General features: G+C 46.3%; 3 protein-coding genes, 1 long non-coding RNA gene, 1 other non-coding gene and 1 pseudogene across 9 annotated transcripts; 2 read left to right on the forward strand and 4 right to left on the reverse strand.

Moving 5' to 3' along the window:
- Window positions 1-3,236: 3,236 nt before the first annotated feature.
- Nup37 (nucleoporin 37) lies at window positions 3,237-36,071 on the reverse strand. 4 transcript variants are annotated; one of them, XM_063255459.1, is made up of 11 exons: window positions 35,956-36,071; window positions 35,191-35,407; window positions 30,672-30,796; window positions 28,697-28,783; window positions 28,276-28,348; window positions 26,392-26,486; window positions 12,610-12,700; window positions 6,834-7,015; window positions 6,183-6,233; window positions 4,299-4,392; window positions 3,237-3,494 (listed from the first exon to the last, which is right to left on the reverse strand). In XM_063255459.1, exons 2-11 carry the CDS (start codon window positions 35,344-35,346, stop codon window positions 3,381-3,383), a joined length of 1,068 nt encoding a protein of 355 aa, XP_063111529.1. In that variant the 5' UTR covers window positions 35,347-35,407; window positions 35,956-36,071; the 3' UTR covers window positions 3,237-3,380. The 4 variants fall into 4 exon arrangements, with proteins under 4 accessions (XP_063111529.1, XP_063111530.1, XP_063111531.1 ...); XM_063255460.1 differs by lacking the exon at window positions 35,956-36,071 and adding an exon at window positions 35,769-35,949; XM_063255461.1 differs by lacking the exon at window positions 35,956-36,071 and adding an exon at window positions 35,869-35,886.
- On the reverse strand, window positions 11,598-11,728 carry LOC111753331 (small nucleolar RNA SNORA38). The gene has a single exon (XR_002788146.1). It is a non-coding gene; the product is annotated as a small nucleolar RNA SNORA38 (small nucleolar RNA).
- Window positions 36,063-90,081, forward strand: Parpbp (PARP1 binding protein). Of its 2 annotated transcripts, XM_003476245.4 has the most exons (12): window positions 36,063-36,177; window positions 37,406-37,471; window positions 43,272-43,427; window positions 54,801-55,034; window positions 55,641-55,742; window positions 62,074-62,244; window positions 64,357-64,511; window positions 72,491-72,674; window positions 76,655-76,833; window positions 78,418-78,499; window positions 87,866-88,001; window positions 88,545-90,081. In XM_003476245.4, the coding sequence occupies exons 3-12, from the start codon at window positions 43,275-43,277 to the stop codon at window positions 88,880-88,882; spliced, it is 1,734 nt and encodes a 577-aa protein (XP_003476293.1). In that variant the 5' UTR covers window positions 36,063-36,177; window positions 37,406-37,471; window positions 43,272-43,274; the 3' UTR covers window positions 88,883-90,081. The 2 variants fall into 2 exon arrangements, with proteins under 2 accessions (XP_003476293.1, XP_063111528.1); XM_063255458.1 differs by lacking the exons at window positions 36,063-36,177; window positions 37,406-37,471 and adding an exon at window positions 37,478-37,681.
- On the reverse strand, window positions 40,843-41,692 carry LOC100718143 (proteasome maturation protein-like; annotated as a pseudogene).
- Pmch (pro-melanin concentrating hormone) lies at window positions 89,009-90,365 on the reverse strand. Its single transcript, XM_023567688.2, has 3 exons — window positions 90,077-90,365; window positions 89,526-89,724; window positions 89,009-89,260 (listed from the first exon to the last, which is right to left on the reverse strand). Exons 1-3 carry the CDS (start codon window positions 90,323-90,325, stop codon window positions 89,211-89,213), a joined length of 498 nt encoding a protein of 165 aa, XP_023423456.1. The 5' UTR covers window positions 90,326-90,365; the 3' UTR covers window positions 89,009-89,210.
- A 10,810-nt stretch (window positions 90,366-101,175) lies between these two features.
- Window positions 101,176-114,030, forward strand: LOC134477396 (uncharacterized). The gene is made up of 2 exons (XR_010049454.1): window positions 101,176-102,061; window positions 112,124-114,030. It is a non-coding gene; the product is annotated as an uncharacterized LOC134477396 (long non-coding RNA).
- The last annotated feature ends 28,054 nt before the right edge of the window (window positions 114,031-142,084 follow it).

Here is a 142,084-nt window from a genome sequence, read left to right on the forward strand (position 1 = left end):
GGACAGAGTGGAGATCTCGCCTGGATTTGGCTCCATGTCAGGCTAACAGCTGTGTTTATTAAGAAAGATCAAAGTTTCTTACTTCACCACCATTAGAAACAAAGAGACCAGTGGTAATTTCTGTCTTTACTACAAAGAAACAGACTCACAATATAGCACTGTAAATGCCGCGGGGAGAAATGAGTATCTCATGGGTCTCTCAGTCCATCCAGTCGTTCAGCACTGTCTGGCGAGGCTGAGAGCCCCAGAGGCCTCCTCTTCACGGCTCGTGGTTCACATGGGTTTTGTGACTTATGTAAACCTTACAAGTCCCAAGGGACTCTGCTACACTAGTGGAGAAGGTGGGTAACTCTGCAGCAGAGACCCAAGTTAAACCGTGACCAGCAGAGCCGCGGCAATTCCCAGCAAATGTCACCTCCCGCGTAAGGACAACCACTGCTGCTCTCAGGTGGTTCAGAGAACTCTTGAGGTGGGCCGCATGCCTTGGGGTCTCGTGAGTCTGGGAGCACGCACACAGAGGCAGCTGTGGTTTCTGAACCTAAGCAGTGGACACATCGTAAACACAGACATGTCCTCTCTTGTGAAATGACACCCTGAGTTCAGTGCTCTGTTACTCAGTTTAGGCTGCGTGGCATCATAAATTAAAACCTTGCTAATACAACCTGTCTGGCCAGGAGGGCACGCTAGCTGTTCTGCAACACTTCCCCAGTGCCTGCTCCGAGGACTGGCTTTGGATCAGCACGGTGTGTGGCGGAGGACATGCAGTGTGCTCTGCTGGCCCTGTCCCTGGGCACATGGGCACCCCAGCCTCTCCCGAGAAATGAGCTGACACCACGGTCCTCTTCTCTGTGGACGCCGAGCCAAGGCTGCTGCGAGGAAGGGTGTGGGGTTCGAGTCTCGTGCAAGCACCAGGAAGCCGTGGAAAAGGTTCTGTCCCTAGCACCCACCTGGCCCTGACTCACAGGAAGGAGGTCAGATTTTAGACAATCACAGAGACCAGACAGGACTGCGCAAGCCACCCTTCCAATTCTTCTCCGCAGGCAGGAGATTCAGAACAGCCATGGCACAGGTCTAGGTCAGTAAGAGAGCCGTGGGCGTGGGATGTTGTATTGGACACGGGAGGGAACTGACAGGACACGAAGGCCAGACCCCAGGTACAAAAGGGCTTGTGAGCCCATCACTGGGAAAGGAGACGATTCCATGCTGACTGCTTGTGACATTTGCTTCAGTGACCTTAAATAATACACCGTGTATTCATTCATTATGTAAAAGGAAGGTTTTCTCTTGCCACAGTGTCTGTGAGGGAAGCGATCCTGAGCAAAACAATTTCAACAGCAGAAAAAATCTCTCTCAGACATGCTAATTATAAACAAAACTGGAGAGAAAAAAGCAAGAAAACCAGGAAACACAGCATCCGCCCTGGTGTTACTGACCAGGACACAGAAGTGGTGACCAGTGACTGACTCCTCCTGGCCAGTCTAGTAGACACATTTCGAAGGACAGCTAACAAGGACAAGCACAAGGATTAGCACCATACTGTCGCAAGGAAACTGCAAACAATAAAGTCCCACAGAGAGCGCTGGAGAGCAGCCCCTGCCCACGGCAGCATCTAGAAGAGAACCAGCTCGCTTCCCTCTGGAGCTGGGCACCTCTCCTGGGGAGCATCGCTGCGGAGTCACTCACGTACCCCACTGCCCTTCCTGAGGGTCACACTCCTTGCCTTTTTTGCCGTAACTGCATTTAGGGTCCCCAGGCCAGGTTCCCAAGGTGGCTCCCCAGGCAGTGTCACGGGGTGACTTCCTGAGACAGCTGGAGTGTTCTGGAGAAGCCACGCCCAGGCCGAGTGCCTTCCCAATGGGTCCTAGACAAAACTCGCCCCAGTCCTATGTCAGGCTTTCTAAGTACGGGACAGCAGTTGTCCAATATGCTGGATTCTTGGATACATCCTGAAATGACAAATTTTGTACAAGAGTCGCTGCTGACAAGGTGTCCCTTCTGGCCTAGCCGGTGCTTTCAGAGGACTCTGTCCCATCAGAGGCCGGAAGGGACCACATCAAGACTTCCTGCCCTTTGCTTCTACCCCATGCGCCTGAAGTCTGCCCAGGGAGGGTGTACGATCTTGTTGGCTAACTAGATTTTACGGTGTTAAGTAACCGCTGGGACTTGCTATCTAACATGTCACCCGGGCTGCAAAGCCTGCAGTTTACACCAAACATCTACATGGCACCAAAGTCCTCTGACCTAATCTGTATTTTCTGCTGACATTTTCCTATCCCTTAAAGGACACTTTCCTTGATTCTGTAAGACAACTATTTGACACTCTAATCATTAGAAAACAGTAAAAATATTTACGAGCAGTATTAATGAAAAAATCCTTAAAAAATAAAACTACAATTCTGAAATAATCAGTAACACAACTCTCTGGACTGCGTGGGGGAGAGACGCTGGGCATTCTCCCTCCCCTGTAACCGTCCTGTCAGCCCCAGAAGACAGATTCCAGTCCCATTACAGACACAACAATGCTCAGCAAAGGCATGCGTGCAGTCCAGGAATTCGGTGTGCAGGAATCTGTCTAGGTCTCTGCCTGACGAGCAGGACCTTCATCTGATTCTTTACGAACTCCACCACGATGTGTCACAAAAGCACAGGTGGCAGCCTCCCATCCCTCTACGGTCTCTCACTGGGTGAAGCAGATTCTCCTCCCCTGGGAGGCTTCCCCAGCTGCTCCCTGAGAAGGACGCCTGTCCACGAAAGTGGACGCTGCAAAGCTGTGGATGGACCCTATGCCCCTCTCCCAGGGCTGCTTTTGCCCTATTTCAAGATGCTCCAAACACTGAGATGCCTGGTGTGGAGGGGCTTGCGGATGGTACCCGGGGTGGGGGTGGGGAACACAGTCACTCTGTAAAGAAACTGCCCATCTCTTCTTGTGTGTAAACTGCATAATAGAGTACTAACAAAATGCACTGCTAACAAAATGCACACATGGACACAGCTGTACATTCAACCCCTCCACATACACTGGAGAAGTCTTCTTCTCCTTTTCAAGTGTCTCTGTCCCTGAGAATCCGGAAATAAGTGTTCCAAGAAGAGAAGACAGAACACACTTTGGATAACCCTCTGACAGAATCAAAACCACGTTCCCTTCTCCACCTCTTCTCTGTAGCTGAGCTAAGTGAACTGTATAATCTTACAGGATGACTTAAAAATCCATCTCTATATACAACAGAGTAGGCAACTGATTTTTCAAAGCAAAATTTTATTTAACAAAAGCAACAACTGGGACGACTAAGCTTGACAGTATATCTGATATAAAAATAGTATCTCCAAAATATACAGTAGAAATACAAAGTTCAGTGTCCGAAAGACCAAGACAGCTCGCCTCACACCTCGGTCACCCAGAAGGACAGCTTGCGGTCTCCTCCCATCACGCACAGCGGCAGCGTCCTGTGCCAGGAGAGGCCGGAGCCCACGGCGACCGAGCCAGCAAGGATGGGCTGCAAAGCAGGCGGGGCGGGAAGCACAGTCAGTCTCAAGGGTCGGGACAAAACTCCAAACACAAGAGGGGCACGGCGAATTATCTGCTTCCAGCGGAAACACAATTTAAAAACGCGCAGGCCTGGTGGCCCATGCCTGTGGACACAGCGCTCAGAAGGCTGAGGCAGGAGGACTGCCATGAGTCAGGGCCTGCCTGGGCTACACAGAGACCCTGTCTCAAAAAACCCAACCCAAACCAAACAAGTAAAATAAAAATAAATAAGACTGGAGACTTGGTTCAGCATGAATATTCTGGGTTTAACTCCCAGTTCCACAAACAAAAACAAAGGAAAACAAACAAAAAACAAGGGGCTCAGCTTAAAAGTAAATAAATACATAAAGACACACCCTCAGCAGTGAAATGTGCACCTCGTATTTGCGTACATGGATGTAACTCTATAAATATGAATAAACAGGATAGCCGAGAATCTCACCAACCACACAAGCAAGATTAAATTAATACATTTAAATGAAAGAGAAAACACAGACACAACAGAAGAAATAAGTATCTTACATGATTTTTGGCAAAGACAAAAACGTTGCCACCAGTGATTTATACAAAAAACGCCTTCTCTTCAATTTATGCAGATATAGACGTAGTAAAGTATAATCCTTTGTAACTCTTTATAAATATTAGTTCCTACACATCTGGGGCTATGGGCATCAAAGACAGACAGACAGACAGACACACACACGCACACACACACACACACACACACACAGACACGCGCGCGCGTGCCGCAGAGGGAATGCTGCTGTGTTACCTGGGGGTGCCCCAAGTGGTGGATCTGAAACTGGCTGGTCATCTTGCCAGGGTACCCCATGGTGGCAAACAAGCTCTCGCTAATCGCGGACCACCTGGGAAATGAGACATGGGAATGAGCACAGCGGCCTACAGACAATGACACGCTTTCTGAAGCAAGGCACTTCTTTTTGCATGACAGCGGCATGTTTTGCGATCCTACATTTGTTTACATGGTTTAAAATGTAGACTGGGAAATCCAGGTTATGTCCCACTTTGTGAACCTCATTCAGTGCTTTGCTGCCCACCATTGCATTACGTTCCAAGCTGTGCCAGGCGGCCACGTCCCTCTCACAGTCAGAGGGCAGAGCATTGGGCAGGCACAAGGAGCCGCCGGACAGACATAAAGTATTTTCCAGGATAAGTGGATGTTTACCAAGGGTCTTAGGAGTGGCTGACACACTCGTGTGCTCACGTTCCTTGGGGTGAAGGAAGTGCCTGCAGGCACTGTGGGTGCTAGTTCACCCAGTCACTAGTCCTGACGACACCCCAGAACTGTAACAAGCGCGGTGTGGAAGACACTGACCGAAGCGGGAGCCCTTCGGACGGCTGGTCAGAGGCTGTCACCACCTGTCCGCAGCCACCGCCCTTTCTGCCATCTGCACTCTCCTTAGTGTGTCCAGCACTGGGGGGCCAGGCACACGGGGAGCACTCCCTACTCGTCCCTGACCTCACAGCAGGAGGTGTGACGTGACCATGGCAGGTACCCCGCAGCCTTCTCCCAACCTGAAGCAAGAAGCCAGGGCCGCACCCCTGGGGATGCACGGGCAAGGATGGAAAGAGTCTGAGCGTGTGACGACCCTGCAGAGTCCAGAAGCCAGCCTTGCACTGCCCCTCTCCCACGCCCAAGGACTGTCCTTCACCCAAACCAGGATGTGAGCAGCTTAGCATCAATGGCACGGCCACAGTTAGTTAAATATATTTTGCTGTTAACAGTGGTATCCCCAAGTCCTATGGTTTTACTTGGGACATTTTAGTTTTAACAGGAAACATGACATCCTAATGTTCTACTGAATTTAAAGCTGAAAGTAGCTTAATGATAACTTACACAGTGGAATACTATGGAAAATGAACGAAAAAGAACAAAAAATTAATTCAATGAAAAAACTAACAAGTGCTTAATGCACTGTGTCTACTTGAGGAGTTTACAAATCTAAGCGGCTCAGCAGGGAGCCACGGTTCTTACTTTGTAAGTATCCTTAGCCTGTGCAAAAGAGGGCATGGAGATTTTGTGAGTGCTGCACGCCCCTAGAGGTGGTGGGCATACAATATACGGGGGAGGGAAGAGGCTGCTCTTAGACCCTTTTGTTCTGGCTGCTGCTTTCAAGTGTTGCCCGGGTACCAGGTCACCCCGCCTTGAAGCCAGCTGATTATGGACGGAAATCTCCACAAGCAGTGAGCTAAATAAACCTTTCCTTCCTTCATTTTGGGTGTCAGGTGTTTTGTCTCAGCCATGAGAAAAAAGTAACCAAGACACACACCATGGGGCATATTTTCACTTAGAATGTGAGGTTAATACACAAGCGCAGGTCTGTGTACATCTGAGGCTTTCCCAGCACAAGCCAGTAGGAAAGCACAGTGTGCCCCAAATTCGTGAGTGGAGGTATTTCTTTTGTGAGCTATGAAGCTTTGCAAAAAAAATTTGAAAAACATATCCACTGCTTGTTAAGTGCAAAAGATAAAAACCAAGACTCCGTTGGGAAAGCAAGTTAATCCTTACAATGACCCTTACAAAAACAACAGAAAAAGAAACTGGGTGCAAAAGTGAGGACCAGGGCAGATCTCAGTGTCGGCAAAGCAGGAAGTCAGAGCTGAGCCGGCAGCCCCGACAGAAGTGGCGTCTTACCTGAATACGCAGGCCCGGTCCGTGTGCACGGGTCTCGTCTCTTGAGGGTAGCTAGAAAACACAATTTTGTACTTTGTGAATGTGTGCTAAAACTCAAGGGGAGGAAAGGTTTTAGAGCTGTTTTCTCTCCAGGGGCTTGAACGTTTAATGACTCTGTAGAGTGAAGAAGCCAGCCTGGAGAATGCCCACCCACACCTAATACTGTCATTTACTTCATTATATGTAGCCCTGGCTGACATCTCTGAAATCCGCCTGCCAGTAGCAGTAACAGAATTCCAAGCTGAGCATAGCGGCTCACATCTGTAATCCCAGCACTTGGGAGGCCAAGGCAGAGTCACCACAAATTTGAGGTCAGCCTAGGCTACATAGTGAAGTCAAGGCCAGCCTGAACTACCTAGTGAGACCCTCTCTCAAAACAACAAAATCCCAAGGAGCTGACAGTCAAATTGGATGAAGCGCAGAGACGCGTGGCTTTGAACCACTCCGGGCTGCGTCACTCACGCTGGACTGTCTAAGGCCCCTAAGCCTGGCTCAGGGCAGCACTCCTCCTGCACCGCCCTTTTCGCATCCCCCCTAAGCAGGGTGTGTACAGACACCCCCTTGGCGCAGTAGCAACAGTGCAGGGACCCAGAGGATGGGCGCAGGAAGTACCTGGACCGAGTGATGTCCCAAATCAGCCAGTCGGTTCCTGCGACCGCGCCCACTTTGAATGTGTTTTTCAGGCACCAGTGCGCCGACATTAGCGGTATCTGTTCCGACTCCAGAGACAAAATCGCCTGATGGGTCACGAGGTCATAAAACCGGATGGTTCCATTCTTCTCTGCAACCATCAGCTGGGGACAGAAACGGGAAAGGGAACTGAACCACCCGCCCCGCAGCCACACCCAGGAGCAGCTCCATGCGAGGTTATGCCAAGGTACCCATCCGAACTGGGTGTAACAGGTGAACGAGCAAATGTAAGGCGAGGAAGGAGGGCTGCGAAAAGGAGTCTCTACCAAATCTGGGGTACCCAAGGGAAAAGCAGAGACTTGGGAAAGCCTCGGTCACCAAGCAAGTTAAGGGGTGACGGATGTGATGCCCAGTGATCGAGAGGCGCTCAGCCTCGCCCATTTCCGGGATGGAAGGTCAGGCATGCGTGCTGCTCAGCACAGACCCACCCACGCCTCCACGTAACATGTGAAATGCCAGTGACTCTGCTGTACCACGGGTGTCCCTTCCGCTCAATGCCAGGCGCAGGCAAGGTGCCCGATCTGTGCCGACCTGGCACAGGCCCCCTCTGGCAGCAGCTGCTACGCAGTCCTCACTCTAAGACCCTGCTGCAGTCAGTGCAGGCACCCGTCTGCGAAATACCGTACCAGACACACAGATTCGCAAGAGAAACGGTGATTTTATAAACAGTTAGTGCCCAGCCTCAGCACAGGAGGTGCCTGCAAGGCTGCGTATATAACTGTCGCCCAGGCACCCGAGTAGCTGATGCTCAGGGCTGTGCGAATCTCTCTCCTCTGTGAAGTTCTTCTCCTTCAGCAGGTTCTCTGAATTCTGACTACATGAAGGTGAGATCATCCCTGACGGTTTGAGGTAGCAGTAGCAGACTGGATCGATGTGGGATTGGAAATCAGAAATCCCGGGCTCTGCTGGCTCCTCCGTCCTCTTACCCATGAGCTGAGGGTGACAGCTTCAGGCCCAGTTGGCGGACAACTGAGCTGTGGCTGCGCTTCAGGAGAAACCACTGCTACCGTCTCTAAGGAGACAGCATCCCTGGCTTGGTTTCCCACCCAGCACTGAGCCTCTGCCCCCCTCTGTGCTGCAGTCACTGCCGTTATCTGTGATACTTCGGTGTTAGACAGTTCTTCTGTTTGGGAGTCAGGGTCTCATCTGCAGCCCAGGCTAGCCTGGAGCTGTGCAATCCTCACCCTGGTCTCCCGCCTGCTGGGACTGCGGGTGGTACACAGTTGTTCCAAGTGCTGAATTAGCCACACTGAACCACAGTTCCTGGTGGAAATGGAGGGTTACGGTCTCTGGAGCGTCTCGACACTTTTTTCCTTTTGAAGTCAGCTCACTCTGCTCTCAGGCTCATGCTCCTCCTGCCTCAGCCTGCTAACGCAGGAATTACAGGCCACCCTGGCTGGCTCCTCACATCATTTCTGCCAGCTGCTTACTGGGGAACTCTGTGCCTCTGCTGAAAGACAGCTTGTGTAACAGAGACTCATTAGCAGCAGGGCAACTTGCGCCTGAACCCAGCTTAGCTGGCTGGTGTTCCACCAGGCAGTGCCTGACATGCATGAGGGACCTGCCCACAGTGACATTTCCAGTAAGTACAGCAGCATGGCCCTAACACCTCATGGAAATACACCACCCCGCAGTGCACGCAGTGTCCTCTTGCCTCACCCGAGGTGGGGGTGCGCGGCATCAGCCTTGGGCACATCTGAGGAGTGCTGTGGACACTGGCTTGGGGTTACAAAGACACTGTAACGAGTAGGTCAGTTTGCAAACACAGAATCTGCATCGTAAAGGACGGCACGTATACCCACGTATGTAAACACCACTGATTTCAACAGAGGGAGCTGGGCGTGGTGACACATCTCTGGCATCCCAGGAGTCCAGAGGCCGAGGCAGGAGGAACGCCACAGATCAGAAGGGCCTCTCTCTCCCTCTTGTGTGTGTACTGCAGAAAGATCCTCTCTGGGCAGGTTTTACACTGGAATCTGCACAAGGTCAGAATCCCTTAACTCCAAGGCCTGCAGGGTGGAGGCATGCGTGGAATCCTAGGGTCACACAACTCTGCGGCTGACCCTCCCTGGAAATGCTCTGAGAACTCTTGACTAATTCTCCTGTGTCAGTATCTACTAAGCAGGTCATTTTATTCCAACCCTGTTAGGGTTTGTGTCTGCATCTCCCCCCAAAGTTTCATGTTTCACAGGGGACAGGAGGCTTTTGGAGGTGGCTGACCAGTGCCAGGATGAAGGGTGAGCACTACACCCACCCTAGGGCAGGAAGCCTGTATAGTATAACAGTATAGTTAACAGTCTTGCCCTCTCTTCCTTGCTATTTTTGCTGTCTTCTGATGCCGTAAAAGTGACGCCTCTGCCACGCCACCCTGCCTTGGAGTCAGCTGATTATGGACTGCAACCTCTACAAACTGTAACTAAATACAACCCCCCCCCCCTTTTTCTGTCTTTTTCGTTTTTATTGGTACCAGGGATTGAACTCACGACTGCCTGCTTGCAAGGCTTATGCCGCTGAGCTAAATCCCCAGCCCCAACTTTCCCTCTTTAACATAGGGTGTCAGATATTTTCTCTCAGCAACAAGAAAAGTACTAAGACAGAACTTGGTACAGAGAAGTGAGGTCACAGTTGTGACTCTATCTGCCCATGTGGTTCAGGAGCCTTTGGAAGAGCTTGGAAAGGTTTCAGGAGGCTGGCTGAAGAACAGCTGAATGCCTTAGGCTGTTCTGTATGGGAGACTCTGGTCAGCGTTCAGAAGGCCAGAAGGCTGACAGAAACGCTGCTGGTGAAGACCAGGATGGGAAGTTTCTGCCTGGAAGGACAGCATTGGCTCCTGGAGTCCAGATGACGTGTGTCATGGTTCGGCATGTTTGTCTGCATTCTGCTCGTGTCCAGAGTCTTTGCCTGAAACAGATTAAGGATGGCAGACTAATCTTGCAGAGGAAACTCCAAGGTGGAATGCTGAAGCAGTGACAGTCACTGCTGGGGGTTGTTGGCCAGATCTATGTTCAGAGTCCAGCAGAACGATTTAAAATGTTGTCAATCTGGCTAGAGAGGAAGCTGTAGAGCAGAAGAGATCTTGACTGCAGAGAAGGAATAGGGGACTAGAAAAGAAAGCCTGAGGGCATCACAAGAACCAGCAAGACTCCAATCTCTGTAGCCTCAAAATTGCAAAAGTGAGAGACTTTGGTTTGGTTTGAGAGGAAAGACCCAGAGCTCCAAGTTGCAGAATGGCACCAACCTGAAGGATTTGTCCTCAGAGCTGGATTCAGAGTGCTCAGTGATCCACGCCTCAACCCCCACAGCCAAGAGGGAGGGAAGCCTGGCTACCGCTCCAGCTGGTGGCAGGCACCGGCATCACCCACTGGGGCTGGTTTTTAAGCTCACGCAGAATGCAAGAGTTGTGAGGTTAGGAAGGCTTCCACTCAGATTTCAGAAGGAGGCTTGGAAAGTCAAGCAGTGTGCTCCGAGAGGGCAGTGTGTGAAGTTGTGTTAAGTCAAAGGTATGATGAAGACCTGGGCAGTCTGGAGAAGCCAGGAATGTGGATCATCTGAGGAAAACTGCAAGAGAGAAGCCACGGGAGCTGTAACCAGTGGAGGTGCTGCAGGGGTGGAGCCACCCAAACCCTTGGGAGCTCACAACTAGCCACGGATTGCCTCAGATGCTGCCCATAGAACCAAAAGATTTCATGTTTGCCCTGCTGGCTTTTGGGCTTGCTTTGTTTCCATTCTTTTTTATCTGTGTAACTTTTGGAGTGGAAATGTCTATCCTGAGCCGTAGAATGTTGGATGCATTTAACTTTCTTTTCATTTGTACAGAGGCTCACTTAAGCATTTGCCTTAAATCTAAGAGGAGACCTGGGCCTTGGAATTTTAGGAATGCTGGAACTATTAGGACTTTGGCAACTCTTAGAGACTGACTAAAAGCCTTTTGCATAATGGGATATGCAAGTGTCTTTGGCAGGTCAGGGGTAGAATGTTACGGTCTGTGTTTGGATGTGTCCCTAAAGCCTCTTCGGGTCTTGGGGGACAGGCTTTTTGGAGGCAGCTCAATCTAGAGTCTGTGACTGATTCTTGGTTCCGTGCTAGGAGTAAGGGTGTAAGTGTCCTCCCACTTTAGGGAGGGCAGCTTGCATAAATACAAGGGACAGGAAAGCATTCTAACCAGGTGGCTGCTTTTGCCACCATCAAAGTTGCCCCTCTGCCGAGTGCCACCCTGCCTTGGAGCCAGCCTATTCTGTACTGAAATCTCCACAAACTGTCAGCTAAATAAGCCTTTTCCTTTTACCTTTAGGTGTCAGATATTTTGTCTCAGCAACGAGAAAAGTAACTAAGACAGACTCCTCTTTCACTCCCACAGTACTAATGAGAGTTCCCTGAGGACTAATTCTGGGGCAATTCACAAGTATACAGTCTAACAGTTTGTAGTGTAAAAAAGAAAAAGGACACATCCTTGTTCAAGAACAGGGCAGTGCAGCTTGTAGTTGCAAGAAGCTTGACCAAGACTGTCCCAGGATTACAAAGGAAGCAAAAGGCCATTGGAAATCCCTACAAATACGACGGTATCAGGAATGGCGACAGAGTAGGATCCTGTTCGACCGAGGGCCAAGGCTTGAGGAGGGCAGAACCAAGGTTGCGCAGGCGATGCAGTCAGGGTCAGAGGCAAAGGTGTGGCAGCGCTGGGTTCAGTATTGTGGGACAGGTGATCTTGAGCCTGCGGGGAGCAAGCCGGCCCGAGATCTCTCCAAATCCTCATTTCTTTGCCTCCAGTTCTTACGCATCCAAAGACAGGGAGCAAAGGACACGCCTTTGTAGGAGGGCGACAGTTCCCAATTTAGTGGGAAGCTGGGAGAATGTAGTAGTTAGGAGCAAGAACCGCCGGGCTGGGCCGGGCTGCAGGGTTTCCAACGCCAGTTGCTCACGTCCTGCCTGGGGCCCTGGGCAGCGGAGTCAACCTCGAGGTCCGTATCTGTACAGCAGGAAGGACCTCCCCACGGTCAGGATGCTGACCCTGGCCTGGCACCCTTGAACATTGCGATGACCAGAGTCCCCCTTCCTATCAACTTGAGGGAAGAGCAAGTGGCAGAGGGAGAGGACGGACGGTGTTAGGAGGACAGCAAAGCAAGGTGCCTGGCGCTGACGGGACCCTGGAGGACAGCTGAGCGCGTCCCCTGAGGATGACTTTGGCACTCTGCTTTCCAGAGACCCCACTATTCGGCCGCGCTCCGGACCCTGGCGAGTAAAGCCCTCATGAACAGGGGAAGGAAGGGCAGGGGTGGCTGGCAAGAGGAGGCCACAGTGGACGTTCAGCACTGCAGGCAGCTCTCTTTGGGTGGAAGTGGACACCACTGTGGCCAGGGCGGGTTCTCCTCACACGGCCAATGTTTTCTACATACACTGCCGCTCAGGACTTGGCTGTCACGTTTTGCTTTTTTTTTTCCTGACTGCAAGCTGCTACTGAACCATCTGGGCCCGAGTTTTAGGCTGTAATCTGCCTGAATCAGTGTACTGCGAGTAACTGCCATCTACACGTTGTCAAAAACTTCACCAGCTTTGGAGAAACTCATCCAGATTCCAGACTAACCCAAGTGCATTTGCTACCTGGTCTCTGGGGAGGGAAAGGTGCGGATTTCTCTCCTAGATGGATGGATGTGCCGTATCTGTGTATCCCTTCAGCTGGATAAAAGTCATAAAGAATAACCTTAAAATTCTCCTCAGGATGCCAGCACACACTCATACCGGGGGAATGAAGAACAAAATGGGCTGTCTGCGTTCCTTCCAAGTTCCAAATCCTGTAAGAGAGGAGAGTGTGTTAAATATGCTGGATAAATCACCACAATGGCATGAAGCTCCCGTCAACGTGTTCAAAGCCGCTAGCACAAGCTGTAAGCAGGCACCTGTCCTTAACGCGTGGCTGCTGGGGAAAATCACAACATCCCGCGGGAACTACACAGCGGCGTGAAGAACTGAAGTCTCAGCAGCTCAGTCTTGGCGAACACAACGCTCACTCTATGGGCGAAACCTTGAAGTCTCTAGGTCACTAATCAGGTGGCCTTCCTACCCCAGCAATATCTCAAGTGTCATCTTCCAGGGTGTGGCACCTTCCCAGTCAGGTGGCACGGACAGGCAGCAGGAGGTGACGGCATGGAATGGCAGGGTCACTTCCTGCCCGTGCACTTTCCACCGCCAAGTTCCCGTCCCAGCGGCGAGCTCCTGGTGCCCTGACTTCTGACCTGGCTCACTTCCTAGTGGCCCAAGACAGTCCTGGGTGACAGTTACCAGACAGATGCACTCGGGCCCTCTGCCCCTCCCTGCTCAGTGGTTACACATTCGAAGCCAGCAGAACTCTGCTCAGCTTTCCTGTCCCTGAAGGGATGACTCCTCGTCGCCTCCGCACATTGTCATTGTGGCATCAGCTCAGCTTTCTCCCTCGCCACGGCATGGCATGCAGGAGACAAAAGTAGCAAAGGGTCCCAGGAATCTGGTTCTCAGGACCTGGGCACTCAGGGCTGGGCCACTGTGGGGCCCTCAGCATGACTGGCATCGTGTGCCAACAGGCAGGCAGGCACCAGGAGACTAAAACCACACACTAACTCCACTCGGGCAGTGCCCATCTCTGCCTTCTACTACAGTTCACATCTTTTTAGGGCTGTAAACAATGCTAAAGCCTTCATAAATATATTCAGGGATGCGCACGGGCAGAAATTTATTTCAAAGAAAGCAGCCATTAGATAATGCTGTGCTGTGTGCCAAGCCACATTAAACATTTTCCTTCTTGTAGAAATCATGGCATTTCACACCTTAAATATCATTGTTATATATAAATACACATTTTTCACAATTATCTACTTCAACTAGCAGAAGTATACTCTTATTTTGCTAAATCAGTACTTTTCATCCGAATTTGCAGTAGCAGGAAGCAGTGATGACTTAAGTGAGGAGAGGACCGCATTCCCGAGGGTCTGCCAGCTGTGCTTCCCTCCTCGCCCTGAGAGAGCAGACCAGCTGTGGCGATGGAACCGCGTCCTCCTTGCCCAGGGTATGTGCATGACGGCATGCTCGGCTAGCACACATTGACACTCCTGAAATAAGTCTACATTTTTCTTCCAAATGCAGTGAATCCTGGAATCCTACTTTAATATGTATGTGGTTTTTGATGGGTATTATATAAATTGAGCAAATATATTCCAGAACAGCTTCTGATTTGACTCCCTCTCGAAGGGAACAAAAGATGTACAAATACAGGGAGACAGCACCTAATATTAGGCCAATTAATGAAGTGTACTCGTATGCGAAGGCGTAACCCTGCCTAAGCAGTATTTTACCCCCATCAGACCTGGTGCTGCTTTAAAAACAAACTGAAACAAGAGCAGGGCGATCCCAATGACTTTTCAGGGGCACAGGATGAAAATGACCTGTGCTTTATAACTGTATGATTGTTAGTGGCCGTATACATCTAAGCACTAAATATGCAAAGTACAACGAATTGGACTGAAAAAGTCTTCCTGAGTAAATTAGCTACAGATGGCCCAGTGCACGTCATGAGGTCGCATCTCCCCACTAACAGATCCCTAACTGAGCCCCTCTCTGGGCCTTTCTGTCTTCACTCGCTGGTTCACCTCGTGCGTGTAATTCCCATCAGACACTGTGTAACAGCACGCAGGGCACGCTTATGGGGAACGGCGCCCGCGCCCAGAGCACCTCTGGGACCCTGGAGGCCCTCCGGTCCCTCTCTCCAGTCCCACCCCCTTTCTCTCTCACAGAAGGCGCCCACAGGACGCTGACGTCTGCCTGTGGTTTCACAGCATAAGCTACATGGTTTTCGTTTGCTGTCTTTCCTCACTAGGGTCGTAGAGGTTTGCCGAGAGCTTTGTGCCGTACTCTTTGGACCCTCACTGCCGTGCACTACCCTGTAATTAAACACCACCATCCTACTGCTGTGACTGGCACCGAGCTTCTGTCCCGTTTTGGGGCATTACTAATAGTGCCACCATGAACCTTCCTGACATGTACCTAACGGTACTGAGTATAGTCATCTGCATAATGCCCCTCAGTCCGCACACGCGCGCGCGCACGGGCACACACACCCCAGCCAGGTACACACCCAGGATCGAACTGTCAAATCAGTCTGCTGCTGTGTTCAGCTTCAGCAGGTAGATATGGCAAACAGCTTCCCGATCAGCTGCGTCTCTCCCATCCAGCCCCTCCCACCCTCTCCTTTTCCATACCAATGGAAAAGGCTCACACTTTTTCTCATTTTTAGACAAAAACCATCTTGCAACAATGACCTGCCTGAACGGCAAAAGGTCCTGCCTTTCAGTTTGGTCTCATTTTGCGAGATCATTTCTGAGTGGTCTTTTTCTCCTGCATTTGATGTGGCTCCCATGGTACCTTCACGTTCACTTTAAGGCATGGCGAGCAGAACGCAGCGAAGCCTTCTCACTGCCCGGCTACAGTCTCTTCCTTCCCGCCGCCGAACTGAGAAGGGGCTGCTGCTCCGACGCGCTCCCACGCGCACCTGTGCACTTGCCAAAAGGGGACAGGGCTTTCTTCACTTAACCAGCCGTCTGCTCCTCGGTGTAACCAGACAGTTATTAGGGTATGCGCTGATGAGTAACTAAGCGAAGGAGTCTCAATGAAACACTGACGGCAAGGTGGGCTAGGTCTCTAAACCAAACGTCTCTCCACCGCTCTTTCTTTAGAGACAATGTCTCACTGTGCAGCTCACCATGGCCTTGGGATCACGGTGTAGCCCAGGCTGGTCTCAAACTTGCAGAGACGCTCCTGTCTCAAGCTTCCAGAGTGCTGGGATTACAGGAGTGCGCCTCACACCAGCTCAGAATGAAACTATCTTAATGTCACAGTTGTAAGGTATAAAACAAAAACCCAAATCTAGATTTGTCTGAATTGAGACTGTTTTCTGTATATTGTTTTCACTGATGTCATTTTATTGTGGTTGTTGCTCATGCAGAAAAAAACACACATCACATGCACCCACACACACACCACACACACACACACACACACCCACACACACTGAAAAGAAAAAACAGGTCCAACACCAATCACTGGACTCAAAACCTAAGAGAAAAGTCTAATGTGAGATTGGCAAATGAGTTCTTATGTACTGTGTCTGTTGTAAATTAAAACAAGGTAAATTGGTATATTTTTAAAGTGATTTTCTGAATTTACTGATTTTGGTTTTGAAAGAAACTACCAGTCTAGATCAAGTCAGATAAGAGTCTCTTACTGTAACAGAAAAACAAATTTAAATTTGGAAATTCAAGTTTCAGTATTTCCAAACTTATTTATTTATTGATTGATAACTTTGTTTATAACAAGTAAAATTACCTATAAGTCAATAAGTGTGTTTTTCGGGAAAATGGAATGTTATAGAAAGAGTAGCATTCTTAAAATAAATCCATGAAAAGATAACAGACCAGTAATAAAAGCATGGCATAAATGTTATCAGGTTAAATTATGTTGATCCGGGGCTAGGGATTTAGCTCAGCGGCATAAGCGCCTTTCTTGCAAGTGTGTGGTTATGAGTTTGATCCCTTGCACCGATAAAAATGAAGAAGACCAAAAAAAAAAAAAAAAAAAAATTATGCTGATCCAACCAGGAGCTACATGAAATGTACATGTGTAAGGTGGGTGTGATGACGCAAACCCAAAATCCCAGCACTTGGGAGGCTGAGGCAGGAGACCTTCCATGAGGTTGAGGTCAGCCTGGGCCACCTGAGAGTTTAAGGGCAGCCTGCACTACATAGCAGGAGCCTGACTCAAAATAACAAACAAAAGGTGAAATAAAACAACAAAAAAACAGAAGATAAATATACACGTGGATGTATTTAAATGCTTGCAAGGAAAATTTCAAAAGCAAAGCTTCTAAGGTCAAGTGCGTCAGCTGGCATTTTAGAAGCCACCCTGAGGGATGCCAAGGTCGCTGGGTGTTTATGGCACCGCTCTTCCTGTGACATCAAATGACCTGAGCTGTAATCTGAGCAAACGTCTTCCCCAACCCAACATCTCGGCCCTAAGCAGAACGCCTAGAAGTTAGAGTTCTCATAAAATGGAAGAACGAAGGGCTAGCTAGACCCAAGATTATGAATTATCCTTTTCTTTTAATAGTTTATTGCTGAAATTACTGCCTCCTTTCAAGCTGAGTGCTTTTCAGCAGAACAGTAAGTATCCTGACCATATGGTACTAAACATCATTGTCCCACCTGATCAATAAAAAGAGCCCATAAACGCAGTGTCACACGGGGAGACAGCCTGCAGCCTTCACCCACAACTCCAGAGGTAACGCTCTGAGGACTGCATGGGAAAGTTCCCAGGTGTCCTCAAGGAGCCAATGCACAGTGCAGGAGAGTGTGCTGTCAGATACCGGGGTTCCGGCTCTCCGCCCTGATTCGGCACGGGAGTACCGAAAACTGAAGTTCCCACTCGAGGTGTTTGACTGACCACAGAGGGCAGTGGACAGTTGGCTGGTTACGGTGGTGAATAAACTTTGTCAGTTTAAGAGTCAGTGTTCCAAGTGTATTCAGGAAATAAGGGTGGACTTAATACTTCTCAAGTCCACTGTATAAGTTAACAGTAACACCTTTGATATATTTGTGTATTAACGATAAAAGAAACAGATTATTTTACCGAAGTCATATTAAGCACAATGAAATGCGCTCCATGAGAACAGACTGCACATGGTTATAATCTTACCTTTCGGTCATTAACAGTCAAGACCAGAGGAAGCACCCACAGGCTGCCTGTGGTGTCTGGGGAGGAAGGAGTCAGCCTTGACAGCTCCACGCTAATAGACCAGAGCGGCCGCCACCGCACTGCTGCGCGCCTGCACGGAGCCTGGAAGAGGCAGAGTGCTGGAAGCTTCCACACTGCTGCTTTATTGTGATTTCTTGAAGTTACAAATAAATGAAGCAGAAACTACACATTTTCACCACGGCGTGAGAGACCGAGGCCACTCCACCGCAGTTACCAACCCCTCACTCCACAGGCATCGAGTTGTGAGGGATGGGAATTGGGGAAGTTTGTCACGTTTAAAAATAAACAACTCAACTGCAAAGAAATACCATACGGCAGCTTTCAAACAGATCATACGCAATGATTCCATTTTTGAGGAACTCAGAATAAAAGGACTTTTTCTTTAACTAACATAAGCATTAACACAAACACCAGTCAAATCACCTAGAAAATACTACCATTCGTTTCCAGGAAAAAAAACTGTTTTAAGAGTAGGAAAATTTACTGGAGAAAAAGAATGGGGAGCAGGGGTGGGAAATGGGAAACAGGAAGAGCTCCCGAGAGACAGGAGGCCCCACTTCCACAGGTTTCATAGAGCAAACTCCCCGCGGGACACGGTGGGTGAAACGGGGACAACCGCCCAGACTGCAGGCACAGCCGCGCAGGCGGCACCGCTCTAGTGGCTGCGAGGGCACACGGTGACTTCACGCCCTTGGTCCACCATGCGCAGTCTTAGCCGAGAGAAGTCAGACACCTGCAGTATGGCGCAAGGCTCAGGCTTGCTCTGTGAGTGAAGGAGTTCCAGCCACAGTCCCGGACGCCCAAGCCAGCCTGGAGAGGGTTATGGGCGTGTGGTCCGCAGAGGCCACCTGGCACACCCACACAGGGCACGCTGTCCAGCCCTGACGTGGCGACACACCGCTTTAGCGCCGGCTTTGCGTTTCAGCTGCAGGGGGGGCACGAGAGGACGAACAGTGCTGGTCTGCTCCGAGTGGCCCTCGCCCACGCGGGGTCAGCAGACCAGGCCGCCTGACGGCTTAGAAAATCTGCTTGCTCTGTTTCCTCGATTACAATCTCCCATTAACTGTTGTGTTCCCTGAATTAAAAAGTGCATACAGCTGTGATCGGCAGGTTCCACCTGCCTCCTGGGAGTCCCTCTAAACACACGGAGGGTGAAAGGTCGGCAACCTCAACACAGAGCACCAGTTTACCCCAGGCTCAGCCCTCTAGAACGAAGCGGCGACTGTACTCGTGTTTCTGAGACTGGCTCACTGCGTGCCACGGGCTGACTTCTGACCCTGGGCCCACGTGTGCCACCTCCTGAGTGACGGAATCACATGTGACATGTCACCACGCCAGAGAGATCGCTCTCTATTAAAAAATATTAGAGGAAATTTTAGAAGACCACCAGGAGATTTTATCTCCAGAGTTAGTTAACAGATAGTGAGTGACAGAAATTACACTTGGGCGTGGCCGGCCCTCCAAGGACCTTCTCACTGGCCCCCTGCAGGACCTCGCTCCAGGGCCTCTTTATCCTGCTTCCCAGGGGACTGCCTCCAAACAACACCCATTCTGTGACCTTGGCCAGACTGGGGGAGGAGCACTTAGGCCTCACTATGGATCTCAGACTTGCAAATGTACAAAACAGGGGCCAGAGAAGAGCCTGTGCCTCACAGAGGGCAGGTAATAAGTGCTTTTCTCTTGTAATACTAGCTGAACAAGCATGGAGAGGTAACTTAGAATCCGACTCTCCACTAATCGATCCAGTTACATTCCTAAAACACACTTTACTCTCTGTTGTACCCTACTCCTGCTCCCACTTTCGACAAAGATTCCACACTTTACAGAGAAAGTCAAGGGCACTTCATACATCTCTAGTACATTAGCCTGAAACTAAGCATTCCCTGGTCTTTAAAGTCAGTTCTTCCTTGGCCATAATTTTTAACTAGTATTTTAAAAGATTCTTCAAGGTTAAGCAGGAGGAGAAAGGGATCTTTTGTAGTTACAGTGAGTACTGGGCTGTCTATTTCTTTGTATCTCCCAAAGCACTACATGTTGGCTATATTAAACGTGCTAATAAACATTCGTTGATCTAACTTGTTCTTACAGAATGGTACTGCTTCTAACAGACAAGAACATCTGTTATTTGGCTTTTTCTGGGAATGAGATGTTCCGTATTTGTGAGTTTTTAAAATAATAAGCTTAGCCCATGAAACACTTAAAGCCACTTTTACCTTCTTTTGAAGGTAGGGGGCAATAAATCTTTCTAAATGAAATGCACTGCTTTCCTGCTCGAAGATCACAATTATTTTAACTTTCTCTTGATGATACCAGGCCATAACTTCGAACATCGGTAGAGATATTTATTATGTGTATGTGTGTACAAGCAAGCACACAGAAACCAACGTCAGTACTTACAGGGTCTGAGTAAGTGTGCAAATACACACTTTACTAGTACACAAATGTGCCTGTGCATGTATAGCTGATGTTTGCACATGGCAGGCCAGAACGGAAATGAACCAGCAGGTTTACTGACACCCATGGAACACCCTGACCGCAGAACACCAGCTGCTGAGGCCGAGCGCCTGACTGGGGACAGCTTTCTCGTCCTTCCTTTAGGAAAGCCTGCTTCTCAGAAGTCTCGGGCCCTGTCACTGGGTAGTGCTGATACTGCTTGGTGCCCAGTGCGGCCCGATCCCTCTTCCTGGTCTGAACCCTGGGCAGGAGGTGCGGGTGGGAGGGAAAGAGGTGGCATCTTCCTTTTAGCGGCCAGCCGAGTGCTCTGGCAAAACTCTTTCAAAGAACTATAAATTCTTCTCTAGCGGAAGGTAACCCTGCAGACGTGACTAGGCACGGTGATTTTATTACACTAATGCAGATAACTGAAGTAGGAAAGTGTACACTTTTGGACCCTCCTCTATAAAAGGGGAAGAGCAAGCGAACCTGCACAGGCAGAGCTGTGGGGACCGGGTGGGTGGAGGCACACGAGCCGCTCCGAGCATCTGCTCACGCATCAGGCCTGAAATTGTTATCCACCAATTCCCAACGGGGGACCTCAGTGCCCACTCTGAGGGGGCCATGCTGTGTGTGCTAGAGACTGCGTGCCACAGGCGTTCAGAGGTGACACTGGCAGTGCTGACCGTGCTGTGTGACCTCTGAATGACAGACACGCTTCACAGATGCAGCCGAAGGGCGACAACAATGAAGAAGATGTGCTTTTTGCAAAGCTTGCTAATGACCCATTCTGCAGCCAGAGAATTACTTTATGGGCACACAGGGGCGGCTCATCTTGAGCACAGCCTGAACTCCTCCCCTTCTCACCCTGCTGCCTCTGCCTGTCCCGACCTGTCACCCCACTCGATGACCCTGACGCTCTCTCACCTCACCTGTGCTCTACTGCTGCAGGCAAGAACCCTCGCTCTGCAGGTCTGTCAGGGCTATGACGCTGCAGAGCTCCAGGACACCGCCTGCCTGTGCTCCGGGCCTGCAGGGCCTTGGAAGCTGCAGCCTGCAGCCTGGCCTCCCCTGACCACTCCTGGTGGTTTTCACATCTCCCCCATTGTACGGTGAAACCCTCACCCTGCCATGTGCAGGCCTCTGCGCACACGGGCCTTACACTGCGACTCCACAGCAGATCCTCCCATAGGATACGGTGTGCAACACAATGAAGGCACTGATCTTTATAATCACACATTTTGACAGGCTGTCTTCCTATGCATTTCATTTAAAAATGCATAGCACAAATTAGAATTTTTAAGAAAAACGGCATTGGGAATGAGAACTTAGTTTCCTCATACATTTGTATCGATCACAGAACAGTAAACATAGATGGACTTAGATAAAATTTAACCTATCACCTTCCTGACAAGTAGTCCACATTTTGCATTGTACCTTGGTGCATAATGTGACCCTTGATTCAAAACTTGTCAATTTTCAAAGTCTATAAATTTTATGAGCCAGCTAGGGGCTGCAGCTTGCTCCACACTGGTGTTTCTGAGCGGACTACTGCTTGCTGAGTATAAGGCCGTGTCTCTCTTGGAAATGTCAACATCCAACATCAGAAAGTAGGCAGAGGTCCCCGTGCTCACAGGCACTCAGGAGCTAGGCCTTGGGAAACAGCTGGAGGACAGTGCGGAGCAATGGGGGGCGGGGCAGTGTGACTTGGACTGCGCAGCTTAACTTGCACAGACCTGATTCCATGAAAGTCCACCAGAGGTGCTGTGCCCGCCAGCGCCCCCTGGACCCAACGCTGTCTTATTACCCAGCCTGAGACCCCTACTCAGAGACCCCAAATGCTGCACTCTCCTCAGCAGTGCCTCCCTCCCCTACCTAAACGCTTCTATAAAAACGTGCCCTCACCTCTTGCTCAGGGCCAGGGGATTTTTGCCCATGGCCTGACTGCACCCAGGCAGCAATAAAGTCCTCACACGTTGTCGCAACTTTGCCTGCCTCAGTGGCATCAGTTGTGCCCTGGTTTAGCCTAACAGTCTGTGACCCGGGAGTGGAACTGCTGGGGTGCACAGTAACTCTGTCCAGCTCTGGAGGGATGGTCACTGTCCTCCACAGAGGACGCACCATTTTCACGGCTACAAGCAGAATTATGAGGGTTCCAGCTCCTTCCTTCACGGTCTCAGAAACACTTGTTATACTGCGTTTGCAGAATCACAGCTGCCTCGGCGAGTACGAAGTGGTGTCTCATTGTAGTTGTGGTTTGTGGTTCCCTAATAATCAGCGATATGTAGCATCTTTTCATGAGCTGACTGGCCACTTGTAATTCTTCGTGGAACTGGTCATCCAAATTCTTTGTTCATCTGTTTGGCTTGTCTTTTTGTTGTTGAATTATGAGTTATTATGAACACAACACTCTTGGTAGAAGAAAGACTTTGTATTTTGTCTCCTCCTATAAGTTCTTTTCACTGTCTTGGAAGTCTCCTCTGATGCCCAAAAGGTTTTTATGATGCTTCCAATTCATTCTTTTCCCTTTGATATATGTGCTTCCATATATTTTTGAAACCACTGTCAAATCCAAAACCATGACAATTTGTTCTTGTTTTCTTCTGAGAGTTTCAAATTTAAATAGATGCTGAGGATCTTCATCTGTATTTGCAAGGACAATGGTCTACAGTTTTCTTGTGATGTCTTTTTCTAGCTTGCGTACTAGTAACGCTGGCCCCGTAACGAAGCAGAAAGGAGCCTTCCTTTGGTTTCATCTTCTCTTTTTTGAGAAAGCTTAGTGCTAATTCTTTAAATGTCTGCTGCATATAACTGTTCAAAGCCCTGTTCTAGAATGTCTTTCATTTCCGTAAGGTTGGGAGTTGTTATGGCTTTATATAGGAGACCCCCAAAGCCTCAAGCTCAGGGTGGGGCTTTTCAGACCTGGCTGGGGTTCTGATCATAGGATGAAGGCACTCAGGGTGTGTGGCACTGATCCCAATTAGAGTCCTGGGTGAGGCTGAAGGGATTCGAAGTCCCACACGGGGACCCTTCTATCCAGACCCACGTATTCTGTAAAAGCACAGCATGATCTGCACCACCTGGAAGGCTTGCAGCCCGGATGGAGGAAAAGGGAGATGAAGCTAGAAGCTCTGGAGGTTCGCTTGGGTGGAGCTCCGGGCTTCGCCTTCTTCTGCGTCACCTTCTGGCTTCCAGTGTGCACCCCTCACCTCCAGCACAGCCTTCTGCCTTCCCACGCGGACGCCTTGGCCTCCTGATAGGGACTTGCGCTCCAGGCCTTCCGGCTCTGACCGGCTCCTTCGGCTCTCCAGCACATGGATGGGCCTTCTGCTTTGTTCACGCCTGGTTCTACGGGTGGCCGTCGCGAGCCCACCTCGTAAACCCTTCCGTAGCTGTATAACCTGCATTAACCCTGTTTCCCTAGTGAGCAGGGGCCGATGCAGTAGTGATGCCTCTACTAGGCAGAGCCTGCTGTCCTTGTCCTGGGGGCTCACGGAGGTCAGTTCTCTGAGAACACAGCTATTCTCACTGAGCTTGTCTCTCCTGACCCTTACTTTCTTTTGGGAGTTTTGGGTTTAACTTGCTATTGATTTTTGGTCATTTGCTTGTTTCCTAAGATGTAAATTGGGAAACCGATTTGAGATTCTAATGTAGGCTGTGGGTGTTCACACATACAAATTTCCTTCAGAGCAATATTTTGCTACATTTCTTTAGTTTTATGTATTTTGCTCTTATTCATCACAAGAGACTAATTTCTTCCATGATTTCTTCTTTGACTTACTGGGTAAACGTCCATATTTACTATCTATGAATTGTAGCTTTTCTAACATTCCTTGATTTCTAGTTTGAGTCCATTGAATTCCAGGGAATATATTTCATATGATTTCAACTTTTCTAAATCTATCGGTCATTTGTTTTGAGGGCTAACATATGGTTTATTCTAGAGACAATTCCACAGTCACTGAGATGTTGGAAATGGTTTGTGTATGTCTAGTATAAGTTATTTTATAATCTCATGCAAATTTTCTATTTGTTTACTGCTCTTTTATCTACTTACAGTTTCACATATTTTGTAAAAGCAGAGCATGACCTACAAAAAGAACTACTCCCAAGATGACGGAGGCTTTGACAAAGTGGGACAGGCATTTCACTAGAGTGCCCGGACCACCAACACTGGACTGACGGTGGCTGGACTGCTCTTACCCGAACCCTAACCGCTCCTCTCCCCAAGCCTGGCAGCTCTGTCCTTCGCAGCTGGTCCGGGAATGCACTGTTTCACTGTCCTTCTTTCCTTGATTGCCGTGACAGCACAAGACATGTATATTCTCCCCATACTTTTTAAACCCCATCCTTGTCGCCTAGCTTTTGGCCTGAGGGGGTTGGCTGTCTCATCAAAGTTGTGGTTTATTTCTGCTGGTGACTGTGCTGATGAATTCTGTATTTAGCTCCCCAGCTAGAACCATCACGATGTTGTGCATCAACTTCCAAATCCCAGTGGCTTACAGACCATACAGGACTCTGCTCATAAATCCACAGGAAGCGTTTCACGGTGCCAGACGGGCCCCACCTGCCCCAGTGCTTTCCACTGTGGGCAGCAGGTCCCAGGACATGCTTACTAGACAGCAGGGGACAGGGCACACAAGCTCAAGTCAGACCAGGTGGAGAGGTGCAGCTTCTGCTTGGGTCACCCTTGCTAAAGTGAGTTGGCTAAGCTAAGGTCAATGGGAGGAAATCCCCCTCTACGGGAGGAGACAGCGCAGAGCCGGGAAGGGGCCGTGCCCAGCCACAGGGCGGCAGAGTGAGGCCGCAGGGGCACTGCAGGAGGTTTCCAAACCCTTTGACTGCTAGGAACTTTCTCTCAAGTCAGGCCCTGTCTCTCTCCGAGGTACTACCGTCCTTTGTAAAATGATGAACAGGAGGCAGTAAGACTTTAAAAATGTTGCAATCCTATATCAACCCCCAATATTTTTTGGAGAATGTCCCTAGTTTAAAAAAAGTTAAGTATATGGGAAAATAAAAATCCCACCTCCCAGCGGCCCACTCTTCACAGGTCATTCCCAGGCTCGTGAGGACACCCCTCCCCGTCTAGTATTCCTGACTCCAAATGCTTGTGACGTATGGAGTTCTCGCTTAGAGCACGGAAATGCTGATATTTTCTCCTAGTGATGTAACTACCTTAAAAATGGCCCATTTCATAACCGCCTGCCTTGCAAGCAGGCAGTCGTGAGTTCGATCCCTAGTACCGATAAAAATGAAAAAAAAAAAAAGGCCCATTTAGTCTGTCTTCGGGGCCCTCCACAGACCTGGCTTTGTGCATACACAGGCCCTGGAACCTTAGTGTCACCTAAGTCTTTCCTGTGTCTCCCTTGAAAATTGTAAGAGGCAGCTCGGAAAGAATAATGCTTCTAGCTTTAAAAAGATGAGCTACGCAAAGAAGACCAAAAGTCTCAACAGTAACCGGCATCTTTACTTCCAAAGAGAATGACAGAGACTTAGGAATTTAGAGGTATCTCCACAGGGATTAGTAAATCCTAATGACTCCACCCAGCTTTATCAAACATTTGAACCACACAGAACAGCAGTGCTCTTTTGGACTGGACCGCAGCATTGCTAGAGGACAAGCAGGGACTGCTGTCCCTCTGAGCCGGGCCTCGCTGGCTCCAAGCTGAAGCTCATCCCAGGCCCACTCTTGCTCCTGGGAATGTTCCCCGGCTCAAGGAACTCCCCGAACAGGGACGGCGTGGAAGACCATGCCGCTGAAATGCAGCTAGAGAAAGCCTTGCCAGAGACCTCAGACTGTGGAAACCACATCTCCCGTAAATCTTCAGCTCACTATCAAACCCCGACTTACCAGGAGCTGCCGAGAAACCTCCTAACATGCTGTGGCCCTTCACTATGCTGCTGAGCTTGCCCAGTACTGGAGAATCTGACCCAGTGTATACGTGGACTTGATAAATGAGGCAGGGAGTGTCCAGACCTGCGATGCGGACTCATTTCACTGGTCCTGAAATGCACCTGTGTACACCTTACCTGTGCTTTTTTCCTTTTTTTTTTTGATGGTACCAGGATTGGAACTCAGGGCTATGTGCTTTGCTAGGCAGGTGCTGCCCACTGAGGTGAACCCAACCCCTTACCTGCACTTTTAAATAAAATGTGCTTCTTTTACAACATCTTGTGAACTTTATATAAAAGCTGTACTTTTTCTAATCTTAGAATAATTCTCATTAAAATAACATGAAATTTCAAAGATGTGGTTGTGACTTAAGCAACATACCTGCAGGTATGGTCGTCACTGACGCTTGCAATTTCCTGGCCTTCTTTGGGGTCAAACGCCAAGCTGTTAATGAAGTCTGAGTGGCCCTCTAAAACCTGACAGGAAGGAGAAGGTCAGTAAGAAGACAGCAAAGTAACCGCCAATATTCCTACCTAGTAGTTTTTAGTTTTCAGCCTCAAAAGCTTTTCCTGCACGCTTTTTTCCCTACGAATCTTTCTGAAGCGATCTGCTATTTTTAAACCGTGATCTCCACACCCACTTTTCTGGGAAGTTGATCTGGGAAAGAAGCTCCGCAGCTCACCACTGTGGCCTCGCCTTGCTCCTGGCAGAACCACGGAGGCCTTCTCACCCCACCTGTCCTGTCACCCCCGGCTCCCTCCTCCCAGGGCTCACACGGAAGCTGAGGCGCCCTTTGCAGGGCGCCGCGGCCTCAGCCCGCCAGGCTCTCAAGCGCACCTGTGGCTGTGCACATGGCCCCTCACACACGGGACATGAGCTTCATCACTCGCTCAGGGTGATGGTCAGCACTGGTGACAGTAGTGTCACAAACAGAAAGCCCCCGTGGCCACAGAAGGACTGATGGGAAGCTCCACAGTACAGGGCGACGGGGGAGCCGGCAAGGCGCAGCCTGTCACCGCCGTGCCAGCTGACGTCCTAGGCCGGCCTGCGAGGAGCGTAACTCTTCAGGCTACTTCCCCGCCCTCCAGACACTCAAATCGGATCTCAGTTCTAAGGTTAACAAGGCAGTTTTATATAACACTGCTCACCATGTGGAATGTGCCATGGGGGAAAAAAGTAGGTTTAAACATTTCATAAATCCAGTGGCCTTACATAATTTTCCATTGTCTACAAAATAAAGTACATTAGATTTAAATGTGTACTGTCTTTTATAACAAGTACATTAATTTTGCAAAGGTAAAAATGTTACCAGCCATTATCTACTTGGTTGTCCATAAGGCAGCCTTGGACTAACCAGTACGGCCAGCATTGCATGCTCACTGGTATAGCTTAGTGCCTGCTTTTCACTACTAAGTGTCTTTGCTTTGTGACATATCTCTAGTTTACTAGAAAGCCAAGAAAGCAATACTGTTTCTTTTTTGCTTTGGTACCAGGGATTGAACTCACAACCTGGCTATTACCAGGCAGGCCTTGACTACTCAGCTCAGTCCTGGGCCCCAGTAACACTCTTTTCTTAAGTAAACACATTTTAGTGCTCAAAAACACACAGGTGAGGCTCTTTACTGTGAAGCGTGGTCTCAGGGTTTTAACTGAGTTCACACAGTCAAAGGTCAGAATCCCCCCAGGCTGGCGCGATGATCCCACCGACTGTGCGGACAGGAAAAGGCTACAAATGGATGAGCACAAGAGGCCATGGCCATGCTGTTCCAACCCTGTGCTCCTCCCTCTGCCCTGGACAACACCGCAACCCTGTTTCCCGGAGGTCAACGCTTACTCCATGGTGCACTGCACTCTCCCACCCAGCATGGATTCCAATGCTCTTCCTAGTATTTCATTAACAATGACATTAGAGTTTTAATCTGCAGCTGTCACCAAGAACCTAGCTATTATACTGTGTGACAGAGGAAATGGTACCCTAAATTACATCTCTGAAAGACGAGCACATGAAGCCATTATAAAGAGGGACTGATACATGCTGGGCGTGGTGGTGCACGCCTGTAATCCACACTCAGGAGGCTGAGGCAGGAGGGTCACAGTGAGTTCGAGCTCACCCGGGCTGCACAGTGAGTTCAGGGGCTGCCTGAACTACACAGCGAGACCCTGTCTCCAATAAAAAAGAGGGATAAATACAATTAACAAAACAAAAAATGAACAGCTATTTCAAAATGAAGTCTAAAGTCTTGTGAATTATACCTGTCAACATACCTTATATTCATTTTTATCTTGAAGATCTGAAGTGAATAACCTGATTTTCAGATCAGAAGCTGATGTACAAAATCTGTAATTAAAAACCCCAAAACAAACCTAATTTTAATCTTTACATGTAAAAGTCACCTGTCACCAGCCCTCCCACCAGGTTACCAAACTGCTTTAGGGAAACTAATAATCCTGTCTTTGGGAGGGGTGGCTGTAGATCTACTGGAAGGAAAAAAAGCCACCACTTACAAAAGTAGGTGGCAAATAAACATTTTACTTAGAGAACACACAAATGCCAGCACACTCTGGATTTGTCTCCTCAGTCACGGAAGAGACAAAGCTGATGCCAACCAGCACCCGAGTGCCAGGGACTCTCCCCTTCCCCGCGTCTCTGCTGTAGCTGAGGCTCCTTCTAGCTGAACTAGGTCACCTCAGGGAACCGAAGCCAGGCGAGCGATTTATTCTCCAGCCTCCATGAGAAAAGAGCCGGCAGCAGTGTGAAGAGCGGCAGGCAAAGCTAAGAGGGAAAGAGGCGGCTGAGGACACGGCAGGGCGGGCGCCCCTCCAGGAGGGTGCTGACCAGGGCAGGGCGCTCAGCCCTCCCGGCCGCTGCGGTCGAGGAGGACACGCTGACACTCTGAAGGGCGTACGAAGGAAGGAGTCTAAAAGTTGAATCACAACTTTGGAGAATTATGCATAAATAGTGAAGAACACTGGATGTATGTGAACCTTTTCTATTTCTACTTTTCTAAATTTTATGTTAAGCTTGTGTTACTTTTAGGATAAAGTATATAGTTTACTTAAAAAAAAATTATACTATCAGCTTATTCTAAAAATACTGTCCTATGGATGGAACCCAGGCCTCATATATGCTAGGCAAGCACTATACCAGTGAGCTACACTTACAGTCCCTGTCTTTAAAATTAATGGCTGGGTAACATTTTCTGAGTTTATTACTTATATTAGCATAGTTCCAAGAAAGATCTGAGGCAGCTTACTAAAAGACTATGAAGCAAACGAAAAAATCCCGACATGATAAATTGCAGCAAACACAAAAAAAGGTCAGGAAAACAAGCTCCAAACGATGAGAGAAATAAGTATAGGATCCACCAACAGTGTCCAGGTGAAAGCAAAGTCACAAGACTTAATTCAAAAGCCAGCTGTGGGTGCAGGGCGCACACCTGTAATCCTAGCACTCTGGGAGGCCGAGGCAGGAGAAGTTTGAATCTGAACCCAAATGGGGCAACTTAGGAGAATCTCATGTCTACTTTTGTTTATTTATTTATTTATTTTTGGTACTGGGGATTGAACTCATGATCTCATGCTTGCCAAGCAGACACTTACACTGCTGAGCTAAACTCTCAGCCCAAGAATCTTTCAAAATATAAAAAAAGAGCTGGGCATGGTGGTGCACGCCTGTAATCCTAGCCCTCAGGAGGCAGAGGCAGGACTGCTGTGAGTTTGAGCCCAGCCTGGGATACACAGTGAGTTCAAGGCTAGTCTGCACTACAGAGTGACACCCTAGCTCCCCACCATAAAAAAATATATAAATAAATAAATAAAAAGGTTTTCCCATCCCTTGAAATTGGCTAAAAAATGCAAAGAGGATCGTCCTTATCTACTTCCAGATACGGTGAACACGTCCTAGTAATATAAAGGGAAACAGCACCCCAGCAGCTGCTGGCTCTGATGTATGGATGCTGACAGAAGCAGTTGCCTAGAGTATTAAAATTAACACAGCCTTCCTTAGCCTCTAGAGAAAAAGAGAACACCTTCCCAACTCTGCTGTAGCCAGGACTTCTTCCAGGGAAACGATCTCAAACGGAAAATGCTCGGTGGTAAACTAAACACGATTGGCAGTAACCGACGCTGGACAGCCAGCAGAGCACCCAGACCGCCCGGTGTTCCTGGTGGCACCGTGAACAGTGAAATCGCTTCAGAATCCGGCCGCTCCCTCCTCTGCCTTCCTGTTTTTGCAGTGTGTACTGGGAATGAAACCTAGGGCCAAATTTTGTGCTGTTAAACTTGAAAATGCAAACTTGGCCTCCGCATGGAGCAGGACGCGTCAGAAATGTCCTGAACACAGTTAGCTCCTTTGACAGAGCTGCATTTTCAGGGCTAAGGTGGTAACGTCAGGGAGGAACCTGTAAAGACTCAGTGATTCAGGTGAATCACTAGGAAATAGAGCCTCACAGTCTACGCCAAGGAGTTATCACTTCACATGCACGCTGCTGTCCCATTAAAGACGATGACCCTGTAGTACTGAATGCAGCAGATGGCTCGCAGCTAATCACCTGACTAGGGGACATGGGCTGGGAAGAAGTGAGCGTGTACGTCACACCTGGGATCATCCAACACAGCCCAAGAACACTGGGGAGTGCTGTACTCTAACCCTGGACACTTACTTGATGATGGGCGGCAGTGAATCAAGCCTGGTCTCCGGGCTCCAGGCTAAGCCATCGAGCCTCACGCCATGGTGGAACGTTCGCAGCGTTTTATACTGAATGCCATCGATGTCTGCCTCTTCTTCCTACGCGTACACAGTAAGTGCTGTTTTAGGGGTGTCAGTGTATCACTCTGAATTACAGCATAATGAAGAAATCATCAGAAGTCATGCACCTCGGTTCAAAAGCAAATCAGAATTAAAAAAAAAAAAAAAAAAGAAACTGAAGGTTGTGTAAGCTTCACAAAATCTCTAGGGTAGCTGAACCCAGAGACTACGCACACAACAGCTTTCCTCACCAGACAGTTTCCTTTTAAAGGCAAATGTGTTTGCAACAGTCAGGAAGCCGGGAGGTTGCGCTCAACAGGCTCCAAGACGGACATCTCACCGCTGTGATCCGTGAGCAATGCCCAGGCAAGGTAAGTTGGTCTCAGAGTCTGATTCTGCCTACAAATGCCTAACGGTCACCTTGTTCACCTAGCTCAGCCCTTTTAAGACGATTTCTGTGAATCCTCATGAAAAGATAAGGAGAAACATTTCAAAGTTCAGTCGTTTCTCTCTGCAATGTAGACGTTAACCAAAGCAGCTCTCCTACAACAATGGGAAAATCAAATCCGGAGAAGCAGCTGGGCGCCAGGGCCTTGGCCCACACCGAGGGACAGAGCTCAGTGCTGCACGTGAGGCGGACTTACCAGAGACCTGACCCACCCAGGGCCCTTACGGGGGACCGCAGGTGTGGGGGGTGGGGAAGGCTCGTACAAAACAGGTGAAGGCCGGGGCCAAGAGCAGCTGTGGAAAGGCTCAACTGGGTGCTGGGCCTAGCAGGAGTGTGAGCTCCAATTCAGAGTCCAGACAGTGACAAAGAACTTATTTCAAAGAGGTGATATGCTGGGGCAGGCCGCAGGCACGTGACAGTAATAAAGACAGTCCACCTCCAGGCGAACCACCGCGACCCGGGCCGCGGAATCTCCAGACACAGTTCAACCCAACTCGGGCTCTCAGATGGGTGAGGTGGCACATGCCTGTAATCCCAGCACCCAGGAGGCTGAGGCAGGAGCATCGCTCTGAGTTTGAGGCTACAAAGTGAGCTCAAGGCCAGCCTGAACTGCACAGAGAGACCCTATCTCAAAAAGAGAAAAAAAAAAGACAGAAAGAAAAAGAAAAAAAGTGCCACAAACCACAACAAGCAGCAGAATCAAACTTACAAAAACATCAGCTATTAAAAGATACAGGTTTAAGGGTATAAGAGAGGCAACAAGAGATTACTAACAACAACCAAGCAATTTTAAAATGAATTATAATCGATCAGCACAATTCTAGTACAAAAAGACACACTGACTAAGAGTAACACGTTAGAACATCCAGGAGTAAACCCACACGTTTATAGGCAACTGATTTTTGATAAAGGTCCCAAGATATACACAAGGAAAGAGCAGTAAACAGAACTGGAAAAGCTGGACACTCACATGTGCGAGGAGGAAACTGAATCTTTCCCTCACACCACATGCAAACACAGTGGGTTCAAACAAAAAGGAAAATGAGAAGGAAAATACCGGACAGCGACAAATCCGGAGCAGGGACAGATCGAATGGCAGTGGTCCCCATGTTACGCACAAAGAAAGTTAAAAGATGTTAACTGCTATACTAATGAAATGTAGCATCCCAGTGTTTTTGGCCATCCTTCAAAAAATGAGAAATAGCACAAAAACCTCCCAAAGAGGAAAAAAATAAAAGGAAGTACAGAATCAGGCTGAAAACATGCATGTCAATAATGTTTTTAACACTGGAAAACTTAAAAGAGTAACCCAAATACCTAGCAATACATGAGTGGTAAGCGGGGATGCAGTCCTAGCGCACCATGCACGCTCCAACAGGCCAGCATCTGACGATACGCTGTTAAGCAACAGTGCAAAGCACAGGAGAACACAACAAAGAACGGTATCACTGATGGGAAATTTAAAACACGAGAAACAACACAGTATTTGGTTTGGAATCCCTACACATAATCCTAACACTGTGAACAAACACAGAGGGTCAGAAGCACAGGATTTCCTACACGGCTGGCTGAAGGAATCCCAGGGGTGTTGAGAGAACCCCTAATGTCCTACTCCTTAGACGAGACGGCAGAAACACAGATTCATTTTATTTTATTTTTCATGTCTCATGCACATCCTTCCGTATGTAGCATACTTAAGAGAACCTTTGAAGTTAAACTTCAGGTGAATTTAGATCTAACAGCAAAAAAATTTTTCCATAAAAACAACAGAAATACTTACCAACGAAAGGAAAACGCTGCCACACTGTACTACTTCCTAATGCGTGGGGACCACAGCTGCACACCCAATACAGGGGTGCCTTGGTTCACCAACTGAATCTGTTTTACTATCTGGGGGAAGACGGCGGGGTTGTGTTTGGCACCTGTCTTAGTGCTAGTGAACCCAAGTGGAATTCTTCTGAATGTTCCTCCGTTTTGAAGCATTCGTGTTCCGAGGCATCACCGAGGCTGGATATGCCAGTGCGGCAACCCCAGAGCCATCTTAAAACATGCTTAGCCTGCTACGAAGAGCTGACGTGAAGGTTTGGGTTACATCTACTTTCCACACTTGACAATCCCTCTATCAAAAATGGAGCTTTCACATAAAAAGACACACTATTATAGTACTGTAACAGTGGCAAAAATTAGCTTCAGTATTTGTTACTCAAATCATCGTGGAATTCTTTTTTTTGGTACTGAGCATCAAACCCAGGACCTTGTGCTTGCCAGACAGGCGCTTATGCTGCTGAGCTACATCCCTGGCTTCACTGGGCAGTCACAAGGATAATAGCCCGAGCTTTGTGTGCCACTGGTGAAACCTCTTTCCTGGCAGCGCTGCCCGTCACTGGGCTGAGAAAAGGGCAGAGTGTGCACAGCACAGGCAGTGATGAGAGCCCCTGTGGGTGCAGGAGGGCAGCCGGGCAGTGCTGCAGGCAGGACCCAGAATCTGCCTCACTGGAGGCTCCTGCAGCCTGAGGCTCCAGCCGAGGGAAGGCTGTGCTAAGGGGCTTCCCACCACACCCACTGAGGCCACAGGCAGTTTTAATCAGGCAGGCTGCGTTTATCTAGCCCAATTCCTTCACCTTTAGAACACCTGAAAAAGATTGCTCAACCCTTGGTCTCAATCACAGGACACTTGATGACCCTAATGTGCTAGTTCAGCTGGAGTCAGGACAAGGGTCAGACCTGAGTTGGAAACGCCTCCCCTACCTAATGGACAGTGTGGGGTTGCTTAAGAGTGCTTGAGTTTACTCAGGCTAACAGCCTGACACCTTTCACCCTCATGCCTCCTTAGAGTAAATATCAATACATAGCAAACCGGTGTAGCTTTATACACAGCGTAAAGTGCTCAACTGCATTTTGATGTCAAAATTATCTTTCTTCTTTTGGTGTTTTTGAGACAAGGTTTTGCTATGTAGTTCAGGCTGGCCTCAAACTTGCAGTAATCTTCCTGCCTCAGCCTCCTAAGTGTTGGTACTGCAGGGACACACCATGCCCAGCCAAGACTACTACCTCCTATGTATAAAAGAGCAAATCATGTTACTAATAATGTATCACTTTAATTCAGTAATAGTTACTTTAAATCTTTAAACACTGGCCATTGGTAAATTATATCAATTGATTCTAATCTGAGAAATAAGATTGTATGATCGATATTCTGGTATAATAGGATTAAAAAAGAGACTCAAGTGGGTCCAAGTGTCACTGCTCAGACTGTCACAAGCAGGCTGGCTTCCCTGTGAGCAAACCTGGGACCTGCTCACTACGAAGCAATGGGCTATGACTGCCAGCATGGCCCAGGCCACTGACAATCAAAATACACTATGACTGCACATGTGCCTTCTACGGTCTTACGTATACTGACACCGCAGCCACCTAAAACCCTATTAAGCGTTACTTTCCTTGTGTTTACAGAAGAGAGGCTAGGTACCTGCTCAAGGTTGCGTAGTTATGAAGAGCTATGGCCTCGCAAAAGTAAACCCCTAAGCATCCTGTCCCCAGAATTCAAGGGCAGTACAGAATGTCCCACACAGCTCTTTTGATCCTAGTTTACATATTCTAGATATGTACTCAAAATATACGGCAGGTTTAACAGGAAAGCCAAGTATCATTAGAGCTGAAATGGTCCTGTAGATCAGTATCAGTATCACCAGCTCCCTATGCCAAAGCAGAAAAGTTGCAATGGATCCAATTGCATTGGTATTTCCTCTGCACATCGCCTTTAATCATCAGGATACCCATTTCTAATCATGAAGCCAAAGAGCACTTTCACCATCTACACTGTTTGCACAGATCTCCAGGGTATGTTACTGGGCAGCTCTTTCTCTGGATCTTTGCATCATTTCTTAACAATCAAACTCGGTATTTTTAAAGTTTAGCTTTGGCTTGTATAAATTTCCTATCAGTGAAATACCTTCACTGTCATTCAGTGCCCTTGCAGACTAACCTGAAATGTACATATGCCGATCACCACGTAATTATTGCCACCATATGCAATTAGGTTTCCTGAATCCCCACTCTCAAAGGGATTAAATTCTACCACATGCACAAAATCTTCACAATCCACAGTGTATGCAGGATTCCTTGTGGCGTCTTGCTTCATTTTGTAGGTCAAACTCGAGCAGCTCTTAAGAATAAGTCTTCCACTGGACAACTTCAAGGAACTGTGGAATACAGCAGATACAACAGAAACAGGCATACAAGGCTAAACTGTCAAGGTCTAACATGGCCTCTGGAAGCAGCATCCCTATGTGAGATTCACGAATTTTAGTGATTATTGTTATTATCTGCCAGACGCAAGAGCAGTCCAGAAAGCGGCTGGGTTCAGGGACGAAAATGAGTAAGCAGCGTCTTACTAAACTAAACCCCAGGTTTCGGGGCTTCTTAAATTGATGACCTTGACCCGGGGCTGGGCATGGGAGACGCCCAATGTAGCAGAGTGAGGTGGGAGTGCGAAACCCGAGGAGAGGGGATTCAGGGCCCGCCCTCCCCTCCGTGCTCTGCAGCCGGAGTCCCAGCACTCACAGGGCCGGACTTTCTTCCCTAAAGCCGCCTGAGCAGGGAAGGTGAGGTCCCAGAAATGAGCCCCGACGCCTCTCCCAGAGCAGGGGCGCCTTGAGATCACCTGCTCGCCCCTCCCTTGGTCCTAACTCAACGGGAAGAAGTCTCGCGGACAGGCTACGACCCGCGGGACGCCACGCGCAATACGAACCGAGGCCGCGGGGAAGCGACCCGCAGAAATGCTCTCTCCACGCGGCTGCCGGGAGCGCGCCGGCTCTACTTCCGGGTCAGAGGGCGCGCGCGGCGATTGGCTGCCAAGTCTCAGCGCGAGATTTGAAATGTCAGCCGCGGTCAGTGGAGCAGCCGGCGAACAGCTGCGCTGCTGGACGTCAGCTCGCTGGGCTCTGCGCTTCCCGGGCCTCCGCGCGGCCAGGTGAGTCTTTCTCTCTCTCTCTCCTTCTCTCCTGCCTGTCGCGCTTTGACTATTGATCCACGCTCGCGAGGCGTCCCGAGCGGCAGGACACCAGGGCAGACCCGACCTGCGCGGACCCTGATCCCACAGCTTCTCAAGTGAGATCCGCGGGACCCTTGGGACTTGCACTCGTCACCTGACAGTGACAGTATCGATTGCCACTTTTTACTGAGCCTACCAAGTGCCCAGCGCCCGGAGAGTTGTATACTTGTTTCACCAATGTCTCATGATTCTTTTTTTCGGTTTTATTTTTATTTGTCCATATTTACGGTACATAATGATTGCGTTCCTCGTGGGGGAGTTGGCCCATGTACATAAACACATCTCAATTCTTTTTCCGACCTCGTTTCCTTCCCGCTCTTTCCATCGTTTGGTCACCTTTCCTTTTGCAAAGTCATCATTCTGTTGGATAGAAATTATCTTCTCCGTTGTACAGAGGAAGAAATGTATGCTCACCAGACGTTTTAAATACCAAAGGACTTGCAGATAATGGTGGATGTGAATCTTGAACTGAATCGGAAGTATTCACTGCACATTGCCTGCCAGTGAAAGTTTTCTTTCTGTTTGACAGTTTTTGCACAACTGTAGCTTCTGTGTTTACAATTTTTGGCCCCAAACTGGCTCCTTTTCCCTCTTGGAATTCGGGAGCCAGTAACAGGATTGAAGGAGGTTGAATCTTGAAGGAGAGTTTTATTCTTGACCAGGAATAGGAAAATTGGGAGATAAAGCCATAGATCAACTTCTAGGCCCTTGGGGATCAGTAGATTATAGATATGGGGTACAAGGAAAGAGAGACAGTGTGAATCTATAAAGGAGAGGAATATTCATGCCTTTTCGAGGGGTGACCTGAGCTTTTCTCGAAGATTAAATGCCTATCCTTTTGCTCCTTTATGGTTCTTTCCTACTGTTATGGCGTTTGTCCTTTGTCTTGGCCCTGGGGGGGGGTGTGTTGTTTAGCTTGCAAGTGGGGTTATAATGGAGTCAGAGGGTGTGTGGTGGTCACTCTGGCAGCTTAGATCAACTGGGTTCAGCCAGCTCACCTGAACAGTCATTCTGTGCTCAAGATAAACAAGAAAGGGCAGTTGTTCCGCTACATCACCTGGGCAGTGCCAGGTTAAAAAGTTTGGAATCCAGTTTTGAAAAGCAAGTGCTTATTACTGTTTCTGTTTTCTATGGCTGTTTTGTCCAGTACAACCTGCCATTCAGAGCGCCTGCATCTTCAGTGTTACCTGGGGTCCTCACACCTGGCTGGCAGGTGAGTAGAAGGGATGGACAATGTCCTGTTCTTTCTGGTGAGCTCTCACTCTGGGCAGCCAGGTGTAACGGTTATGGCTTCCACAATCGCTGGGAGAGTGAACGGAACAACGAACTGGGACTGGACCAGAGATTCATAGACTACCTGTGCTGCCCATTGTACTGCCGCTCCTGAGCTCAGGATGGATTTTACTCTTTACATGAATAATTGGTAAGAAATTAAAAGAAGAATAGTTTTATGATACACAGAAATAATATGAAATACAATTTTTGGTGTCCACAAGTAAAATTTTATTGAAGCCCAGCTATCTGTGCTCATTTGTTTGTGAATTATGCTCTGCTGTTTTCACTCTATGAGGTCAAGTTGAGTATGTGAGTTAAGACACAGATTGTGTGGCCCACATGTCTTAAATAATTACCATTTGTCCCTTTTCCAAATCTCTGCTGAGCCCTAGATGAGACTCTTGGTTTCCTATCTCCAATCGTGTTACTCTTTGTACTACTCACTTTCCTGTGGGTGGGACAAATAATCCAATACCTACAGCTTAAACGTGGGAGGTTTAATTTGGTTCATGTTTCAGGGAATTCAGTCCATGGCTGGCTGCCTCCAAAGCACAGATGGCATGGCAGAGGAAAGCACCTCATTGCATTGCAGCCAGGAAACAGAAAGAAGGAAAAGAAAAGTCAGGGAAAAAAGAGTTATTTAGCTCACAGTTTGTGGAGGTTTCAGTCCATAATCAGCTGGTTCCAAGGCAGGGTGGCACATGGCAGAGGGGCAACAGTTCATGGCAGCAGAATGCAGGAAACGCAACAAGAGCAAAAAGGGGGAAAGTGGATGGAGGCTCTTTCTGTCCGTTACATTATATACAGGCCATGCCCATAGGCCCAACATTGGACCATGCATTATTCACAAACTCTAGAAGCCTGCCCCCATGACTGCTTGAGGTTTTGGGGGGACACCAGACACAAACCATAACACACTCCTTTATCCAGTTACTTCCAAAAGACTCACTTCTGAATATCTGAGACTTTGGAGACAGTTTAGATCTGAACCATAGCATACATTCAATTTTAACTCAAAACGTCATGGATGGTGGTAGCTAATGTGCTCCATCATGTACCAGCCACTGCTTTAATTAATGTCTTACGTTTCTGCTTCTCCTCTGTGGCTTAGGATCTATTTTTTAATTTCAATACAAGCAAGCTGAGAAAGACGCAAATGATATAACTTTTCCAAGATTTCATAGCTGTTAGTGATTGAGTCAGGGTTCGTAATGATTAGTTCTAGATGGGCTTTCATTTATAGCAATTAAACTCTTTTTTTTTTGGTACTGGGAACTGAACTCAGGACCTTGTGCTTGCCACAGTGTAGGCACTGTGCCTCTGAGCTGCATCCCTGCCCCTTGTGATCTGAACTCTTTTTTTTTTTTTTTGTCTTTTTCCTTTTTATAGGTACCGGGGATCGAACTCACGACTGCCTGCTTGCAAGGCAGGCACTTATGCCGCTGAGCTAAATCCCCAGCCCCTGATCTAACCTCTTAATACCTTTATTTATTTATTTAAAAAAAATTTTTTTTTATGCTCTTAAATTTCTTGAGATCTTAATACCTTTAAATGATAGCAGTAAATAATCTGCTACAAATGTATTCTAATCTTATCACTGAAGCTGTTACTTTACTTTTTCACTTCTTTTTTTTCTTTTCTTTTGAGAAAATGTAGTAAGAGAAACATCATGCTTAGGTATTTATGAGAGTTACTGTTCATGGTTTCCTAGCTGTTCCTTTAAGTGTGTCACAGATTATGGCCATAGTATCTTATTGGAAATGGCATATGTCATTTTTCTTGAACAAACTGGGACTCCGTTCATTCTACATCAAAACAGAAGAAAAGGATTAGAAGAGGGGTGATTGTGAATGAGAAACATCACATGGGCATGTGACCGTGTTGGAGAGACCAGTAGCTAAAAGAAAGTAGGTAAAAACCTACCAGGATGTTTATAAAATCAGAGAAAGTGGCCACCTTGTATGGACTCCGTGTATAAAACGTTGATCCTTCCAGGTGTGGTGGTGCAGGCCTGTAATCCCAGCACTCTGGAGGCTGAGGCAGGAGGATTGCCCGGAGTTTGAGGCCAGCCTGGGCTCCCTAAGCAAGTTCAAGGCCAGCCTGAACTACACAGCCAAAACCTTACAAAAAACAAAAAAATCAATTATTTTGAAAAGGCTTTTGTCTATATTAGAAGTTATGAAATAGATGGATCTCTGAGTACATCTTATGAGCTTAGAAATCTTAGATTAATCTCTGGCCATAATTAGTGGAATGACCTAGGGTTATTTTCCCGAGGTACCAAGTGAAGATAGTGATACCCCTGCTTCAATAGGATGGTTATTTTTTTTGAGATAGGATCTCTCTATGTAGTTCAGGGTTTTTTTTTTTTTTTTAATGTTCTAAAAAGTCTTTAATTCTTATGTACCAGATTCATGAAGAATATAAGAAAAATACACTTTAATAATAATGGAATTTATTTGTGGATGTACAATATATATATGAATACTTGAATTATTTTTTAAAATTTAAGTATCTTTGATATGAAAATTAAGAATAAGGAAAAGTAAGTTTATTTTAGCAGTATTGCCTGTTAATAAATTAGGTACATATTAAGTCCGTGAAGTTCAACCATTAAATCTACATCGGCTGGTGGCTTTCACTTTAAAGAGAAGACCAGAATCAAAACCTCTGAACTTTTCAACCTGACAGGATCAATGCAGAGCTGTAATTGTTTGTACTATCAATATAGCAAACACTATTCTAACAATCTACACAAAAACACAACAAATGTCTACTATCTCAATTTCAGTTTATAAACTTGTTTTATGATTTTGGGGAAGATGGCCATGGTCCTGTTTGTCACATGAAGCAGAGTGTGTGAACAGAAGCAAGATTTGCTGAATGCTTTTGTTCGCAAATCAAACTGCTTGCAAACAAGCATTCAGGAGCTGCAGTGTTTCGGTGTACACCGTGCAGTGTGCAGGCTCAAATGCCGGTGATGGTCACTTAAAATTAAACTGATGGACTGCTAGCGAGTAGGGTGAACTGAACCTCTGGGAAATTCTCTAACAGTCATTGGGAATACTTTCTGAAAGACAGAGAAGGCACTGTTTTACAGAGCTTTACAAATCATCTCCCATGGTGCTTTCAACTGTCGCAGAGCCGTAAGTCAAAGACTCAGGTAATTTCAAATCACTGATATTAGGCAAAAATTCTCGTGTTACCATTTCTAATGTTCTACACATCAGCTTACAACCGAAGACAGCTGTGACCAGTCGCAGCCCCTCTGGTTCATGAACAGTGCAGGTATCAGGGCCACCCAGGTTTCTATGCCACCAGCAAGTATGGCTCCCCCTGAGCTCACTCTGTGATGGATCATTGAGATATCTTCAAACCCAATAGTCTGGTCATCACCCCCCAAAATACCCTGTGAAAAGTTTGAGCTTGAAAGACAAGGAGGACACCGCGCCTGCTGTACTGCCTTGAATTCCATGTGTGATTTGAGAGGAGCAAAGAGACCCTGGATATTCCTCAGTGTGGAAAGATTCACTTTATCTTGGTTGAGCTAGAATTTTTTTTTCTGATAATTCAAGAGCGTGACTTGGTAACAGTTCATTTTTCACACAAGGAAAACCTTTCCGAAGAAGGTCGTGACATTCCAAAGGCCCACTTGCTGAGAGTTCAGGAACTGGAATGCTTGCTGTCCTTTAGCTGAGACCCAAGTCCTCTGGATCATCTTCAGCCGATCTTGAACACGGTCTGGTTACAATCAGCTGGCCCTCATTCAGGCTGGTCTTGAACTCACTAGTAGCCCAGGCTGGCCTAAAACTTGAGGCGATCCTCCTGCCTCAGCCTTCTAAGTGCTGGGATCGCAGGTGTACACCACCATGCCTGGCTATTTTGTTTACCTTTCGCTGTGTAATGAGCCACCTCAACACCTAGTAATATTAAACAGTGACTGGTTTATTGGCTTATGATTCTGTAGGTCAGGAACTGGAGCTGGACTCAGCCAGCTGATTCTGCTGGTTTTGCTTGGGCTCGCTCATGTTGCTGAAATCCATCTGGCAGGTTGAGTGGCGCTGGATGGCAAGGTGGTCTTCTCCCAGGACAGGTCTGGGCTTTGTATCAATTGCATCTGAGTGCCCTGGCTCACCTTTGAGATCATGTCCAGCAGCATGGCTTGGACTTCTTCCTACAGCAGTCTCACAGCAGCAAGAGTGAGAGCCCATGCTTTCAGGCCTTGGGTTCAGAAGCTCCCAGGTCACCCCCAGATTATACTATTGGCTAGGAGGATTCAAAGATTATTACAGCAGAAGGGGACAAAGCGACATAAGCAAAGGAAAGCGTCCACGGGAGGCCTGGATCATACTTCTCCAAGTCTCGTCCTGGTTGGGTCACGCAGGGCAGGCAGAATTCTCCCAGTGACAGGATGTCACCACCCAGGTGTGGCGCTCTGTGCCAGGGAAGCTTCTGAGACTGAGTGCCAGCCCAGGTCTGCTCCGTCCGGCTTGTACCAACATTCCGGACTCAGAAGGAAATCAGAGGTCAAGAGAACTGTATTGTTTGTGCAAACAGTTCAACACTGGGAGCTGCTCATTAGAAACCTTCTGGATTTTAAATTCAGGAGGTGAGCTCTCTTTGGCACAAATCTCAGGGACTGCTTCAGAATTCCCTGTATATCTTTTTTTTTTATTATTATTTTTTTGAAGATAGTGAAATACAACAAAACAAAACAGAACAAAGCCAATTGAGACAGTGTAGTGAAATTGGTACAGAATGTCACAGCAGGTTATTGGGATAACAGTAATAGGTGCCATAGTATATCTTGTTATCTTCACAATCAGGTACAGCAAAATCAAACCAGATACAGAACATTATAGAACTTATCAAAACAGAATATTGAATAGAGCAATACCATTAATCAGAACAAAAGCAAAACAGTGACAACAATATTTGCCTTCAAAGAGATGGTAGAAGGAAGTTCCCCCTATTGCTATATGTGTAAGGCCAACCTCCCGAGAGATGCTCAGACCTCTGGCTCCCATTTGCTAACTGTGGGGCGATGGGATGTTTGATTCTCAGCCCCTGCCCTGTAGGCTCATGGCTGCTTACCGGGGGTGGGGGGGTGGAGGGGGGTGGGGGGGTGGGGGGGGTGGTGGTGGTGTATTCTAAGTTCCAACATGGCGCGGATCTCGGGAGACACTGGATGGTTCTCCCCTGGGGCAGCTGGCCGCCGCTTGCCTGAGCAATGGCTCAGGAAGGTGCCCTGAAGGTTTTTCTTTTTAGATCCTATTGGTCAAGTCGAGTCACAAGACTGGTGTAGATTCAAAGGGTTGGAAAAATAGACTGATTTTGGCACAATTTAGAGATGGAAAGAAATAAGCTTTTTTTTAAAACACTCTACTACAGATTGGATCGTCTACCTCAAAACAAATATTATTTCAGTCCAGCTTTAATCATTTCTGTCTGTTCTATAATTACAAGCCTGCAAAATTTGCACGTCTGTTTTGTGTGAAGTTTCAGAACAGAGGTTGGGTTTTGTTATTTTAAAAGATTCGGCTTAAGAAAATTAAGGAGAGGAAACCACGATTGGGCAGAGATTGTATTTTCCTGTTTCCCTAAACGTAATTAAAAGCAAGCTTGGTAAAGCCGAGACGACCCCTCGCTCAGGACTGGTTCTTCTCGAAGTGTGTTTGACTGGGTGCGGTTACTGCAGGGCAGAGGCCCTTGAACGCTGTGCTCCGTCCCGCTTTCAGGGCATGGCTGTGCTCAATCCGAAGCCCGTGCTGGCGATGATTAGGGCGTTCAGGAGGAACTGGCGAGCCCTCGGCAGCCCCGAGAGAACGACTGTCTGCGGAGTGGACTCCATGCTCCTGGCGCTGCAGCTGGCCATGGCAGAGAACAATCGCTTGGTGAGTACTCAGCTTCACTTTTTTATTTTAAGTCCAGTTGTGGTTGCTGCCTGTTTCAACGTACTTACGAACGTTACTTTCAATATTTGCCTTCCTATAATACACAGTTTTTCAAAGTGTGTCTGTATATCTGGGTCAGGTTACTGCCACTGCATTTGAAAAAGTTTGTTTCAAAATCAAGGCCTTCGTGTGTACATGTACATGGGAGGTTTCCCGGGAAGTCTAAAACATGCAACTACTATAGTTATTCCTATATGCAACGATTAGATTTAACAAGTATTCTTTCATTCCCTAAAGGAAGTCATACAAGGCACAGTGATTTTTATTTAAATATAGTCATAAAGTGTCAGTCTAACTTCAGACTCCAGAGTATACATTATGCCCGGGTCAGGCTGTGTATCAGTAGCATGGAGAAGAATTTTTCAAAAACACTAATGTTGTGCTCCAGTCTTACAAATTCCGGTTCTCCTGAAGTGCACGGACATGCTGGAAAGTGTCTTTCAAAAATCCCCCAACGTGGGGCTGGCGATGCAGTTCAGTGGGAAAGCACTTGCCCAGCATTGCGAGGCCCGAGTTCATTGAAAACAACAAGCAATACAAAACAAAAAAACCTCTGCAGAGTGTGTCTTTCATGAGTAGCTTGCGCCAAGCTAGCCCAGGGGCGAGAGGGAGTCACGAGGGTGAATGCAGGGCTGAGTGGGAGGAGGGGGGGGTCTTGATTTCAGAATGATTCTGCATGAAGGAAGGGAAGGATTTGGAGGCAGGATGAAGGAAAGGGGAAGGCAGGTCACAGGAGGGTGCAGAGCCGCAGAACCGCTGTGGGAAGCGGATAAACGCCGGCTTAGCTGCAGAGCAGGACTTCCGAAGGGGAGGATTCCTGTTACTGAGAGTCTGCTGGGCTAAAGATATTCTGATAATTATTTTATGTCAGTAGTTTCCAGACTTTTATACTTGATAGACTAGTAAAATTTCTTTAAAAAATATTAGATAGATTGGACCTGTTCACATTTTGGCAAGTAAAGCCACTGAGAAAAAAAACATAGTTATTGTATATTGCAACCATCATTTTGAAAAAGCAAGAGTATTTTTAATGCCCCCAAACTAGAAAGTTTATACTCTTGGGACAAGGGATATTCTTTCCTATGCATTAATAATTGGGAATTTTGCATATTTGAAACAAGGTGAGATGAAATTTTGGACATAGAAAAATTTGGCAATTTTTAAATCTAATTTTACACAGCAGACCCTCTTTAAAATACTGATTAAGTTTTTTCTGTGTGTTAGTAAACTCTGGGGATACAGCAGTGAGGAAAATCTTGTGCTCGGGAAGTTAATCTTCCAGGGGGAGACACGGACATTACCCTAATAAATCAGATAGGCTGTGTTTTAGGTCTTAGCAGATACTCTGGAGAAAAATAAAACAAAGATACCACCAAAGACCATCTAGAGGGTGAACTAGGTCTTGCAATTTGCAGTACCATCAAGAAAAGTGTCGTGGAGCAGGTGCCGTCTTAGTCAAGATTTGAAAGACAGGAAGGAAGTAGCCATGGGGCCTTTGGAGGGAGGGAATGACCAGGCAAAGAGGACAGCAGCAGTGAGGTCCCTGAGGTCGGAAATGTGCCTGGCATGTTCAGCGAACAGCAAAGAGGCTAACAGAGCTGTTCTGTAAATGCCAGCTTCCTCCACCCGCCTCCCTGCACCCCCATCCTGCACCGCCTCCCTATTTATACTGGGCATCATAGGGAGTGCGGGGCTGACATGGTGAGCAGAACGACTCTGGTCTCTGTCTTCAGGCGGCTCAGCACCGAGGAGCCGGAGGGCGGAGAAGCACATGGATACTCACGGTAGCTCTGGGAGAGTATGGTGCTCTGTGAGCAGCTGGCTGACTGGGTGAGAGAGGTGAGCTGGGCAGAGACACGTGGGACAGGAAAGAATGGAGGTCCCAAGGTGGGGAAACAGCCAGCCGTCTCTTCTGTCAGGTCCTTGGTTTTAATCAGAGCTCTTGCTAGAAATCAGTTTTACGTGGGCATCTTGACAAAACAAGAAAGTACCTCTTTAACGTATTATTTTGAAAACCCGTTTCCACAAATGTTGCAGGAATAAAATGCTGATTCCTGTGCACCTTTGATGGGGATTCACCAGTTGTCAGCATCCTGCCACATTTGCATATCATTTTCCTTTTTATAGTTATGTGTGTATCTAAATGCACATAAGTATGTTTACGGTACGAATACAGCTACAGCAGCATGCGTCCTTTTCTGTATGGATGACCTGAGAGTAGCAGACAGCTGGAGCCTTTGAGTCCCTAAACACTTGAGCTTGCATCTCTCACATGCACTCCAACTCTCTTCTAAAACCCTGGCAGACTTGTTAAATCCAGGATGTGTAAGGGTGGTGGTACTTTAACATGGGCTCTGCAGTCAGAGCTCACTCGCGGTCCGAGGCCACGATCATGAACTAGTGTTAGCTGGCCTCTCTGTAGTCTACCATGAGCCGGGCTTTTTGTCTTTCATACTGTCATGGCTTGTGTCTAGATGTCCCCGCAAAGTCTTGGGCACTCATAGGTGGGCTTTGCAGAGCTGGGTCTATGGTGTGTGATGCTGGTATTAAGGGTGTGTGGTACTAAATCAGTTCACTGATTGAAATTAGCGAGGTACTGGGAGTGCATAATGGAACTCCTGCCCCAGGGGGTGGTGGCACCAATCACTGGGCTTCTAGCCTGGATGCAGTATAAAGGGGCAGAAGGGAGGCAGGCTTGCTGCACGGAGCTTGGTGCTGTGTTGCTGCTTCCTGATTGCCTCGCCATGGGCTGTTTCTCTTCTGCAGTGCCCTTCTGCTGTGAAACCTCTACAAACTGTGAGCCGAAATTAACCTTTCCTTCTTTAACTTCGGGTGTCCAGTAGTTTATCACAGCAATGATTAAAGTGGCTAAGGCAATGACCTACGTTTCCAAGAGGACAAGTCACTGATTTTATAGGGTGTCCCCTCAAGATGAGTTGTTTTGTTGTTACTTTGCTTATCATTAGGCATTTTGGGCAGAAACAGTTATAAATGATGTGTTCTTCAATCGGTTGCTTTGGGAGGAGCCTGGTGTCATTTAGGTCCATTATTGGTGATGATCAGCTCTTACTGGATTAAAGCCAGTTGAGTTAAGTCTGACTGATTTCTTCAGTAGGAATCTGCCAGGCAAAGGCTGGCTGGTTGTTTGATGATGAAGTTGATTGGTTGTTAAGAAGAAAGTCATAATTAGGAAGGATGCTCTGTATCACTTGAAGGGCCTAGAGAATAGTTTGTCATAAAAAGAAAATGAAGACAGGAAAAGTAGTGTTTTACCTTGTAGGAGAAGACAATGGGGGGCGGGTAAGGAAATTAAGTTTGAAACAATGATAGAATTCATGTTACAAATGTTTGTACTCTTTATCAGAGGTGTTATTCCTTGGTAACATTCTAATAACTGTCAGTCTTTATAGCAGGTATTACATCTCTTTTTCCTGTATTATTCCACTCACTATCAGTTTTCTGAATCAAAATAAGAATAAAAACTCAGCTGTTTGTATGCATTTAGTCATGGGAATTTCAGGAAAACTCTGAATTGCTTTAAAAAATAAACTTAAGAAAAGTACTTGTCTCTAAACTAAAGGAAGAACTAAAGCAAAGCTATGAAAAAGTAGCTCAGAGAAGAAAGATTTTTGTTCTTAAATTCAAAGTCATGAAATGGTTCATTAGTTCCAAGAGTAAATTATTTGCTTTACAAAACTTAATTTTTATAAGTCAGCCTTTCAGATTTGGAATCTAGTCTACCAAAGAAACAGTAATAAGAGTGACGATTGGCTTCTCAATTTTAAATCTGTAATTTAGATGAAATAGTTCATGCTTGTGATGAGAGATTAACGGAAACAACGCTGTCATGACAGTGCTGATTTAGCAGAGTACGAAGTTGTCTTTTTAAGTTATTTTGTGATCTGTTTGACAGGAAGCAGGTTTAGGGGAAGATGACTTAGGTCAGACATTTGTTGGGATTTTGAAGTAGATATTTGAGCACTTTAACGCTGAAAGGCATGGATTCCTTTTCTCACTTTAAAAAATGTTAAAATTAACAGTTTACCAGGCATGTAGTTAGTGTAAGAAGTCCGTGTCGGTAAGGCTTGTGTGGAAACAGCCGCTTCCTGAACGCCTCCCTCAGCCAGCCTCCCCATTTCTTGCCCCTCTGAGGTGAATATGGTCAGTGCTCAGCCAATTCTTTCTGGTGTTTTCTCCTGAAAGAGAAGCGGTTATTCAGTCCTGACTGTTACACACACAACTCTGTGAGGTGCCGGGCGGCAGTGATGACGCTGCTCTTTCTCCGCCACCTGGAGCCTCCTGCAGGCCGCCTGCCTCTGAGCACTCTGCTCCCATCTTCCGGCACTCAGACTGTGGTTCCGAGTACTTAGATTTGGTTTGAAATACTTAGATTTTGGTTCTGAGTACTTAGATTTGGTTGTCAGTACTGAGATTGTGGTTTCTCAGTAGGTTAGTTTTCACTATACTTCGTAACTGCTTAAATGCTATTAGTAGCATTCATTTAATCTGTTGTAAAGATGTACTATTTTATTTTCCCACTCACCTGTCTTACTTTTCTTCAAAGCCAATATTCAACACACTTTTCACTATTTAATAGTTTTTGAAGTTTCATAGTTACGGTTTTATTTCCAAAAGCCCTTTTTAAAAATTCTGTCTTTTCAAAATGACCTTTTGTTTCCAGATGTAACAGTCTTTGCTCTGGGAATATTTATAGCATTTTGTTGCGATTCTTCACCTTGCATAATCGGGTCCCTCTGTGTTTCTTGTTTTGGTACTTTGTGGGTGCGGAGAGGGTGGGTTTCCTTTCTCCTCCTGCAGGCTTTCCTCATGAGGGCTCCGGGCCACCTACCCACTTCGACTCTGAATCTTGTGCTCGGTTTGGTTCCTAGGATCAGGTTGTGCAGCGACCCCAGATGGGACAGCCTCGAGGGGCGCCCTGGCCCCGTGCGCCCGGCCCCTGCCGGCTCTCTCCGGGTCGCCTTTCCTATGTCCTCCTCTCGTGGGCCATCCAGTGCCCTTAGAAAGGTCCCCTGTGTTCCCTGGTAGCCTTAGCTTAGGGGTTCTGGGCCCGCAGAGCTCCTTGCTCATTGAGTCCTCCAGCCTGCCCTGTTGCTGTGTCTATTTTGAAGCGGTAATAGATGCTACGCATTCTCTCTGCCCTTTGTTTTTCTCTCCTCTGTTTTTCACCAACGTTGTTTTCCCGACCTCTTTAGGGAGCGTTAGGAAAGATGATCTAATTTATTCATCCCAGCGGCGGGGCATGTTCCTTCCTATGAGCGCTACCTTTTATCCACGAAAGGATTTTTAAGTTGTTTGAAGTTTTTTTTGTGTGTGTGTGTGTGTTAAAAACACTTCTGCCTTCCAGTTTGAGGCCAGCTGGGGCTATGAAGTAAGTTCGAGGCCAGCCTAAGCCATATGGTGAAACCCTGCCTTAAAAAGACAAAAAACAAAAACCAAAACAAAAGCAGTTTTTTGGTAACTTGAAAAGCAGTTCTACCCTGAGGTGAAATGACTTTGTTAGGTTTTTCCTTGTTTCCGTAGAGAAGCAAGGGCAGGAAAAGAGCAAAGGAAAAAGGCCTTTATTTCAGGCAGGAAGGTCTGCGGGAGAGAGCGAAGTCCGCTCTGGGGAGGATAAAGAAGCAGCCCGGCTTTTATTGGTTGTTTTAAATGGGGTGGAGCTTGAAGGGGCGGGCAGAATGACATATTGACAGCTGATTGGGGGAGCTGGCACACGCACAAAAAGCGGGAAGTTCAATCTTTGGAAGAGGCGAAAGTCAGCATGGAAGGGATGCACTGTTGTCTTTGGGGTCCAGCGCCACGTTGGGCAGTGCCTTGCTGAGCCTGGCTGAGCGTCGCATGGGCAGAACCCATCAGTCTTGTACTGGGCGAAAGGTTTCCTAGGCTCCCTTCCTAAGCGCGTGGCAGGTACACCTTTATCTTGCACGTGGTTTTTAGAATTGGATGTCAGCACAGTACCGCTTTCATGGCTCTGTCTTCAGAGCAGATGTTGTGAAACTTTATTGGAAAAGAAAACATACCATTGCAGCAGCATTGCAAAAAACTGTTTCCTGAGAATGTTCAAGCATTTTTAGAAGTGTTTATTTGACCATACCATTGAGCTAGCCTCTCCTTTTTTAGATTCCAGAATCATTTTTAATTATGAATAACCAAGAAACAATCTATATGCACATCACTTGTGGGTTGCTTCTAGATTTTTTTTTTTGAAACTGGGAATTGAAATCGGGACCTTGCGCGTGACAGGCTGGCGCTTTACCACTGAGCTACATCCCCAGCCCTCTAGGGTACTTTTTTATACTGCTAGTAGAATCGTGTGTGATTATTAAAAACTCTGAGTGGCAACTGTGCCTGTGTTGGCTTGGAAAAGCAGTCAGGATACACTGCTGCTAAGAGTGGCAGCGTCAGGCAGTTAGGGGTGAGGGCTCTGGGCACAGGCAGCCTGGGCTCAGCCCACTGCAGCCTTTCAACGAGAGGCTTCAGGAAAGTTTCTCTTTTTCTTTTTTTAAATTTAATTTTTAGTTCACAAAGATCGTATGTATTTATCAGCCGTATCACTAGATCTCTTCATAGTCTTCGTCTCTGACTGAATGTGCATAACCTCGGACCAGCTCTCCTCAGTTCTGTTGCCCCCAGCTGCAGTAGCTACCATGCTCCTCTTCAGCCAGTTCAACGTTTTACGCTCCACATGCAAGTGAGATTGTGTAGTACTGTCTTTCTGTGTTTGACTTCATGAGGGTAACACGCTGCAGTTCCTCCTCCTGCCTCAGCATCCCAAGTGCTGGGATGACAGGCTTATGCCACCAAGCCCAGCAACCTCAGTCCGATCATCGCACCTTGATAAAAGTGTTATCTTTTTCACCTACATTTCATCTACTTTTCAGAAACATAACGAAGCTCACCTGCCGTCTCTCGAGTCCTTTCTGTCTCGATTGTGGGTGTGCAGAACAGCATGATCTGGCAGGGCCTGCTCTCTGCTTCTCCAGCATCTTCCAGGGTGCACTGTTTCGCCCCGCCTTCCCCAGGTGTCCTGCCTTATTTCGCTTGGTCAGCATTTAGGTTGGCTGTGTCGCCAGAGCCTTGATTCGCTGAGACCAACTGCCCCTGGACACCTTTCCCTTTGTGTCCCATTACCAGCTCCACATGGGTTCTGAGACACAGTGCCTGTTTCCTGCCACCTTCCCTTGCCCTCCTACTCACCCCGTCCTCATGAAGCCACTGTCATCGACTCGGTCACTGAGGCTATGTCCCCGAGGGGCAGCGGTCTCTTTCCTGCTTCCCATTGCAATGCATACACAAGTCTTGCCAGTTTGACTACTGAGGGTTTTTTTTTTTTTTTAAATTTGTCCCTCTGTAGTAATCTGAAGGAATGACCAAGTAAAGGAAAGCGCTCTTGAGGATATTGTGTAAATAGAATATTGTGATCAACCTTGGTGATCATTCACCAGAAAATAAGGAGAGAGAAATGGAGGCATTAGGAGTACGTATCACATGCACTCGAAGGCTGTCATTCTGGAGTGAGAACATCCTCAAACCACCTCATTTTGTTTGCTTAGATGTTACTTTTAAAGAAATAAACTGTTTTATTAAGCGATGAAAAGTACATCCCCCCAAAATTGAGTTTCCAATGTAAAAGTTTTGGTCTATTGAGCAAGTCAGCCTAAGTCAGTTTTTATTCAGGGCTTGTTGATGACTCAGGCAGTGGCGGCCGCTTTCTACTGGTCAGTCTTCTTCTGGCAGAAGTGGGAGAGGGGAGGGGAGGAGGGTTGCAGTTTTACTTGCATTCTCCAAGTGCAGGTTAGTGCAGAAAGTGACCCGTGTTCACACGTGCCTCCAGGGGTACGCAGAAATAGCGGAGAGGCATAAATGGAGTTGGCTGTGTGCGCCATTCTTTGGGGGAGCTCTGGGTTTTTAACTCACTAAAGTTTGAGAGCATGCGAACATAGTCCTGCATCTGCTTTAGGTTTTCTTTTCTTTGTCTTTTTGAGACAGGGTCTCACTGCACAGTCCAGGCTGGCTTTGCCTCGCTTTGTAGCCCAGGCTGGTCTCATACTCACAAGGATCCTCCTGCCTCAGCCTCCTGAGTGCTGGGATGACAGGTGTGGCTCACTGACCCTGGCAACCTTCACCTGCATTACAGTAAAACTCGGAAGTATCTGTGGTAGAGTTGTTGGCTGTTAGAGATGACACATTTGTTTTCATGACTGCCTAATTGGATATATATATATATATATATATATATATATATATATATATATATTTTTTTTTTTTTAATTGGTACCGGGGATCGAACTCACGACTGTGTGCTTACAAGGCAGGAGCTTATGCCTTTGAGCTAAATCCCCAGCCCCAGTAGAGAAAGTATATTAACATACTGTTTGAGTTTTAGGTTTTCCTCAAACTGTTTGAGAGGAAAATTTTTAAAACACTTCTTCAGCAGTTTTGTACCACTAACGAGTTAACCTACTGTGGGTTCTTTAGGATCGTTGACTTTGTTATGTGATAAGACACGTGACTTCACTAGGTGGCAGTTCGTATTTTGCTCTTCTCTTTATATGGGAATAACTTCATAGTTTAACTCTGACAGTGATGTTGTAGAAGGTATTTTCTACTTTATGAGGTCTTCCTGAGAAAGACTGAGAATTAGTTTGGGGATCTTCCTTTGCATGAATCGGAGGTGTCAGTTCTGTGATCACCTGGAAAGCACCATCAGTACCCGTGGTAGACTCAATTTGAAAACCGCTTGATGGTGACAAACGAAGAGAGACAGCCTTTTGAGAAGTGTACCATGTTTATCCGCCAGCCTTGCCCCAAGAGATATTTTTCTTTGAATGAAGGGAAGGGAAAGGAAGTAGACATTTCTGACGCCCCACCAGGTATCAGGTGTTATTTAATCTGTGCATAATCCGTCGCTCGCCCTACCAAGCCACACCACCAGCAGGGTACTAGACCTGCTGTCTCTCCTCGCTGTGAACAACAAAACGTGTAACTAATTTAAAACTGTCTGTGTTCTTTAAAAGTCTGAATTGCTGTAAGGAAACCTTGATATTATAGGCAGAGTACAAGCACTCTGAAAAAATGTGTAACTCTTGCTTGTCTTTTTTTTTTGCTCTTGCGAAATACAATCTTCCTTAGATCCAACCGAGGATTAAAGTGTTGAACATTCTGAACTTCCTTGGTACGGCAGCCAGCTGGCCTGTTTTCCTAGCAAAACATTTTCTGATTTGACCACAGCCTCTCTCCATCAGTCGTTACCGGTTTGAATAATAGAAAATGCTGTCATAGTGGGCACCTGATCATGAAAACTGATACCAGGAGTACATTTTCATTTGGATTTAAAATGTTTTTACAGTCCCAGTATAAACACTGTTAATCTAGTCAAAACCTTTTCTCCCAAGATCAAGGGTTTGCATAGTTTTCCTTTAACTCCTCAGAGTCCACAGAATGAGAATAAGTCGTGTATTTACAAGAGGCAGAATCTCTGTATTAAGTGGGAAGGATGTCACAGTAAAAACACCTAGGAGTTTTTGAGATAAAACAGTGTGGTTTTGAGACCCTGAACAACTGGTTTTATTTACCACCACTTGGGCATTTTCTAGGCTGTAACCTCTGTGGGATGGGGAAGGAAACTGCCAGTTTTTGATGCGATGCTGGGAAGTTACAAATCTGCCTTTATGTTTGAGCCACACATTCAAGGTCTGATGGTTACAATTTTTTTGGTTGTTCATTGAACTAGTTTCCTAGATGGTGTTAATTTTCTTTCTTTTTTTAAAAACTATAGTTAATTTTTCGTGTTCATGATATAACAGATTCTAATCCTCAGACAATTAGAATAATTTTCTTAGTTTCCATATAGATGAGTAAAGAGCCCCTATTTTAAGTCAGTTTGGACACCTTGTCATAAATTCGAATCGTAATAGCACATGTGGCAGATTGTCATAAAAGATGCATACATTAAGAGTCAAATATATAGAAAATAGTGTGTGGTTTGGATGCCTGGTTTCTGCATGTTACTCTTCACGGGTAAATACGATATTCCAGTTTAGTCGCAGTGAATTATGGTTCAACTTATCACCCACCCTTCTTTAAGTGCAGGTAATGGAAAGATCTTGGTGTTAGCAGAAACTGAAACTAACTAGAAGACAACACCTAGTACACTTACAGAGCACGTGCAGACTCTTCAGTGTTGTTACTCACGCTCCGTTGGAAAGGAATAGTTGGGATTTTGTTACTGATTAAGGCTGGCAGTTTTTGGAAGTCGCCATTATTAGCATCTAGGGTATGATCTGGGAGAAGAATGCAATAGTAGAAAACAAGTAAACACACGTTAGCCACGTCCGCTGAGTGTATCTTGGGGAAATTAAAGTAGAAATTTAAAGCTTTACGGTTAGGCTGTGTGTGGTGGTACAGGCCTGTAATTCCAGCACTTGGGAGGCTGAGGAAGGAGGATTGCTGAGTTCAAGGCCAGCCAGAGCTACAAGGTGAGTTTAAGGTCAACCTCAACTGCAGCGTGAGACTGCCTCAAACAAAATTAGAGAAGCTTAATGGTTAGATAAAATGTTGATGCACAAACCTGTTAGTAATGTTGCTGAGTCTCTAAGTAACTGCAGCCACTTTGCAGCCTGTTTTATTTCTTCAGGAAAAAAATGTCAAAAGACACAAGAAAAGAATAATTTGGTCTGATTAGTAGCATCCAAAGAACTGACAAAAAGAAACCTGACTTTTGCTTCTTTGCACTTAGGTGTCCATTTAGCATGTCTATGGGCAGGGAGAAATCAAAATTGTTTCCTAGCCCTAGCTCTGGTTAGCACTGCTAGTTGGCTTTGGCTGTACCAATAATGAAACATAATTTAAACAATTCACCTCTATGTCCGTACTGTCCGTACAGCATTTAGAGTAGTTTGTTATTTGGAAATTCCTTATGGCATTGACAATTTTTAAATCCCGTCAGAAATGAAAGCTGCGTTAGCTAACAGGAAGTGCTGTAAATACTGATGGAAGCAAATGGTTCCCGGTCAGGAGTATTTAAGTGCCCCCTTCTGCTCACCTGCGCCTGCTCGCTGAGTGGAAGAAGCTTCGTGCAATTCAGAAAATAAGACAACCATAAGACAATAACTGTTTGCCAGTTTCGTCCTGTGTAAGCTCCCCTCAGCTGCTCCTATTTTATGGATCCATCGTTTTCTTAGACTTTACTGTAACAGCTTCTCTTTGTGCTCCCCACATCAGTGCCACTTAGCAAATACTCCGGCACCCCGACTTTACCCTTTCGCTGATGCTGGCTTGCGTCCTCTCTTTCAGCACTGTGGAGAATTCGTGGTCTCCCTCAGTGACGTCCTGATGACATGGAAATACTTGCTGCACGAGAAGCTGGACTTACCTGTTGGGCATATGGCAATGGCTGACCATTACGAGGATGTCAAGAAGACTTACGAAGATTTCTTGAAGAATAGTAATATGCTAGATCTGATTGACGTTTATAAAAAATGCAGGATTTTGACTTCTAGTTCTCACAATAAGGACATTATAGCCCCTGTAAGTATTTTCTAAATAAATAATCCTACTTTAATCAAATGAAAGTGCGGCTAGATTTACTTGGATGTTAAACTATAGTTCTCGCAGCATAGTAACTTGGTGAGGGTTTGAAGAGGGGAGAGGACAGGCTTTAGTCTGCATAGTGATGGCAGGATTAAAGCCGAAGCCGATGGTTTGGCTCTCAGGATCCTGTTAAGAATGGAAAATTTAATTATCTGGGAGCTAATTATTACTTGAAAGAAATATTATGGTGAGAAGTTTTGTTGGGCTTGTGTTACTGTTACTGTTTTTGGATGACGTAAGAATCCTTTATTTACCTGCAGTGTATTATTTAATTAATTTTAATTATAGGTTAAATGTGAGTGTCTTTAACAAAAAGTTAAATAGCGTGTCTCAAAGGAATAGAACTTAAGAATCTCATCTCCAATAAGTGTAAGCATTTATCAGGCGGGTGAGAGGCAGATTTATGAAGTACTGTCAGAGTGTCGCGTTAATACCTTTTACGAAGAATTCTGCGTATTCGTAAGGCCTGCCAGTGAATGCCAGGCACCGGAGCATCTTACATTCGGTAGAGCTGTGCTTATTTATACCCTGTATGTCCTCCAGATCCAGCTGCGGGATTTTCTCTTGGACAAGGAGCGTGAAGTAGAGGATGAAGCTGGTCTTTGTCCACCATCACCCCTGAAATACAGCGAGGATGATGAAAAGGTATCGGTGAGCTATGAAGAGATTAAAACGGTGTGATCGCCGCAAATTGCCATGAATTTGTTAGCTTACTAGAATTATTAATGTTTTGTTCTTTTTAAATTTTTACAAGTTTTCAATTTTTTTTTTTTTTGGTACCAGGGGATTGAAGTCATGATCTCCAAATTGCCAAGCAGGTGCTTATGCTGCTGAGCTAAACCCCTAGCTCTCAAATTTTTTTTTAAATAAAATGACTTGCAAAGTGTAATATTTTGCACTGGGAAAAGTATGAATTTTTTTTTTTTTTTTTTTTTTTTACTTTTGAGATGGGTCTTTTGCTGTGTAGTTCAGGCTGGCCTTGAACTCATTTGGTAGCCCAGGCTGCTCTTGAATTTGCAGTGATCCTCCTGCTCCAGCCTCCTGAGTGCTGGGATTACATGTGCCACCGTGCCCTGCAATATTTATGATTTTTGAACCAAGGTAACTGGCATAAGCAAAAATAGGCATCATTCAGAATACCGAAGAAACAGTTGAAAATCCAATTTCTCTGAAGTCTGCATCTTTCTATTCAGTAAACTTTGCTATTTTGGATGACGGAGTCTTGAATGGTGTATTCAGTTGCACAGTTAGGTCTGTACCCTTCGCAGTAGTACAACGGGTGTAGCAAGAGTGTGTTACCAGGCTTCGGTGTGCAAGTGAAGAACAGGAAATTAGTGTCCCTCTCAGGCCTGATTTAACATAATTTAACTTTCAGTTTAATACTGTGCTGGCCATGTAACCACATATTATAAACCCCACTAACCAAGGAAATTATGATCATGAAAGTTTTGTGATTAATTAAACCACTGTTAAGACGTGAGCTTAAGAGTTTTGGAAGGAAAGAGTAAAGTTTTACTTAACATATTTTTAAAAATATCATGCCCATATATAACAACTCTGAAATGCACTTCCTCTTGACAACACTGGCTCCTGCATTAGGTGAACACATTTGCTGAGTTATCGTTTTCATTTTTCAGGAAACCTTGCTGAGGTAGATTCTTCTCTAAATCCCTTATTATTCTGATTGCAATTTGAAAGGCAACTTTTATCACTGTCTTCAAATAAATACTCACATTCCTGCTTCCTGGATTTAACAGCGTGCTTTTTATCTGTGTTTAATTTTTCTCTGTGTTCTTTGAAAATAAATTGCCAATATCATGTGGCACCTTGTCCCTAAAATTCTTCAACTTACATTTTTTGGTAATGTATGGGAATAAATAGCCACAATGTTATTATCCATATATAAAAACTTACACAGTATCCACTAATATAATTTACTACATTCTGTATTCGAATTTCATGTTTGGTTTTCATGTCTCTTTAGAGTCTTTTAATTGATAAAGATTCCTCTTTTTTTTTCTTCCTTTCTATTTGTCTGATGCATACTTCACTTTTTTTGGTTTTGCTTCTGTTTTGTCTTTTTGTGGTGCTGGGGATGCACCTAGAGCCTTTGCACTGGGCAGCGTCTCCTGCCTTGTTCTGCTTTTTATTTGGGGGCAGAGTCTTGCTAAGCGGTCAGGTTGCCGTTCTGGGCTCACACTTGGAATCCTCCGCCCCCGTCCCAGATGCCTGGCTCACAGGCGTGTGCCCCGTACAGGTTATCTGGTATTCTTTAACTTGTTTTACTAGTTATTGTATTTGTAGTAAGCTGGAAGTTAAAAGTTTAGATTTAGGCTCAGTAATTTTTAAGAGTTAAAAGTTTAAAGGTGGCATTTCAGCAGGAGGCACAGCTTAGGCTGTCCTGGGGTGTCGCGCTCTCCCTTAGGTAGTGGAGGCTTGCTCACTCTTCTCTGTGCAGAGCTCCGTGCTGATACTTTGGTCGTCTGTGATAATCCTCTTCCTGACCTTGCACATCAGGGTTCTGTATATGCCTGCATCCGTTATTTCTTTTCTTTTCTTTCTTTCTTTTTTTTTTTGGTATGAGGCATCGAACTCACGATCTTGTGCTCGCCAGGCAGACACTGGTGCCACTGAGCTAAACCCCTGGCCCCAATAAATTTTTTGTTTCCTTAGCATTTGTAGAATGCTGAGCTTGTAATTCTGTCACTTCTACATTAATTACTTGCTATTTCTCAGTAAAGCAAAGCTTTATTCTGTCAAATGGTGTCAATCACATTTCTCTAAAAGTGCTGTGGTCACTGCCACATTTCCTTACTAACTAGGAGCTGGTCTAACATACACACAGGGGCAAAGCACATTTCATCTGGCGTTCTTCTTAGGACTCAGAATTGTCATTCATTCATTGTTTTGAACTGGGTTGCTCTCTTTGACTTTTGAGCTAACGTAGAGGGAACACTAAAGAACTTGCTGTGTCTTTTCTATGCATCCTGTCAGGCTTTTTTAAAAAGTTAATTTCGTTGGTACACTTTTGGTTTATGTGATGATCGCGTTCATCCTAGGGAATCTGCACCCGTACGTGGTATCTCCTGAGTCTTCTCTCTTCCCCCTTCTCCTCCCTGCCCTTATCAGACTTCTCGGGCATTTTCTTCTCCTTTCTGGTAGAAGGAAGAATTGCAAGCCCATTTTGAATGTTTTCTGCCTGTTCCTCCAGGTTCCTTTTAACTTGCTGGTATAACACCCGTCTAAAACAGTGATCTCTTGTTACCCCCCTGACATTTGGGAAGAGTAATGTAGTCTGCCCCAAGTCAAGGCAGACAAGGCCATGTTTACGCTGTAATAAGGAACCTTCTTATGTTCCTGCAGTTAATTTAATGTCCTCTCCATTCACAATATTTCTGCTACTCAAACATAAGGACTTCCTGGACCAGGACGTGCATACCCAATACTAACTGGAGGCAAAACAGAGCTGGGGCATCCGTACCTCGAGCTTGTTCTTTGTGGCCAGCAGAGGCTACACTTGTGATCTGGGTGCTGGGAGAACTTGAGGGACATCACGGAGTCCTGCTCCTTTACCTCACACTGCCGTGGGGCATCTGTCCCCGTCCTTACGGCTGGGTAACCTGGCACTTGCACCTTCCCTGCTCTTGTGTGTGCAAGTGGGCTGTCTAGGGTGGAGTCCACGCACACACAGCCACGTCTAGGAGCCAGGGCCGAGTGAAGGGTGACCAAGATTCTGAAAAGTGGGGCCCTGCCCTGTTTGTTTAATGAACTGATTCTGTCCACACCGCAGAGTGTGGACAGTGTTTGTTTAGAAATCAGCGTTCGTTTAGAAATCAGTTTTATTTAAGCTTTCGGACAGCTCCACGTTTCTTTGGCCTACCCTTAATTCTTACTGACATACAAAGATTTAATCTCAGTTTGAAGAAAGTCAGTTTCTAAACTGAAAAAGCTTGTAATTAGTACAGATATTTTTTACTTAACATACAGTGACCTCCAAAAACTGGACAATCATCCTGTTCTTGTGCTTTACTTGAAAGGGTAAAGACAGGAAGAGAGTTCCATACGAGGGATTTAAAATTCGGATGAAATCATGTTTATTGGTTTATTTTTTTTCCCTTGGATTTTGCTTTTTGTGTCATGCGTAGGAACTTTTTGCCTAATCCAGGTTTTGAACATTTCCTCCTATATTTTGTTCTAAGTGTATTATAGCCTCTCATGGTACACTATGACCCACTCTGAGTTCATTTTTGTTAGTGGTGTGTGAGGTTTTGGCAGGTCCAACATTGATTGGTGGAAAGATTATCATTTCCCTATTTCTTTCGTGTGTTTGTCTGAAAATCACATCATCTCACCCATGTCACTCTGTTTCTGGACTCTGTTCTAGTCCACCGGGTATGTGTTTTCATAGATCTCCTGTTTATTGATGGTTTTAATTCTCAGTAATTCTCTGGTCAGTTCCCCACACATTCATCACATTGTTCCGGGGTCTTCTGCCTCCCGTATTTCTCAATGATCTGTTAAAGTTTTCTGTTCTCCTGTAAGTTGTACATTATTTTACTCTGACTGCTTTCAGATTTTCGTCTCCTCTTCGGTGGTTAGAGGTGGAGTACAGTGTGTGTAGGAGTGAGTTCCTGTGTGTTTCTCCTGCCGGAGAAGCTTCTTGGATTTACAGGTTAACGTTTTACAATTTGGGATGTTTTGACACATAATTTCATCTTGCTTTTTTCTAGTCTTATGATATCTCTTCAGGGATTCCAATTATATGTGTGTTGGACTTGTTTAAATTATCTCCTGGATCACTTTGGTTTTTTTAAAAAATAATTTCTGTCCTTAATTTTTCAGATTTGGTGATTTCTGTTGATATATCTTGTTCATTGATGCTTTGTTTGACTCTCTCCAAATTGCTATGGAGCCCATCCAACAAAATTTTACTTGTTAGTTCTATAATTTACTTTTTAAGAGCATGCACTTTTCTGTTGACATATTTTCTGTTACTATTTATTTATTTTTTGAGACAGGGTCTTGCTATGCAGTTCAGGCTGACCTTGAACTTACAATGATCCTCCTGCCTCAGCCTCCCAACAGCTGGAATGACAGGTGTGCGCTGTCACACCTGGCTTCTGTTATTTTATTGATAGCATATATTCCCTTAACTCAGTGGACATTTGCTTATAATTCCTTGACATAATTTATAGCTGTTGTCTTGATGTGATGGCTGCTAAACCCTATGACGAGGTCTTCTTGGTGAGTTTCTCTTGATATGTCCCTTTTTCTTTGAGTGTCTGGTGGTTTTGGATGAAACATTGCAGCCAGTATTTTATAGCGACTCTGAGTTCTGTTACCGTCTTCTGAGCGATGCCTTCTGTTCCGCAAGGGATTTGCTTGCTGGGTGCCTGTGTTTCCTCTCCCTGTTGCTGTGGGGCTGCTGATAGCGATTCTGGTGGCTCCCTCCATTGTTGTCTCGTGTGGCTTTTGCAGGTAACCCTTTCACCCACCAGACTTGGTGGTCAGCCAAGGGCGCTGCTTATTCGCCTGGTGACTTCCTTTGCTGCCTACAAATTTTCCATTTCTACCAGGCGCGGCCCCTGCCTCTCACCCTGAGAGCCTGTTCAGCTTCGGGTTTTGCCACTCTAGCTCTGCTCAGTTCTTTAACACCACGGGCCAAGCAAGACTTCAGGCCGCACCGCAGGCTCTGTGCAGCTCAGGCTTTGTAGAAGAGATGCTGATTTGTGCTCACATTTTGATGGAGCCCTAGGCTGTCTCCCATGCTGCACGTCGGCTGCCAGCTGCTTATGTTCTGAGTTGTCGCCAGGATTTCTCCCTGTGCCTTTCTACCTGCTTTGTTGGCCCTGAACCTTGATCTCTAGCCCTTCCCCGCATTTTCTGTAACCTAGATTCTTGGGCCAGTAAACCGAAAACTTAATTCATACCCTTCTTGTTGCAGTTATTTTAAAATTAGAGTCTCCTCCAGCCTCGTCTGCCTTTTGAACACTTTCCAGTGTCGTTAAATTGTATTTTGAAATGTTTATTTACTACGTGGAAGTTGTTATCTGCAGGATTCACATGATTACTTACTTCCCAATTACTGGAAGTTGCAGGGCCTCAAATAATCATAAACTTGCAATTTTTAGCTCTCTTGTTGGGCCTCATTTAACAGTAAATTCCCCATCTTGTGTCTGCTTTTTGGGTGTTTTCCAGTGTTTTTATACCATTCCATTTAAAACATTTTCCTTAATAAGTTTTAGTTGTTATCTGTGGGGTTCACATGACTGCTTCTCCCTCAATACTGGAAGTGGCTATAAATAGCTAATTTTAAGAAAAAGATTATCAAATGTCTTGGTTTATCATGAGTCTGAAGATTAAGTGCGGTACGCATTAAAGGCCTAAATCCTCCCAAATCTGTTGTGTGAGTCTGGCCTTTAGCTCTGCCCGGGCCCGGTTAACCTTGTCATAAATATACACAATTGTTCCCTTAACGTTTGGCTTCTTCTCTTCATTTTAACCTTTGGGTGATCATTTGATGTTAGTAGTTCTCTAGAGTTTAACCCTTCCGCGTTAGCCCTTAAGCCTGGCATGTGAGGGAGGCAGACGTAGGGATGAAACAGAGCCGGGGACTCACACAGGTGGCTGCTGGGAACTTTATTGTCTTAGCTCGCAGCAGATGTACTCAGGGAAATGAGACGAGACCACGACAGAGGTGTAGAGATGAGCAGTATCTTTCGTATCATATGCTACGAGCAGCTTTCTAACAATGGTGATAGTTGTTACTCACAGTTCCGTGTTGGCAGCGAGGCGATCTTATGAGAACGTGCCGATGATCCAGTCGACGTTTTAGCTTGTGTGACAGTTTTCTTTTCCTAAAGAGCTGTAAAGTATCGTGATTGGATGATCATAGGTATTGTTACTGTGCATATAAAACCATTATGGATTTAGAACAACTCCAGTAAGGAAAATAACTGAATACTTTATTGAACAGGTGAAGCTACTAGCAAAGAAAATTTTCTTTTCATATTTAAACCTGCTAGTGAATTCCAAGAATGACCTGGCCCTGGCTCATATCCTCAACATTCCCGACAGAGGACTTGGAAGGGAGGCCTTCACCGATTTGAAACATGCTGCTCGAGAGAAACAGACGTCTATCTTTTTGGTATGGTTGTGTATGTTTTTAAGATTCAGAGTCTGTAAGCTGCAGGTCTACATATTTTAAAAAAGAGTTCCCGCAACTATAATCAAACACTTTTTAAGTGGCTGATCTAGGTTCCATCTGTGTACTTGAAAAACTATGTTATATTTATTTATTTACTTATTTTACTGTATTCTTCAAGCTCGCAAGGGAGGGTTTCTCTAAGGCAGGATTCCCCACAGACGTCCTGTAGAGTGCTTATCCATACTGTGTGTTTGTTATCAGGAGCTCTGAGACCCCGTGTCTTAGTTATCCAGAAGGGTGACAGAGGCCACATGAGGTTCCAGAATGGCGGCAGTGATGTGAGGTTCCAAACTCACAGCATTTTAAAATATCCTGCTCGGCTCTTTGCTCTTGATTTGCAACATAAAGCTGGCTAAAAGCCTCCAACAATAGCCATGCCACTGACTCTGTATTCGACCATCTTGAAATTTCTTCTGCCAGTTTAATCAATCCTCCGCCCTTCATCTCAGTCTCGGGCAGAGTCTCTGCACGTGAGTAGAATGTAGGCAAACTTTCTGCCAAGCCGTAACAACCAACATAGTCCTTCTTCCCAGCAGAAACCTCCCAAGTCTGGTCTTTGCTGGCAGGTTTTCTATCAGCCTCCTGGTCTCCTGAGCCCTAACCAGAATCTCCACTACAACACAGCCTAAGGTGTTCCAATGCCACTCTTTCAGGTGACATCTCTGAACCTTTCCAAACTCTGCCCACAAGCCATTTCCAAAGGCTCTCAAACCACATGGGCAGGTACAACAATGACCCCACTCCACTGATGCCAAATTCTGTCTAACTTTTTTCTTGTTGCTGAGACAAAATGCCTGCTGCCCAAAATTAGGGAAGGAAAGGTTAGTTTCTTACAGTTCTTAGAGGTTGCAGTCCCTACTCAGTTGGCTCTAAGGCAGGGTGGCATGGCGGGGCCGCAGTTCATGGCAGCCACAAAATACAAGGCGTGAATGGCAAGAGAGGAAGACACACCTTCCTCCTGCCTTTACATCACGTGCTGGCTGCAGTCCTAGGCCAGAGTAGCGCTCACACCCCCAGTCCAAGCGCTAGCCAATGAACCAGTCACAATGCTAGATTTGTCCAGTACATGATTCATGAGACTTGGGGGCCGCTGACCTAAACAATCACAGACAGTTTGCTGTAAAGAACTCTGCTTGCTTAGGAAAAAGGCCAGGATATCCATTCAAAAGGGTACAAATAGGCAAGGGTGAAGCCACGTTATCCTTGTTGGTAGATGTTACAATCCTTACTTAGAAGACCCTAGAGATTCTACCAAAAGACTTGTGGAGCTGATAAATGAATTTAGCAAAGTACAAAGATAAAAAAGTAAAAATCAGTAATTTTAATATCCACTAATAGTGGACTGAGAAAGAAATCAGGAAAGCAATTCGGTTTACAATTGCTTTAAATAAAATAAAATCTTAGGGATCAGTCTAACCAAGGAGGAGAAGACCTCTGCACTGAAAATTTCAGGACACTGAAGAAGGGATAGAAGACTCTAGAATCTGGAAAGCTGTCCGTATTCACAGATTGGCAGAATTAGCCTTGTTAAACTGGCCTTAATACTGAAACCAGCCTACAGAATCAATGCATTTTTCATCAAAATACCACTGACATTCTTTGATAAGTAACACTAAAGTTCATAAGGGAACGTGAAGGACCCAGGATAGCTGGAGCAGTCCTGAGCTCAGAGAGCAAGGCTGGAGGCTTCACATACCCAATTTCAAAGCCACCATCACCAAAACCACATGGTAAGGGTACAAAAATAGATACACAGACCAACAGGACAGAATAGAGGATCCAGAAACAAACCCATACAACTACGGCCATGCGATTGGGTCTGGTATTTCTCCAAGAATCTGGAAAAAGATACTAAAGGTAGATGTCGGGGAAAAGCAAGCAGATGTCTCCTTTGCTGGCTGAGTTCTGCGTGGCCCTCGGTTGCACGGTTCTTGGCTCCAGGGTCCGAGCAGCTGAGCCTCACATTGCATGGAGGCCCCCGCTTCCCAGAGCACGCGGTGGTCTCCCCTCGCCGACTGGTGACCTGACTGAACCTCTTGGTTTTGTTCGCAGGCGGCCACGTCGTTTATCAGGAGGATTGAGCTCGGGGGGAAAGGCTATGCACCCTCGCCCTCTGACCCTCTAAGGACACACATAAAGGGATTATCTGACTTCGTTACTTTCCTGGACAAACTACATGAGATTCTCGGAGAAATACCTGACCCAAGGTAATAACTTTCCATAAATTACTCAGCCCTCAGTTACTGTTTTGTCTTTAAAGCATCACAGACTCAGAGGGAAGAATGAAAGCGACATCATAAGGACCGTGCATCAGATGTAACAGCAGGGAGAAAGGAGCCAGTGCTCCGATGGATACATTTTATTTATTTATTTATTTTTATTTTTTGCGGTGCTGGGGATTGAACTCATGACCTCACGCTTGCCAGGCAAGTGCTTATGCCACTGAGCTAAATCCCCGGCCTGATGAATACATTTTAATTGTGTGACTTTTTCCCCTAAATTTCCACCTCAGTATGATGTTTGTATGTCCCAGCTAACCTGGGTCAGCAAAGAACCTTGCCACCTATCTTTATCTGGAAGAAACAGATTTTTGAGGGCTGGAGATTGCCAAGTAGAGAATCCTTTTAAACTTTTTATTTTGCAATAAAGGAAACACACTAAGAAAAAGATTTGAAGAAATAGCTATTTTTCTGCTAGTATTTGTGTATGAGTAAATCTTTGGTTCAGCTGTGGTTTTTATTATACCTATAATGGAGTAAGAGGTTTTTTTAAAATTGTATAGACTTCCACTTATGGGTGTATTGGATGGTAGGTTTAGATTAATTTTTCAGGGCAAAATTGCATTGCAAATGCTGGTCATGATGCTGGATCCCTGGCAGTTAGACTAGTTCGTCCTTGAGTAGTTCTGGTGGAAATAGCTCGTGGTGATCCTATACTTAGGCGTGCGACATTGAGTGGTGCTGTTTCTGTGGTTGTCACCTGACACTCGCAGAGGCCTTCCACGCGAGGTTCTGCCCCAGTCTGCAGATGAGGGAACCAAACTGCATTGCTCTGGGGGGCAGAGCCTCAGCCTGAACTCGGGCAGTTCTGACTCTGACACCCACTGTCTCTTCTTATTCTGTGAAGCTGCTTTCTTTTCTAAAGTCCAAAAAGAATTTTCTCAGGGTTTTATTCCTAGTTGGATCCTGTTCTTACATGGACACCCATTACAAAAAGGAGCTGGTTTTGAAAATGACTTGTTGCCAATGTCAGCGGCATCTTTTGAACTCCAGACAATACATTGGCTGGTAATTCATTCTTTTGTTTGTTTTTTGAGACAGGGTCTCACTGGGTACTGCAGGCTGGCTTTGAACTCACTATGTAGCCCAGGCTGGGCTTGAACTCAGCGATTCTCCTGCTTCAGCCTCCTGAGTGCTATAAGTATAGGAATTCGCCACTATGCCTGGCTATTTATTCTGACATAACAGATAATTTAAAAATATTTTTAAAGTACAATGTCGACCAACCCTAGTCTTAGTGTGGAAAAGTTTTCCTCTTAGGAAGACTCAATTTTTAGAAACATATTTGCTTTTGTATTTACCTCCATTTACATGAAGGTTGCTTGCAGCTGATTTTGATTTTTTAATTCTGGGCGGTGCCTGTTCACTTCTGCCACAGAATATGAGGATTTGCAGCCCGCTGAAAATTCTTCTCCGTGGCTCCCGCTCTTCACACACTTGTTCATCCTCCTGTTGTAGGAATAGCGAATTTTGGGTTATCTCGCATTTGAGAGCTTGACTTATGATGACCGTCAGTGTTGCCTACATCTGAGCTACATGCTGTGCTTATACTTCGTTCCTTGCTTGCTTTCTTTTATTTTTATTTTTATTTTTTGTCTCTTTGAGACAGGGTCTTGCCACACAGGTCAGGCTGGCCTTGAGCTCACTTTGCAGCCAGGCTGGTCTCAGACTCACAGAGATGCTCCTGCCTCGGACTCCCAAATGCTGGGATTTTTACAGGAGTGCATTACCACACCCAGCTCAAAAAAGATGTGTTTTTTTAAATAGAGTACTAAGCCATAAAGAAAGATAAACTTGAGACTGTTTTTGGTCCCAAGGATTGAACCCAAGGACCTCGCGCTTGTCAGGCAGGCGCTTACCCCCTGAGGTGAATCCCTGGCTATCCTTTTCTCTCATACAAACTTTCATTTTCTTCTAGAGGCCACAGTTAGCTCCCTCTTCCTTTGGCTTTGCTCTGGCGGTTTCTCATCCGTTTGTTATCAAGCTTGCAGTGAGACTTTCTGTGAACCCTGGGCCGCCCACCAGCCTGGCTTTAGACGTCACCTCCAGCGCTCGCTTCTCTTCCTGGCACGCCCGTGCTGCCCGGCCTGGCCAGGCTGCCCCTGCCGCTTTGCCTCTTTTTGCGGCCTCAAGGTCTTCTCTTTAATAGCTGAGCCCTGGTTTTCCTCCTGTAGCTTTCTTATGAAAAGCGAGGAGAGGCAAATGTCTTTATCCTGTGGCTACATTTGATTGTTATGATTCCTTACCGAAGAGTCCTGATTATAGTTAGTTAAAAACACTTTAATCTGCTCCCTGGATGACTGCTTTGTATCTCCGTTGCTTCTCGGCTCTCAGTTCTGGTTTGTGCGTTTTTGCATGCATGGTGTTAGGGATGCATGGTGATCCTGAACTGCCCTATATTTTAGGGTGAGGCTCTGGAAAGCTGACTGGCCGCTTTGTATGGTGGACTTAACCACAGACCATGAGTTACTGTACTTCAGGTGGCCCTTTGGTGGGGACTTCCGCTCCCAAGTCACTAACTGCAGGTCTTTCCTTTGGGGCTCTCCCGGAATTTTCTCAGAGGCGTCCTTTACTCTCCAAAGCTGTCAGCCTCGCTGGCTGCGCTCTGGGCTGTGGGTGGGCAGTGGCGGTGACTGTCAGGATTCTCTCGGTCGAGGCTTACTCGTGGTCTGCCATGGCTCTGCCGCCCCGGGCTGGACCGCCTGGCGTGGTCTCCATGGTAACCCTGTATGTGTCTGAGGAGGGATGCAGAGGACACACCTGCCCTTACAGACCCCGCTCTGTCCTGGTGCGCTGGCCCTCAGTGCCGTCCTCAGCTTTGCGGTCCCCTCACACGCGTCCCTCTCTGGACAGATCCGTGGGCCCAGTCACCTCTTAGCCCGCACCCGGCTGCTCCTCCTCATCTTCCCACACTTGGGGAAACGTCGCTGCTCATCAGCCGCTGTTGCCGCTCCCCTCTTTTTCTTTATGACTTTTTTTTCTAATTCCCCACCCCTCTCTTCAACTCCTCTTCCCCGCCGTATGTACAAAGCCTTGTTTCCATTTTACCCTTTTTTCCTCATTTTTTCTTTTCCCTTCTAACCCCCATTCCCCTTTTCCTTTGAACAGTTATTTCCTATTTCACAGTATCGGTTTTACATTTTAGTCTTGATTTACACTTTCAGTTTGTCACACCAGAGAGTGTGATATTTACACATGTGTCTGGGTAAATACTTAAGAGAATGGTCTCATGGTGCCTCCATTTAGCAGTAGATGTCTCTGGTTTCCTCCTTTATGGCTGCGTAGTATTCTGTTTTATTTTTAAAAACCCCACAAGTGCCAGTGGGGCTGCGGGGAAAAGTGCCCTTTTCCGCTGGTGATGGACGTGCACACTGATGCAACCATGGTGTAAATTAGTGTGCATGTTTCTAAAAAAACTAGGGTTGGAGATTCCATTCACCCAGCCATTCCCCTTCTGGGTATGTTGCTAAGAGAATTAAGATCTGTGAGCACCCATGTTTATAGTGGCACAGTTCATAATAGTCAGATCTTGGAAACAGCCCAAATGCCCATCAACCAATAAATGAATAAAAAGTTAAAATCTTGTTTTTGCTATTTTGTTTTTTATGTCAGATTTTGGGCACGAGCCAAGATAAATGCGTATACCCATGGGATGTAATTTCTTACAATTCCGGGGATTCCTGGTTGGGGAATGATGGAGAGGGTAGGGCGGAGTGCATTTGTTTGGGCAGCAGTGAAGGAGCAGACGTCTTCACTGAGAAGCCATTCACTGCGCATGTCGCCTGGCGCTCATGAGGGGTTGGGGGCCCAAGCTCCTGGGAGACCCGGAGAGGGAGCTTAGCTGCTCAGTGTCTTCCATGGCTGTCTGCAGTCCACGTGGGTGATCCTGAGGTTCTTGCTTAGGGTGGTTTGGACTTCGCTGTAGGTGTGTTTTCATCTTATTCATTGAAAAGGTAAAATGATTGAAAACTCAAACATACCCTACTTATGCAAGGCGGGGGCCCGGAAGCCTGCGGTGAGGCTTCAGGTCTGCTTTTCTGGGTGGACGTCCTTGCTGAGTTTAACCGTGAAGGATGAACTTGAAGCCAGCCAGCTCTGGGGAGAGGGGGGTGGATGACCTCCTGGGCATTGCCCCTTGGGTTATTCATTCTATCTAATAATTCCATCCTCGTCCACTTGGAATTTAGCCGCAGTTTATTAAATTATAAGGGGCAAAAAAGGTTCTTCCCCTCCAGTTCCTTCTTCCTTTTATAGCTTAAAGTCTGTCTTTTTGTTTTTTGTTATTGAGACAGGGTCTCACTATGTAGTGCAGGCTGGCCTTGAACTCACTTTGTCCTGCCTCAGCCTCCTGAGTGCTGAAATTACAGGTGTGTGCTTACATGCTTGAAGGAATGAAGATACAGTACTTTTCCCCACGTCCCTGTTGTTTAGTGTGTGTTCTCCACTGGGCAGGAGACTGCAAGGGCTTCTTGGTTTTCCTTCCGACACCCCCTGCCCCCAGCCCAGCATCTGGTGCAGAACAGATGATCGGTGTTTACTTCCCTGGGTGTGCTCTGCTCACACGCATTCACGCTGCCCTCCCTCAGCTCTTGGTCACATCGGTCACTTTCTCGTGGAGCTCTTCTCTCTTGTGACTTCCAAGGAGGCCTTGCTCTCCAGGTGCCTGCCGCGCTCCCTGACCCAGTCTGCAAAATCCCGTGCTCCAGCAGCGCATCCTCAGCTCCTCGATGGTTTACGCAGTAACTTGGATTGCGCACTGCGTGTTGCCGAGCGGATGCGTGTCTTCCTGCAGTGGGGATCTTCTCTTCCTTCTGGCCCGGAGCAAATCCGGAGCAGACCCCCCACCCCACCCCCAGCCCCTTCTTGCTTTCTGCTTTCCTCGGCTCTGCTGAGTGCTTTCCATGTTCTTTCTCTGCATCTCGGCTCCGGGAGCTACTGTCGTGTCCTTTGCCGTTCATCACAAGACTGAGAACCGCTGGTGACAATGAGAGGTGCAGACTGCAGCCCCGGGAGCCCAGTGGTGTAAGCGACGCCCGCAGTCTAACTTCTGTCTCCCCAGATGAAAGTGAGGAAGGAAAGGGCTGCTTCTCCAAACCCCCAAGGCGCGGCCTTCCGGAGCCCCTTTGCACGGCTGGCTGCATTTCTGCGCTCCGCCAGTAGGTGCCGCCAGCAAGCGTGCACCTCTGCTTTGGAACACATTTAGCTCCTTCCCTAGATTAGTTCCCTTGGTTGGAAGTTTAAAACGCTGCATCTTGTATCTGATACAGCCTTTCAGTGCACAGCTGCCTTATATTGTTCAGCTAAGTATACACTTACAGAACTCAAAACCTGGTTGAAATTTTCCAGTCTAATTTGATGTTAACTCTTTTTTTTTTTTTGAGACAGGTTCTCACTATGTAGCCGGGGCTAGCCTCAAACTGTGCTCCTCCTGCCTCAGCCTCCTGAATGCTGGAATTACAGGTGTGCATCACAGTGCCCGGCCTGCTGTTAACATTTTTTGTGTTTAAAACACTTTGGAGTCATTTTTGAAATGTTTTATGTGATACGTTTAATCACATTCACTTTAAAGACAAAGTTGATTTCAACAAATAGTTGTCAGGTTCTTAACTGTGGCACTGCTAGGTAAGCCCCTCACTGGGTGTCACAGGAAGGTGTCTCTGGTCACTTGTCTGGGTCAGTGCACTGTGCTCCCCTTCATGTGTCTGTTTTGCACGAGCTCTGGGATTCACCAGCTGCTCCATCTTTCTTTTTCCCTGGCTCTGATTCCACACAGTTAGGAGGCGGGAGCTGCCCGTGTACCTTTCTCATCTGCATCTTATCTTTTAATGTTTCTTTAAAGTCAGGTGTGGTGGTGCACGCCTGTAACCCCAGCACTGTGAGGCTGAGGCAGGAGGGTTGCTGTGAGTTGAGGCCTGCCTGGGCTACATAGGAAGACCCTATCTCCCCCCTAATAATAATTCTGGGTAACTTAATATACGCCACTGACGTCCGAGGGGACAAAACCCAGGGAAGGCCGGAGATGGGGTCTAACAGGAACACATAGCCACTCAGAGGGCTGGACCCCGGTGGAGAGCTGAGCAGAGGGCGAGGGCTTTGGCTTGTGCAAGGGGCCTCCGTGAAAACCTAGCGTAGCCATGAAAGTCCTTTAGCATTCAGCGTAAGATGAAGTTTCTGCCGTCTTTTGTTTTTTAGCACAGTATTTGGTGGCTAATTCAGATTGGTAAAGCAAGAAAAGAAGATAAAACAATTCAAAGGGAAAAAATAACTCATTTGATTATAAGGCTTACCCATGGAGAAAACTCCAAGAATCTAAAAGCCAGTTATTAAAATTAGCCACGGAGTACCCTAACCCTAACCCTAACCCTAACCCTAACCCTGTTTGCCTTCCACCATGCAGGGGGAGTTGTGGAAAAGAAGGTGCAGGGGCCTGAGGTGACAGACCCGGCCTGGTGAAAGCCGCGGCAGGTGCCTGCCCCGGGAGGCCCCGCCGAGCTCTGCCACCTTGTTGCTGCCAGGGATTCGTCTCCTGATGAGGGCACGGGTTGCTGACCCTCAGGAGACCCTGCTGGTTCTACCCACCACCCAGCTTGTGTTTGTTCCATCCCAGGGAGGGAGACCCCAAGGGTGTGAGAGACTTCCCCCGCCCCAACGAGGTGTTTCCCCAGAGCGTTCAGACTATTAGTGTCTGTACTACAGCATTGCAAACAGTTAACACTGCCAGTAGACTGGTATCTTTTGTTTTACTGTGAAAAGCTTCACACTGACTAGCGTTCACCTACACAGTAAATACAGGTACCGTCCGTCACCTTTTGTGTGTGTGTGTCCAGTGTAAACTGGTGTGGGAAGATTGCTGAACACGGTTGCTTTTCTCAAAGTGCTAACTGGTGCGTGGGCTTCGCCCCACCTTGCCTTACGGAACTCACCTGCGATACTTCTGGAACAAAACAGTGCTCCAGTGCCCTCGGTAAAGACGCTGATTCAGGGGAGGAGCTGGTGTGTGAACAAAGCCAGATAGGAGTCTGATGATTAGGGAACCCGGGATCAGCCCAGTTAGTGGGCTACTGTCCCGCGAGGAGTTTCTCTGGGCTGCGTCCTAGGACGCTCCTGCTCTGTTCAGAGCAGCCGTTAAGATGCGAAGAATCAGGTTGTGCATGTGTTTGGGAATCCAGGCTGTTGTCTGCCACAGTAAAGCAGTGGGGGTGGAAATGCCCATTGATAGCTTCCTTGATGCCACCTGAGAGAAAAGCAGCATGCCCAGGCAGCCCGACACACCCTCAGAGTGGGCCACTTTCTCCCTGGACGCTGGACTTCACAAGAGAGCCCTATTTGCGGGCACCTCTAGCTGGGTTAGTGCCAACTCACTACTCATTTAACCTCCTGTCCCGATTGCCCTTCATGGACTTGGGTGCGACATCTGTGTTTCGGGTCAGTTTCCTCCCCTTCCCTGCCAGCCCAGAACAATGGGTTTTCTTAGTCATGCCACACAATCTTTAGGACCCCAAATTCCTCCACCCTGTGATTCAGGGTTCTTACTAACAACTTGTTGAATTGGCTTTAAGGTTTTAAGGTTGATTTTATTGTCTCAGAAACATCCAAATGAACACATTTTATGCATGTGAATGACTGGACCGCATCTATTACAGGTCATAGATAACTACATCTTTCCTCTTCTGCTTTGAAAGAAAGTATGAACTAACTTGTCAAAATTACTTGCTTTTAGAAAAACTTTAAACATTTTGTGCCCCATGGTCCTCATCTTCTTCTTAAATGCTTCACTGTCTGATTTATAAGATCAAAAGCTGTATTGTCTGAAAGGTGTTGATTGGTGCTGGAAGTTCTTCTTCCAAGCCTGTAAACTGACTGTCATTTGCAATGCTATTATGAAGGCATCTTATTTCTATTTGCAGCGTTGCAGGGGGTCGGATACTGTCGGTAATAAAGATGCGGCTGATTAAAGGCCAGAGCAGCAAGGCTTCCTTCTGCCAAGCCGTAGAGGAAATTGCTCAGGATTTGGATTTGCGGATTAAAAATATTGTCACTTCTGAGCAAGAGGACGGAGTTCTTGGCCCCACTGACACGAGTCCAGCACGGGTAACAAGCTTTTCTTTCCTGTTATCCTTTATACAAAACATTATCTCTCTTCTGTTTATCATGTCCCTGGCTTGCTGGGCCACTTCAGTCAGATAATCTGTTTCCTGTGTTCAAAGATGATGTTGAAATTTAATTTGCTCAATAGGATTATGTTCTGCCTGGATAAATCATAATATCTTTGGGCCGAACAGTTTGTATTCATTAAAGTAAGGCATTGGATAAGCTCCTTATCCCTTCTGGCACTAAAAACTTTGAATTCTTGATGGGCATTAAGGTATTTGGTGGTAATTTTCAGCAATTATTCTTGTAGAGCAATTATGTTCCCTCTTATTCAGAGGAGGAGCCAAGTTTCTGAGCCCAGTGCTCAGCTGTGGGCAGCACGGCAACACTCCGGGTAGAAAGGGTTTCCTTTCAGCAGTTCCCTTCTCTTTTACACTTCCTTGCAGTCTCGAACTCTCTGCACCCACTCCCATCTTTATACTGTGTATCCTGGGAGCATGCACTCCCTTCCTGATCTCCTTCCGTGGTCAAATGTAATAGACTGTAGCATGCAGTATTCTCAGCGAAGTCCAGTGCTCATTTTAGCTCCAGAGCAGAGTTCCAGAGCATGCGCAGTGGGCCGCTCGTGGCCACCTAGTCAGCTAAGGGAGGCCGCTCGTGGTTGGGTGTCACTGTGGCAGCCAATGTAAGGACAAATACGTTTGCTTAAGGTTTGTTATTTATTCATTTACTCACGCTGTTAGCCTTTTCCTTGGCACAGTAGAGAAGCAAGAGGAAGAAAAGAAAAAAGGCCTTCATTGCGGGGCGCAAAAGGGCAGCAGAAGAGGGCAAAGCCCCTCGGGCAGACACGGAAGTGGCGGGCTTTTATGTGGTTTGACGGGGGTGGAGTTTGAAGGGGCGGGCAGAATGATGCTATGACAGCTGATTGGGGGATGCTGGCGCATGCGTGAGAAGTAGGAAGTGCAGTCTCGGAGTGGAAGAACCCGGAAGTTAGCATAGGAGGGAATCTGCTGTCGCTCCAGGGCCCAGTGTAGTGCTGCGCAGGCGCCAGCCTGAGTTCCGTGCAGCTGACCGGTCCCGCACCTGTTACAGACCGTTCTTAGCTCTTCTGTAGCCATACATGTCTTTAGGTTCTCTTGGAAATCCTGGCATAGGGGAAGTTCTAGGATAGTACCCCGTTATTTCATGTGTGTTAACGTTTCCACTGACCAGTGGGGCTCAAACAGCCAGTGTGTTATTGTAGATAAAAATCAGGTACTGCTGCAATCTCAGGTCATTAACACCAGTCTGTCTATTTTCTGACAAAGAAAAGTGCAGACAACCTGGTTCTTCATTTTATATTTATTAAATACACATCTTTGAAAAATACCAAAAAATTGAAAAGAAAAATAGTATCACACCATGAAGGTAGGATTCCGCAGGGTGGGGTTCTGCGGACTGGATGCGAGCTGTGAACATTTTCGAGTTTACGTGGTGGCTCAGGTCTGCCAGGTAGTGCAAGGAGGCCACGCTCAGCTGAGCACTTTGTCCCCAAGGTACCAGGCAGACCAGCCTGACAAGAGTTAGTGGCTGCTGTCTGGTGGCCGGCGAGTTTAACTTCGGCAGCTTCTTCGGAGTTCTGGATCACGGTGCACATCTTAAGTTGGTGTCAGGCCTAGCTGGAAGTGGCTCAGGATTTATGCGTATGTCACGGTATCATAGATTTCCTTCTGTTTTCTTGTCTAGTCCCTTTTTAATCTGCTTTCTTTATCTCTAGCACTACTATGTTAGTTCAGACCTGTACTTTTATAACCTTTTAATTTATAGCTCTGTCTCCAGGATTTGATAACATTCTTACAGTGAAATACATTTTATTTTATTTTGGTGCCAGGAATTGAACTCACTACCTCGTGCTTGTCAGGCAGGCGCTTCTGCCACTGAAAGCCCTGGCGCTTGAAATACATTTTATATTACACTTGCTACTGGTGCTTTCTCATTTTCTTTCTTTTTTTTTTTTTAATTTTTTTATTTAAAGAGAAAAAACTAAACGAAGCAAGACAGTAAAAGGCTAGAAGCAACACAGAATTTCAAGAGAAAAAACATACAGTAAGAGTTCACCAGTTAATAGATCACACATTGTCATCTTACAAACAGCTGTCCAGATTACAAAATTAAAGTATACAAAGTGGAGATTAATACAGTGAGATTGCAGTCAGTTCTGTTCAATGATCCAAGAAAAACTCAGCAATATGGTTCTCTATCCTACACATTTAAGTAAACTTGCAGTTATATCCTTTAGATCACTTTCCTTCCTCTCTTTTTTACACTAATAATCACACATTTTAGTTTCCATTACTTCCACAGTTTTTTTTAACTTTTTCTTTGAAGAGGAAAAGAAAAAAGATTTTAAAAAAGGCCAAAAAACAAAAAACAAAACAAGACGGACCAAAGAAAAACCCAATGTGACAAAGCAAAACAGAGTCAGTTAGATCAGGAGGATGGACATAGCATAAAATGAAAAAAAAGGGGGGGGGATTACTAGGTGATCAACAGTGGTTACCATTATGCCTCTTGTTATCCTAAAAAGAGTAGCCTATATCAGCTAGTATAAAAGAATTGAACAAAACTGTACATAAGACCAATAAAACCACATTGGAGAGCTTACAGGATTCCAAAGAAGATAATAGTCAAATAATAATGGGCATCATAGAATATCTGGTTGCCTTCCAAATGGTTGCCTATACCCTCAAACTTGATACTATTAAGCGAAACAGAATATAATAAAATCAGTCAGAACAAGATGTGGAGAACACTACAGGGGTTCAAATCAGGCTAATAGAGAAACAAAAAAATTACTATAATCTATTGCACTATTTTTAATTTAGTTTTCCCTTAGTTAAAAGATACTAAGAAATAATTTTTTAAAAAAAGGAAAGAGAAAGGGGGGGGGAGATTGAGATTAAAAAAAAAAAAACATATCAATAGAACAACACCGGTTAGAATCGAAAAATTTAACCATCATTGTGTTTCACCCCCAGATAGCTTGACATTAATAGTAGTTATCATAGTGACTCTTTCCTTGAAATATTTGAGTCTAACTTCGTATACTATAGCATCGAATTTATCGACAGTGTGAGATATTGGTGCTGTCTCTAAAGTCCAGATTGGGTCATTGTCCTTGCTTGCTATGGAAGCAAGTGATCTTGTTTTTGTCATCCACTGACGCTTCTTTGCATAGCACAGCTTTTCCAGCACATCTTACCAACCCGCCTTTTCTTGTGTTTCCCGCCTGGCGGTGCCCACAGCTTCTGAAGATGCTGTGCCCTGCCTGTGTGTCCCCCACCTCTGAAGTCTCCCTGGGTGACACAGTAGTTTGTTAACTGGCTCGTGTGCATCCCTCCTGAGCACACTGATTAGAACTCTCCTTCAGCATCCTCAAAGGCGCTGTTAGAGCTGTTCAGTTATCCAGGAGAGCTGGGCTCCTGCAGGGCGGGGCTTTTACCTGTGTAGCTGTCAGACAGAATGCTGGGGACACACGTACCAGTCAATGATTATGGAATGAATGTGTGAATGTCAGCCCGCTTTTCATTTTCATATTTGCTGAGGCTTTCACAGCAATCTGTGTAATTAGCGTTCAGACTGCCTGAACTTCATCTTCCTTTAGAATCAGAGACGGCACCAAGATTTTCCTGACTGGAAGCCTGATGTTATTTTGACCAGGAAATAGGGTCTCCTTTCGATGTTGCCATTTTCACACATCTGGAAATTGGTAAGGTTGCTCACCTGTAGCTTACGGAGAAGTGCCCCGTGTGCCAGCTGCTGTGCTGGGTTGATTCTCAGCAACACGTCAGGGAGAAGACTGGCGCAGGAAACGGCAAAGTGTGGCTGATCACGCAGCTTGGGGTGGTTGTTACGTTTAAAGTTAGATTTTTCTTCTTTTCTTTCTTTGGCTATGTTTCCAGTACACAATACTTACATCTGATTGGTACTTTTTGCTGTAGCCAAAATCTCATGCCATAAACCACGGCACTGCCTACTGTGGCAGAGACACTGTGAAGACCTTGCTGGTTCTTCTGGATGAAGAGGCAGCCAGTGCGCCGACCAAGAACAAGGCAGAACTTTTATACAGCGACGGGAACACGATCCATCGCGACGGAGCGTCTCTCCTCACGCTTTTTAGGTCAGTAACATGGATGTGTGATGTGTCCCCGTGTTAACACGGGAAAAGATGGGGGAAATACTCACTGGTTCTGAAAGAAGTGCTGCTTGTAGTAGGAAATCTGGAAACAGCAAAGTACGAAGTGAGCAAAAGTTGGATGCAAAGACATAATAGATTGAAAGGAAAGTGATATTCACGTGTTCCTGGTTTTAGTGGGGTTTTTTCATTCTTTGCTTTTTGCTTTAAGAAAGTACTTACCTGCAGTAGATCAAGAACTTTGGTAAGTGCTTTCACTTAAATTATCACACATACCTCACTTACCTTGGAATTGACATCTTCCCATGATGAGAAAAAATATTTGCTAAATTAATGCTGGTATTGTATGTAAGATGCTGACGTCATCCTAGCTGCTCTAACAGGCGGTACCAGGAGTGAAGACTCCGCTTCTGTTCAGGCAGGCAGTGTGAGGTCAGGGTGCCAGGAGAGATGGGTGCTGGTGAGGGCTCTCCTTTGGGTGTGGTGGTGTCTTTGTGCCGTGTGCTCACCTGGCCTTTCCTGGATGGGGTCACCTCTCTCATCAGCGTAGCACCCTGCCATGATAGCCTCACTGAGGTCCTGGGTCACCTCCTAAAAGCCCTGCCTCCCCAAGCAGTCGCATTTGAGGGTTAAGCAAGGGCATACACATTCCAGCCCACTGCAGCCGCCCTCCAGTTTTAACAATAGATCAACCATTTACTAGGACGGTGCTATTTACAGCAAACATTCACTTCTAGGAACACGGGCAGTTTTACACTTGATCTCAGCCAGAAGGCCGAGAAGCAATAGGAATATGAACAATTTTAGAAGAACTGGTTTAAGTGGTATGTAGTACATCCTAGCGAGTTTTCATAAAACTAGCCTACTGTTTGGTGCTTTCTGTTTTCTTCTGAAGCCACCACTCAGAGAACTGGTTTCAACCTAAAACAGAAAAGGGATTAATTTAGTGGTGAATACAGGCCAGTGTGATCGGACTCTAGGAATCTCTTGCATTGTACTTACTCAAACTTCCAGGTTTTATTTTTCTCCTCTGAAGTCCCTTATATTTTGAATTTTAGTTATGTGGACACCTTATTTCTTTACTTAGCCTCCACGATGCCTGAACACAAGGCCAATGAGCAAATCAGCTTTCTGTCCATCCCAATATCTTGTATAGCGCCTTACAAATAAGTAAAATTCAGGAAATATTCAGTTACTGAATTGATCACTTGCACAAATGGTTAATGTTTGGGGAACTGTGGACTCGCTGGGGCTGCTCTCTGACTGCTGGCTTAGGTTGTGTAATCTGGAAATGACAGAAGGTTATCCCTCCAGTTCTAGAGGTGGGCAGTCACGGTGCCTGCAGACCCACTGTCCTTCGTAGGTGAGACCCGTCCCTTGTGGATGGCAGTCTGTTCTTCCATGATGCAAAAGGGCAGAGAGCACCACACAAACTCCCCGGGCTCTTTTGTGGTTGCCGCGCCCATCGGGAGGCAGAGTGCCCGTCAGCGAATCACCTGCCGGAGGTCCCACTTCGAGATCACAGTCAAACCTTAGCAACACGTTTTTACCGTTTTTGTTTTAACATAGATCTCCAACGCCAGTGGAGAACTCATCGATGAAACCCCTGAGGGAACGCATCAGTAAGTCTGTGCAAGAGAAGAAAGTCAAGGTACAGTTTAATGTACTTTCTTGAAAATGATAAACATTTCTATTTAGCAGAAATGAATGTGGGAAGCAGGAGAATGACAAGGAAAGGGAGTAATGAGTGTTGACATGGAGAAGCTTTCCTCTCCTACTATCCTGACTGTTCTGATTTTGGGCTGTTTAATCTACTAGACTGAAAAGACAAAAAATAAGCAGTTGCTTTTGTAAGCACTGAATAAATATTTGTTGAATGAATGAATGGAGACATGATGGCCCTTTTGCTTACATTTCTGATATTTTAAATGGATCTGTGAGACACTGTATGTGTTAGCTTTCCTTTACTGTAACAGATACCCAAGTCAATCAGGTTACAAAGAAGAAAGGTCAGTTTTGAGGTTCCAGTCTGCGTCTGGGGTGAGGGAAATGGTGCCAGATTTCCATGGCCCTGAGTACGGGACAGAGCAGAATGACACACCTCCTGGGTGTGACCTCCTGGAGTGACGTTGGTTTCCACCACCTGCCAACAGTGCCACGCTGGGACCAGACCTTCAGCCCGTGGCCTTTTGGAGGACCTGTCACATCCAAACTGTAGTACAACATTGCTTAAGTCTGCTCCTGTCTGAAGACATAGTGGCAGAATCTAATCAACTGTCCACTGAGATGGGGGGAATATTTTATGTTGTTTTTACTAGGGTGGCACCTTATATTGTCATTCAGTTTGAAGTAAATTTTTGAGTGTTTAATTTTTAGCTTGATGAGATAGAAAAACATGGGGGAAATTAGGAAAGGGCACTTTCAGGGTCTCTGAGAGTTTCTAGAGATGATTGGCGTGTAGGGTAGCAGATGGAGCTGGAGGCCTTCTCTGAACGTGGGCAGCACAAGCTGAGGACCCCGGGAGCAGAAGCCGGAGGAGGAAGTCTGCCCGCTCGGGCATCTCTCACCGCTTCCCGGCCACCAGATGAGCAGCGGTCCCCTGCCTCCGCTTCCACCACGCTGTTCTGCCTCCTCACAGGGCTAAAAGCAGCAGGGCCAGCGCTGCCATGGACTGGCGCCCCTGCAGCCGTGAGCCAAATTAAATCTTTCCTGAGTTGATTTCCTCAGGTGTCACAGCCTGAAAGCTCACACAGCTGCCTCATGTGAAATGTTTGTGCCTAGGAATTATTGGTAATGCGTTCCTTCAGGCATTTAAAATCTTCATGATCTTAGTTTTCAAAAAAAACCTGGCTTTAATTCAGTTACTCAACATTTAATTAAATATATACCTATACATTGTTATATAAATTGTTACATACATATAAATAAAATCACGGAGAGAATATACGTTCTGTACTTGAAATTCATCCTGGAGAGAGCAGTTCAGAAATAGAAAGTATTAATGAATTTAGAATTTTATGGACTTGATTATAAATCCCATGTCAGTAATGGGTGGGATTTAGGTTTTAGTTCCCTCATTCGTAGCTAGACACAGGTGCTCCGCCGTCCACAGAACCCTGCAACCACCGTGGGAACCGCTCGTGTAGGGCCTCAGCTTTCATTTCCTGCTGCAGTTTACTGAGAACTGTGTTTATTGTAGTCAAATGAACTTCCTTGTGAAGAAACCTGGAAGGTTCTTACTGGACCTTCCTACTTTTGATCGGAACTATTAGAGAACAGAAGAACCAGAAATGCTCCGGGCCCGCATGAGGCAGCGGCTGGGACAGTGCGGACGGGGAGCTCGGCCGCCTGTGATTTGCCGCCTGTCCGAGCCGCCAGGCGGCCCTGTGCTCAGGGTCTGAGAACTCTCCTGGGGAGGAATCCAGACTTAACCCCCGTGCTTAGAAACCTCCCAGGATGGCCACGGTGGTTTCAGTGACGCTCAGCAGGCTGGGGAGAGAGCTCAGCGGCCAAAGTGCCTGCCTGGCAAGTGCAGGGTCCTGAGTTCTATTCCTGCTACACACACCCAGTTAGGCTCAGTGCTTCCCTCTCTTGATACTCGAAATGAATACAAAATAATGAAAACTAACAAAGTCATCACCTAGAGCCAGCAACAAATAATAAAGCAATCAGATAACCGTGAACTCTCAGAAATGATGGCCAAGGAAAGAAGGGTATCCCAGAACAGAGAGGCAGCCTGCCCTCACAGCATCCTGCAGTCCTCACACCCCGAGGTGGCGCTGCCAGGTGAGCTGTTTCCAAAACCCACTGTCATTGACTGTCATCAAAGAAACAACAGTGGCAGCTGGAGGGTGACGTGCCCAAAAGGTGGGGAAGGAACTCGGGGACCGTTTCCCTGAGGTGGCGCACCCCAGCAGGAAGGCGACCTGAGGCAAGAGCACGTGAGTCCTGGCGCTGATGGGGAGAAGCCCGCGTGGAACCCAACTGGTGTGTCACAGGCTCCAGGGGCAGGGGACGTGCCGAGCACGGGGACTTTAGCGAGCGTCCACTGTGCCCACTGTCCCTCAGGCTGCAGAAACCCGAGGGACAGAGACCATGCAGCCTTCAGAACATAGCTCTCAGGAGAAAATGAGCCGCTGTCAAGTGAGGCACAGGTGGGCACCAGGGGCTTGGAGGCTTCTGCCCCGCTAGCGGAGCACAAGGCATGATGGGACAGGGCGTCTGCTTCACAGTGCAGGAGTAGGCAGCAGGTGAGGTCAGGATGCACAGAAGAGCAGCCGTAAGCAGTGTTTAGATGCGCTGCACCCTGGGGAGGTGAAGGCCCTCTGCGGTGGACCGTCTATCACTGGCTCTTAGGCGGCGCAGGCTCCAAGCTTCCGTTACCTCCAGAGATTAAAGAAGGGCGTGGCCGTTGGGTCTTGCAAAGATGACCACACTGTTTAGGTCAAAAGTTACTTCTCTGTCATTTAGCAAAGGAAAGGAAGTAAAGGAACTCACACCGAAGGGGAGAGAGAGATCTGGGTGTCTTGCGAGGCTGGCAACCACGTGGAGACTTCAGGAGACCTAAATGCAGTCATGTCTGGTCACTGTGGGAGGCAGGTGTGGTGCCCAAGGTCCCCCATGTCCTGGCCACTGGAGAAGTGGGATCCACCACCTGCTTTGAGTGCACGCTGGGCTCAGTTTGTCATAGACTTTCCCTGGGGGCCAGTGAAGCAGGGGTATCAGGGAGCATAGTGCGGGGCTAGGAAAGCAGATGGAGCCCCTGGACCCTGAAGCCAGAGTTGGCAGAGATCTTGCAATGCCAGGGCACACAGTGCCCGAGGAAGGGTAAGCTGCAGAGAGGACTGTGCACCAAGGACAGTGACTTCTCTGCTGGAGAGAGTGATCTGCCTCGACCCTTTCCACGCCCTCATAGCTGCTGCCTATGCAAATCCTTTAGAACGTTCATGAATTCACTCACCAACGCGTATTAGGTGCGCCCTGTACACCAGGCCCTGTGCAAGGCACTGCGGTGTATGAAACAGACACAGAGACCCTGCTCTCACCGACGAGGCTCCCCACACATCTGTGCGGCAGACTGCCATAGTGGACGCGGTGTGATCCGTGGTCAGGACGTGTGGTCCCTAGCTATCCCCCCCTCCCGCCCCTGGCTTCGGATGGACGCACTCACCCCTGTCCTTGCCCCTTTGCGCAGCAGCGCTGGGAGTTCCCCTCCCATCGCCTTTGGTTGTGCTGCTGCCTCTGTGCTAAGTCAGAACCCTGAGCCCTTGGCCATTTCGACTTTGAGGAGAGCCGCAGGTCGCACAGGGCTGGATTTACTGTGTAAGAGTCCAGGACTCCGGGTGCTTTTGCGCACCTGCCTTTTCGTTTGTCGGCCCGTGGCTCAGCATTCCCTGTGCTCCTAAGCACCCCTGTAAAGACACTCACCGTGGTGGTGGGGGAGTAATTTGAGGGCGATTAGGAGCAAGAAATCTCTCACTGTAGCCACATTTTAAAGACTCCAAGTATTGCATGTGGATTTCCATCGCTCCCTGTACACAGATCCCCAGCCCAGGCCTGGGCCTGTGCCCTCCCACCCTATTTCCTTTCGTCCTTAGAGGGGGACCTGATGTCAGGAGACCTCTGTGAGCCGAGCTGGAGGCAGCAGCAGCCCGGGGCCCCTGAGTTCTGGGAACCCCCGGGTTCCCCAGCCTGCTCTGGGAGGTCAGAGCCCCTCCAGCTGCCGGATGCTATGGACTTTACTGTTCGTGGAGTTTGTTTTATTTGAGAAAAGCAGACAGTAGTGAAAACAAGCGGATTATATGGGATATTAGAAGGTGATCAATGTTACCGAAGAAAAGCCGGGAGAGTGGAGGGAGGGTGCTGTTCGTGTTGTGATCTTAAGTAGGGGAAGGAGAGGTCTCCTTGGGTGACCCTGAGCAAGGGCTTTTCCTGGACCGTGTTAGGCTGAAGGCGTTCAGAACCCGTTTGGGCTGAAGTGCTGGGTTGGGTGTGTTAAGTAGCTCCCAAGTGTCCAGTGTGTGTGATGATGGACGTTGGTGCTCCTCACCCCAGTTCGTGCTCAGCTACAGAGCATTTCCCGGCTGGCTGCAGGCGTAAGCAGGAAAGAGCAGGACTTGGTTTGCAGGCGCAGGCTCCAAGCTCCCGTTACCTCCAGAGATTAAAGAAGGGCGTGGCCGTTGGGTCCTGCAAAGATGACCACACTGTTTAGGTCAAAAGTTACTTCTCTGTCATTTAGCAAAGCAAATGGCATTTTCACCGTGGAAGCCATTTGTACGTGTTTGACATATGTGCAGATTCACAGGCCATTCGAGGTACCAAGTGTCGATTGTTTCCAAAATGTGATGATGTAAGAATCAAAAGGTACACGGAGGACATTTATTTTTAGTTCTGACTTCTTTGTTTTCCAGAACTCTGAGTGGATCGGTGTAGCAGAACCTCAGAGTTTTCCTTCTCTTACTAATGCGGCTCTCGGAGAGTCTGTGAGTCTTCATTGCTTGGACTCATTCATCTTAATTTAAGTGGAGTCAGGCTTTCCTATGTGAAGTACTATTTTCCTCAAACTGGGAACCTACTAATAATTTCAGTTTTAAAAAAGAGCTTGTGGCAAAAGGACTTTTCTAATTCTTGGCAGGTTTGAAGTTCATTGCAATTTTGCTGTGGATGGAAATCTTTCCAACGGGGGGAAAATCACTCTACAAAGGAAAACTTTCAATCTGTTTTTCTCATGTGACTTGAACATAAAATGATTTTAACAGCCATGTATGAATCTGGACATTATTCTTAGTTGTTTAGTACTTCAAAAGCACTTTCAGGAGGGAATTGTTTTGCTTATTTGTGATTCCAAATCAAATAAATATACGGAGAGATTTGGAAGATTTGCAACAGGAAGTAGCCTCAGTTCTGGGTAGCCACAAATCTTGTGCAGAAAAATCCAACTTTTATGAACAAAGGAAAAGCAATCCCTTTTATGTTGTAAATGCAAGTTAATGTAGCTCGCATTTAAAAAACATTAAAATGAAGAAGCTGATTGTAAGTTCACTTTTTGAGCTGCAGCCCTAGAATCCTTTTAGAATTGGCCTGGTTCCGAGAGCTCTAATTCAACAGATCTTGTTTTATAGGAAGACTGATTTCATGTTTGTTTATTCTGGTAACCACCCAGTATCTACTTTAGACCTCTAGAATTTACGGAGACTGTTCTTATTTTTTCACTTGTAGTTCTGACGACTTTCCGAGGTAAACGTTGTTCTGTTTGTGTGCGGAGAAGCGGGACACACAGTGGTTTATCCGAGGTTATGTAGACACGAAGTCCTGAGGCCCATGTTGGGGCTGCGTCTTTGTGTGACGCGGGTGCTTTTCCTCGTGACCTCTTCTGTTTCGTTTCCATCTTGTCAGCTGGTCATCCCCCTGGTGGCCACAGTCGAGCTCCTGGTCAGTCACCAGCTTCAGGTCTTTTCAGATGTGCTTTTAGCTCAGGTCCTCCTCAGCCTGTGCATCGGTAATGGATATGTCTGAAGCTAAGCATACGTCTGTGTTTATCCCCATCCGTCCCATCTTCTCATTTGCTACTTATGGGTCCAGCCTTCTAAAATCTTTTCAACCTTGGTTTGTTATACAGTTTATTTGTTATTCCGTCCAGCTGTGTGTCAACAACAAATTTGCTAAATAGAATGTCTTTGTAACTGTAAGACCCTCTCTGGTTATCTCTTACGTACACATAGCTGGAATGCAAAAGGTACTACTGATTAGAAAAAGACATTTCTGTACAGGGCAGAGGAAGGAAAACCCATATATAATGTTATAAAAAATACTATAATTCCCCTCAATTATTTTGTATATAACTACTGTAAGAGCATGATGGATTGTGATTGTCTTTCTAATTTTGATGTTTATAAATATTTTTATGGTAATAAGCAAAGTGGGTAAACTTTTCTTCCACGTCCCTCAGCCATCAGGAATCCATTGCCTTGTAACTTTGTCTCACATTGTCCTGTGGTCGTTCTGGGCTGTAGAGTTTCTCTCTAGGAGTCCTGAAGAGAAGAAAGCAAGTCCTCAAGAGAAGTGGGGTGCATCCTTTGTGACCATGTATATGGAAGCAAAGATATTTTTACTTAGATTATATCGAATTCAATAAAAAGTCAGCAAAGCTTTCAAAAGAACTTACTCATGCTGGATGTGAGGTTGAGGACCCCTGAGTTCTCCGCACTATCTGCAGTTCCTGTCCTTTCCTGTAGACAGCGCTGAAGAGTGTGGAGTGGGCTGCAGTCAACTCTGGGCGCCGCCCCTCCTGGGCACTGTGGGCGTGACCGAGCCAGGCACTAGGTTAGCGGCCCCCTGTCTGCGTGGACTTACCATACTGTTGTAGTCAGGGGTTCTACATAGAGAACAATTAGGATCAGGACATGGAGTTTATAATATTTTTATAATGGTCACCGGGAGTTAACACAGAAAAATGCAGGAAATCTATCCTCAACGCCAAAGACATAGATTATTTAGTCAAGAGGCTAAACCCCACGGCAATGTCCCACATGAGTCCAGATAAAAACCCAGAGCTCAGGACAGTGCCTCCCAGGAGTCCATCTGGAGGTCCAGAGCCCACAGGAAGGACTCACGCCAGTCTCTTTTACGGAATCCGTGCCAGGAAGACCCAAGGGTCAGTGGTGGAAGCCAGAAAGTCTATGCCAGCAGGATGAAGGAGCTGTGCTAGTGGGATGAGGGTTCTACTCTGGAGCCGAGAAGTCACACAACAAATATCAGGGCTGTCCTGAAAAGCACCACAGTTGTCCTCAGCAACACGGAGGCCCCGAGGTCCTCTGACAACAAGCACAGTCAGGTACGTGCCAGGAAGCAGCGTGACGAGTTCATCCTGGAGACCAAGCAGCACATGTCTTCCCCTCCGGAGCCAGGAAGCAACGCTCGATGTGAGGACCAAAGCCTCTCCAGGACAACCAACAGCTCAGAGAGCAACTCGTGGGAAAACCCACAATGCCTCCTTAACACCTCAGCCCTCCACACCGCCCTTCTCCACCTATTTATCCTGGCAAACCTCCTCAGGCGAGCATCTTCACTCAATGCCATGCTGATGTAATCCAGCTGGCGTTAAGTTGCCCACCAGTTCTCAGTCCATAACACATACCCATTGTCATTGTTGAAAAGCGTAAGTTTGTAATTTTCTGTGAACCGTTACTGCCGAAATGAAAGAAATGCATGGAAGGCAGTGCCCATGATGGAAACAGAAGCTCATGAGTCGATTCCTACGGCATGGTGCACTGCAGCATAATGTAGTTTATTATTAGTGAGGTTTCTCGTAAGAGATTTACAAATTGCTCCAATTCTGTATTCATAGGGTCAAGTCCAGAAAGAGCCACCTAAAACTCTCACTTCTGTCCTAGGAAGTCTTGGGGGATGCTGTGTGGGAGCTGTGCTCGCAGGGACTCCTGGGGTGGTGGAGTTACAGGCTCCTCTACAACAGCCCGCTCCAGTCCACTTTTTTCAAAAAGTAGGTTTTAAACAGTATATTTTATTTTTAAAAATTTTATTTTGAAGAGAAGAAGCAAAACAAAACAGAATAGAGCCAATCAAAACAAACAAAACAACCAATCAAAACAGAACCGTGAACATGACATGGGACTTTAAAACAAAACAATAGGCAATCAACAATGGCTACTGTTAAGCCTCTTGTTATCTTCAGAGGAGCTGCCCATACCGAAGACCAGTTTATTGATCTTATACTCTTTGATACTTTCATGCAGTTTTGTGTTTCAGTGGAGGCAAACAGCAAACTCTAGTTGTGGTGAGACATAACTGGTCATCTCTCAGACTCCAGCGGTGAGCTAGAAAATTGATCACGCTGATGAAATTTACTTGCAAGGCTCGGCTGCACGAGGTGCTTTTCCGCTTCCTCATGACCCGCAGCTGGGGAGCTCACTCCCGATTCTTTGCAGACATCTGACTGGGTGGTTTAGTGTACTGCTCTCTTTGGTTATGTAACCTAGTACATAATTACTGAATAGAATAAGTAGAGTTATTATATAACAAAATCATTTGTTTTGTTATCAATAAATACTCCAAGTAACACTCAGCATAGTGTTGTTAACTTGGAGGTGTTAGAGGATTCGAGGTGATTTCTAATTATTTGGAGAAGTCTCCCCACAATACCTGAATAGCTATAGAGCAGTGTAATTGTTGAGATTTGCTAGTTTATTCTGGAATTCATTCCATCTATAAAGCACTCAGTGGTTATGCTTGCCCAGGGTATTTCCAAAACTATCCTTTTGCTATGCTTTTTCTTAAATTTAAAATTTAGTTCTTCTGTCTTTTTTGTTGTTGTTGTTAATGTTTTGAGACAAGCTCTTGTTATGTAGTTCAGGCTGGCCTTGAACTCACTGTGCAGCCCAGGATGGCCTCAAAGTTGTGACAGTGCTCCTGCCTCAGCCTCCCAAGAGCTGCGATTACAGGCATGTGCCCTCATGCCTAGAAAATTCTTAGCTCTTGTTTTCCAAATATTCAAGTTTTAACCAAAAAATAATGTCTTCCCAATACTGTTATTTTCTCCTGCTTTTATTTCATTGCTAGTTTCCTGTTTCTATTTATTTTGACCTGTTTTTTGAATTCTTACACTCCCCCTCCCCAAAGAGTTGTGCTTGGTGTATTTCTTACAATAAAGACCTTATATTTTTCCTATGTTTGGGAAATCACATGTGTTATGATTTCACTTAAAATAAAACTCACTCCCAAAGCAGCCCCAACACAGAAGTGAGTAACAATAGTCTTTGAAGAGTCTGAAATTCATATTTTATAACTGATACAAAATATATTTAAAATATACAGAAAATTAGTATTGCTGAAAAGATCAAAAATGCTACATGTAATAGGAAGTGAGTTTGTGAACTGTAAAACGCAAGAGGGAAACAGTTCTCAGTGAGAAATGGAATTGCTAAGATACTTTTGTGATACTTTGAGTATGTAAAAATGAAAAAATCAAGTATAAGTTGCATATTTTTCTTTCTGTTATCAGATGAAGCAAGCCTTAATTAGATCCCAGTTTTCCTGTACTTACAAAGATGACTACATGGGGAGCAAAGATAAACAGAAGCACATAAACTGGGCACCGAAGCTTCTGCATGCTCTTCACGTGGAAAAGGACCTTTCTGGTAACTGACCTTAATTCTAGTCCCTGTTGATCTGAACTTGAGCAAAACGAGGTTATTTTTGCGAAGTACTAATATTAAATACAGTCTTACGTTTTAAAGAACAGGATTTATTTAAGATTTAAATCTAAGAAACTTATGGATAGGAATAGGAAACAGTTTGATTTAGCTAAGTGGATTTAAGAAATAATTTATGACATATATATATACATAATGATTGATATCCTATATTCAAACGAATATCCATTGGTAGGAATGAGGTAGTATGGTATAATGAAAACTAATGTGATAATGTAACTGTGTGTGTTAGTCATCTAACTGGTTAGTATTTTATTATAAATCACAGATGTTTGAATAGTTTGCTTTTTTATTGGTATATGTTTGCAATGCATAAAATTGACACTCATTTTGAGGAATTGGTGTATATATATATACTATATGATCATTTTTGATCCCTTTTTCTCTCATTTAAAGTTTTAAAATTTTCCTGAGTAACAACCCCCAATATAAATATGATTCCTCTCCCCTTTTTATCTTGCATAACAGAGGGTGTCGATCCGTCTGCTGGAAGATTGACAGTTGGAACCCATTCTGGAAATATCCATCTGGACAGAAGTAAAAATGACCGAATAGCAAAGAAATCAGACAATCAGACAGGAAATAAAAGCTCAAAGAGGAAACAGCTGGACGCGGATGGTCCAGATAGCCTCTGGGCTCCCGGAAGTGAACCACCTCAGTGTAAAACTGCTAAGCTCCCTGAAGGGCCAAATGATTTACAGAGGAAGGCGGGCGGCAGAGTGGCCGGGGTGGCCAGGGGCAGGCCGTGTGCCAGAGCCGCGCTGGTTCCCGGCCAGACCAAGCTGACTCGGTTTTTTATGCTGTGATTTTGTCCTCCATGTGCTCTGGATCGACCCACCAATGAAGCCATTCACCAAAACCATGTGCTTGTAAAAGATCAGGGTGCAAACAGCTATAGGATCATCTATTGTTTAAAAACACACTGAGTCATATTATGCAGAATTGTCACAAAGTTTAATGCACATGAAAAGAAGCGTATCATTTGGATTGAGGGTCCATCCATCTTACACAGCCTTGTTTTAAAAGAGATGTTTAAGATAATACAGAAATTACAGTAACACGAAGGGCTTTTCTCCCCCTGGGCAGTGGAGTGCCTTGATTTTCTTCCGGGAAGACGGCGTGGTCCAGCAGGTCTCAGACTTGCCAGCAAGGTCGGTAGACTCTGCCCAGCATGCACCTGAGCACTGGAGGAGACAGGTCAGTTATTAAAAGGGTCATAAGCACCGCAGAAAACAAAGGGAAAAACGGCTCTGTTAAGACTCTGAGTAACCGCAGTCACCATAACTAGATGCTTTTCTAGCCCAGATTTCTGACAGGGGCTGCTTAAGATCAACCAGCCTTGAACCATGGTCGTATTTATTGTGTCATGATCAGACCCAAACTCACTGAAGCTCGGAGTTCTTGCATGGTATTGAGATATAAGAGTCGAGTTTTTAAAAGATTACTCACTGTCAAAATCTCTCCTTCCTATGGGAAATTTAGCTGAGTTCTCTTCATCCCCAATTTCTCTCTTTTCTTGTGTTGATTCAACATTCTGCACTCCATTCTCAGCCGGAAAAGCTACAGAGCCTTTCAATGCAAGGTAAGGCTTTAGGGCCAGATTCAGTGGCAGACCATGGTTCAGGAAACTAGGTTTGGAGCCTGCGTTCTGTAAAGAGAAAGTCGATCCGTGTTTCAGCTGTTGTCTGTGGAATGGCGCTATGATAGTTGCAGTTGTGTGACATCCTTATGGATCAGTTTAGATGGGCTCTGCACTGCTTCTGACTCTTTAGAAATACCTTCGAGAGAAGTTTACTGCAAATAGAACACCTTTGGAGAAGAACTATTCTTCAGGGTGGAGAACCACAAAGTGCACATGAAATTTCATGAGTCTCCCTAATGCATTTGATGACTATATGTACATTTTCCTGTTTATAAAACAAACACAAGTACAAATTCTACCTTTCAGAGGATTTGCGTAAGCCATTTCCCCTCCAATAAAACAGTCACACTGCCCTTACCTTTGGATTTTTGTTGTCCTCATCGTTCATGAAACCACTGTCCTCGCTTTTATACTGCTCCAGAGGAGGAGAAACGACCGATCTCTCAGCGGTGTCTTCCTTCTGGAAGGCCTTCCCCATCCGGAATGCGTTGAACACCAGGTCGTCCTCCAGGTTCTTTATGGACCTGGAAGCTGAAAGCAGAATGCCTTGGGAAAACAAGGAGAAGGTTAGGATTAGTACGCAGGAAGAGAGACTCATCTTTGCCATTCTGTTTGGTGTTTGCGTATGTGTAAGACGAAGAAAACCTGTGCTGTCAGCTTGCGAGCTGCGCGATTCTCTTCCTTTATATATGTTCTGTCTTGAATGGCACACACTTCAAAGGCTTAACGCGCTCCTCATTGTAGGAGTGACTCACCGGGGAGGCCGCCGTCCGCACGGTGGCTGATGCCCGCTTGTCTGGGTTTTAGTGGTGTGTTGTTTATTTCCGCTGTGAGTTTTCTGAGACTCTGATTATGACCCTTGAGAGAAGGCTGGGTGTCGGCGGATTATGGTCTCTTGAAAACAAGTTATTAAGGAGACCACAGGAGGCCGAGCCCACCTGCTGTCACCTCCCTGCCCTGTGTCTCCCCAGGAAGTTATTAAAACTCAGGTGTCTTCATTCAGAGATGATGAGGATAAAAGTCTTATTTCCTTTCAATCCTGATTACCCTGAAATAATCCTCTGCAAGGATTTCATTGTGTAGATGCTTGACAGAGTCTTCGGTGATTAAAATGCGCGGTTTCTGCCAGTGTGAACAATGTCAGACGTGTTAATCTCTGTGTTTACAACAGGGTAAAACTGACATTGGTGACTCCGGCATTTAATGGGTAAGAAGTGGCTGGGGAGAATGTCTGTGCTGGGTGAGCAGCTAACGCTGCTATGGGCTGGTCCGAACACGGAGTTCATCTCTAACTTCGATCCCACTGAGTAAGAGCGTGTGTCTCGTACCAGGAGTTTGGATAGCCCAGATTCCTAACCGTGGAGTTGGTGGGTCGGCAGGGAGGGTGTGTGCCGTGATTGGCAGATTTGCCGTTACCGACCTCACTCCTGCCGTATGGCCTTGGGGTGAGGGTCCCCTGCTCCACGCCCTGGCCAGTGTGTGGCCACCGCCTTACCCTTCCATTTCTATTTCCCAGATCATCAAAGAGCTCAAGGCCTTTGCATATGCTTATGTGCCTTTTATTTTGCCTCTTCATACAATACCTCCTTTTCCCTTACCCATTGTTCAGTTGGGTTGCCTTTTCTAATTGATTTATAGGCCTTCTTTATAGGGTATCCCAAATATTAATTATTTGTTAGCTCTGTGTGTTACAGATATTTTCTCTCCGTTTTTGGCTTCTCTGTTCAACCTCCTAATGCTTTTAATGAACAAATTGCTCAATTGTAGCATCTAAACTTTCATTTGTGGTTAATACTTTTTAAATGTGTTCTGTTTTAGCAATTCTTCCCAACTCTGGGATTACTTACACACTTTCATGTGTATTTACTTAGTTTTGGTTCCAGGGATTGAACTCATGACCCTGTGCTTGCCAGGCAGGCCCTTATGCTGCTGAGCTAAATCCCTGGCCCTGTGTATTTTCTTTTAGGAGCTTAACTGTTTTGATTTTCACTTTGGGATTCTTGATTCTTCTCGAGTTTTGTATGTGACATCAGGCAGCAGTAGTTTGTCTTCGGCCATGTCTTCCCACGTTTCTTGGGTAATTCATCCGTCCCCAAGGAGCCACAGTGCCAGCCTGGGTTTCTCAGGTCCCATTTTCTACAACAGGTCCCTCAAGTCCAGTCTCATTTCCACAATCTTCAGAGTGACTTCATGTTTTCATGCTCTAGCAGGTAAAGTGTCCTGGGCTTCTACTCACATAAACTGTTTCTTGGACAGCAGTTGCAAGGTGTTGTAGTAAGATTTACAAGGTAAAGGACTGAGTACAGGACATGTAATTTATAGAATTATTTTATTCTGGTCACCCAAAGAGAAAAATGCAAACGTGTGCGAGAGGTCTGTCCATACACTAGAGAATCAAAGAATCCAGCTGAGAGCCAGGGTCCCACAGTAGTGACCTGCAGGTGTCCATCTGGAGGCCTTGAGCCGGTGACACTGTCTCAAGGCTCTGCTGGGAAGGCCCAAAGGTGAGAGGTGGAAGCTCCAAAGTCTGTGGCAGCCAGATGAAGGAGCTGTGCCGGCAGCTGAGGGTCTGCACTGCAGCCAGCAGCGACACTCAAAGTAAGGACCAGAGCTCCCCAAAGAGACCCGCGGCCATCGTCGGCAACAGCGAGGACCCGAGCTCCCCCGTGAGAACAGCCGAGTTCACATCAGGAAAACCTGTGTGACAGCTTCTCCTGGGGATCACCAGCACCGTTCCCCAAGTTCTCTTGTGCCGCTGAGGACACTCCTCAGGTGGGCCCTCCACACCCGGCACGGCTGACTCAGCTCAGCTGGGGGGTCACAGAGTGACCATTAATCTACCGAGCACACATGCTGTCCTTGGCTGTTCCCATATTAATCTTAACACCAGCTTTTTGAGTTCTGTGGAAAACTTGATAGGGATGCTAAGGGGCATTTTTAAATTAAATTTCTTTCTTTCTTTTTTTTTTTTTTTTTTTTTTTTTTTGAGGCAAGGTCTCCTTATGTAGTTCAGATTGGCCTTGAACTCACTATGTAACCCAGGCTGGCCTTGAACTCCTAGGGATCCCCTGTCTCTGCCTCCCAAGTGCTGAGCTTGTAGGTATGTGCCACCATACCCACCTTAAATTTCTTGTAAATGATAACTTTTAAGAAATCATTTGTTTTTTTTTTTAACATTTTTACTGGTATGTACAAATGCAGGCATTTGTAAAAGTGATATAGAAAAATATACTGTTTTTAAAATCAACTAGTCTATAAGTGTATGGTTTTTCCTATGAAGTCAGTTGATACAAATAAACTAATAGCATTGTATTTCTTCCTCGTAGGTTTATCAGTGGGGTGTGTGTGTGTGTGTGTGTGTGTGTGTCCTTACATACCAGCCAAAACCTGTAGGAAAGAGTGGGAAGGGAGGTAGCAGACATCGTAGCAGTATTACTGATTTCACAGAGTGGTTTTAGTGTTCCACCATCGAAATACCGTATTTGCCAAAGGTTCCCTGTAACCCTACAGTGCAGGATGCTGTTTCTGACTTGCCAGTACTTTTATCGTGAATTGTTAAATCTTACTTAATGCTCTTATTGTATTATGTTGTCGAAATAATTGTCATTTCCACCTTCAATCTTTTTCTTTTTTTAGAGTAGGATATATTTATTGAGGGAAAGAAAGCTTCCGTCTGAGAGAGACGGAAGGGGTCCGGGGCAGGTTGCCCCTACCTTCAGTCTGTAGCAAATTAGTTTTTCTAGTGTTAAACCAACTGTGTGTTCGCGAGACAGCACGTCAGTGGTACTTAATTTGGTGCATTTTGTACTTACCATTCAGAGTGACATTGATCTGCAATTTCCCCTGTGGTTTTGTTTGGATTTGACATTAAGATTTTATTAAATTCATATAATAAAGAGGGGGCAGGCTTATTCCTGCTTTTCTGTAGTAGTAAACTATCTGGGTTCAGGGTTTTCTTTGTGATGAATTTAAAAACGATTGGTTTGCTTTCCTCGAAGGCTGTAGAAAGACTTTGCTGGTTTCATTTTTTAGGGATTTACATGATTCTATAGTTTGTCCAGTGGCTTCCCGTGGATTGTACCAGAGAGGCAGCAGCAGCTGGGACTCCCTGGGGACTGCTGACACCTTCGGTGCCCGCAGGCTCCTGTCTTTGTAATGCTGACTTGTTTCCTAGGGTCTGAGACGGCTTTGGAACCTATAGCACTGCTTATTAATGGTGCCCTTTCTTAGTGGCTGGGCTGGGAGTGTAATAACTATTACTAATTATGTATTTTGTTTTAAGTTTCCACTGGGTGAATTGGTTTGGCTGGTCTTCACTCAAAATTGGGACCAAATCCAAAACCATTTTGACGGTTTAGAGAAGTTAGTTAATATTTTCCTTTATTTTGCTTAAATTGTCGTAGCCTCTGAACATCCCGAGGGCTTCCCATAACCGTTTAATTATGGAGATAGTTTCCAATTTTCTTAAATGATAACTTTTTTCACCATTGCTTACTCTGATGTGCAATGAAGCATGGATTTCTTTTTCATTGATGCTGAAAATGAAAATGTCCCCAAGTGGTAGAAAGAGACTTTGAAGAGAAAAACTATTGCCAGATGGGCTTGGATGGTTCAGACAGCCCTGGGAAGTCACGAGGCTTGTGTCAAATGTGATTGTCATTATCTGCAGAACTACCACACATCAGCCGTCTACACCACCATCAATTTGTAAAGCACTTTTAAACGTCTCTTTCTTCCAATTAACATTGCTTTGCCATATATTGCTAATAAATTTGCTGTAAATCAAATGCCCATTGCTGAATACTGAATTTCTTAATGGCTAAATTTAGGAGTATGAAGGCCAAGATTGTTTACCAAAGACACAAGAAGACAGAGTTCTTTCCCTAGTTTCTGCAGTGATCAGAAACTTGAGAACTAGATTCTACCATTAATATTTTATCTCGCATTCCTGCCAGGTGTGGTGACACACCTCTAACTTCTATCCTGCTGTTCTGGGGATCAAACTCATGACCAAACGCTTGCAGGGCAGGCACGGACGCCACTGAGCTAAATTCCCCACCCACCATTCCTCTTCTTTAAGTGGATTTCAGAGTATGTTGCATAAACCAGTGTACTTTCCATGAAATATGTTAGCATACGTATCATTAGTTGGTATTTAATATCTTTATAGTTTTTTCTAGTGGGGTAAGTTTTACAGAGAATAAAATGCATGTCCTGTGTGTATGTATTTGCTGAGTTTTGACAAATGTGTGCATCTGTGTACAGAACGCAGGGTACTGCTGTTACCTGCTGACTTTGCCCTGCCTTTCCTAGTTTTCCTGTAACAGCTGCCGCCACGTCCCTGCCTCTAGTCCTTTTCTGTGTGGCAGTAACCATTGTGACTTTCCCACTGCAAATTCCGTGTCCCGCGAAAGCTTTACGTGCCATCTACACATGAAGATATTTTCCTACGTTTGATCTAAAAACTTTCTTGTTTTAACTTTTTACCTATCAGTCTATGATCCACTTCATGCTAATTTTTGTGTATGCACAGAGTAAGGGTCATGTTCTTTTTTAATGTAGAAATCCAGCCATTTCTATGTGTTCATTGAAAAGATTTTTCTTTTCTCTATGTCTATCAAAAGTTAAAGGACAAAATTAAAAGTCTATCTTGGGGCCATGCAATTAATACTTTTCACCACAGTGTCTTGACATGTGCGTGAACATTGTACTGATACCCTAGCTCTCAACACATTCGTATCTGAAGTCATAGAATATATTTTGGGATCTTGTTGAAATTAAAATAGAAATCAGTAACAGAAAAATAACAGGAAATCTATACACATTTAGAAATTAAGCAGTACATTTTTGTGGTTCAAGAAAATAATCATAAATCAGAAGAAATGATAATGAATCTGAGAGAATATTTCAAACTTGATTGAAGGCACGGCTGTGGGGTTCAGCTAATGCACTTAAAAGGAAATTTATAGCTCTGTGATGCATACTTTAGAAAAAAGATTAGAAAAATCAGCTTACATTTTCAGGAATTAGAGAAAGCACAAAATAAACTGAAGGACAATGGAAGGAAGGAATTACTAAATGTAAGAGCAGGGATTAGTAAATTAATAAATAAATCATGCATCGAAACCTTAACAGGCCAAAAGATAAGTTAGTGACTCATCACAAGACTGATAAAGAAGAAAAACACCAATACCGGGAATGAAAAATGAGGCTGTTACCACAGACTTAAAAGAAAATCAAAGATAGAAGATGAAAAGTATGAACAACTTTTTACAAATAAATTTGAGAATTTAGACGAAATGAGTCAAGAATTGGCAACTTTTTTCCGGAAAGAGCCAGCTAATAAGTATTCCGAGCTTTCTGTGCCACAAAATTGCATCTGCTCAGCTCTTCCATTGTAACCCAAAAGCAGCCGTGTGCTACAAAATGAATGAACCTGGCGTGTCCCCAGAAAAGTCGTACAAACAAGGCGAAGCTGATAGCTTGCTGACCCCAAAGTAGGTGCTGTAGAAAAAAAATACGACAGACAAGATTGGTGCAAGGAAAAAAAGCAACTGAATCTGTACACTGAAGAACGTTGGTCACCCACACGCTAGGTCCACATGGGTTCACTGCTAAATTCTAAGAATAATTCTATCCTCATAAAATCTCTCAGGGAAAAAGGAAACCCTTTTGGTTATGGGGTGGGGAGGACTGGAGAGGTAGCTCAAGGGGGCAGTCAAGGAGGCAGTAAACTATGGTGAGCTCAAGAGATCTACGGTAGTATGGTGACTATTTCCTAACAATGTATTCTACACTTGAACACTGCTGAGAAAACAGGTTTTAGAGGCACGTGATAGCTGAAGTCCTGTTTCCTGGAATTTTGGTTGCTTTCTCTCTGTGTTAGCTGGAGGGAGCCACAGGGAGCAGCCCGAGCACTCAGGGTTCATGTGTGATGTGGCTTGGCCTGGGCTCATCTCGTTGCCTGGGCAACGGTCAGGCCTGCAGCTGCTCTGTTTTCCCAGGAGCTGCTTCGGGTGCTTTGGGTCCAGGCATGCTCCTGTGTGTGTGTGTGTGTGTGTGTGTGTGCGCACGCATGTGCTGTGACAAAGGACATTAACTCTCCTAAGGACATCTCTGAGAGGCCTTGTAACCAGAAGTTTAACTTTCAAAGAAGTCAGTGAAATTCATCATTTTAAACAAATAAAGGAGAAAAAATGGTTATTTCAGTAATACAGAAAAGCTCAGTCACTGGCCCTACCAAGTTCTGTTGGGTTTATACGAGGAGAAGCAAGAATTTTTCTTTGGTTTTGCTGTTGTCTGGTCATTAGTAACCTTGAAGCAGTTTCAGTGACACTGATAGTGCAACGTATGCACAGACACAAGGATTTGGAGGCAGATTTACTTACATCGATGGGCACTGTTTGGGGTCATCCCCAGAATATCAGACCCTGATCTCTGGTGGTCCAGGGCTTTTTTATCACGCACAATTAGGAGGTACAAAGGTGAGACAGAGCCGCCAGGGAGATCTTTGATTAGCTGCAGGGTGAGCCCATCACCAACAGGAGCAGATTAAAGATTATCAGTTCATGAAGCTCGGTACACGCACATTCGGGCATCCTGCGTGTTGGGAGCCAAAGCAGTTACCGAGCTGGGCAGTTTCAAAAGAACAAAGACTTAAAGAAAGAACAGTTTCTCATAGAGTTCTTCCCTTTCAGCAGGGACTGAATCCTGTTAGAGAATTTGAAATGGGACAAGTCAGTAGAGACACTGGCCATCCACAATACGTAGACAGACTACGCTGTGGACAGCAGAGCTGTGGTCCTCGGGATGATGTCTGTTGGACGATGGAAGATCTTAGTGCGTGATGGGGAAAGAGGTGGCATTGAGGCGTGGGCGAGTACAAGCAGGTTTTATAGGCTACTGACAGGGCGGACTGGGAAGAGGACTGGTCGGTCTTCCCTGTCTTAACTCTGTAGTCTTAAGAAGATCGGCAAAGTGGGGGAGCCTGGAAGAGTGTTACCCAGAAAGCACATAGATTGGAGAGGGAGAGAGGACATGGGGTGGTTAGATGTGAATGTTCCAGGGGGCGGAGATGACTGGAGGGGCCGAGCCCCGCATGCAGAGCAGGAGCATCCGCGTGGTGGGAAGGTTTGCTGCTGGCAGGCGTTTAGGCCACTCAGCAATCCACTTTGGAATTGGGTTTTGTTTCCGAAGAGCTGGAGTCTGATTGAGAAGCTGACGGTAGTTATTTCTCAGAACTCTCCCGGTCTGGATGCTGGGGAGAGTTGGCAGGGTATCAAGGGGCGCACAGACAGTGACAAGTCCTGAGAGTGCATAGGAGAGAGGCCCCGCTGGGTTGGGGGAGGTGGCAAAGCTGTGCCATGTTGCTCCCCAAGTGGGGGTGGGGGTGTCCCCTCAGTGCAGTGCATCTTGGGGTGGTGGCCAGGGAGATGGGGGAGCTGGGGATGCTCATCTACCGCCCGTCCAGTTGGGATGAGTGTCGGTGACTTCAGGCTCTGTGCGGTGGTCATGGCAGCTGAATCTGGATGGGCTGATTGGGACGTTGCGGTGTGTGCTGAACATCAAGCCTGCCTTGTGCTAGTTTACCTTTTTAGTGACTTGTGTAAGGCCCAGAACTCCTCACTAACAGTGCGCCTCCTGGTTGCTCCTAGTCTCACGGCCGGGGCTCATTACCTTTGTCTTGGTGTCAGGTAAGCAGAATTGCTAGTTGTTTCCAAAGCTGAGTGAAGCTAGGTCTATGCTTGTGAGCCGTGCATGTCCTTGATCTTCAGAGTTTTCCACTGAGAGTTTTGAGGACTGCCTTAACACCTTGTTGGCACTGGGACATGAGATTAAGAGCCCCATGAATCTGCCTGGGTTTATTTTTGTGGCTGTGTTTTACAGTTGTCTTATAAAGACAATCCCTGGGTTTTGTTTTGATTCTTTGCATTTTTGGAGTCACTGGGTAGCATGCTTCCAGAATAACTATCTGATGATAGCTTTCAACATTGGGTTACCCACGGGGGTTGTTACACGTATGCATTAATTCATAATTTCAGGTTTCTTCAGTTATTTATGTAAATTCTTTACTGAGCTTTCTGATTGCACATGCTAGGAATCTTATGTTTGTACTGAACTTTAGCCCTCAGGCATTCTTGCTTATTACACCGAGAACCCTAGACGCCCCAAACATTTCGAAATGCTGTGGTTTCTCCCCTGTAGGGTGAGTGTGTGATTCATTTTCCTCGCTGGGTGACAGAGGCTGGATCAGATAAAAGCACCGTAACGCGGTTCACTTGCCAGTGTTCCTGTTCCATGTACGCAGTGTGCTCTTTGCAGCCATCAGAGCTTTGTTTCACATTTCTGCTCTTTTTTTTAAAAAAAAGTAATTAAAAAATAAAACAAGGCAAATCAGAACAGAACAATGCAAGCCACACAGGACTTCAAAACAAGACAACAGGAAATCAAAAGTGGTTACCATCATGTCTTCTGCTTTCTTCGAAATAGCTGTCCATACCCTCACACACAATAAATTCAAACAAAAGCAAATAGTTTAAGACCAATCAAAACAAAAGAATGGAAACATTACGGGACTTCAAAAGAAGGCAACAAAAAATCAACAATGACTACCATAAAGTCTTGTTTTCTTCAAAATAGCTGTCCATACCCTCACACATAATAAAAGCAAACAAAACAAAATGGAATTAAACCAAAGAATGAAGGCATTGTAGAACTTCAAAACAAGTGCATTTCTGCTCTTAAATCACTGCGTCTTCTCCGCCCACCTACCTAGACCTGAAGTCTCCGTCATTCCCTTCTCCTCCTGTCGCTGTCTGAGTACATCTCGGTCAAGTCCTCGGTGCGAATTCCCACATTTGTAGCACAGGATCTTCCTGATGAAAAGTAGTTGCCTCTTATCCCTCCCGAGAGATGCACAATCGCGCCTTCCCAGTCTCTGTCTGTGCCAGGAAACTGTAACCCCTGCCCACGCTTTGACTCTGTCCTCGGATGAGCCCTGCCCTCAGGAACGTGGCGTTATCTGACACTGCCCCCGGGCAGGCTGGGAGTGGCCGAACTGTAATGGATTCCCGTGCCCTGTGGGGTCTGGCCCGTGCTTCCTCCTCACTAACCATGCTGGCCTTCTTCCTGGTCCTCTGAGAAGCCACGATCATTCTGGCTGCAGGCCTCGCTCACCCTCACCTCCCTGTGCCCTCCCTTTACCATCCGAGCTCTTCCTGCTGGCCGTGTCCCCCTCAGCCGAAGCATCGTGCTTCCTTGACCCTGCACGCTGCAGGAAGCCCCGGCCCAGCCGTTCCCTCCTTTTCGTGTCTGCCCCTAATGTCCCTTCGCCGCTCTCTTCCACACAATGGCGTATAGAGTCTGCTAGGAGAGCCCAGGATTCTCTTCCTCTCAAGACTCTGAGCTCTGTCACATTGGCAAAGACACCTCTTCCAAAAAAAGGTCACATTCAGAGGCTTTGGGCATTTGATGGGAACCTTCTGGAAGACGGATTTGGGGGACATGATCCAGTCTAGCAAATGGGGGGCAACACAGCTTCATTTAGGAATGTACGTGATGAAGCCGGAGAACTTGGTTTGCATGTCAGCCTGGCCACTTCTGTGACGTGGCCACGCCACTTAGCCAGTCTCTGTTTATTTCCTCTCCCAGAAACACACATGTGGGAATGCTAATTTCTCAAGGTTGCGGTGAGGACTGAGGTATGAACACGCAGAATAGTTCTGTGACACAGGAAGTGGCCCATAGATGTCATGGCCCTTCAACTCAGTTGTGAACACGGACCTGTGAAGCGGAGGCTGCCCCTCTCACCGAGGGTCCTGCCTCATGGCGTGGGGGGAGGTGGCTTCCACCCAAGATTCTGCCTCACCGCAGCCTCTGCTCTTGCCCGCTTTGACGTGGCCTCTGAATGCTGCCGCATCTAGAGGTTTCTGGGTGACGTCAGAAATTCTCTGTGAATCCAGAGCAGAAGTCACAAATCTGCAGCACGGTGTCAAGTTAATCCCTTGGTCATGTTGTGGTTTCTTAGTCTCAGAATCCTTTGTGCAGCCTGAGTGACCGGGATGGATGGCCGGGACGTCCACTCCTGTGGAGCTTTACACTAGTGGGACCAGCTAACACGCTGCTTTCTCGTGTTTATTTTGCATGATGCAGGGCGTACTTGACGTGTGCCGGTCGGGGGCTCCTTCTGGTCTGCTGCTGACGGCCGTTGCATGTGTCTGTGAGGTCAGCTTCGAACACGTGACGTGTCCATAATTACACAGGCACATTTGAGACATTCGCGTTGTAACCTTGCAGAGCACCTGCTGCGGTGACTGCAAAGTGAAATCAGAACAGAAGGGAACGGAGGCCGGGAACGGAGGCCAGGGGAGTTTCCTCTGTTGTGTTCCCTCCTCTGCACCTCTCTGTCAGGCCACCCGGAGTCACCTTGTGAATTTAGCACCCCAAGGAGACCCGGAAAGCAGGACTCCTGTCACTTCCCTTGTCTCTTAAAAACCTCGAAGGGTCCTGTTCTCCCCAGAGTTGCATTTGAGGGTCTCATGTCGCTCTCCAAGCCTCTGCCCAGCCTCCGGCCTTTCTGCTCTGGTCTCTTACCTTGCTCCTGACACACAGGCTGCTGGTGATTCCGTAAATCTGCTGTGCGCTTGCCTGAACTGACTTTCCTTAGATGATCTGCCGGCCTTCTCCTCTCTCCCCAATCTTATCTCAAATATCTTTCTTTTCCCCAGTGAGATCTTTTCTGGCTGCTGCTTTCCCTCTCTCCCTAGATTTATTTTTCTTCCTAGAATCAATTACCACCTGATGTGCTGCATGTTTATTTCTGAAAGAGTTTTGGCCCAGACAGGACACTGTAGCTGGTAAAGCCTCAGGCGGAACCAAGGTCCTCCCATTTCCCCCACCCCTAGGAATTTACCTCTGGCACCAAAAAAATACCAATGGGCTACCTGTGCATCACTAATGCCCCCTCAGGCTCCACCCCAAACCTAAGCTACATATATGCCTCCACTGCACGTGTTCCACAGAGAGATCGCCAACCCTGGTGGGCGGGGGGAGATACTGCGTCCTAGGGGATCGGGGGTGTCTCTCCCTGCATTCTCAAAATAAAGGTCATTTATATTTCATACTTCTTATCTTTTCAGCCACCGCTGGTCCCCCACAGTTCTATCATATGGTTCCCTGACTGGGAACGGCAGACGAGAGGTTCCTGGGGCTTTCTCAGTTTGAGTCCCCTGCTGTTCAGGACCAGGACCGGACTGCATCCTGCATTAATTCCTCACTTCTACACTCAGGAGCTGTAAACTTGTCGCTGCCGGTTCACAAACAACACTGACCCAATTTACCACAGGTGAGCAACCCCCAGAGATTGCCGATAGGCCAGGCCCCAGGTGTTTTCTCCCCCTTTCTGTGAGTTTGCGTGACACTCTCACGTCCTTAGATAGCCCAAGGCAGAGTCTTCCTGGGCCAGCCTATGTCCACAAAGAAAGACTCTCACGTCCTTCAGAGCTTTTTAAGCTCTCACAGGCAGAGTGGTTACTAAACCCACAAGAAATCCACTCATATATTGGTGACGGCCAATTATTATGAGTTTTGGAACCATATAATATTGATCAGTCTAGAGTAAAAAGTGACGACTTTAAACTTAGTAGACCACGGTCCGTTGCCTCATCTGGCTATAACTCCGTGGGCCAGACCCCACACCAGATTTTATCTTGGGGACCATTTCCTGTCCCCCTCCAAAAAACCCCATACCTATCAATGGCTTATCACACTGACGACAAGTTTACAAAACTCTCTGTCTTTAAGCCTTTGTTTTGGGAATGTGCGTCCTTTCCCACTCCTCCAGGATCCCTCCCCATCCCCGCACTTAAAGAGATAATAGTGTCTTTCTCTGCAGCCTTTCAGAGCTTTCTCAGCATCTCCTTTCCTCCCTGCTTCCCCTTCCCTGCGCCGCGCACCAACCCATTCTCCACTGAGATGGGAAAAATGAGCCCAAACAGTGTTGAGAGGTACGCGTGGGGCTGCTTTAAGCTTTAAGCTGCTTTAAGCTTCACGCCGTGCCCCAACTCCACACGCGGTATCTCAGCTCTCATGCCACGCTCCAGGTCTGCGGGGGCTGGCTCTGACGCCGCGCCCTAATCCGCACATCCTGCACCTCCACGTGGTGGCTCAGCTCTGTGTCAGTTGGCTACTGACCGTGCCTCCGGGAGCAGGCCCAGCTTCACGAGGTGTCCCAACTCCGCCTCCCAGCTCTGCACCCCCATGTGCCGCCGCCACCGCCCTGTGTGCATTTCTGGGGGCAGTCCCAGCCCCACCCCGAGTGCTGTGTCCCGGCGCTCACCCCGCCCTCACTCTGTGTACACTACCCCCACGCTGGGTGTGCTCTGTGTGTGCACCAGACCAGTCTCCACCCCCAAGCTCAAGCGCGGCTCTGTCTGCCGGTTCAGATAGGAGCAACAGATAACTCATGCTGCTGATCTGATGCTGTTCATGTTTTCAGATATAAAATTCAGATTGTTTCTGCTGCCTCTTTTGTGTTCCAGCCATGACAAATGTTTTCTTTTAGATCCAGATATATGCTTAGAGATATACAATCTAGATGTTTAACAACTAAAATTTAAAAAAATAATAATAATTATAAATTCCTTTTGCTGGAAACCACTAGCTCTTTTCCAAGACAAGGGTTTTATGATACATGCAAAACAACAAAACTGACACTGTGGCAGAAGCAAACTTAAACCTTTTCCAGCCTGTCTGCCTGCCCTGGCTCAGCCCTCCACCGAGCCATAATTAACTATATTCAACTGATATTAAATAACACTGTAGCTGATTTCTCTCCTAAATAAAAAGATAAAAAATTAATTAAACAGGACATCCTCCAAAAATCAGATGGCATTAGACATTTTAACAACATAAAGAGATACTTATATATATGACATAAATAACATGTCAGTTCCTAAAGTTCTCTGGACCTTGTCCTCCTTATGGGAAGTCATTACTAATGTTATAAATGCCCTGTTGATTATATTTGACTCCTTCATACTTACTTAATTCTACAGATACCTTCTACTGTAGTTCAGATCCCAAACAAAAAGGCAAAACTTGACCTTCAAACCTCATAGAGACCTTAATATGGCTTTTTGTGTTTTCAACAACAGAGATAACAATAACACTTGTGACACTTGGAGTTCTGAGGCAGGTAAATCTACACAAGGTGGAGCTGCCTGGCCCCTCCATGGACCACGCTCAAAAGCAGCAGAAGACATTGGGCAAGAAAATACCCCATCCTGGCATTTTTTGAGACCTTACTCAGGGCTACTGGACTGTCCTAGCCCCCAGAGAGTGGATAAGCCATCCTAACTTCTCGCCCTCACAGGAAATGCCAATACTGCCAGATTTATCACTGACAGATCTGCTTAAACTTGCTGCCAAAGACTGACAGGGCTCAGGGCCAACAGCAGCCCCCTTTAAGGTGTCCATCTCAGGGTCCCAAGTCCCACTAAAAGTCTCAGGTAAGACATTCTCTATACTTGTGAACATAGAGGCCATATATACAGAGTTCTTCCTGAGTTTTCAGGCTGCTATATTAAGTTCTCAAATCTCTAGGGGGTATTAAAGGTCAACCTATGCCATTTACAAACAGGCCTATTTTGTGCAGGTCCCAGCTGCTTCCCAGTCCACCCAGTGGTGCCAAAACTTCCCTCCACCACTCACTCTACAGTCCTGAATCTTAAAATGCTTTTATTCCCTTATGTTTATACAGACTGACTTAGGCACACTGAGGCCCCAACAGCTTACATCTCTTACTGCTACTAAACCTCTCCTCAGTGATACAGACCACCTCCTTCCTTTCTTAATCACCAATTTCTCAGGCACCCCTGGTCAAGACTGGCAGATTAATTTTGTCTTCTCACTTTGTTTATACTTTTTCAGGATACATAAAAGCCTTTCACACAACCAGGGAGACTGCTAATATACTTTCTAAAGTTCTGTTACAGCAAATTATTCCAAGGACTACAACCAGGTTACAGCATCCCATACCTGATATTCTTGGCAACCTCAACAGTGATCAAAGTTGCTAGACTGTTATCCTGGTTTCGCATCACCAGGCCCTCGATCTAACCATCCTTTGCTTCTCATCTCTGCCTTCCAAGGCCTCATGGCCACGACTCTCGGGCTGTCATGTTTTGTTATCCAGTTTGTTTTCTAATTTCTTATTTTTACAACAGGACTCTTAACAGTATTTCCTAAAGACGCCAATGTCATGCATACCAGAGACAAGCCCTACCTACCTACCATTTTAACTTTTACCCTTTCAGATGGGGGAGTAATCACCTCTCATAACTTCACTCTTCCTAACCTCATATTTGTTTTTCAGAATTCTACCTTACTGTGGCAATAATTCTACCTCAACGTGTTCCTGATATAATGACATGTCTAAATCAAAAGCACCTTTCCCTCTACCTCACCTGGGTCCTTAAATATGACAGTGCCATGCCTCCTCATAACTCTTGTCTCTTTGTTTTTCCAGTCTGACATACATGCATTTACCAGTGAAGTTGTTCTGGCTAAAACACCTGGCACCAGCTTCTACATTGGCATCAACCGTCATCCCGTTGACTCCCCTAGACCCCAGGACAGCACCCTCTGCCAGCAGGAAGCAGTTAAAGAGAGATATCTTTGCCCCTTTTCATAATAATCATAAGACAGGATATGAAAGAGTTTTGGCCCAGACAGGACACTGTAGCTGGTAAAGCCTCAGGTGGAACCAAGGAGCTCCTTCCCCCCACCCCTAGGAATTTACCTATGGTGCCAAAAGAATACCAATGGGCTACCTGTGCATCCCTAAAGCCCCTTAGGTTCCACCCCAAACCTGAGCTACATATATGCCTTCACTCCATGTGTTCCACAGAGAGATCACCGACCCAGGGGGACACGCCGCGCCCCAGGCGATCAGGGGTGTCTCTCCCCGCATTCTCAAAACAGAGGTCATTTATATTTCATACTTCTTATCTTTTCAGCCACCACCGGTCCCCCACAGTTCTATCAATTTCTGTCTTTGCTTGTCGGTTGTCTCTATCCTCAGAGCTCTAAGCTTCGTGAGAAGAGCTCTTTTACCAGTTGGCTCATGGCTGTAGTTGTCAAGCTTCCGTGTTTGGCACATAATACACACTCAATAAATGTACATGGAATAATTGAATGACTATTCTGCCTGTGATGGTCCAGTTAGCTGACGTGATGGGCTATGGTCTGCCTCTGAGCAGTGTAAAGAGATATAATTTCTATGGACCTGCTTTTCTACAAAGGTTTGATTTTATCCTAACCTATGTACTTATCCTCGTGGTTCTCTGTAGTTAATGGTAGCTAAACTCTCTCCTAACCCTTTCTGCAAACCAGCTTAGAAAAGTGGAATTCCTGTGCAAACAATGCACTGCCCCTCGTCCCTGGATTGCTTTTGGTTGTGTGTTTTTGGGGTAGTTGTGTAATGAGGAAAAGAGTGCTTTAATAGCGAAACACGCAGTGGACATCTCCGTTCTCTACTTAAAACTCCAGGAAATTCCGAAGTCAGTGTTTAGGGAAGGCTAACGGGGTCTACACGGATGACGGTGAGGTGGTACAGTGTCACCCTAGTTCCACGTCTCGCTGGCCCTGCCATAAAGGGGCGCTTTCGTCACTGTAGAGTTTCCTCCACGTGGCGCAGATTAAGCTGGACACAGCTGCTTTATAGGATTCTCCCTGTTAAGGAAATGAAAGAAATCAGGTTCTGTGATTCTCTTCAATTGCTTGACAGATGTTTCTTACGCATCTAATAACACACAGCAGGTGTTGACCTGGACAGCAGGAATTCAGGGGTGGACACGAGCGCCTGGGGTCACACCGTAAGGCACGTGTGTTCCCTGGGAAAGGTGGTCATTAACAGGGTAACTCGGAGGTGTTGGGGGTCATGGCTGTTCACACGGTTTTTGATTACTTGCGTACTGGGCACCATCCACCAGCTTCTTAGCTGCCAACAAATCGTAGGCACAAAAAGCTGGGTGGTGGTTTACAGTCCAGGGCGACAGATGCCACCCATATTTCGGTGGAACTGATACACTTAGTACCATCGGGCTGCTTGCTGTGTTTTCTTGTTTCTGACACAGAGCAGAGATTACGTGGCCCTGGGGTTTAAAGCCGCAGTTACTCTGGGAGTGCCCAGTTGCCACCCCCGAGCCACAGCCGATGAAGGAGAATTCCAGCCAATGGTGCAAAGAACTGATGGGCCCCGGCAGCCGCCCGGGGTTATGTTTCTCTTGTTGATGGTCATCTCTGCCACCCGAAGCCCCTTCTAGGCCGTGACGTGTGCACATCTGAGTGCTCACTAGCTGGGGGGGACCATGCAGTCAGATTCATTCACACACTGCTGCCTCTGGGTCATGTGCATCCGTACAGAGGCCTGACGCTCGCTTTTGACACTGACGTTGCCCGCGGTTCCCACGGAGGCTGTAGAGGCCGAGCCACGCAGATGGGCGCTTGAGCACTGTTACCTTTATTTCACTTCTCTGCACGTCATCAAGCCTCACTGTGCTATGAAGTCCTAGCATTTCTGTCTTTCTTTTTTTTTTTTTTTTTTCTTTTTGAGACAGGGTCTCTCTACACAGCCCAAGCTGGTCTCGAACTCACATGGATCCTCCTGCCTCAGCCTCCCAGGTGCTGGGATTATAAGTGTGCACCTCCATGCCTGGACAGCAATTCTTTACTATGAAAGGGGTTATGAAGTATAATTTCTATCTTTGAGAAAAGCTTTCTTTTTTTGCTAATATTCACAACTTCCTCCAGACTTCTCTAAAATGGAGTGTCAGTATGTACTTTGTGTTCTTGGACACTGACACATAATATCCATGATAATCAAAGATGATTAGATCAGATAATGATTAACCAAGTGACAGAAATGCCCCACAGAGACACTTCAACAAAAATTTCATTTTCCTGTGCAAAGAAGAGTCTGGAAATAATCAGTGCAAGGCCAGAGCAGGGGCTCCACAGGGATCCCAGAGACCGGGCTCCCTCTTCCTTCTTGGCAGTACTCAGACCTGGGTTCCTGCCTCAAAATCACATGGTCATTGCCGCAACTCCAGCCATCCCAGACTGAAGCCCTCGTTACAGTTACAGGTACAGAAATGGTGTCAGTGGCTTCCAGTCTTCCCTACTGTCTAGCAGTGTTGGTGACAGTGGACAGAGGGAGAAATTGCCCTTGGGAAGCGAGAGACCAGTGTGAGATTCCCGAGGGTCAGCTTCTGGATTGTGAAGGTTGGGGAAATGTGCCTTCTCCTGGTTAATCGAATGAAGAAGTTTTGGTTCATTTTGAATCAAATATTTCCTGTGACCTGACATGCTATTCAGTCAGAAAAGGAAAATCAGGCACACCATAGGTGCCAAATAAAAATTACTAAATCAGAAACCATTATGTGCTTTTCTTACTAATCCAGGATACCTTTGCCACTAATGTACCTGACTGAAGTCATCCGATGAAGAATGTCATCTCTTCTTTATAGTTTCATGTTGTCACTTTAAAACATGACAGCAACATTTGCTAAGCGTCTGTGTTAACACAGTAATTCGTAGTCGACTGATACAATATATGCAAATATTTAGTGAGACATTTTCCCAGTTTGATTGTAGAATAACACAGATGTACAGAAAGGTGCATATAGCATTGTAAGATAAGCTAAGTGAAGAGGCAGATCTTTCTCAGAGACCTCTGTGTGCGACCCCCCAAAGCACCCCAGTTAGTATTTTCATAGTCACTTTTGCTGGTTGACTTTCTACGCTTACTCAAATGTGTCTGCCTGGATGCCATAAGTTAGTCTTGCCCGTTAAGATTCTGATGGGTCTTTTCAGTCTCTTTTAATATTATAGATTCCTCCTCCATTCTTCTCTGTCTCTCATCATTTATCTAGGGAAGGTCCCCAGATATTTGACCCATCTGAGTGGAATTTTCGATGGTCAGGATTCGGCTAATTATATGCTCAGGATGATGTATCTCTATTTTTTCCTGTGTGTACCATGCACATTGGTTATAGCATCCAGAGAATAAGACTCGTGCTTAGATGAAAGATTTTTTCCCCTCCATCAGGAGGTGTATAAGTATTTATTATCAGCTGTTGACAGTTAACTGGGCATTTAAAATGGTGATTTCTGATTTGATCATTTCTTTTTCACTTATTATTTGGGATGCTTTTTCTAAAGGATTCTCCCTCTATCTGATACCATTTTAATATTTGTAACAATGACAAAATCATCGAATGATATATATCTCAGGATGTGTCCTTGTTAGTAAGCTGCTCATGATTGTATTTGTATGCATGTACATACATGTACACACACACACACACACACACATACCCTGAGTGTGTCACTGTCATCAACTACAGTCACAGGTTCTTCTAGTGAATTCATTCAGTCTAAGGATGACCTTAAGGACTCTTGACAGACCTGTATTCTGGGATAACTTCATAGAAAATAGAATATCCTATTATCAGAACAATATAGTAGAGTACCTAGACTATTTATTCTACCTGTAGGGAAACTTTAAAATGACAAAAGACAAGAATGAACTTTATTATTTATTTTTGTTGGTATAAGGAGTCAAACTCATGACCTCATGCTTGCCAGGCAGATAGATGCTTATGCCGCTGAGCCAAATCCCTGGCCAAAGAATAAGGTTTGGACAAATAAAAGTTGAAAATTTTATTGGGAAATTTAAGAGTTGAATAGAGAGAGATATGACTTAGAAAAATATCAATTCTTCCGTATAATTAGCATCTTTTATACATAAGTCTGATTAAACCATGATTTTAAAAAACTTGATAATCTGATCAAATAGCCCATTTGGGGGAAGACAATTCTGAATAGTGTCTTACTTGCACATGCTAAAAGTTAGTTTTTAAAAGCTAGAGTAATTAAAATATTATGATGCATATTGAACCAGGAATAGGTAGATATAACTACAAAAACTAGACACTATGCTAATAAATGATGTGAAATCCTAGAAAGTTTCTGTAGTTTGCTTATTAGCTTGGTCACGATTTAGAATTATGAAAAACATTAGCTCTGGTGGAGATCCCATAAGTGAAGACTCATATCACTAGTGGAAGTATAGATTGATGCAATCTTTTTGGAAGCCAATTTGGAAATTCCTGCTAATGTATGTTTCACCAAGGATCTTGATTACTTTTCTATCACTGCTGAGACAAAATACCTGGAGCCCAAAATTAGGAGCATCAGGTATTTTTTTTAAAATTTAGCTTACAGCTTTTATTTAGCTCGCAGTTTGTGGAGGTTTCAGTCCATACTCAGCTGGCTCCAAGGCAGGGTGGTGTGGCACCGGGGCAACACATCAGGGCAGCAGCCAGAGTAAAAAGAGGGAAACCAAGTCTCTTCTCCTCCCTTACATTGTATACTGGCCATCCCCCACTTCCAGGGTGGTGCGGAACCCCCAGAATCTCCCTGCCCTCCTCTTGCACAGGATGAGGATATTTACAAAGTAAGGATCCTGGCTTCCTGGTAAGTCTCTCAGTTAAACTTTTACATTCCTCAAGTTGACACAATGTATCAACCATAACACCAAGTAATTACATATCTAGAAATACTTTCTAAGGGAATAATCAGAAAATGTGCCAAGAGGAAAGATTGTAAACTGTTTAAATGAATCTCAGCAGGGAATTTGTTAAATATATTGTGGTACAGTCATACTCTGTGGTCACTAAGAATGACGTAGATATATATTTGTTTCCATGGAAAGATTTTGAAAATATATTTTAAAATGAAAAATACAAAACCATTGTAGGATATGTTTAAAAAACATGCACACTTATTTGTGTGTATGCGTATGCATCTCAAAGACAATATACTAAAGTATCAGTAGTATGATTAGTGGGTAGTAATAACAGGTAACTAAAATACATGTTATCTGCATTCTGATTTTTGTATACATTTGATTTAATTTTCAATTATACCTTAATAAAACTGTGTTTTAGTATTTTTTATAATCAGTTTGCAAGTGCTCATTTTTTAAAAATCAGAAAGGCAGATATAAAGATATAAGGCAAGGAAAATTATCCATGGTCCCACAATTCTCCTCTTTCAAGTCTCTGTGCATTCTGATTTTGTATATTAAATCTTTTTATAGAAAAATAAGGACTAAAAGTAATCATCAGCACTTCAGGTGAGAATGCATTAGGAAACATGCTTCGTTGCAAGAATAGCTGTTAAAAATTTATTTACGGCTTATCTGGTTTATTTTATTCCTGGTCTTCCCGTACGATTCCTGCTGATTCCACAGCTCCACAGTGAGACTTCTTCCTGCTGCGTGTGCTGAGCTGTTTCCTTGATTTCGTGTCACTTCTTTGTCCATGACAGGCAGTTTCCCTTTAGTTCTACTCGTGCCTGATGACCGGCTTCTGGAGATTTTGTCTGAATATGCTCCGATCTCGAGAGGAGCTAGGAATGGCCATGACTTATACAAACTGAAGAAAGGTGTATCTTGTCTCCAAACTGGGTTGCACTGGCGGTTAGGACTCTGGCTCTGTGGACCAGGGAGGCCTGAGGGGAGTGTCGGGGCTGTGTTGGGTTAGGGCAGCTGTACCCTGGGAGGATGAAGAGGCCTAAGTTCCTCTTCCCGAGATGCAGCGTGTCAGCGAGGTTGTGAGAGTCTTGCTGAGAATTCAGTTTGCTTTTTGACTCCCTTCACCCTTCCTGAGGGGTAGCCAAGACATCCACATATCAGGAGTTTGTGCCAGGCGAGCTCCAGCCCATCGGACTTCCTGTTCAGCCAGACTATGGGGCTCCAGGCAGCAGCACACCCACGGCTGCATGGCGGCTGAGGCTGCAGGAGCAGTGCTGCTCCAGCCGGCCTTCCCGGCCTTGGTTATGGGGGTGAGTGCTCCCGGAGGCTCCCTATAGACGAGGGACATCAGGGTGGCATGCTCAAGACGTCATGGCTGGGCTTGGCTCTCAGCTGGCATCCTGCAACCCCAGGAATACACCCTAACCCTAACCCTAACCCTAACTCTAACTTAGAATGACACCATGCTTACCCGTGTGTCTAAGCCCTGGCTGGCGGTGTCTCTGAGAGGCCCTGCCATGAAGTCTTGGTCCTCCTGCTTCTCTGCTCCTTGCATGACTACTTTTTTCTTGTGCGATTCTGCTTTGTTCCTGAGAATCTGTAGAATTTGACGAATCGTCCAAGCTCAAAGGAGAAAAGCTGATTGACCCTCTCTTCCATTCTTTTTCTAAGATGCCACTAGGGAGGTTGCCTGGCTTGTATAAGTCTTAGTAGTTGTTGTTTGATAGGAAGTAGCTATTTTATTTTTTTAAAAAACTATTTTATTCTGAACTAAAACTGCTGACTTGTTATGCCTGTGGTTCTAAGGACACAGCCCTCCAGCGATGCCACTGAATGTTTTCATTAAGTGGGAGGTGCGAGGAGAGGAGGCAAGAATGCGGAGACCGCTTCGGAGAGGATTTTGAACAGTAGTCCTCCAGCTGAGGACCCTGCTCCACTGGGTGCAGTGCTCCCCTTTCCACGCCGTCAGACTCGGCGCTGGGAGGGCCGCTTCAGCCCTGGCATGAAGCCGCCAGTTTTTCCACTCTCTCTCCCAGAAAAGATCAGGAAGTGCAAGAAGGTTCATGAAAACTTAAGCTTGAAGTTTAGCAAACTCAAAACAACCCAAAGCCTCAAACGTTGGGTTTGGTTTGAATCTTGGACAAAGGTTTGCTCTGCAGCTCCTGGCGCCAGTCCCACTTGGGGGCTGGAGCAACTTTGCTTCGGGGCTGGTGACGGGGAAATTGTGCAACTAGAACTTGGATCTCATTTTCACAAAACCAAGAAACAAAAACACTGACAGGGGAATCTGCACGGGAAGGGGCCGCCTAACCCCGACCGCTGCTGTTTCACTGTGGCAGCTCCTCTCACCATGGGAATTAGAAGACCGCCTTTCCTGCTGCAGCCCGCATCCAGTTTACAAGCCGCACCCTCTCCTGCCACAGTGCAGAAGGTGATCAAATCCAAGAGCTGAGGCCCCTCAGACTGACCTCCCGTGTGGTCAGCTGGCATTTCCAGAGCCAGCCCAGGACAGTACGGGTCGCCCCTTACCCAGCCAACTTCAGAAACAAATTTTCTGCTTCAAAGACAGCCCAGTAATTTAGGTCCTGTCGCCCTTGGATGCAATTTCTTTGTTCCACGGATAAAACTTCAGCCTAATGACTGTTTATTGAGCAGCTTCATTATATCAGCACAGAGGAATATATTTCAAGCAGAGGCACACAACATTAAAAACATCCTCAAAGATCTTATAGGTCAGCAATAAACAACAATGGAGACATCTTAGAACAACAAAAGCAAAAAAGCATTCGCTTGGAAATAATTTCAAATACTTCAGTTGATTTCTAAATAAGCCCAATAGAGAATCTCATCTCTTATACAACTGATCACTTATCAAGTATTGCAGAGCAGAATGACACCTTGCAAGCAGGCAGTCGTGAGTTTGATCCCCGGTACCGATAAAAAGGAAAAAGACAAAAAAAAAAAAAAAAAAATAGACGCCTGCTGAAGCAGCAAAGCATGAAAACTCAAAGAATTTTAGCTCGGTGAGCACCAGTCATCCCTGCACGCAGGAGGCTGAGGCAGGAGGATCGCCCACGTTTGAGGCAGCAGAGTGAGTCCAGACATAGTGAGACACTGTCTCACAGGAAGATGAAGAAACACTGAAAGACTGGAGACTGATTTGGGGTCTCAGAGCATGCAGAGATCCTGAGAACTTAAGTGAGGTCGGTTCACCTGGAAACTGATTTGCCAGATGTTAGAAATGAATACACTGACAAATTTCCAGTTAGTACACAGCGTAAGTATTGTCCCAAAGGCTCTATATTCTTCTCAGTTTAGCTGGTTCTTTTAACTGTGACTGTGATTACTGATTTTAATCTGACTGCTCCAAACATATGCCACCTTCCTAAGTAACTGCTTCTCTCATGTGGAATCATGTTACAGTGAAATTGAACTACTTCACATGAAATACGAGTCACAAGCCAATGAAATGTGGCTGATGATATTTGCTGTAGCTTGAAATTTCCCCCTTTGTTTATTTATCTTTTTGAGACAGGGTCTTGCCATGTAGTTCAGGCTGGACTTGCACTCACTATGAGCCCCGATTGATGTCAGACTAATGGTGCTCGTCCTGCCTCAGCCTCCTGAGTGAGATCACAGGTGTGAGCCAACATGCCTGGCCTTTTATGGTATTTCTTTACAAATAAAATATTTCTGAAATATTATGCTCTGAACTATAGGAAGCAACTGTATTTCTTAGAACATAAATATATCTAACCAATTTTTTTAAATTGGAATTTTTTTCTTCTTTTTTCCTCCTTTTTTTCCTCTCCCTCTTCCTCTTCCTCTTCCTCCCCATCTTTCTCTTCCTCCTCCTCCTCCTCCTCCTCCTTCTCCTCCTTCTCCTTCTTCTTCTTGTCTTTTTGAGAGAGTTTCACTACTGCGGTTCAAACAGGTCTTTAACTCAGTTTGTAGCCCAGGCTGGCCTCAAACTTGCAGCAATCCTCCTGCCTCAGCTTGTCAACTGCTAGGATTACAGGGGTGCACCAGCATGCCCAGGAAAACTGGAGATTTTTTAGGACTGTTTTTTGAATGATGCAGTAATGACTAGCTAACTGTGGAACTATAGAAATATAATGATCTTTAATAACTTGAAGTTACAAAGCTTGATTCTGAGTATTTATCTGTGCTGTCAATGAGTAATCAACAAACACCACGTAGAGTTCTGTACTTAGGAGAGAAGCAGTCGGTGAAGCAACGACATAGACCTAAGTGTTGCTGCGTCCTAGTAAGTTAAGGAGCTCAGTGCTGCAAGAGGGAGAGGCCCGGGTCTTCCTGCAGGGCACGAGACCCTCTGGGCCTTCAGTGTGTGTGTGCATTTAGGGAGGGGGAACAGCGTGTTTTGGGGTGTGGAGTTGATGCAGGAATAAGGGGACCTTTGTTGGGTAAGTGATGGGAACTACAGCTTGAAATGTGGGTCAAACCGGATTTTGGACAGCAAAACCAAGGGGTCTGGGCTTTGCTGCATGGGTCCAAAGGCCTGGCTAAGTTTCTAGGATGTTACTGAGTAATAAAAACTGGGGTGGGGAATTACATACGAGTAACAGTTGCAGCTGAGGTCACCGAGGTCCCCAGTGGGCTCAGAAATGTTGGAAATGCGAGAGAACCTGAGATGCCAGCAGCGAGGGGGCGCTCACAACAGAGAAGGAGACAGGAAAGGCAGCTGGAGGACAGCAAGAGAACCGGGAAGGATCCCAGTGGCTTTGGTGACCACTGGCCGTGTCTTGTGTTCCCCGGAGGCCGTGCAGACAGGATCTGGAAAAGCCACTGACTGGGCTCCCCGCGGGCAGAGCCACACTCTGGGGAACCAGGGCCAGGGGCGGTGAGAGGTGAAGCAGCCTGGTGTGCAGCTGCTCTGGGAGAGGGGGCAGCGAGGCGCACCGGGGCCTGTCCCGGGTCTGTGTCTGTGTCTGTGCCACCGCCTTCTGGAACCGTCGCTCACGGGCAGACCTTGCTCCTGACTCCCACATATTAACGACTCTCTTTGGGTGGCAAAGAGGCCTTCAGCCTCTGGACTAAGCTCACGGTCCTCCGCCTCCCTCCGTCAAAGCGCGACAAACGACCCAGAAACAGATCAGCAACACCCAGCGCCTCTTCTGAGTTCTCTGTTTCACTCAGCAGCGGGCGTGACAGTGTCTGGTGACTCAGGCTAGAAGCCCTGAGTGGCGTTTGCCACCCTTGTCTCTCCTCTCTCACCAGCTCCGGTGGCCGCTTTCTCTGCAGGCCACTGCCTGCCCCAGTGGACGCTGCTGTCACCTGGTCCCTTCAATCCACAAACTGGGTCGCACCATCTTCTGTGTAACAGCGTCTGATGCTCTCCTGTCTCCTGCAGGTGACATGGTGTCACCTGTACCACTCTGTTAGGCTGCAGCCTGGGACTGCCAGGGCGGGGTGAGGGTTCACTGAGGAGCCAGCGTGGGAATCAAGTTTTTCAGGCAAAGAGCTGCATTAGAATAGACAGGGGACCAGATGGCCGATCAATCACCGGGCAGTATTGTGTGCTGTGATGGCTGATACACCATGTCTACCTGGGAAGTTTAGAAGTGTAACTGAGAGACTGAGCAGAGAGCAAGGGTCCTTACTTCTTCCTTCTTAAATTCTTCCTTCTTAAATATTCTCATCCTGTGCAAGAGGAGGACAAGGAGATTTTGTGAGTGCTGCACCACCCTTGGGTGGGCAGGGGGCTGCATATAAGGCAGGAGAAGAGGTTGCTCTCCCCATCTTTTGCTCTGGCTGCTGTCTTGAAGTATCACCCCTCAGCCCCACCCCCCTGGTCTGTGTGTTAACGCTTGATTTCCGTCCATGACGCCGTGAGAGGTGAAGGAACAGTTAGATACGGAGCCTGATGAGAGGTCTGTAGGTTATTGGGGGTGTGGCCTCAAAGGGGATGGGGGACCCCAGTCCACTTCTCTTCATCCTTGGAAATGAGCAGTATTGACTTTGCCCTGGTTACTTCCATAGACCCAAAAGCAATGGGTGTGACCAAGTATGGACTGAAACTTCCAAAAATGTGAGCTAAAATAAACCTCTTCGTGATTCATCCCACGTTGTTGTGATAGTCATGGAAAGCTGCCTGACACAGGAACTCGAGCTGAGGAATGGGTGGTCTTTTCTGTTGTTAAATATCCCAGGGTGTGGGAAGGCTTTGGGGATGGGCTTCAGGAGTCGACGGGGAAAAGTTAGGAAGTGCGGTCTACGGAGAGCCTACCCTGCTCTGAGTGGAGCTTAATGATAAACTCCGGTGAGAGCTCAGAGGGTCAGAATGCTGCCAGACGGTGCAGCAGAAGCTTTGCTGAGGAGGTTCCGACGGAATGAGCATCTGAGGCCGTCCGTGTTACACTGTGGCAAAGAATTTGGCTGCATTTTTCTGTCTGTGAGACTTTATGGGAGACTTGACGTGATTTACTGATTTATCTGGTAGTGGAGACAGCAAGGTACAAAGCACTCAGCAGTGGCACGGGTGTGACCGCCTGCTGTCGGCCGAATTTACGAAGAATCAGGAGCAAAGATGAACAAAGTAGAAAGATGTGAAAAAAATGCAGCTTGGCCAGAAAAGAAGCATGTGGAAAGGTGTGCCCACAAAGACACAATTACGAGTGCCCTTAAAAGGGAAGCCCAAACCAGAGTGCAAAGAAGGCCTCCAGAGAATCTCAGGAACCTGGAAGGCCCTGAGCTGGGCTGAGCGGAGCTGAGCTGGGCTGAGCTGAGCTGAGCTGAGCTGAGCTGTCACAGGCTCAAAGATGCAGAAACGCAAATCTGTTTCAAACACTTTGATTTGAGAGGAGAGCTCCAGGGTGCCCTGGGAAGTTTACCATTCCTTTATTATTCTGTCAAAGAAGCACCCGGAGACCACTGTGGCTGTGACTCAGGTGACCTAAGTGCAGTGCACAGTAGCCCCGGACCTTGGCACAGATTCCGAGGGCCGTGGGCTGTTGTGGCTCCACCTGGATTCAGAGGGAGCTGGTGGCCAGGCAGTGTCATCTGGGGTTGTCTCGAGGAGGTCCAGTTCCTCTTTGGTAGTCTGCTGTTCTCTTTTGGAATGGGAACTTTTCTGTTGTACCTGTCCTAGCAGTCTACCTTAGTCACTTTCTTTTTGAGTTTTGTAGGAGACTCTGGATTTCTTTTTGAATGCAAAGTTTCAGACCCTTGCCGTGAAGGACGGGATGCATTTTGCACTGTAAGATGGACATGACTTTGGGGGCCAGGCGTGCAGGTCAATGGCGTGGCTAAGTGTCTCCCAAAGACTCCTGTGCTAAAGGCTTGGCCATCTGCCCACAGGGCTGCTGGGAGGTGGTGGAGCTGTTTAGAGCGGGCTCAACAGGTCCCCGGGGCACGCCCTTGGGGACTCAGGAGGCCTCTTTTTATTCCTTTGCTACATCCTGGCTGTGGGGCAAATGATTGGCTCGGCCACCTGCTGTGGTCATGATGCGTCACCTCCCCCAGGTCCAAAACAGAGACCCAAGGACCAAGGGCCAAAGCCTCTACAATGGTGAGCCGAAATCAACCTCTCCTCTTCGTAAGTCGATTACCTCAGGCAGAGGTTGTTGCAGAAATGGAAGATGGCTAACGGCTGGAGAACATGTGTACACATGTGAAGCTCCCATCACTGCGAAGAGGAGGACGGATGGGTACAGAAATGTGCCAGAGGAGCGAAGCATACTTTCTGTCCTCATGGAAGTGGATTATTTAGTGGAGATCTCGGAGGACTGACAAATACTCTCAGTGAGCTCAGGAAAGGGACGCACAGCAGGAGGAAGGGTCGGGTCAGGTCGGGTCGGTGATATTGTTTCAGTCTCAGCCTTGCAGAGGCGAATCCTTGTGTCCTGGGAACTTCTGTCTGCCCAAGCGGGTCAATAGGAGTGAAGATATCTTGGGTCTTGGATCTTAAATGCTGGGTGGACTTGTCCTTGGCCCGTCTATCGAGGGTTTGAATCAATCTTAGTAACCGATTTATGTCCCAGCACATTATTCCTAGGAGACGCAAAGGACTAGCTCTCTGCAAAGGGTTGATCTGGTTGTAAACAGACATAGTTTAAATTTCTGGCAAGGTTGAGATGAAAGCTTTTGTGGAGTTATGCAGTTGTGGCCACGATGTGTTGTCAACTGTGGTGCTGATCATGAAGTCACCAGCTGAGCAGGGGACTGCCTCGCAGGCAGACAGGCACGCTGGCATAAACAAGGACGCCCTGCAGACTAAACTGAGCCCTGATAAGGTCTGGGCGTCATGGCAGCCGGTGGGAGCCGCGTTTGTCGCTTGGAGGAGTGTCATTAGAGTTCCTGGGCTGAACTTACCCAAGTGGCAGACTTAGATTTCTAAAGATAGGGCACCTATGTCCTTCAAAGCACTCACGAAAAATATTCTTGTTGTGTAATTCACGCTTCTGAATGATAACTATTTTCTCGTGGTGAACTCTGTTCTCTGTTTTAGTCTGAGGGTAAATAATCATAGTGAAATAAATCTGAAAGCGTCATACATGGAACAAACTTTTAGGTTTAGAGAGCACAAGAAAACTAGTAAGCCAGGAAAGTAATGTGTGTGTGTGTGTGTGTGTGTGTGTGTGTGTGTGTGTGTGTTCATAAACTTGGCATTATATTTTGTTTTGGACTGATTGTGGGATCCATTAGCAGGTTTGTTTAACGTAGCAACTCTGTCTAGATTGTGACAGAAGTTTTCATTCCAAATTTGCATCATGAGGTTTTTAAGTCAGAGCAAATCCCACAAGTAACTTTCAAGACAGGTGGCTGGAAAGAGGGCATCAGGAAGTCTGAGCCCTTGTAAGGTTTGTTTCCCTTATCAATAGGCTTCCATCCCCGACCACCCAGGGTGTGTGCATGTCAATGCCTTAGGCTTGAAGACTATTGTTAAGAGGAGTTTATTATGGGGCGGGAACAGGGTACTAATAACATTAACAGTCAAGAGCTTAATTCATGCTCAGCTTTGTGCTAAGCACTCTGCATTGGCTCTCTTGGCTAATATTTATAATATCACACACATATATATGTATGCATACACATATACACACATGACACACAATACATACAATAGCCTTAAAATAACACAATACTTATGAGATTGGTAATATTGTTGTCATCATTTAAAAAATCCCCCCTCCCGTTTTGTCTTTTTGAGACAGGGTCTCGCTGTGCAGTTCAGGCTGGCCTGGCACTCACTGTGTAGCCCACCCTGGCCATGAACTCCCAGCGATCCTCCTGCCTCAGCCTCCTGGATGCTGGGGTTACAGGCATGCAGTACATGCCGGGCTTCTAAATTTCCCATATTTTAACACGGGCGTTGGGGTGTGTTTTACAGTCGGCAGCATCTCACAGGTGCCATGTAAAGTTTTCTCTTCTCTCACTGCGGCATGTGAAATCCTGATGAGCCTGACAATAAGAAACCACCGTCCCCTTTACCGAGTCTGACCTCCGAGGAAGCGAAGACAGGAAGAAGCTGCTCAAGGTCGCAGAGCTGGCAGGAGCGCAGCCAGGACCCCACGCGGTGGCTGTGGAACGTGGTCCAGGGCCGCTGCTTATGGGCAGCACACCACGCTGCCCGTGGGCATCTACCAGCGCTTCCAAAGACTTCGGCAAAGGGGCCTTTGTGCATCGCCAGCTCTGCAGAGCTGAGCACTCAGAAAAGCACGGTGGGGAGGAGAGGCATAGTGCGGGGCCCACGGGAAGGCAAGGCAGGCACCTCCAAGGAGAAGGAGAACCACGGGGCGTAAAGAGGGCCTGCAGCGAGGCCACCGCGTCCCGGTCACGTCCAGCCTGCGCACGCCGTACCTCTCTGCGGTGCGTGGAGCGAAAAGGCTGGCGCAGAAGCCAGGGGCCTGGTGCTTGCAGCTGCACGCGTTCCTGCGTCTGTGCAGGTGGGAAATGAGAGGTGGGGGTGGGGTGGGGTGGGGTGGGGTGGGGGTGTACTCGCTCTGCTCTTGGGAGCGGATAGTACACGAAGAACTGCGTTCTTAGCCTAGGTTAGAAGTTTTCTTTCAAATCCATTTTATTTCAAGGGGAAAAAAAGGAAGAAAAAGACAAGAAAGGGGGCAACAATGGTGCACACATCATTGCACATTGTCACCCCCAAATCATTCTCCCAGCACAAGACAGCTGGGTTCAACTGTTCAAACAACACCAGCACGAACCTTTCTCTCTAGTGAGCTCAGACAAATCAGTAGTATAAGTATCTCAACTGTTTTTATGTATAAATATGAATATATATATATATATATATATGTTGTTACTCTCAGCTTCTCACCCTAGTGAGATAGTACGATGTTTGCATATGTGTCTTATTTATTTCACTGTGAGTGTGGTCTCAAGTTGCATCCATTTATCTATAAAAGTCTCCAGTTTATCCTTCTTTGTGGCTGAGTAGTACTCCATTGGATAAAAATAACCACATCTTTTTATAATTAGAATTTGAAACTGTGTGTATTACACTTTTTTATTTGCTCCCCTCGCCCCAGTGCTGAGCATAGCTGAGTGTAACTCTCAGGCAGTCTAGCATTTATGGAAGAAATGCATAAGAACCTTCTCGCTTCCCCTCAAATGCCACTCAGACTCTCGGAAGCAGAGCTGAGTCTGGAAGAGGGGTGCTTCGATGGGGTGGGGGGCTCGGAAGCTTGCACCAGCTGTGGAAATCACAGAGTGCTACACTTTCTATTCCTGCTGGTCCAGGAACGAGGTGGGCGCGGGGAAGTTGGCCAGGGCCTAGGCCTCTGCTGCTCTGCTTCGGGTGGGAAGGGAGAAGCGAGGGAGAGAGGCCTGCGTGGACCTCTGTCCTCCAGCTCACCCAGCAGCTCCCACGGGGCCTGCACGCATGTGCACACGCGAGCCTCTGAGCTCAGGGTCTTCAGGTGCTTGCGTGTCCAGGCAGCTCTAGTAGGTCGACTCGTGTCTTGGCTCCTGCAGCGAGCCAGACTCTGGCTCACTGTCCCTGTAAGCTTCTGGCCTGCTCTGGTGGAGAGCGCAGGGGTGTGAGCTTCTGAGAATGAATAATTAGGCTCTAGGAAAAGCCGGGGTTATTCAGAAGCCAGGCAGTTTGGGCCTGCGTCTGTGGCCAAAGGAAAACCAGGTTGGAGAAGGGCCTCATGCAGCTCTGTCGTGGGCCTGTTGGGGTTTTCCGGGCATTGTCTTCGGAACGTTTGTTTGGGTCCTGCAGGATTTGATAAGGAGAGGGCTTCAGGATTTCAAGTTCCGCCTCCTTTTAAACCACACCGTGTGTTTTGGACGCAGAGTTGTAGCTGGGGCCCAGTTCGTGGACCTCGTCCTTGTCACCTGTCTTCCCCTTTGGTCCACAGGCCGTGCGTTCCAGGTCGGGGATGGCAGCATCCCCAGCTCCTGGGAAGCTGACATGCGATGGTTTTATGCAACTTACCTCACCGTCTTGTTAGATTCTTCTTTTTTCATACCATAAACTCTTGGACACCAGGGTTGTTGGAGAGGTCACCTAGTCATAACAGAGACCGGCTGGGCACTGAGCCTGTCAAGTGACTTCCCGTGACAAGGCGAACAGTTAGGCTACATAAAAACTTCTCTTTACAGCACGCAGGGAGAGTGCTTAAACTAATTTCAAGAGGTTTCAAAGTATAGCAGCAGTCTCTCCTTCTAGGCATCGTTTCTTTGTCAGGGACACAGCATCGAGACATTCTTTTCTATGCAGCCTTTTCCAAGTAACGTTACCTTGCAGTCATTATTTATTGCTGTATGTTCATTCCAGTAACATTCAGCGAACTTCCTCCATTCCCCAAGGCGCCCAGCAGTGCTGCATCTGTAGATGTTTTGTTTCACCAGCAAAGCACCGCCTTGTCACGACGCTTGGCACGGGCTGGACAGAGGAGGCAGAAGCCTCAGAACTCCTGTCCAGGGGAAATAAAGCGTAACCTTTCCCCAGTGATGGAGACTTTGATTTCCTGGAGAAGAGCTTGGAAAGGGAGTAGTGGTCCCCCCAGGAACCCTGCTTTTGTTGTTTTTTTTCCAGTCTCATTTATCAAGTGAGATTTGGGGAATTCAGGGATTACCCATGTCACTATGCATTACCAGTAAAATTAAAAGATATTTTGAGCAGAAAGATGGCAGAGATGTTGGCTGGGGCTGCAGTTATAGGACCAGAGGATGAGGACAACGGACAGTACCAGTAATCCATGCAAAGTGAACAGGCAGCCATTAGCTTTTTTAAAATTTTGAATATAGTAAAATACAACAAAACAAGACAGAACAAAGCCAATCGAGACAATGCAGTGAAACTGGTACAGAACGTCACAGCAGGTTACTGGGATAACAATAATAGGTGCCATAGTATATCTCGTTATCTTCACAATAATTGTCCGTTCAATCAGGGACAGCAAAATCAAACCAAAAACAGAATATCATAAAACCAATGGAAAGAGAATATTGAATAGAGCAAAACAATCAGAACAAAGCAAAAACAGTGAAAACAATATTTGCCTTCAAAGAGATGGTCGGAGGGAACCCCCCATATTTGCTGTACTGTATATGGTCATCCCCCCAGAGATGCTCAGACCTCTGGCCCCAGGTCGGCATAATCAACCAACAATACAAGCATTTAGGCGTAGACAGCTATTATCTTACATCTGCCTCTAAAGAATTTTTTGATGGTTAATTGTAAGTTCTTTTTTTTAAAAAAAGACAAACTGTGGTGGAAAGGGGATCTCAGATCAAGGATTAGTGGGCAGAGAACTTGGAAAATGTATTTTATCTTCCATTTCGGTTTCTCTTTACTGTGGTGTTTTCCAGCCACACACAGAGGACCCTGGCTTGCTTATTAACTTGAATCTTTCCCCTTTTTTCGGTTTCTGGGAAGGTATCAGTACCTTTCAGTCTGCACTCTCTGAAGCTGGCACTGGGGTGGAGTGGAAGGTGGGGAGCAGACCCCGACACATTCCTTCCTGTTGTAAGTGTACTATCATGGCTTCGATGGCAATGTAATAAGTGTTGATTTTGTGACTCTGAATATGTGCATTCTGCTTTTTCTTTTGAATGTCAGAGTGTTGCTCGGGTCCTCCAGCAGGTGACTTCATCTGATTCCCAGTGATGACTGGCGTTGATCAGTCTGGGTTGTGTGTTTTCCACAACTGGACAGTTGGGGGACTCTGATGGAACTCAGTGACAAAGGCCATCTTCCCCAGGACACACACACACACACACACACACACACACACACACATAACAAAAACAAAAGAGTCAGAGGGTCCTGTTGATGGGAATCACTCTCATAATTATGTGACACTTCACGAAATGGGACGGGATCGCGTGGCCTCGGTGGGTTTGGCAGAGCTTGGAGAACAGACGGTCTGTGACACCGATGGTGGCGGAGGAAAGAAGCCCTGGCTGCTGTGAACGGGCAGGGGAAGGGGGCGGCTCTGCTTTCCTTCACACGCTGCAGGCAAACCAGGAAGCCGAGGGCCAGGCTCTGGGCAGCGCTGGCCCTGCCGTCCCTCCGTCCTCCTTCCCGTCCCTGGTCCTCAGAGAGCCTAGGGATGAGAGGCGTCCCTCTCCACCAGGGCGGGCGCAGGAACCGGCAGACACCAGCCCACCGCCAGGCTCACGCCTCCTCTCCTCCGGCTAACATTTTGCTATCTGGCCTTGCAGACTGTCTCTGTTATTTTGTATCTAACGGATCGTTCCTGGTTAACGTTTTCAGCCTTTGTGTTTTTCCTCACTGAGAGAATTCCACGGTTGTTTTCTTCCCAGTTGTCTCCCTACCTCTGCCTTAATCCACCCCCCAGGGGGAGCCTCTGGTCGTGTTTTGATAAACTTCTTCCAGACTTCCTCAACTGCTTTATAGCTGTGAGTCCTAGGCTGTGACGGCTGGAAGGAACCCCGGAGATGATCTGTCCAGCCCTGTCTCCCCCTGCTCCCGGTTCTCCACTGCAGCCTTCCAGAAGATCTATGGACATGCTAAGGGCCTCCCTGAAATCCCACCTTGGCCCGGGGCGGGCAAAGCCAGGCCTGGACCCCGGGTCTAGGGGAGCTTCCCATCTGTATCTCAGAGTTCTATTTTTGGCCGGCCTAAAGAAGTAGTCTCTGTAAGATGGATCTTCGTGGTCGATGGTGATTTAATTTCCAAAGTGATCATTCATTTTCTGATGGGAAAAAAAAAAAAATCTCTAACCACACAGAGACCCCTCCAGCTCCCTGGCTCCGCTCTGCCTTTGGCCTCTGTGTCTGGCTGCAGTGGCCTGGACCCTCAGGGCCGCCGCTGCACCCCAACACTGGCCACTCCCTTCTCCTCTTGATCCTTTTCTTTGAGCAAGTCACAACTCTCCCTGGGTTCGCTCCAGGGGCTTCTAGAAGGATGGAAATTCAAGCAGCCAGGCGGTTCAAGCTGCTGATTCTCCGGGTACCTTCCCCAATGTTCCCCATAAAAACCAGGGTGTCTCCTGGTGTGGAACATCATGTTTTCGCACTCATGCGCCTCCAGCTCTAATTTACAGCAGCCTCATTAAATTCTGACCTACCTTAAACTCCTCACTCAGCTGTTTGCTTCAGACTTGTAAACAGATCTTTCCCTAAGCTTTCCCTGTGAAGTTCAGGGTGAGCCCCCTCCCCTGCACCCCATCTGGAGGCTAGGAAAACGCACATTTTCACAAAACAACCCTAAAAACCTCTTTTGGATTGCCCCCCGCCCCCACTTGCTGACTGGAGAGGACCCTGCCTGTCACCTGGGCCCCTGGAAGTGCTGCCTCTCTCTCTCCTCCTCTGGCCCAGGTTCCTGGTCTTTTGTTCCAGGCCTATTACGTCTTCCGAGTTATAATAAACACACTCGGCCCTAGCCCTACGATAGCCCGATTTCTGACACAGATAGAATTCATAGTGACTTTTGGAGAAGGATTCTTGTTTTGCTTTGTTTTGTTTTTTTTGCCAAGGATCCAAACTGACCAAACTTGAACTTGAAAGAAAGAGCATGTCATATGCTGGCCTGTGTTGCAGTTACTGAGGCAAAGGAGCTCTTCGGGGCTGGGTGGACTGTGTGTGTGTGGGGGGGCCCTTGCTTTCCCGGACGCCTCTGCCTGGCATCTCTGTGAGTGAGTGCATGGCTGCATGCATGTGTGTATGTGGTGTGTGTGTGTGTGTATGTGTGTGTGTGGGTGGGTGCATGTGTGGGTGCTTGCATGTGTGTGTGTGTGCTGGGGGCTGCTGGGGAAGGAGCATTGCTTTGTTCCAAGTAATCACAGAACAATGCTCTCATGTTTACCTTCATAGCCGCTTTATTAAGGAGGGGTCTGTTTTACAGTCCGGGCTGCAGCAGGACGGACTCTGCAGCCGTGCTCTGTGCAGGCGCAGGCCTCCGAGGCCTTAATCACAAGCAGATGCTGCTGCTCTGAATCAAGAATTCCCCTCTCTGCCTGCCCGGCCTGAGCAGTGAGCTGCCTGGCTTGGACCCTCAGGCTCCGTGCAAAACTCCCCGGGCCATCGCCCTAGTACAGGGGAAGGAGCACACGATTGATATTTTCCAGGCCCAAGCAGGACTTTGAAATAATACCTAGCGGTTGTAGAGAGTTACTTATTTTTCCTCCTCCCCCAAATGTTTTCCCATGCATGATCTCACTGTATCCTTCAAATCGTCCTTGGAGTTAAGTAGAGAAAGCCTTTCCCCCCGAACCTGAGGTCTGGGGATGTGAAATAATGTGTCCAAGGTCACACAATTAGCCCTGACTCCACTCCTGGTCTGGTGTTCTTCCCACCGAATGACACCAGTGTTTACTCTGTCTGTGTCAGAATTGTCCAGAGGCCTTTCAGGAGCCGAATCCGTCCAAGCAGTCATTCTTACAGCTTGGGTTTAAATTAAATTTGAAGCATCTTTTCAGTATTTTATGGTTTTTCTCCCCCTCTGGGCCTCAAGTTATACAAGTTATACATCTAAGGCAGTGGTTTTATAGGCCTAAAAATTATTAGAGGAGTTTGTTTAGTAGATCCCGGTTCAGCAGATCAAAGATACAGCCTCAAATGCACATTAAAAAACAAAACCCATGCCACCCATGTGACTCCGAATCAGGAGGCCTGTGTAAACACTGGGTCCAGGGCTGGGGTAAGCAAGGCGCTTAAGATGTCTAAGCCTCAGCTCGAAAAACAAAAGAAAACTTGGGATCTGTTACTAAATTATCTCCAGACACGAGCGCGGATGGTAGCCTTCTGCACATTTAGGTTGGATCAGAATCGCTGTTGTAGAATACATAGTATTTTCCTGGGAAAATAATCTTGGAGATAGAAATGAAACCTTGAGGTTCTAAGGTTTCTGGAGGGGGAGGAAGAAGACAGGGGAGTTTAGGGAGAGGTGAAATTGGGTGCTGGGGTACTCTGGAGAAAGAGGGCTAATTGGTTTAGGGCTTTAAGATAGTTCCTCTGTGATCACTGTATATTTAATAAAAATGACATTTTGTGTGCTTCTTATAGGGATTAAGGAAGACGCCGAGTTTGACTTTATTTAGAGGTGAGCAGAAGAGGCCATGAAATTTTGGGTGGGTGGGTGGGGACTGCGGATATCTGCAGACTCAAACCCAAGTCTAAATCCATTTGCCTTTGTTTCCCATGGGCTAAATATGACGAGACTACACCTGGGTAACAAGGAACACCAAGACGAGAAAATATTATTTTTGAACTCTCCCTGGATTTAGGAATGTTAGGACGTGCATTGGACCTCATAATAAAGGGCTCATCAAGACAGAATGTGAACAGGGTGTTGCAAACGGAGACAAGGACCGCGAACCCTGAGCTGCGGTTCCGTCGTTGGCTCAGTTTCTAGAAGGATTTTAAGCGGATTTTAGTGTCTGTGTTCCTTTTTCTATACAATACATACCAGTAGTTCCCACGGACTGTTGATGCTTTCGTTCTAGCAGCCAGAGCCAAAAAGCTGAGAATTTTATACATTTGGAAATATTTACCTTGGGACCCTGAGACAGAGGTCTCGGGCCAAAGGAAGAGAATACGGGAGGTGCCTGGCAGAGGCAGCAGCCCCGAAGTGTTCGTTTCCAGCTCAGCAGAGAACACGCTCTGCACACAAAGAGGGGAGCAGGGAGGCCCCACACGCTGCCTTCAGGAGGAGGCCGTGCCCTGACTGGTGGTAAGAATACCAGGGAATCCAGCCTTCTTTCCAATTAGGTGCCAAGAAGATAACGAAACTCAGTGAGGATCCTTGTGTTGGATGATTTCAATGTTCTCAGTAAACACAGGGAGTTAGCATCACTTTCTGGAAAATAAAGCTTGGGATTATCCGAATTTGTGGGCTTCAACACAGGTCTGGACTAGTCTGGGAGGAGGAAATTGGGGAGGTGGTGGTAAATGAACTTCCTGTGAGTGGTGGACCAGGCGGGACTTCCTGTGAGTGGTGGAGCAGGGAGGCCACCCACAGGGCTACGTTTAAACGTTTAAACGTCTAAGGAGCGGTTCCCTGCACCATCGCACTGGCCGTGGAATCCAGTTCCCCCGGAAAGGAGATGGTTGCTGTCGGGGCTTCTTTCCCTCTTGCTCATGCTGAGGGGTTCAGATAGGCAAGCAGAGAAAACCCCATTATTTGCCTGGCTTTCCTGGCATTTGTTCTCACAGTTGGCAAATATCTGTGAGCAGGTACTAGCTAGGTGCCATGGGTTGGCTGCTGGGGATAAAGCCATGAACAAAACCAGAGGACTCTGTTAGGGAGCTTGTCATAACTTTAACTTCTTGGGTAAGAGCACTTCTTCAAAGCCTTTGCTTGTGCTCTGAGCTTGTTTTATGGCGTAGGAAACACCCGCCTTCTCTTTCTCCTTGTGCTGACACACTGCACTGCCCATTTGCTGAAGGTTTTAACGCCTGTCCTTTGAGTTTGGATTATGGCGTGAATAGCAAAGCTTCCCTTGGATGACACATTCCCCTTTCGAGGATGGAGACCCAAGCCCCGAATCTTCTTCTCTGTGAACTGATTTCTTGCTTATCACGTTCTTGCTCCAGGACACCCTAACCACTTCTGCACGCCTAACCCCGATAGCCATGCCCTTGATTTTTCTCCTCCCCTCAAGGCTGAGTTCTAATCAGCATTTTTGCTGTGATGCGTATTTCGCCATCGGGGTTGAAAAGCTCTGGCTCTCTTTATCCCTGTGGGTCCCACACTCCTGGACTTTTATTCCTGTTTGCACATTGGCAATTCTTCTCTGAGTACAACTCTTTTGTATAACTCTCTAGGGTGAGTGTAACAAAATCCCCACCCTAGGTGGCTTACACAGGCCAGTACTGTCTCACAGTTTGGAGGCTGCAGGGCTGAGCTAAAGATGTGGCCAGGACTGGTTCCTTCCAAGGCTGCGAGGGAGCACTGGTCTCCTGTCTCTTGCCCCTGCCTTGCTGGCAATCTTGGGTGGCCCCTGGCTTGTAGACACCTACCCCATCTCTGCTTCCAGCGTCCTATGGTGTGGTGTGTCTCTCCAGGCACCGGGCCATGTTCAAATGTCTCCTTCCTATAATGGTACCAGTGATGGCGGGTATCCTTATGTAAACATGGAAAAGTGTATTTCCAGTTCTGCTCAAGGGGGGGGCTAGGATGCCAACATGTAAAGGAACACATTTTAACCCATACTGCTCACCAAATACAGCCAACACCTAAGACACGCTACCCTTGTTCTGTTTGCTAAGCTTTAGTCCTGAGATTTCCAAGCTAATTTCATTCACCATCTGCCTTCCAAGTTATCACAGGCAAAAGTTTTATCAAACATTGCCAAATAGCCTTAGCTCCCTGTACATTTGATCACCACTCAAACACAGGTCCCTAAGCCAATGCTGTGTATCAGTGGCAATCTGCAAATTAGTGCAGGGTTGCTAACAGTTACCCTGGAAGGCTGAGACACACCTGCATTGTTAGTGACTCCCGTTCCTTGTGAGTTTGCGAATAGGTCCACGTGCACCCTTTCCCCTCCCGGGCACACTGCAGGAGCCTCTCGCCGTGCTTTTGACTATAAATTCAGCCCCTTCCGAATGCATTTCACGCCAGTCCACTCATGCATTTTTGCTTTCTTTCTTCCCTGACTTTATCCTGAGCCCGTAAATCCGATACTTGAGTCCTGTATCGCCCTTCTCCACCTCCCCTCGCAGTCCCCTTTCCTTTCTCTCTGCTCTGCTGTCCCTGAAAATCGCCTGCAGAGTCTCTATCCATTATTTCAGCCCTCTTCCCACGGCACACACCGAACTCTTGCAGAGCGTGTTTAATCCAGCTATGTTCTCAGCGGTCTGAGTTCTCAGAGCAGCTGCTGTGTGAGGTCATCCAGGAGCCGCCACTCCATCTTTACACATCTCTCTTTTGGCTTGCAAAAGAGGGAAATACAGCAAGGTGTGCTGGTCTCTCTTACAATCCCGGGACTTTGGGAGGCTGAGGCAGGAGGATTGCTAGTTCGAGCCCAGCAATCACCAGTGACTCGGTGAGACCCCTGTCTCTAAATCAAAAACTGAAAAGTGTGAAAGCCCTGAGTTCAACCGCTATGAAACAAAGACAAAAGCAGAAGATGAAAGAACTTCCTCACTCGGCCTCGTGAGCCAAGGGCCAACCTACCACAGCCGTACAGGGTCGGGTTGGGTGACCGTGGGGCAGGCGTTGGAGAAAACTGAGGGACAAGTAGGGATCCATAGGCCTGAGGCCTGCGGGCCACTTCGTCACTTTTCTCTCTGGCCTACAGGGATGTGTTTATGTTCTTTTCTTCTGAAAAAAAGATCTTTGAAGCTCACCCTAATCCCTGAGCTACCCGTACGCTGGCCATATTGCAGTGGATTGCAGCACTGTTTGGGTATGGATTTCCAGCTCACTCTGTAGATTTCTCTTTCAGTTCCTCAAAATCATGGCTTACCGTCTTTCCTGTTCTGTTTCGTGCTGACCCTTTGCACACCGCCCTCCGCCCTTACCGTGTCGCAGCTCCTCCCCAGCCTCTCTGCTGCTCCCTCCTGAGGGTCCAGCGTGGCTGCCCCTCCCCCTTGGATGGATTCCTGATTTTCTTTTATTTATTTCTGAAGTGTTCCAGCTCATGCTGCATCTCTCGCAGTTCCCTGCGTTCAGTTTTGATCCATTCGGTGCCTTGTCCTCCCGAGGTGCTCAGGATTTCTATCAGGGCAGTGGCAGCATCTTTCTGGGGTGCATCCCCCCATCTGCCCCTGGTGGTCCCCTCGCTTTTCTCCTGTTTCCTGGAAGTCACTGTGCCTGCCTGCTTGGCCAGTTCTCTTTGGCTCTGACTTTTGTGATTGAGGTGGATTCTCCCAGGTGCCTGCAAGCTGGTCCTGCAGGGAGGGCATAGTGTGGGGTTCCAGGCAGGCAGGAACTTTCCTTAGTTTGCAGTTAAGCCCCTTAGGATTCGGGTTTCCGATTGCCTGTGAATACCTAATATTTGGGGGAAATAGGCTACATTCATACTTTCTCCATTTCTCCTGGTTCAGAGAAGTCAGGGGCGTGCGTGGCTCAGGATTTGAGACCCTTCCCTCTGCCCTTCCTCAGTGATCCTGCTGCTTGCAAAGGTGCGTTGTTCTCAGCCCCCACCCTGCCTGTTCTGTGGGTTCAGAGAGAGCCCTGCAAAGTGCACCCTAAAACCCAGTCACCCTGTTCCCGTGTTTCCAGACAAGGCTGCGTTTCGCCCTCAGATTCTGCTGCATCCTTGGGGTCACTGTGCTCTGCCGTCCTGATCTGAGATCCTCAGCTTCTGATGCCACCTGATTTCCCTGCCCTGTATCCCACCGTCCCCCAAGGCAGCATTTCCTCCAGTTTCATGGTTTAAGGTCACAAGGATCCCTTTTCTCTATCAAAGATTTTCTTTTTCTAGTTTTTATTGATGTTTTGAGTCGATTTCCTCATTTTTAAGCCCTTTAGCATGGCATGTCTCATCAGGTAGCGTGAATATCTGCCTGTTTTTATTTTGCTGGAGTTAATTCCTCTAAGTGGTGTATCTGTAACATTCTGAGAATTCCAATCTGATTTTCAAAACAAACCTAGGACTGGCCCAGCAATATATGAGAGTTTTTGAGAAAAGTATACGTTACCTGCATTTATTCATCTTTTTGTTTTTTGAAACAAGGTCTTGCTATGTAGGCTGGCCTTGAAATTCATGGCAATCTTCTGCCTCAGCCTCCTGAGTGCTGGGATTATAGGCTTGTGCCACCACTCCTGGCTTGTGATAGGCATTTGTCAGTTTTACTTTTTAGTTTTAATGTAATTTTTTCCTAAATAAAATTGTATTTTTATAACAAGTTTAATGTTTTCTTATGGATTTCTACCTTAAGAGATGTTTTCTTTACCATGCTAATAATATTATATAATTATACATATATATATTCCTTTAGTATTATGACATATTTTCATGTTTAAGTATTTGATTACTATGGAATTTGTTTTATATATAATAAAAAGTATGAATCTAGCCTATTTCCCCCAAATATTAGGTATGCATTTATTTGTCATTTATAAACTAATTTATTTTTCTCCTGTAAGATATCACTATTAACACACACATCTTATTCTTAACAGAAACAGCTTAGAGATTAAATTTCATTTTCTCATTTGTTTGTTTTTATGGCACAGTGCAGCATTTTGACTCTTGCTTTATATATCAATACATTTTATTTTCTAGAAGAACCATTCCTGAACATTACTACAATTTTAAAAATCTCTTGTTTAGTTTCATATACTGTATTATTCTTCCAGATGAACTTTAAAATCATTTGTTGCGTTTCCAGAAATAAATCCCCAAGGCCCCTGGGATTGTAGAGGTTTATTTATTTATTTGAGAGGAACTGACATCTTGACAATATTAAGTCTTCTTAGCCGGTAACACGATCCTGAGTTCCATTCAGAAGGGTTTTCTTTTATGTTCAATAACAGTTCTGTGGCTTTCTTCACGGAGTTCTGCACGTTTCTCGTGAGTTTAACTCTTAGTGAGAGCGTTTACAGTTCTGCTATTGGGAATGTACTGTAATTTCCTTTCTGATTCATTATTGCTGGAATGCAGGAAAACGCTGAGGCTTATTTATTTTGTAATTACTAACTAACCTATCGAGCGTTATGATTAATCCTAGTAGTTTTCAGATTGTCCTTTTGAGTTTTATACCGAGATTATGATGCTACATGGAAGATTAGTCTTACTGGTTGCCGATGCCCATATTTCTTACGGTGCGCTGTTATTCTCTGGCCTTGGCTCACTTCCCCAAGGCAGCGATAATTAACCGTAGAGCTGGGAAGCATACTCTGTTTACTCTCGCTTATAGCGGGACTGTGACTACTGTTTTCCTGCTAATATGGGTTCATTCCTTTTTCTCAGTGACCATCATGCTTTTAGTTACCGTGAGGCCATTTACTTGTGTATTCTAACTGTTGATGGATTGCATCTATCTTACTACTGCAGTTATTGTTATCACTTTTGTTTATCTCTGGTTTTTTTCTCTGTTCCTTTTTTATTATTATTTTCTTAATATTCATTCAGAGGACAAGTTATATGCATGATATCTTTTTTTTTTTTTTTTTTTTTTGGTCTTTTTGAGGCAGGGTCTCTCTATGCAGCTCAGGCTGGCCTTGAGCTCACTTTGTAGCCTAGGCTGTTCTCAAACTCGCAATGATCCTCCTGCCTCAGCCTCACAAGTGCTGGGATTACAGACGTGAGCCACCACGCTCGACTAGGCACAATATATTGTCCAAGCAATAGTAGCACAAAACTGCCTTTTCAAGGAATTAAGAGAAATTAGCCTTTCTTTTTATGTTTTCTTTTTGGTAGTCCATCTTCAATATCTCTGTTGGCTTGCTTTCTGTATCTCTTTGTATATTTGTTAATACTTGCTTTAGAGATTATAATATAAATAACTAATATGTTTCCAATTCAAGAAAAATACAGAAACAAAATTTGGAGTCAGTTAGTATTTTGGGAAAGTTAAGTTATTCTGATTATATCTTGGTAACTATTTTTCTTTTGAAAGTAGCTTTTAGCAGTAAAAAGGCTAAAACTGAGAATATGGCAAATATACAGGAACCTGCTTGTGTTACTTTTCACTGAGTGTTTTTATAAGAAAAAGGTTTACATTTTATGGAATGATTTTTTCTGATTCTTGTGAGATAATTATTGAGGTGATCATTTTATTCTGTTAATGTGGTAGATTATACCAGTGTACGTTGGTCCATGAACTTAATTTTTTCCACAATTTTGGAACATCCTATGATTTTTGTGATCAGAATCTTGGAAAGAATTAACTTTGTGAACTGAGATGACATCATATTTATTTAATTTTGAATTTTAAACCAATCCATCATTCCTCAGACCCATTTGGTTTGAGATACTGGGTGGGATGAGGTCTTATACTTTTAAAACACTGTTAGATTCGAAATGTTTGCATGTTGCTAAAAATTTTGAGACTATATTCATAAGAGGTAGGAATCTGTAATTTTCTCCTTTTGTGATGTTGTCATTAGTTTTGATATAATGATGGTCTCATAGATAGGAACTGTGATTGAAAAATACATGCTCACTTCTTGTGGTCATTTTGATGTTGCAGAAAGTCCAGGTCACACAGTGCTGGGTCGGGTGAGGGAGGGCGGTGGGGACACAGCGTACCATTTCTGTGGACCTGGCCCTGGATGGCAGCATGCACGTTTATAAAAAATCACTTCTCATAAAGACACTCACGAAAAGAGACATCCAGAGCTGCTTCAGAGCGTGCAGGGATGAGGGAACCGTGTTGGGAGCAAGTGGGAATGTTTGTGGAGGATTAATGGTGATGTGTCTTTTACTCATCAATCTAAAAGTTTAACAGTTCTGGTATGTTTTGATTGTGGCTTGCACAATGTATTCCTTCTTCGGCCCTCTGAAAGATCTCACGTTAGACTGATACTAATCCTTCCTAGAAAGCTCAAAAATTCACCAGTGAAACCTTTTGGGTCTGGAGTTTATTTTATGTGGAGGATTTAAATTACAAATTCAATAGCTGTGCCTTTTCCCTTATGTATTGTCCCGAGTCTGTTTTTCTGATGTATGTCTTTAAGAACTTTGCCTGTTTCTTCTGAGTTGTTGCATCAGTTGCAGTGTGGTGACCTATTCCTTCATTCCTGGAAGCCTGAGGCCATTTTCACCTGGCCTGGCTCGGGTTGTGGTAGCTCCTTATTGATCTTAATAAGAGGGTGTGCTATGTCAGGAGCACCCTAAGAGATCCCCAGCACTTGGGGTACAGTCTTCCCTACCGTAGCAGGGCCTACCTAAGTGGCTCTGTATCCTCTTAGGATCCATCACTCCTGCCAACACTGTAGTTCTTCTTCACTTAGAACGATGGAGCCCAAAATAACCAGGGGGAGGGCTGAGCTTCCAGCTCCACGGTGTCACGATGACAAGCTTCCCCTGCTCTGGAGCGTAGACTTCTAGGCCAGGAGAGCATGAGGCTGTGGGACAGGAAGCAACAGTCTTGCTAGTGGGTCACTGTCAGGGACCACTAATTTACAATCGCTAAGTCTGCACACTTCCCTACGGGCTAACATCTAACATGGGGGCTTGGGTTGCCAGTACCTCCTATCTGAGATTTTCCATCGACTCTTCTTACCGTTTGATCATCTACGCCCTCTTGAGTCTGCATCTTCTGCCGAACTGTAACCTTTGCTGGCCCCTCCTATCACCGGATACAGCTAATAAACAGTGGCTGCATGGGGAGCGGAGGGGACCCACCTGGAGACACTGACTTCCCGGCGCTGATGCTCCACTCCACTTGTCACTGTCTTTTATTATTCTTGCCGTATGCTTAAGGCAGACAATAGGGGCTCTTGGCCGGGCCCCAGAGGGGTCACTAGGGGTACGGATGGGTGGTGCCACTCTCCCTTCCACACCTTGGTTCCTGCACCTGCGAATCTTGGCTGTGGGACACACAGTGCCACATGGTGAAAGCTGACTGCAAACACATGAGAAATAGAAGGCCTGATGATTGAATCGTGATGGTGAAGTTATAGAGTAGGGGTGGGAGGGCCGTGGCTGTGTCACTATAATATAAGTGACATGAGATCTCAGACCTACAGGAGTCTCATGTTTAACAACACAGCTGAGGCAGAGAGAGCTAAGATAGTTATAGTGAAAAAATTACTGATAGAACGTAAGGGATCAGGAACCAAATAGGATAACAAGACATGACCCTGCCTGACAATTGTGGCTGTGGGGCCTTGGGGAGGTGGAGACAGGAGGTGAGATGACCTCTCAGGATGTTTAGAGTCAGGGGAGTTAGGGTTTGGAGGGCACCGCTTAGCTGGAGCGAGGTGGAACCAGGATGGGAGTCCAGCGACCTTGACCACCATTGAAGTTCCGGGGAAGACCAGGTGGGGGCCACTCATTTTAGTTGTAGTCCTGTTGAGAGATCTGAGGAATAAAGGCTGGACCATTATCTGACCGGATACTCGGAGGTAGACCAAACCTTGGAATGATTTCTTGTAATAGGACTTTATTAACTATATCAGCAGTCTCCCTGGTTGTGGGAAAGACTTTCATCCATTCTGAAAAAGTACAGACAAAGGTAAGAAGACATTTGAGAGTTTTGCAGTGGGGTGTGTGTGTAAAATCCTGGCCAGGGGTGTGTCCATGAAACTGATGAATAGGAAAGGAAGGGGGTGCTGTGTGTCCCTGAGGAGAGGTTTTACTGTAGAGATGACAGGTGTAAGCTGTTGAGACCTCAGAGTGTCTGGGTCTGTCTATGAAACGCAAAGGAATCCTGACAATCAGGGTGTAGGGGGATGGCAAAAAGAAAAGGCATCTTTAAAGTCTAGGATTATGAAGTGAGTGGTGGAGGGAGGCATATGAGAGATCATAGTACAAGGTTTGGCACCCTTGGGTGAACTGGGGTAACAGCATCACTGATTTCCCTAAGGTCTTATACCAGGTGATAGGACCCTTTAGGCTTAGGTGTCAGGAGATGGGAGTATTGTAGGGTGAATGGCTAGGTTTAAGAAAAACATTGTCTAAAAGAGACTCAACTATAGGTTTAAGTCCCTGTAAATGTTTGGGAGCTATAGGATATTGGGGAATGCAAGGGAAAATTGAGGGATCCTGAGATGAATTAAAACAGGCATGGCATGGGTAGTGCAGGTGGGGTTGAGATCGACCAGAGAGGAAGGGGGAGGAGGGTGTGGCTTTGCAGTGCATTGTGAGGGTGTCTGGAGGATGAGAGCTGTGGGGAGGGAGAAGGTAAAGGGGAAGTTACGCTTTTGGAGAAGATCCCTGCCTAAAAGGGCTGTGGGACATGTTGGAATTGCTAGAAAGCTATGGGTAAGAAGAGAGTCTGGAACCTGCATAGAATAGGCCCTGTCTGCAGGGGCTGCGTAGGCTGGCTGTCTACACCCGCTACAGAGACTGAGGACTTAATATAAGGGCCTGAAAACTCAGGAAGAACACCATACCTGGCCTCTGTGTCTACAAGTACCTGAGCCCTCCAGTGAGACTTGGGGCTCTGAGGACACCTTAATGGGGGCTGTGGGACCCGAGTCCCATCAGTCTTCAGCAGCAAGTCCGAGTAGATCCCTCAGTGATGAATGCCGTGATGATGAGATCTCCTGTGAGGGCAGGAGTTAGAGGAGGGCTTACCCACTCTCTGGTGGCTCGGACAAGCGCTCTTCCAGTGGCCCTTGAGGTTGCAGAAGGTGCATTCTCTTGCCCAGCATCCTGTTTGTCACACTTGAAGCGTGGTCCATGAGGGGCTTGGGCAGCTCCACCTTGTCTTAGTTTACCTGTCTTAGAGCTCCAAGTGTCACTGCTAAAAGATCAGGTTGTTATTTTTCCTTTTGATTTTTATCTCTGTTGTTGAAAACATGAAAAGCCATATTAAGAATGTCTCCCTGTGGGGTTTGAGGGCCCAGTTTAGCCTTTTGTCTTGGGATCTGGCCCACAGTGGAAGGTATCTGTCTCCTCCACAGTCACAAGACATCTGGTCCTCTGTGCTGGCTATTTGAGGCCCTATCCCTGTCTGACTGCCTATAATATTTTCAACTGACTTAGCTGCCTGTAGCATTTTTCCTCTGAAGTAACCCAAACTGCCATGAGGGGTAATGGATGATGACCGATCTGGCTTCTTCAGGCTGAAGAGGGTTGAAGTTGTTGAACGGCAGTCAGGGTTACTCTACAGAGCTTTTAACTAGTGGCCCTCAGTGGACAGCAGGAATTTCCATCTTGGGCAAGTGTACAGTTTTAAGTCTAGAGGAGACAAAGGCAAAGAATTAATTAAGTATGCCAGAGCCAAATATTACAATCAACAGGATATTGTGAGTATAATTTTAGGAATGGCTTTCCATAAGGAGGTTATCCTTATGGATAAGGGAATTTTAGAAACTGACACGTCCTTCATTTGCCATACACACATTTAAGTGTTACAGTTGTATGAGTTCCTCCCATTCTGTTAGACTGTCTAATGCCATCTGATTTTGGAGGATGGCCTGTTTCATTAATTTTACCTTTTTATTTAGGAGAGAGATCAGCTGTGTTGTCATTTAAGGCCAGTTGAGTACAGTTATTTATGGCCCTAATATGTGCCATATAACCTTTTTCTGGAAAAGATCTGGTGGATCCTTGTAAAAGGAATCTAAAAGGAATTTATAATTATCTCTTGATTTTAGTTGTTGAACATCCAGAAGAAAAGATTGATAACAGTACAGTGCAGTAAATTTAGTAAGCTTAACATAGAACATTAAGTGGAACTGCTATTTTCTATTAACCATGAGTGTTTTAACCTGAGCTCTGAAGAAATTTGTGACATTGTTTGGACTGCTCCCTATTTAAGCATCTCTAAGTATAACATATACATTACATAAATTTTTGTTTAAAAATTATCATTTTACTGGTGACCTCATAATCTCGTGGCTGCAGCACAAGAAAAAGGATCTGAAAGAAAATATTTATCATCATAAATGATAATCCCAATTTTATATTTGAAGGCATGAATATTACATCAGATCAGCAACAATGAATTGTCTTAATCAAATGAACTTTAGTTGAGGTGTCTCCCATAAGGCTATGAAGATTATTGGGGCCTGAGATTATGAGTGCGGGTGGGGTTCCAGGGAACAAAAATAACAGTTTTGCCTGGGGCTGTGCGGCCTAAGGAGCCTGAAAACTGCTATCTCTGTCCAGGGCTGGCAGCTGATAGGTTTTCTGATGCAAGTTTGTGAATTTTAGGAACAGAAACAGAAAACCCCAGACTGCAGCCCCCCGGTGATGAGCCAGGAGGGCCAGTGTTGCATGCGGATTAGCAGCGGCCAAAACAGTCTTGGAGGAAAAAACAGGTGGTGCATAGGCAGGAGCTTGGACTGGGGGTGGCTCCAGGGGCTGACACACTCTGCCATCCGAGTCTCTAGGCAGCATTATGATAGATTATTCTAGTGCAATAGAGAAGTAAAAGTACAAAGTGAACAGGTTTACTGAGTTGAGGACGTGTGCGACCCATGGCAGCTGGGCTGTCTCCTCCGACCAGATACAGAGAGGCAGAGGTTCTGTGACCTCTGATCAGGAGTAGCACATGGGGTGGATATTGATGACGTGTGAGGAATTGATTGGACTTCTCTGTGCGTGCAAACAGGAAGGGGAGGTGCAATTGGGGCTGTGGAAGAAACAGGAAGTGGTCACTGTTCCCCTTTGGCCTTCCGCCACCTTAGACCACCGCCATGACTGTGCAGTAATTTACACTCAGCCAAGAAACTTTCATCTTGGGGTCTTGTTCTGTGTGTAAAGCTTTGCGTTCATCCAGACACTAAAGTGATCTCTGCGAGCCAATGTTACATAAAGCTCTGTCATCTCTTGTAACTTGCACACGACTTTCTCTAATCAACACGCTTTCTACTTTCTATCTGTGACCCGCTTTCTGTGCTACTATTTGAACACTAATTAATTCATTGTGGCGGTATCTATGTCTAAACATGTCCAGTTTGAGGTGTCTGTTAGCTAAACAGATTGAAAAGTGCAGTAGGTGATTGAATACATGATTTTGGAATTAAGGATTCCAGGCATTGGTAGAAATATAAATGTGGGCTTCATCAGTCTACATAATGTATCTAAAGATTTGAAGTCTCTGTGGTTGTCTAGAATGTTAGTGTACATTGAGAGGGCACAGAGGGACAAAACCAGTGGGCAGCTATATCATAGATCCATGAGCCCTCTTCCACCGCTGATTCTCCACCAAGTCATTGTTTGCAGATACAAACCTACCACGTAATACCTTACATTAAATCTGTTCCTCAGTCAACACTGACCTACTTTCTGGTATAACAAGACAAAGCCTGGGTAATGCATAAAGAGGCTGATTTAGCGTGCAGCTTTGAATGCTGGAGTCCAAGATTGGGCATCTCCATTCAGATGGCTGCAGGTAGATCTCATGACAGAGGCTTCGCCATGATGGAGGTGCACGTCGAAGAGATCACACTGCAAGGGTAGAAGTCGGGGTGGGGTGGGGCCAGTGTTGTCCCCTAAACAACAGCGCACTTCTGTGAGGACTGACTCTGTGAGCCCAGCATTGACCTCCAAGGGCGATGCCCTCAGCTTAATTCCTTTTTCTAGACCCCAGTTCCTCCAGGTTTTCCACCTGTTAGTGCTTCCCTCCTCCGACATACAAATCTGTGGACAAAACCTTATCCTAACCATCACAGCCAATCTATACATCATGGAGACGAGGAAGACAAGAAAAGTCAAACAGTAGGTGGGTGGGAGCCATGCTGGTGGAGCACAAGGACCTCGAAGCCCAGCGGATTGTATGTTTCAACAGAGTGGCAGAGGTCGGCTGTGTCAAACTGGGCTAAATTGGTCAGGTAAGATAAGAATGTGAATTTATTAGAGACCAGGAATTGACAAGGCTAATTTTGCATCCTTCCCTGAGGGATAAATGGAGGCTTGGGATGATGGTGTCACCCTTTTGAGACTTCCCATTAGCTCTTGGGATGGGCCATCCTCTCCCACCCACTAAGACTAAACCAAGACTACTAAAATGAAAAAGAACACTTCAGGACTAGATCCTTCTTAGCATAAGATCATCTCCGCCCTCTTGAGTCAGGCCAGGATTATCCACTGCCTGCAGTGTCACTGATGTCGGAACCTTCCACCAAATGGAACCTTCTACTGGTCCAGAGTCTCCACCTCCTCTGAATCTCTGCTAGCCCCTCCTATCATGGTACACACCCATCACATTGTACCACCCAATAAACAGAGGCTGGTTTGGAGTCTCTGAGTCTCTGCCCATCCTGAGGCACTAACCTCCCAGCCCCCCACCATGCACCACCACATTTATCTCTGTTTCTTATTTCATGCACCCCTGAACCCCTCACACAAGCAGTTGAGGACCTTGGCCAGCTCGCTGATGGAACCGACCAGTGTCAAAACTGGCGCCAACAGTTCCAGAGATTGGTGGAGATGAAATATTACTGGCTTGGATTCAAGGGGAGAGTGCTGGAAACAGAGAGTGTGGAGAACTCATTGAAAGAGTTTTACCTTAAAAGTAAGAATGCAGAGCTTATGTGAGGAGGCATGCAGTGAACAGCTAGCCGGCATGTGAAACTGGGTGCTGGTCCTTGATTGTGGCTAAAACTTTGCTGAGAAGCCTTGGAACTGAGCTACTTAGGGCGGGCGATCATTCCAACGAGGTGCTGATACACGCTTAATGACTGGCCCTCTGAAAATTTCCTGTTGTGTGGTTGTCTTGTCATTCCCGTCATTACTGGGACAAGATACCCAGTGGTCACAACTTCATGGAGCATAGTTTTACTTGGGCTCCCATTTGAGGTCCATGGTCAGTGGCTCCAAGGCAGGACTCACGTGGCAGGAGCACAGCAGGGGAGACAGTGCCCGTGGCATGGTGGCAAGGAAGCAGAGGGCGAGGAGGAGGAGCAGGGAGGGGACCCTTCCAGGCCACAGCGCCAGGGACCCAAGCAGAGCTGCCTCCTGGCAGCGCGTCAGTTGTAAACTCAGGGTCAGCTCCACTGATGACTGTCACAGACTCGAGACCCCACCTGTGAGTTCGTGAGGCTTTGGGGGAACAGCGAGACACGAACCCCAGTGGCAGCCATGGCCCATGTCGTAATGCAAATGTCACCGTCATGGCAGAGTTTGGGCTACAAATGTGATGGCTTTACTCCCAGGCGCTGGGTACGTCCTAGGGAAACTCCTGGTGATTCTTCCCAGTGTTGGCCTGTTTAGATTTTTATTTTACTTCCTCTAGAATTGGTTTTATTTTTAGTTTTAATTTTATTTTAAAGACAAAAAAATAAAAATCACAGTAAAACAGTCTCAAAGCTGGTGAATAGGAGTTATGCTGATTAAGACCTTGTGTATACTTGTCTTTGTAGTAGTCACCCAGAGTGAGAGACATGGGCACGGTCTCTTGCCCAAATATTAGCACAAACCTTTCTTTCCAGAGAGCTAAGAGAAACTAGCTGTATAACTGTCTTAACTATCATGTGAATATTTTTTCCCTTTCTTCCCTTCCCTCCTCACAGTTTGTCATTTCTTTTGAGCAGTTTCTTCCCAGTTTGCCATATCTATTGTATATTTTGCTTTTTTAAATTTTAATTTAATTTAATTTTATTTTTTATCAGTATCGGGGATCGAACTCATGACTGTACACTTGCAAGGCAGGCACTTATGCCGCTGAGCTAAATCCCCAGCCCCCGATGCTGAAAATTTTTTCATATATTACTTGCCATTTTTATTTCTTTATCTGAGAAATGTATGTTCACCTCAGTTGTCTATTTTTGGATTGGGTCTTTGAGAGGTTTGATTTTTTCAGTTCTTT

The sequence above is a fragment of the Cavia porcellus genome, unplaced genomic scaffold (genome assembly GCF_034190915.1).
Source record: "Cavia porcellus strain 051 isolate PalLab524CR breed Dunkin Hartley unplaced genomic scaffold, mCavPor4.1 scaffold_8, whole genome shotgun sequence".
Taxonomy (NCBI): domain Eukaryota; kingdom Metazoa; phylum Chordata; class Mammalia; order Rodentia; family Caviidae; genus Cavia; species Cavia porcellus.

What these genes read in the sequence shown, in the direction of transcription:
- Nup37 (XM_063255459.1), bottom strand. Translation starts at nt 35,346, where the DNA reads ATGAAGCAAGACGCCACAAGGAATCCTGCATACACTGTGGATTGTGAA. An exon ending in TCACTGCCGCCCATCATCAA is followed by an intron (nt 28,784 to 30,671) that starts GTAAGTGTCCAG and finishes TTTCCCTCTTAG; the next exon opens with CTTTGCCTGCCGCTCTTCAC. An exon ending in AGTGACGACCATACCTGCAG is followed by an intron (nt 12,701 to 26,391) that starts GTATGTTGCTTA and finishes CCTCTCTTACAG; the next exon opens with GATTTGGAACTTGGAAGGAA.
- Parpbp (XM_003476245.4), top strand. Translation starts at nt 43,275, where the DNA reads ATGGCTGTGCTCAATCCGAAGCCCGTGCTGGCGATGATTAGGGCGTTC. An exon ending in TGGCAGAGAACAATCGCTTG is followed by an intron (nt 43,428 to 54,800) that starts GTGAGTACTCAG and finishes CCTCTCTTTCAG; the next exon opens with CACTGTGGAGAATTCGTGGT. An exon ending in TGCAAGAGAAGAAAGTCAAG is followed by an intron (nt 78,500 to 87,865) that starts GTACAGTTTAAT and finishes TTCTGTTATCAG; the next exon opens with ATGAAGCAAGCCTTAATTAG.
- Pmch (XM_023567688.2), bottom strand. Translation starts at nt 90,325, where the DNA reads ATGGCAAAGATGAGTCTCTCTTCCTGCGTACTAATCCTAACCTTCTCC. An exon ending in AGGACAACAAAAATCCAAAG is followed by an intron (nt 89,725 to 90,076) that starts GTAAGGGCAGTG and finishes TTCTCTTTACAG; the next exon opens with AACGCAGGCTCCAAACCTAG. An exon ending in AGGAAGGAGAGATTTTGACA is followed by an intron (nt 89,261 to 89,525) that starts GTGAGTAATCTT and finishes TGTCTCCTCCAG; the next exon opens with TGCTCAGGTGCATGCTGGGC.